Below are 127,994 nucleotides of genomic sequence, written 5' to 3'. Positions count from 1 at the left end.
TGGAATGACTTGACCAATACATTCTTTGTCCTCGTTATGATGACGACGATTTGGTTTACACATCATTGTTTTCAGGAGGAATGTCAGTTTTATTATTGATGGTTTAATTAGTATGAGATGACTTAACTGGAAGAATAACTTATTCTGTGGAATTACATATATTTCCAATGTTTTACTTAAATGTGACTTCAGTATTTCTGAGGTTTTAGCTTGCAATTCTGGCTTTTCATTATTTCTTCCTGTTAGTAGTTAATGTTGCCATAGTAGTTTATTTTGTCAGTAGACACACTGTCAAGTATCTAAACATGCACTGCATGCTGTTGGGAGCCACAGCAAAATTAATTGTATTTAAAGCATGGAATTTAAAAACCTTTGACAAAAATATAAAAATGGGCATATTCTACATAAGTGCTACTGTTTATATCCCACAATTAGCTGTATTTGCACTGGACTTCATTTTCTTATATCTTTCATGCATAATTCTGATTTTAAATCTTTTTTCCTCTCCTTATTTTCACAGGATTTTAAAGTTGGAAGGGTCCTTAGAGATCATCTAGTCTAGCCCCCTCATTTTTACTGACAGTCAGAGAAGTTAAATATCCAACACAACCTGGGTAATAAATAGCTAAGCAGGGATTTGAACCCAGTTGTTCTGAGTCCAAATCCATTGCTTATTCTGTTACACCTGGCTCCCTTCCTAAAATTTAATTTAAAGAATGCAAGCATCTCTGAATACATATATTCTCTTTTCTGTTATTATTTAGACTTCTCGAGATGAATTTGAATCAAAATACTCCCAAGTTTATTCTTGATTTCCATTTTTCTTTTATGAATATTAGCTGTCAGTTATTTAGTTTAATGTGTAAGGGGCAGCTAGATGGTGCAGTGGATGGAGCACTGGCCCTGAATTCAGGAGGACCTGAGTTCAAATTCGGCCTCAGACACATAACACTTACTAGCTGTGTGACCCTGGGCAAGTCACTTAACCCCATTGCCTAGCCAAAAAAAAAAAAGAAATAATGCCATGTAGGAAAACAGCTTTAAATTTCCTTCTTAGATTTAAATGAATGTTTTCCTGTTGTGCTGTCAGAAAAGTTATTCCTGGCTTGCATCTCTTAGGACCTCACCCTCAGCTGCTGGATCTGTTTGCCTTCCAGATAGTATTTGTTGAAAACAATAATGAACCTGCCCCTTAAGAAACAAAAATATCCTTGGGTCGTTTTTGCCTGAAAAGATCAGTAGGACTCTAAGTATTAAGGACTTCAGTTGTTTTCTCTGGGAGAGTCCTATGACTCCTACGAGGGAGGCCAGAAGGGGATCAGGACCTTGATCTTCTAGGCTTTGGACATTACCGCATCCTGTCCTCTTCTCTTTGTTTCTGTCCTCTTCCCCTCATGATTCTGCAATCATGGAACAGGGGGAGAATTGCTGCTCAGAGACTCTTAGTCTCAGTTCATATCATAAGGTTTGTGGGCTAGAGGCTTTGTATTATTGGAAATCTTCTATTATCCCAGCCTGGTATTAGCCTTTGGAGAAGTTTAAATTCATTTAAGAAATATTTATGAAGCTCCTGCAGTGTATAGAAGTCCTGTAGGAGATAGAAAGGTTGGATAATACTCAAGCCCTGCTCTTACTGGGCTCACAGACTAATGGGAGAAGATATCAGTTAACACAGATAAATGTGATACACGCCTGAAAGGGGGAAGAGGCTGCTTCCCATCCACAAGAGTTGTTGTTTTACATTGGCACTACATTCTTCCAGAATACTCAGGGCATTATATACATCTGTAGGCTGCCTGATGGTGTGCCAAGCCCTGGGTTATTGCCTTGAGTAACTCTAAGCCTGGAGTCCCATTACATGTGCTTGGATGGAACCTACCTAGATCCCATGGCTCCTGGCCTTCCCTTTTATTACTTCAGTTTGGGTTTCTGTCGAGGAGTATAAATATCTGCAGTAACCAATAAATCTTTCATGGCTCAGCCCCCACCCCATGGAGATTTGAATCTCTTTCCCAGAGAATGTTTACATGATTTTAAAGGATTCCTTGCTCGATGTAAATGTGAGTACATTTTAATAAAGCAAAATTAAAATAGAGTACAGAATCAGACGTCCAGAGCAATGAGGATGCTTCCTGGGCAGCATGTGAGTTTCCCTGGTCTCATTACTATAGTGAAAATAAAATTAGCAATGTTGGCTTTAAAACTCTGAACTGTGGGGTGGCACTACTAATATATCTGAAATCTAAAACTTCCCCCACTCAAGGTTCTGTGCCTAGTGCTACCCAGATGCACCCAAATGGCTTTTTAGGGAAGCCTTCTCCAGAAATTCATTTTTAAGGTGTCCTGGGGAAAGGAAGAAAGCTTCTCACCTCTCCTAAGCAACAAGACAGGCAAAAGCTCTTCAGGTCAATGCTACAATAGCTCGTCACCAGCTCAGGGGCTGTTTCTGGCATCTTCTCTGACAGGTCTCTGGAATACTTCATTGTGTGTCATCCGGTATTGTCTGGGTGGGGCTCCTCAATCAGATTGAAAAAATAAACCAGGCTAGCTCCTTATCCCCAGCTGAGCTCATCTCCCAGCTTCCAACCTCTTCTAAATCCCTGATGTCTTCCCTGTAAAGCACAGTGACCCTTTTTTCAAATGCCCCCCCTCAAAGTGTGACATGAGAACAACTTTTGGTAACTGCTTTTATATTAAATGGCCTAGGCAAATCACCTTGGCATTCATCCTGCTTTTCTCTAGCCTAGAGAGAAAAATCCAAAGGAAAAGAAAATCCTGAACATATGGAGGTTACATAAGATAAGTGCATTAGGAGCCCTGAGTGAGGTCAGAGGGGAAAGATCAGCCCTGGCAGTGGGTATCAGGGTTACCTTCATGATAGGGGCTGACGCTTCAATTGGACTTTAAAGGATGGTTAGGAAGTCAGTAGATTAAGAGGGAAAAGCAGGCTATCCCAGGCATGGAGAGCAGTGTAAGCCAAGGCACACAGGGGTGACAGCACCAGGAATATAGCTGGGGTCAGAAAACAGTCCAGTCTTGTGGAGCACAGACATGTGCTGGGTAACAATAGTATGGGAGGAAGCTGAAAAGGTAGAAAGATGTCAGACTGTGGAGGACCTTGAACCTCAATCAACGGGGTCTAAACTTAATAGGGAAGGGGGAGCCACTGAAGATTTCTGAACAAAGGAGTGATGTCAGGGATTATTCAGATGGCAATATAAAGAAGTGATTGGATTAATTTAAAATAAGGGATCCTATTGAGAAAAAGCCATTAGTCAGCATGACATTCATCTTCTCAAATGCCATTTGTTCATCAATAATCCAACCCTTTACTTCTTCATGAATATTTCATTTTGTTGTAATGAAGCCCAAGGATAGATTAATTTAATGTTCAGTGAGCTTGATTTTTTTTTTCTTTTTGGTAGGATGAGAGATAGGCCTCTCCTAATGATGCTGAGTTTAAAATTATGCTGTTTGTTTCTGATAATCATGAAAAACAACCACAGTGTTTTTCCTTTTGTTTGTAATGCTGCAAGATCAGATACTGTTCTCATGCTAAATGTGACAAGGTTCATTTTCAGGAACTGATTGTAGCATTTTCTGTTAAGTACAATGGCAACTGAAAATGTAGGGGAACATGAAAAGGAGGTTATCTTCAGGTGGGTTCTTTTTAACTGTTTATGAAATAGATAAGACAATGTAGAGTTCTGTCTTTTCGGTGTACAGTTCTTGTGAAGGGTTTTTTTTATTAATTTATTTTGATTTATCAATAATCACTTCCATATGCTTTTGAGTTTAAAATTTTTCTCCCCCTTCCTCCCCACCACCCTCCCCAAGGCGGCGCACAATCTGATTTGGCTATACATTTACATTCCTATTAAACATATTTTCACTTTAGTGATGTTATAAGCAAAATTAAAACCAGTAGGAGAAACCATCAGAAAGAGGAAACAAAACTCAACAGAAGAGAAAAAAAATAGCAATTCGACTTCCATAGTTCTTTCTTTGGATGTGGATAGCATTTTCCATCATAAGGCCTCTGGAGATGTCTTAGATCCTTGTATTACCAGGAAGGGTTAAGTTTATCAATATTAATCATCACACAACGGGCTGTTATTGTGTACAACGTTCTCTTGGTTCTGCTCACTTCACTCAGCATCAGACCATACAAGTCTTTCCAGGTTTTTCTGAAGTCAGCCTGTTCATCATTTCTTATAGTACAATAGTATTCCATTACATTCATATACCACAACTACATTCCCCAATTGATGGGCATCCCCTCAATTTCCAATTCTTTGCCACCACAAAAAGAGCTGCTATGAATATTTTTGTACATGTGGGTCCTTTTCCCATTTGTATGATCTCTTTGGGATACAGCCCTAGAAGTGCTATTGCTGGGTCAAAGGGTATACACATTTTTATAGCCTTTTGGGCATAGTTCCAAATTGCTCTCTAAAATGGTTGGATCATTCTTGTGAAGGGTTTTGAGAGGCACTGATAGAAATGCGTTTGGACTAGGAAATTATCTGCCGTAGGAAGTTGTCCAGAAATTAGACACTGTTATTGTCCCCTCTGCCCACTAATTGTCACACAGCTTGAGACTTACCAGGCTTGTGTAGACTTTTTCTTACAGCTACTTGATGCCTTCTAATAATCCGCATAGGTCCTTGTACTAGCCCTGTTGTTGGTGAGTTTTCATCCATCCATTTTGCATTTATTTTCCATAATTTCCTTTTATGACTACTGGGAAGTACAGAGCTAATATTACCCACACAGGCAGAGGGGCTACCTTGAAACCAGAGTGGGATGAGATTTGCATCTTGTTTGGAGCTTAATAGGCTGATGTCAAAGAATTAAGAACCAGAAGATTATCTGAAAGCTTAAGTGACTTGTCCAGAGTCACCCAGGTAGGAAGTAGCAGCTCATAGAGGAAGGTGTGCTCACTCTGCCAGAAGTGGCATTTGTTAAAAAGTTAACTGGCTGGGGCAGCTAGGTGGCGCACTGGATAGACCACTGGCCTTGGATTCAGGAGGACCTGAGTTCAAATTTGACCTCAGATACATAATACTTATTAGCTGTGTTACCCTGGGCAAGTCACTTAACCCCGTTGCCTAGCCGGAAAAAAAAAAAAGTTAACTGGTGGGGCAGTAGGTGGCAAAGTTGATAGAGCACTGGAGTCAGTAGGACCTGAGTTCAAATCCAGCTTCTGATACTTAGCTCTGTGATCCTGGGCAAGTCACTTAATCCAATTGCCTCCCCTCCTCCAAAATAAATAAATAAATGAGATAAAATAAAAAGTTAGCTGTTTAGAAACACCAGTTCAAGATAGTGGGAAGAACATGGCCATGACTCCGGCAAGACATGGATTTTCATTCCAGCTCTGCTTCTTACTGTCTGTGCAGCCCTAGGCAAGCACCTTCCCTCTTTGAGCCTCAGTTTCTTCGTCTGTTAGTGAGGGAGTTGTTCTGAATTACTTCAGAATTTCCCTTCCTGCTCTAAATTCCATGGAAGTGGGGCTCCTTTTCTGCTCTCGTTTGGCTGTATTGTGAAGTGGGTTTAATAAACAAAACTTGGGTTTTTTTCTTGGTAAATATCGAGATAAAAAGTAAAATGTCACATTCTCCCACACACTTCAAAATGAAAGTAATTGCATAGTGTGCTTCAGTTGTTATTTTCTTCTTAGAAGTGCCATGGCTGGAGAAGCAGTCATCAATAATTCACATCCCAGACCTGCTATGGGAGAGCTGCAGGCCTCGTGGCAGCCCAGAGCAGTGTGCAGACCGCTGCAGCTTCCACACTGCAGAATTGGCCTTAGGAAGTAATCGTCTTATCCCTTGGAAATGTGACTCGTGGTCCAGAACTAGATGCTCTGAGCTCCCAGACACCAAGTGCAAGCTTGGGGACTTCTCACTAAAACTTAATCACGGCCAGTGGCCTGACCCAAGCGGCCTCCTAATGCATCAGCACTTGGATCTCGTCAAAGTCTCCTAAAGGCGCATAGTTCCTTAAAGGAGCCACAGGATTGCTCCCTCCTGGGAACTGAGAACATGTTTATGTGAATGCAGTCCTCCTTTTTTCTCTGTTCAGTCTCTCTCTGTTGCTTTCTCTTTCTCTGCTATCTCTGCCTCTCTTTGTCATGCCGTCATCTGTATATCTGTCTATCTGTCCTCCCAATCTAAATCTCTGTCTCTATCTCTCTGTGTCTCTGTCTCTCCAGCTCTCCAGTGTCTGTAGTGCATGCTTAACCACACACTCTCTCTCTCTCTCTCTTAAAGCCTAAGCACAAGGATCTAGTTTAGGTATGGGAACCAGCAGTGATCTTACCATCACTATGCTGTACAGAGGTACTGAGAACAAGGCAGGTTCATGCTTTGTCAAAGAGTTTCCCTCATCTAAGGAATTTCACGCTTTGTTCAGGGGAGAAGAAGACTCCTCTTGAGGCATATCTGGACACACAGGTGTCAACAAAGAATGTGATTTCTTTTTTTCATCACGGAGAGGATTTGACTATGGGAATGACTGCTAAGGACATCTCTGTTTTAGACTGTTTCCTTAACATGTGTGGCAAGTACTCAGAAGGTGTTTGGTTTTAGTGAGAGCTTTAGGCTTCTGAGGAGCAGCTGTCTCCAGGAGGCTGAATGTGGAAGTTTCTGATTGCAGATTTTCCTGGGCTGGGCCTTTCTTGGGTAAATCCTTCTCCTCCACCCCTTTAAAAGTTTTGCTTTTAATCAGCCTCCCACCAAACTCTGGGATCCCTATGTCATTTGGGTTCAGTGTGGGGGAAATCATTTGTCTCAGTTTCCCTTCAGTACAGCCTCTGCTTCACGGACCTCACCCAGAGGAAACCCACATTCCAGGGTGAAGTGTGAATGGCACAGCTCTCTGGGTAGCTCCTTGACTCCCAAGTTGTCATTTGTTAAAGAGCTGCCTCTACCCCTGTGCCTCACTGAAGCTTAGCCTCCAGAATCTGCCTTCAGTGTTCCTCACCTCCAGTTGGCTTTCCTAGCATGGCCACCTCAATTTTACCTCCACATCTCTCCCACCTGTCCCCTTCTTTCTGCTTACACAGCCACCACCTCACCTCCGGCCCCCCTCACCTCTCACCTGAATTATTGCAGGAGCCTTCTTCTGGTCAGTCTCCCTGACTGCCCCTCCAGTCTATCTGGTCCTCACATGACACTTGCTAGCTGTGTGACCCTGGGCAAGTCACTTAACCCCGATCACTTAGCAAAAAGCAAGGAAGAAAAAAAAGAAGAATGTCAGTCTATCTGGTCCTTCACATAAATGCTATACTACTCTGGCTCTTCTAGGCATGGGCCACCTCAGGTAGGAGTTATTGCTCTTTTAAAGTCAAACCCAATGTTATCATGCTTTTGGAATTAGACTGCCTTGGGCATTTACCTGGGGACCGTCTGCCATGTTAGTCTTTGGTCTGTCTTCTTCACCTGTCTTACAGCTGGGGGTTCCCAAAGTGGCCCTTCAAGCAGCTGCTGTAAAACAGTTCCTCTTCTCTCTCCACAGAAGGTCAGAAGCCTTATTCTCAGCTGGATTAGGACACAGTGTGACTTGCTTTTTACCATGTCACTGTCTCAGGAAGCAGGAAGAAGGCCTCCTAACACTATCCATGCCTCACATCATGGATAAACACACATCAATCTTTCCATTGGCCCTTTGGATTTCTGTTATGCTTATTCCCCTTCTGTAATCAACTCCCTGCTGTGCAAATTCATTTAAACCTTGTATAAAACAAACCAAAAAAGCATTGAAACACTTGCTATGAGGAGAGCGACCAAAGCTTCTAGCCCCTGCTTGCATATCAGTAATAGTGGCAGCAAAACCTCTGTCCCTCTTACATATTTATTCCTGTAAATATTATATCCTAGCCTGCAAAACACATTCCTGGGCATGCAGAAGAGAGACTGAGCACTAGGTGCAGGTCCCGTGGAGGAAGGAGCTTTGGGATCAGAAAGCCTGGCCAGAAATACCAGCAGTGCCACATCCTGCGTGATCACCAGCATCTCCCCGTTCCATCATTTTTCATTTCAAACATCTATCTCTTCCTCAGTAAATAAGGGCTTCAACTAAATGAACTTTAAAGGGTTTCTTCCAGCTCTAAACACCATGATCCTTCCCCTTTACCCTGCCTGGCTCTGGCACGGGTGTCAGTGGTCGGGAAGAAGTAACCTAATTATTCTGTAGAGGAGGACAGTAACGGAAGTAGGTAATGAAGCCAGAAGCTTAATATCAGGGGAGGGGTGGAGAGAGAAAACTGATGTGACTCTGAAGGAGTCTCTACAGCCTTTAAAGTACAGTGGGTGGTTCTTTATAAAGCTTTAGGGCGCACCCAAGTACCAAGTTGATCCCTGGGTTGCCGAGATTGGTACAATCCAGTATGTCAAGACCCATACCTGACCCCATGTTTCCCAGTGGAAAGAGTCTCTGGTTCAGGGAAGATGCATTTCATTCTTTTCTAATATTGTAGGGCCCCTCCCTTCCTGGAGACAATCCCTTTGCACTTCTCAGATAAGCTTCTGCTTGTCCCAACTGGTCCCAATATCTACCAAAATATTCATGGCAACAAACGATTGAAAACAAAATAGATTCCATTGATTAGACAATTACTAAACAAAGTGTTGTACATGAATGTAATGGAACATTACTACACCAGAAAAATAATGCATATTATGAATTTAGAAAAGCATAGGAAGATAGATATGAACTGATGCAGAGGGAAGTAAGAAGATTCAGGAAAATAATGTACCCGATGCCTCCAATGATGTAAACAGAAAGAACAACAACAACAATAAAAATCAGACTGGACATGACAGAGCTTAGACCCAGGTCAGAGCTAAGAAAATGGAGCCCCTCTCTTCTTTGGAGGACTGTTGGTCCAGAAGAGTAGGCAATCTGCGTTCTCGAGGCCACATGTGACTAAATCCAAACTTCACAGAACAAATCCTGACTAACGCCTTAGTAAAAGGATTTGTTCTGTGAAGTTTGGATTCAGTCAAAGGACCAAACCTGAGGACCTAGAGGGTCACATGTGGCCTTGAGGCCCTGGAACATTGTGTATACTGTCTGACTCAACTGACATGTGGTTTGGTTTTGCTCTGCTGTTTTTTTTTCCTTCTTTCTTTTTTCTTCTTGGTTACAAAGGATAACTCTCTGGGTAGAGTAGGAGAGAGATATATTGGGAAATAAAGATGAATTAAAGACAAAAGATACTTCTCTAGAAGCACTGAGGTGCTTTTCCTACTGTCATCCCCACCCTTCTGGCTATAGTTGGATACTCATATACTCAGGCTGGAACACAGCATATAGTATATGCTAGAGGCCTTCCTCTGGATCTTTTAATATTTTAAGTTGGGTTGGGCATCTCTTGTTCCTTGCTATCCCTAGTTCACTTCCTCTTCTGGTCAATATGTCTTTGATAATATCTTCTATGACATTTCTTGCACAGAAGTCATCACTATTATTCCCATGACACATGGTTCTAGTTCCTCTCCAAGGACTCTGGGTTCATGAGGACTGGGTCCAGTCTTGGGATGTCTGATCCCCAAGGGGCCATTAGCTCTGGTTACTGTCCCTGCCTGGACTTCTCCAGGAAAATCTATAAAATAAAGGTTAAGTATAACTCATGTCTAGGTTTCTCCAAATTTGGTAACAGCATCCCCAACTCCCACATTGACATTCAATATACAATGTGGGTATTGGGTATGGAACTGCCTTTTTATTTTTACCCACAGCAAATACATAAAATCCAAAGGAATCACAGGATCCTTTGAATAATTTCAGAAAGGAAAAAATATTCAAAGGTGAAGACACTTTGGGGATTGCTTAGGAAACATTTCCCATTCATCTTCTACCAGCATTGTTTGAGCAATGCAAAGCAGTATCACAGAGGGTTCGCAAGGTCCAGATCTCCTGGTATTATGGCTCCCATCCCCCAGCTGTATGGACCACATTGGCGTTCCTCTTCTTTCTCCAAGAGAACATGCTGTTAAGGAAATCTCCTAGGCTGCCTGTTGCCTAATTAAACTCAAGATTATTTGGAAATGCTAGAGCTTGCATAGAAAATTCATTTTCAGAAACTCTAGTCTCTGACCTGTGCTCAGAAAAGAAAATGAAAAGACAGAAGAAGGCAGCCAGGAATGAGATCTGGGAGCTGCTCATTCAGACTCCCCATACGCTTCTCCAGCATGTCATCCTTTTCTACTTGCATTTCCTGGAAGTCCAAGGTAGAGCCAGCATGAGAAAAAAAAAGAGGCTCACTTTCATGGAAATTGAGGAAAATTACCAGTGAATATGTCCCACCCTCCCACCACCACCTTCACCAGTCATCTTGGAGGCAGCCACATTCCCTGGGAATCAAAAAAGAAGAGTTAACTGTGTCCTCTCAACAAGGTACTAGGGCACATCTTCCTCCGTTGCAATGAGACAGAAATCCATCCTACACTATCAATTAAGTTGATTAGGAATTCCCTGATCACTCCCTTTTACGTAAGAAATATGCAGCAGCCTACCTAGCCCCACAACATCTTTTTTCATTGACCTTAGATCCTCACAGCAACCCTGCAAAGTAGGTACTGTTCTTATCCTCATTTTACAGTTGAGGAAACTGAGGTAAGCAGAGGTTAAGTGACTTGCCAAGGATCACACAGCTAAGTGTCTAAGGTTGGATTTAAATTCAGGTCTTTCTGACTAATTCTTCTGAGATCATGTTGTTAAATGATTTCTGGCCATACAGAACTGTGAGGTACCTTAGAGATAGTCCATCCCACCCCCATGTTACAGATGAGAAAACTGAGACCCTAAAGTTGTGACTTGTCTAAGGTTACGTAGGTAGTGAGGAGCAGAGCCAGGATGAGAAGCCAGGTCCCCAAAGTGCCCCCAAAAGCTCAGTGCTTTTTCTTTTATTCTCGTGATATGGTTCCTACTGACCCCCTCTATCTACTGCCACAAATGCAAACTATACTGATGCTTCCCAGGTCTCCTGACTCCAAACCCAAGACTTTTTCTCTTGACAAGGAAATTCTTGCTAAGTCTAACCAGAAACACCTGAGTCTTCCTCTGGTCAGACCCCATAGCCACATTGTACTTAGAGCCCACAGGAAGCAGGGACCTCTGAGTCCTTGCCAGAGCCCTGCTCTATGGAGGGTTGGGTGTGCAGTTGACAAATTGCAGTTTCAAAATCCCCCATGTATTCCTCAAACCAACTCACTTCTATTTTGATTTTCAAACCTAAATTATACTTCAGTGTTTCCACAGAAACAAGTCTCTGATTGTCTGGCATGCCAAAAATTGTGTGTGGGGGTGTGGAATGATCAAATGACATAAAACCACTTACAGAGTTTATCAGATATTACTGAGGTTGACAGTTTAACATTTCAGGAACTTAACGAAGTCCTAATGTCCCAGGTCCCTTAAAAAATGAAGAGATTTTCAGACATATTGTTCCAATCCCACATCCTCTGAGGCTATTTGTTCAGGTTTAGCAGGTTAGCTTCACAGACTTACCATAGAGGGAAACCATTGCTGGGTCATCATAGGGGCTGGGGGGGAGGGTGTCCTAGGGGTACTGTAACCCTTCCCTGCCCTGGACTTCTGGATCCAGGTATGCATTTTGGACTAGGTTCAGTCCTAGGCAAGTTTGGGCTCTAGGAAGTAGAATCAGGCTGTCTTCACTCCAAAAACTTTGGAGATAATTTTACTTATGGCTCACATGTAGGGCCTCCCCCTGAAAAGGGGGAAGTAAAAAGACACTCAAAATACAATATGAATCAAGTACGGGACAGGCAATTTATTCTCATGCAAAAGAGGAATGTTAAAAAGTACATTCACAAGCATGCAGTGACAGAATGGGATTTAGTTAATTTACAGCTACTATCACAATCCACTAGTGATTTGATCTTAAACTTCATCAGCACATAAAGCAGTTGCAGGATGACTGATTTGGTCATTTACATTTCACGTCCGCATTGCACTGTCCAAACCACTCCCAGTCCATGTCTGCTGGTAAAATGATCCTGCTGTTAAAAGATAATCCTCTGACTGGTGGCTTCCATCTCAAGTCTGTTGCTTCATCACCTCTCAGGAAAAGGAACATGAAAGAAGACAAGGCAGCCAGGGCAATTCTTAGCTGCAAAGGAAGAGGGAGCCAGGGAGTTAATTGCTCCCATTTGTACATCCACTGAATCATCAGATCTTAATAGCTATTAGGAAGTACTTTAAGATTTACAAAGTACTTTACATATATTGTTTTATTTGATCCCTTAATCAATGCCCCCCCTTCCAAGATAAGTGTTATTATTATCCTCATCTTACAGATGAAGAAACTAAGGCTAAGAGAGGTTAAGCCACTTGCCCAATGTAACACAGCCAGTAAGTGTCTGAAGCAGGATTTGAACTCAGGTCTTCTTCACTCAAAGTCTAGCACTCTATCCACTGTGCCATGTAGCTAGCTTCCCCTTATAGCTCCACAGCTAGTAAGGGTCTCCATCATCTCACAATGCAATTCCCTCAGCAATGATTCACACAAGGCCAGTAGCATTCCCCACCTCAACATTTCCAATTATTTGCCTGGAACAAGGAATGGAGACTCTGGGAATACCTTATGGGGAAACTGGCCCAGCTACACTTAAAAAACCCTCACTTGACTCTACCATCCCCACAAATAATTCTTTCATCCAGCTTCACTCCTCCCTTTCACAAGGACTTTTCTCAATCCTCATCCTTCTTGACTTCCAAGCAGCATTTAACACTACTAACCACTCTGTCCTCCTGGTTACTCCCTCCTTCTGGTTTTTGTGATATTTCTCTTTCAACCTCCACTTGTTTTCCTTTGCTGGCTCACTGTATCACACCCCCTAACTATGGATGTACCCCAACACTGTCCTTGGTCTTCTCCTGCTCTCAACTTGGTGACCACTTCATTTCCCATTTGCTTAATTATCTCTATACAAATGACTGACTCCCAGAGCTATAATTCCAAGCCTAGTCTCTCCAGAGCTATAGTCCTGCATCACCAAATGCTTATTGGGTATCTATAGGCAGCTAATCATTACCCCCCACACAAAACAAACAACTCTCTTCCAAACTTCCTATTTCAGTCATCCTTCCATTCATCCAGGTTCACATCCTTGGTATCATCTTCGACTCCCTCACCATCATGCCCATAACCAGTTGTAGAAACTTACTACCTCCATGACATTTCTCTCCCCTGTCCTCTCCACTGGTGTGGCCAGTGTCTTTCTCCTTGCTGTAGATTTGTAAGTCTAAAGAGAAGAACAGATGGTAGGACAGGGGATGCTTGACCTGAAATGGGTGGTGAAGAAACCTTTGTCCTGCTGGAAAGGTATTAATAACAAGAAGGATCACCTTGGAGTACCTTGCAGTAGCAGCAGGGGACCTCTGGAAATAAAGCAGCAGGATTTGAATGGTCACTAGAGAGACGGGGAGGCTGCTGGCACTGCTTTACTTATCACGTGGCCTCTAAGAGAATGCTGGGGGAGGGGAACCCAAATGGAGCCTCTGTGCCTAACTCTCTAACAACACAGAGCACAATGGTGACAGGTGCCTCAGGTGTCTCCTTTACACAAAGTGCTTCCTTTAGAAAGTGTCACAAAGGTCAGATTTCTACAAATGGATTCTAGGAGAGCTAGCTATGTGCAGGAATCCTATTGTAAATCATTTGTGTACAGAAGATGATCCTGAGAGCTAATTCCCCTTCTTTATGTCACTGTAGCCTGTTAATGTAAAGTGAAGTACAGGTCCCAATGCCTCTGCAGTGCCCAGCTCCCTTCCTTTTCTGTCTCCCCATTTTAATCTCGGTGTTTTCCAATTCTGACATCAAATGAGATCATGACCATAAAAGTACATTGTAAGCCTTTAAGCACCATATTAGGATGAACCATCATCACTATTTATTTGCTCCCCCATTGACAATGGTTGTCTTCTACCTCTTGGGGTGGGAACAATTTAAAAGCACTTCTACTTGCACCACTGAGGGGTAAGGAGAAATAGGATCAGAGATTCACAGATGGTTTGAGTCAGGCCATAAGAAATCATTCTAGTTCCACCTCATTTTACAGAAGAGGCTCAAGCACCATCCAGCTGGAACTCACCCCCAAGTCTCCAAGCTGCTATTTCCACTGTACTGTTCTGCTTAGACTTAGGGTTCAGCCTCTCTCTCTGTCTCTGTCTCTCTCTCTGTCTCTGTCTCTAAATCCGCAGCCCTGCTGGGGTGGTGAAGTTCTAACCTTCAAATGCGATTATGTGGCCTTACACATCTTAGTTGTTATTTGTTAAGTGGCATCACAGAGAAATAGCTCTGAATGTGTACCAAGCTGAAGCTCTGAACGTAAGAAACTATTTTTCCGACCCCTGACCTGTGAACAATCTAGGCTGATCCTCCAAACTGAAAAATATACTTTTTCCCCTCCCCCTTTTTTATTGTTTCTTTTCTTTCTTTTAATTTTTTTAAACTGAAGACATTATGACTACGTTGCTTGTTCTTGCTATGTCAACCATCCAGATATTTCATCCATCAGCCACCTTTGTTTCAATGTCTCCTCTGTTAGTTGGGAAGTTATGCAGGAAGGTAGCAACTAAAGACGGACAAGCCCATGACAAGCCTCAAGGGATTTTAATTCCATTTTATCTTTCCTTTGTATGGTGCAGAGGCTACTCCTACAGTAGGCTGCCTTTTGTGAGTGAGGCCAGGGGATCTCAGAGGAAAATTTTTTTACAAGAGTGCCATCTACTGCCTCTTCTTACCCTCTTCTAGGAGTAGAGAAAGAAGGGAAATCCACCCTCTCACCAGGTTTAAGCAAGATTCAAAATGAGGGGATCAGATTCTTATCTCTTATGATTTCTGCCACTTCTGATGCCTTCTGTTCTAAGGTCACTTCCAATTCTGATGTTCTATGAATTTACTGTATTTTATTCTTCAATGGTTCAAATGGGCGCATTTGTCAGTTGCTTACCCTAGGGATGGAGCCCAAATATTGGGAATGGTAGCCCAAAAAGGGGGTAGGAGAAGTAAAGAGGGGAGGAAGAGATTCATAGATCATTGGAGCTCAAGAGACCTTAGGGATCAGATTCTAAACCCCTCTCCATTGGTGTTTCTCCCTCTCCTTGCTGTAGTAGATTTGTATGTCTAAAGAATGAAACAGATGGTAGAAGAGGTGATGCTTGCCCTGAAATAGGAGGTGAAGAAGCCCATGTCCTGCTGGAAAGGTATTAATGATAAGAAGGATCGCCTTGGGCTGCAGTAGCAGCAGGAGACCCCGGGGGAAAAAAGCAGCAGGATTTGGATGCTCACTAGAGACACAGGGAGGCTCCTGGTACTCCTCTGATTATCCGGTGGCCTATTTTATAAAGGAAACTGAGGCCCCAAGAGGTTTGTAGCCTAACCAAAACGCCTTCTTAGGAAGTGAAGCAAGGGGAGGGAAGCTTTCACTCTCCTTTCCCACCCCCACCTGGGCTTATGGCAACTTGCAGGAGAAGCACATGGCAAGCTGCATGTGTTTACTCAGGTAGCCTGATGGGATCATAGACTTAGAACTGAACCACGTGGTCCAACTCCCTCATTTTACCGATAAGAAAGCTAAATCCTCTAGAGGGTGTGACTTTGCCTATGTCATACAAGTATTAAGTGACAGGCATGTTTTGAACTTGGGTCCTCCAGCTCCAAAGGTCATGTTTTCTCTGCTCTAACACCCATACTGAGTTCCTGGATCTCAAGTTCCTGCTTCCTTTCCTGAGCAGAGATCAGACACTAGGGTTTCTGAGAGTGGACTATATATGGCAGCAACTTGGGCATTGGTAGAATTCCTGAAGGAGCACATAGAAGAGGTGAACATGTACTTGTACATCGCTTGAGAGTTCCTAAAAGTATGCTTCTCCAGTCTTAAGGATTACTGCCCCCCCTTTTTTGAGGTGTTTCAGTCTTCTCTATTTGTGACCCCATTTGGGGTTTTCTTGACAAAGATTCTAGAGTGGCTTGCCATTTCCTTCCTAGGTCATTTTACAGATGAGGAAACTGAGGCAAACAGGGTTAATTGACTTGCACAGGGTCACACAGCTGGTAAGTGTCAAATTTGAACTCAGGTCCTCCTGACTCCAAGGTTTTCCTCTATATTCACTTCACCATCTAGTGGCCCAGTTACCTCATACTCAAGCCCAAATTTAAGTTTCCAAAGCGGAGACTTCCAGCACCAACCTACAAAATAGAGATTTATTCAATAGTTAGTCAATAAGTTTAAGGATTTACCAGGCACCGTGCTAAGCCACAGAATACAGAAAAAGGCAAAATCAGGGTCCCTGCTCTCAAGAAGCTTTTATCTTAAGGGGGAAGACAACATGAAAACAACTCCGTCCTGTAATCTCAGAGGGAAGGCTTCGGGTGGAGGGAGAAGAGACTGGGAAATGCCTCTTATGGAAAGTGGGATTTGACCTGAGTCTTGAAGGAAGCCAGAGAAGCCAGGAGGCACAGATGAGGAGAGAGATCATGCCTGGCATGGCAGACAGCCAGTGAAAATGAACAAAGTAAAGAGATGGAATTTGCTGTGCCAGAAACAACTAGTAGGGCAGTGTTGCTGGACAATCTGGTGGAGTGAAGTGTGCAACCCAAGTCTCAACACCCATTGATAGGCAGCTGTGCAGTCACCTCTCATGTTGGCTTCTTTCTAGAGTCTTTTCCTTTAACATTCTGAAGTGAAGTTGGCATCTTCCATCTCTCTCAAAGCCAGAAGCCGGAAGCACCCAAAGCCTCAGGATACAGAGGAGACTCAGAGCCACTGGAGGAAACCTGGAGCAGGTCCAGACTTAAAAAGGTTCAGAATACAGAATACCCTGCCCCTCACGAAAGCACAAGGACATTGAAGGCACTGATATCCACCAATGAGGAGAAAGTCCCCTATCAATAGGCTTGAGCTCTGGTTATACGAGACTGAAAAGGCAGAAGAAGAGTTAGGTTGTGAAAGGCTTTAAAAGCCAGGGGATTTATGTTTGATCCTGATTGTAACAGGGAACCATTAAAGTTTATTGAGTAGGGGGTATGCCATAGTCAGTCCTGCACTTTAGGACAAGCACCTTAGCAGCTGAGTAGAGAATAGACTGGTGTGGGGAGAGATGTGAGGCAGGCAGGCCAGCCAGAAGGTTATTTCAGCAGTCCAGGTGTGAGGTGATGAGGGTCTGTGCCAGGAGTGGAGTGGAAGTGTGACTGGAGAGAAGGGAATGAATATGAGAGACACTGTGAAGCTACAAAGGACAAAGCTTAGCAACATATTGGACATGTATGGTGAGTACAAGTGAGGAGTCAAGGATGAGGCTGAGAGTGTGAGCCTGGGGGACTGGGAAAATAATGATGATAGCTAATATTTATATAGTGCCTACTATGTGTCAGGCATTGTACTAAGTGCTTTACAATTATTTCATTTGATCCTCACAATATCCCTGGGAGGCTAGTGCTATAATAACAGTACTCATTTTACAGATGAAGGAACTGAGGCAAACAGAAGGTAATGTCAAAAGCTGAATTTGAACTCAGGTCTTCCTAACTCTAAGCACTGAGCTTTATCTACTATGCCACCTAGATGGTGGTTTTCTCAATAGTAATATGGAAATTAGGAAGAGGGGAGGTCTAGGAAGGAAAGATAATGAGTTCTGTTTTGGACATGTTGAATTTGAGATGTCCAGTGGTCAGTTAGTGATACAAGACTGGAAGTCAGGAGAGAGGTTAGGGCTGGATAAATAAATCTGGGAACATCCACAAAGAAATCAAAGGTGGACTCAAGGTAGTTGATAAGACCAAAAAGGGAGATAATAGAGGAGGAAGAGAAGAGGGACTAGGATAGAGCCTTGGAGTATATCCACAGTTATTGGATTTGATGTGGACTAAGATCCAGAAAAAGGGACTTCAGAGTAGTCAGATAGATAGATAGGTGGACCAAGAGGAAGCAACATCACAAAAAGCTAGAAAGGAGAGAGTATTCAGAAGAGAGCAACTAACAGCGTCAAAGGTTGCAGACAGGTCAAGAAGGATGAAGACTGAGAAAAGGCTATTAGACGTTCCTTGGAAATGGAAGAGGATCACCAATAGCCCCAGCAGCTATAGCATTAGAGCTGAATCATGGGATAGGGACAAAGGGATCTGTACTTTGCCATCCCTCCATGCTAAATCAAGAGTATATTTATTTAGAGAATTTCCAAATTTGATGCCTACTTACAAATAAGCTAACAGATTGTCATAATCAACTCTGGAGTAGAAGTATAAACAAAATCACAGTTCACAGACTTGCTAATCTCCCTTCTTTGCGGAAGGGAGAGATGTGAGCTGTATATTTTACTGTCCTTGATATTACAAGATAAGCAATAGAAGTTGCAGAGTGTAGATTTCAGTCCGATACAAGGGAAAATTTCCTAACAATTTGAGCTGACACAAGTACTGTCTTATTAAGGAGTGGGTTGTCCATCAGGAGGTCTTCGTACAAAGACTAGATGACCACTTATCAAGGATGTTGTTGAGAAGGTTGCTGCTAATGTACCAGTTGGGCTCATTGACCTCTGAGTACCCTTCCAACTCTGACATCCTAGGATAGTTACAGGATCCTGAACAAAGTTATTTTCTTCCACAAATTTCTCATAACACATTGTCTAGAATTGTCCTTAGAATTTGCATCACATGCCCATCAATTGGGAAATAGTTGAACAAGTTGTGGTATATGAATGTGATGGAATACTATTGTGCTATAAGAAATGATGAACAGGTTGACTTCAGAAAAACCTGGAAAGACTTGGATGGTCTGATGCTGAGTGAAGTGAGCAGAACCAAGAGAACATTGTACACAGTAACGGCCACGTTGTGGAAGGAGTAATATTGATATACTTAACCCTTCCCAGCAATACAAGGATCTAAGACATCTCCAAAGGCCTCCTGATGGAAAATGCTGTCCACATCCAAAGAACGAACTATGGAGTTTGAATGCAGATCGAAGCATACTATTTGCTATTTTTTTCTTCTTCTGTTGAGTTTCTTATCCTCTTTCTGATGGTTCTTCCTGTTGGCTCTATTTCTTACAACATCACTAATGTGAAAATATGTTTAATAGGAATGTATATGTATTAGCCTATATCAGATTGTCTTGGGGAGGGTGGTGGGGAGGAAGGGGGAGAAGAATTTTAAACTCAAAAGCATATGGAAGTGATTGTTGATAAATCAAAAGAAATTTAAAAAAAAAGGAAAGAAAAGAATTTGCATCATACTTTCCTTTTTTGAGAATGTAAGCTCCTTGTGGGCAGAGGGTATCTTATCTAACTTTGTATTCCAGCACTGAAGGTAAGGCCTTGTATAGAGAAGAAATTAAACATTTAGTAAATCAAATTGAACTTGGATTTGCAGCATATGACCAGTAGAGACTGCTACTCACATAGCCGTTGTTTTATGTCGCACACAGAAATGATCGTGGTCAGCACCTTCGTTTTGGAATATGACATGGAATATCTCTAAATTGCTACAGTACAGAAGGGAGATTAGCAAATTTGTGAATTGTGGGCTTGTTTATATGTCTATTCTTAGAGCTTCCTTCTCTTTTTATGTGGCCGTTATGATTGGAATAAATACCAGTAGTTAGCCCGGTTTAATGATCATTCAAATCCCTTTAGATATCCAACCCTGAACCTAGCTTCCTGATGGTCTAAGCTTTACAAGGGCTATGTACAACTGGGAAATAAGTTCTCCCCCTTCTTGTATTTCCTCTGGTTCCCTTGGGTTGTGAACTTCCAAACCCAGTAACAAAACACCACATTACCATATTACCAACACACTTAGGAAGGAAATGTTCATGCCCAAAAGCCACAATGGAAAGTCATGGAAGCCCAGACAAGCTACAAAGAGCCTTTGATTACATCTGATAATTACTCCCTAGTGTTCCCTATCAAGGGACTTGCTGCATTGGCTGTGGAGGAAAAGGTGAAATTTCATTTGCCTTTTGGGCTTGGATGGCTTCCTCTGTTCTATGCGGGAGAATGGGAATCCTGAGGCAGGATCATGGGGTGTTTCCTCTGTGTCTGCTGGGGAGAAGACCTGTCCTCTTGCTTTTTCTAAGACCGTGGGTGCATTTGCCTCCCTTAGTCCTTGGAGTTGGAGTTAGGGAAATGGGGGGCATCAACCCTGCCTCACTCTGAGTGTTCAAATAATAGTCAAATAATAAAAGGGTGCCTGGGAAATTGTTTCCCTTTTCTCCCATCTTCTTTTACTTAGGAACTCAGGGAAAACCCAGCAACATGACATTGTCCCCGCTGTGATGGGCCTGTTGGGAGTAGAAAGTCCTATGTAAAAGGCCATTTGACTTGAAATATTAGTATCCAAAGAAGGCTTCACTCAGGGCTTCAGAGTAGCCATTATTTCCCTACTTCTATTACTCTGCACATATAATGGTGGCACTTCCTGTCTTATTCCAAGAGTCCCAGGGACCTTTGGATTTGTTTTTACTTTTAACTTAGCCTAAACTTTCCCACTAAAATAGCTTTTGCCCTGTTGGGGTACTACTACTACCCATGCCCCCAAACTTCCCAGTTACCCAGGAGAAGGGGCCAAGGACTTAAAAGTTTATCCAAGAGATTGGATAAGGGCCTCAAACCTCCAAAAGGGCCTAAATTGGAACCACTCCCAAGGATTTTAGTTTGGGGAAGGGGAGGTGGGGCTACAATAGGAGAGTGAGCATAGGCCAGTGTGCTTTCCTGTACAATAAGATCTGTAGCTTTCATGAACACATCCCTTGCTCCTGCCTACCTAACAGGCTTTGTGGGGTGGCCAAAAAAATACTAGGAGTCGAGATCTGTGACTGAATGTAAGTTGAACATTTCTCCAAGCATTCCCTTGCCTTACCTGCTTCACAAGAAAAGGTAAACTTTAAAGTTGCTAAAGAGATGTTAGGCGTTAATGGTGGACCCTCTGGGGAATGAGGGGAGTCACTAGCTCTGATGCTGTTGAACTCAGAGGTACCACTATTCTTTGACAGATTCCCAGAAGGGAAATTCCCAAGTGCTATTTCCCAGGACATATGTGACTATATGAATTTATCATTTTTCTTCCCAGAGGAATTCGCAGTTTTGATCTATTTATCCAAATAAACACCCTTCTGTAAATCTGTTTTTGTGGGGGGTGTGGGTGGGAGCTACACATGAAGTCTAGGCCTGCCCCTGGATTGGGAGCATTTAGTGAATCTGGAGGGCTTCCTAGCCTGCCTGTTTGTAGGACAGACCCTCTGGGCATTTCTGTTGTTACATGTTGGTCTTTGGGTTGCATTGTAAGTATACTCCACCCAATGCCTCCTGCCTCAGGTACAGAAGACCCACTTGGGGGAAGAGGAAAGGCCCCTCAAAAGAGCCCGACATTCCCATTTCCATGTCTTGGATTCAGATCCAGCCCCTGCCCATCTCTCCCTGGTCCCATCTACTCCCTTTCTCACCACTAGAGTCCGAAGAGGCAGTGGTCTGTTTGCCCTTCCTTGCTCCTTCCAGGGAGAGGGCGGGAGGAGCACTAGCCTGAACACAGGCTGTCTGATAGTTCAGGGGAGGAACCTGGCACCCACTAAAGGCAAAGGCTTTTTATGTGAAAGCCTGGGAGAGTGAAGGTTGAGCTTGCTTTGGTCACTTTGCCATTAGATTTCCTGAGGTTCATCTCTGCCACCCCCAGCATGGCCACCTGTTCCTAAGACAGATCTGAAGATATGCCTGTTTGGCTCAGGTCTTAATTGCTGTCTTCATGCCATCCCCTCTTCACCTCCCCCTCCTCCAGGAGCTTTCACCTCACATTCCTGAGCTTCAGCATGTCCCCTCTCCATTAGCCCTGCCTCAGATTTCTGGCCCACAGACAACTGTGCTGTGACCTTATCTCCAGGCTGGGCATTCCCCCCTATTCGAGCCACCACCAATCTCATTCCCTTCCACACACCCATATACACGGGCCTTGAGAACCAGATTACTCCTGACCTACAGGTCCCCAGATGGTAACAAGAACATCTGTTAAAGAGGCATACATGCTTCTACATATAGGCATGTCTGGGTACACACTATGTGCATGTGTCAGTCAGTCCCCACTGTGACCTCCAGTCCCTCTAACAAGGAGTCCATTAACTCTTCTGCAGGTAGCGCCTCCGTTCCCTTACTTCCACAGCATGTCATATATCCCCTTAGGAAGCTGCAAGCTACTTTAGGGCAAACATTCATTTTTCATCGTTGTACCCCAATGCAGTGGCAGTGCCCTTACCTATGGTGGGTACATAATGGATGTCTGCTGAATTTGGACCCTGTGGTCAGCCATTTCCCATTTTGATCCTGCCCTTGGTGATACTGTGGAATCCCTTTCCATCCCAGGCTCCCAATGTGACCATTCTACCCTGGGGTCACTGCTACCCACCCACTTCTTTTCTCTGCTCTTGCTCCTAGGTGGTAAGAGAAAGTGATGAAGCAACTAGTCCAACATCCATGTTGTAGCCTCAGAAAACCCACCCTGGTTGCTTGGCAATCCTTTTATTCTTAAAGTCTGTCTCCTTTTTCATACAGGAGAGATGACCTAATGGGAATTTGGGCACTGAAGAAAGCACGCTGCCAGGATGGAGCCACTGATGAGGAAGACCTAGGTCTAGGAAGAATGGAAGCATGGAATAAAGGAGGAGGTTCTGGGCTTACATTCTGTCCTACTTGGTACCTCTGTGACCTTGGGCAAGTCACCTGACATCTCAGGGTTCAATTAGCCTCTTCCAGCACTCTGTGCTATGATTCTAACAGTCTAACAGTCTATGGTGTAGGGGTGGTATGTGGGTTCTGGGCAGCCTCCTTTCCCTTCCCCCAATGCACCAGGACAGGACTGACTCAGTAAGCCCCAGGGACAGGGAACAGAGGGGATGGGATGAGGAGCTGGATGCGCAGCAGGGCTCTTACTGACAGGGGCTGTCTTGGGAAAGGTTCTCTCAGCCACCGTCCCGTCTGCTCACACTCCAGACTAGGGGGTTTCCTCCCCACCTAAGAAAGCAGGAATTGCTCCGCTTCCTGTCCTGAGCTCTCTGTGCCCTTTGGGGGGGGCGCCCTCCTCTCTAGGCCCAGAACAGTGGACACATCACCACTGGGAAGACACGCTAAATCTCAGACCACCGTTGAACTTTCTTGTCAGAGTGCTGATCTCCGAGGAAGGCAGGACCTCAGTTTCCTCAACTCTAAATGAGGTTAGACTAATACTCTCAAGTCTCTCCAGCTCTAAATGTTATGATGCTAAGTGGGCACCAGGCTCGCTAGGGATGCAGCAAACTGGGAGATGACCAGCTCACAGGCCATTGAGCACTGGTTATATCTGTAATCAATTAGGAAACAGATTTAAGGTGTCGAGGAAAGTAAGCAAAACCAAGAGTAAGGAAAACACTCCTGAAAAAGAAATATAAAAACTAAACTTGGGTAGAAGAAGGATAGGGATGGCAAGATCTGGGAAAGAAAAGGTGCAGGAACTCACATGACAGAGTCTGGGACATTCTTTTAAGGAGCTGGTTGTCAGAAGCCCTTGTGCATTCCTGAGCTACCGCCTTCCCAGCTAGTACTGACTAAGTACTACAAAAATTAAGGGAAAAAAACTAAAGCTAAAATGAACTACTCTTACTTAATATGGTATTTAAAAGAGGTCATCAAATTATAGTCCTCCTCCAAATCCAGGACGGTTTCTATGATATTCTGGTCATCAAAAGTTGGCTTTAGGCAACTTGCTTCTGCTTCTGTGGCCTTGTGTGGGCTCTCATCCATGAAGAGGGCCAGGACTTCCTCTTTAAAGGGGGAATCTTCTGAGCGACTGCAAACCCGGTTTAACTCATTTTCAAATTCTAGCTTTCCAGCCAATTCTTCAATAGTTCGGATGCTTGTGTGGTCTTAAAAATAAAAAAATCCGTATTCAAATGTGTACAATAGGCATTCAGAATTTTTTCACTGATAATTAAGAGCTCTGTGTGGTTTTGATGATCTACTGGGATGGTGAAACAAACCTGGCTATCCTTGTCCCAGGCTTCCATCTTTAACTCAACTTCTGTAGCTATCACAGTTAGTGTCAAAGTAAAGTGAGCTCTTTGCTCAGCACAGAAAAGGCACCAATGGGGCTATTTAGAGTCACCGACGTTGCTGAGAGTCAGTGTGACCCACTATCACGGATTTATATCAACCCAACAGTCTACATCTGAGAAAAATGGGCAGCCATTTGTTTGTGAACTAGAAGGACAGAGACTAGACTGGTCCAGGGACCACACTGTGTAGAACCATGACCTGGGTGAAGTCTGTCTCTATCTTGCTCCTGGCTTCTTGCTGTCCCCTTCTCCAGTCGTCTCTCCCAACACTTCACTCAGGTTTGTTTCCCAGGGTAGGACCTCAGACTCCAAAATGGGGCCTCCACAAAACTCCCAACCCCCTGCCTCAGTGCTTTTCTAGGACTGCAGGATTTAGAGTTAGAAGGCTCCTTATCATATCATCTAGTGCAGCAGTTCTCAGAGAACTGTATGGGGCTTACACTGGCAATCCCATGCCCATGTGGGAGCAGACCCCTTGAGAAACATTGATCTAATCCAATTGCCTAATTTTACAATAAGGAAACTGAGATGTAGTGAAGTGAGTTGGTATTGAGTTGAAAGGGGTCTTAGAGACCCATCTAACCCCCTCACTCCTATAGACAAAGAAACTAAATTCTAGAGAGATTATTCATGGTATTTCTTTTTCTTTGCATCTGTACCACAGTGCCTTGTACAAAGTGGGTACTTAATGTTTGCTGAATTCTATTGCCTAGTGTTACACAGGTACTAAGTATGAGGCCCAGGATTCAAACCTGATTCTTTCACTTTCTATCCAGTCCTCTTTCCTCTACGCCATCCCCAGTCTTTTCAATGAGTAGAAAAGGTGGTATGTGAAGGCAGATCCTTTTTCTCCCAAGCACTATACCATATAGACTCCTAAGTGTTCTTTCCATTATACCACACAGTCTTATAAGACAGGCTGAGACAGACTAATTCAAAGCGTGTGTCACCTCTCCTTTTCCAAATAAAGAGCACCTTCATTTTGAAAAAGGACACATGGTTTGTTAATAGGGTACAACAGAAAGAGTGCTAAATTTGGAGTCAGGGGACCTGAATTCAGATCCAAGTGATGCCATTTACTAACTTGGTGACCCTGGGCAAGTCACTCAATGTCTCTGAGCCTTAGGGCTTCAGTTTCCCAACTGGAAAATGGGAGAAAGGATTGGACTAGGTGACTTGAAAGATCTCTTCCATCTCGAACTCTATAATCCTTTGACCCAGAAGCAAGAATCTCTTCAGGCCCTGGATGGAGGAGAGACAGTGGGCCGGGAGGGTAGGAGAGGGAAGAAGAAGCAGCTTCCTGGGGCTACTATTAATCCATCTCTGCCTAAAGCTAGCTGTGTCCTGCTTCAGTCCTCTCACTAATTAGCCAATCTGCTACAAGCAGCATGGAGTAGTAGAAAGAGCATTAAATTTGGAGTCAAAGAACTGAATTTGACCTCCAACTCTGCTACTTAACTACTGGTATAATTTTGAGGCTGACTTCCTCATCTATAAAAGGATTTTGAAGGTCCCTTTTAGCTTTGACTGGTCATCCCCATGTTGAGGACATAAGGTATAATAAGTATTGAAATGAGAAACATTATACTAGAACCAAATGAAGTCATTAGGCTCTATGAGGTTCTGAGAGCAAGTTGGTCTGCTGTACTTTTTGTGAAAGGAGAAACACAGCACAGACCATGAGAAACAATTATTTACAATCTCCTTATCTATCAAACCTTTTTTTTTATTTAAGCAAAAAGTTCTATCTCCTTTAATCTATACTGCAAATGCTACCAGCAACCTTCGAATAGCAAAGCTCTGATCATGTCACTCCCTTCATTAAAAACCATCAGTCAACACATGTATAACGTGTATCGAGTTGCTTGCCTTCTCAATGAGGGCGGGTGGGGAGGGAGGAAGAAAGAAAATTTGGAACCCAAAGTTTTAAAAACAAAAGTTAAAAAAAATTGTTTTCACATGCAACTAGGAAATAAGATATACAGGAAATGGGGTACAGAAATCTATCCTGCCCTACAGGAAAATAGAAGGGGAAGGGGATAAGAGAAGGGGGGTGGGAGAGATAGAAGGGAGGGCAGATTAGGAGAAGGGGTATTCAGAATGAATGCCATCTTGGAGTAGGGGGAAGGACGAGATGGGGAGAAAATGTGGAACTTAAAATCTTGTGGAAGTGAATGTTGAAAACTAAAAATAAATAATGTTATAAATTAAAAAAAAAAACATCAGTCAGCAAACATTTATAAATCAGTGATTCTCCACTGTCTACAATATAAAGGCCAAATTATCAGCCTGGCACTAGAGCCCCTTCATTCTTCTCCCTGTCCCACCTTTCCAGCCTTGGAATCCATCACCTACTACTCCCCTTCACATTTTCCGAATAGGATCCAACACTTTTCCCACCTCTGTATCTTTGTTCATGCTGTCACTTATACCTAGAATGCCTTTCCCTCATCTCTACCTGTTGAAATGCTATCCATCCTTCAAAAGTCAGCCCCAAATGCTGCCTCTAAAAAACCTTCATTGCCTTCCCCAACCAAATAATCTTTTTCCTTCCTATACCTCTCTTAATGTACTAATCACTTCTTCTTCTATATCACCTCCTATACCTTCTAATGATCTTTTCCTCCCTCCTATACCTCCCTTAATGTACTAATCACATTCTTCCTTTTATATTCTGTATACTGGAAATTGGTGGCCACATCATCTGCCCCACCTCAAGAACCCATCAAAGATCTTCTATTTTCCAGGTCACATTTCTGCTATTCCCAGAGGACAAGGCTCCTGATGGCCTGATCAATGGCTTTACTGTGTGTCTTATTATTTTCAGTCTACAACTGTTAACACTCTTCAAATTAAAAACCCTAATATTGACCTTCCTGATTGTCCTACTTTACTCCTGAGTGCCAGACAGACTGCCATCATCTCTGGACATCAAGGAATACTCACCAATCATATCAAGTAGATCCTTTGTGATTTCTTGATTGGAATTGTTGAGAGGAACGTTGGCTTCAACTTTCAAATATCTATCCACATCTTTCCTATGTTCCCCCGGAAGGGGAGGGTAAAAAAAGATATTTTAGGTTCTTTTTCAATAATGTACTGAGAGTAGGGCAGTTAGGTGGCGAAATGGATAGAGCACTGGCCCTGAAGTCAGAAGAACCTGAGTTCAAATCTGGCCTCAGACCAAACACTTGACACTTACTGGCTGTGTGACCCTGGGCAAGTCACTTAACCCCAATTGCCTAAAAAAACAAACAAAAAAAAAATAATGTACTGAGAGGGGAAACCAGAGCTATCAAGTAGGGTGATGAGGCAAACCTTCTGGTGATCTTAAATTGTCATTGATAGTCTGAACAAAATAAAAGAAACCTTGGTAAATAAACAAAAGCCGATGTGTCATAGGCGTTGGGCTAGTACTGATAATTTATTAATCCTAATACCTTTAGCAAATCATTGTCCTGATTCATAACAAGCCTGGCAGTGAGATGGCTCACATGGGCTAGAGACCTGGGCATTGAGAGCAATGCATCAAATCTTTCAAGTCCTGAGGATACCAAGAACCAGGTTTTGTTTTGGCATAGCAGAGAAGACAATGAGGGAACACACGGATGATGGCAATTCAGTTGGGAGTTAGGGTTGAAGGGACTTGCAGGAGCACAGGCGTAGGTGGGGGAGACAGGGCAGAGTAACCGGGGGCCTAGCAGGAGCACAGACAGATTCAGAGGAAACCTTGAGATACGATTTGAGATACATCGAGACCAAGGGGAACAAGGAGCTTGAAGATGACGATGAAAGCTTGAAGTGTCTTTTATGCTATGAAGAACAATATGGATACAGTAAGTTTGGGAGAAAAATAGGCTGTGTATATGTACTTTCTAACCCTTTTGTTTCCGTGGCATGAAAAATCGGAGGTTTCGGATACTTACCACCCCTCTTTGTATTCAGACTTTCAAGGCAGGTCAATTTCTAGGATTCTTGGATAGCAAATTCAATTCAACAAATATTTATTAATCGCCTGCTATGTGTAAGGCCCTGGGCTAGGCTGGGGATACAAAGGCAAAACAATGAAACAGTCTTTGCCCTCCAAGAGCTTACATATACTAAATTAGCAGGGCCAGATTTGGGAAGCTTTATTATATTTTTCTTGAATAATCTATAGGGGTAAGAGTAAATGATCTAGAATACCCTTTCCAACACTAAATCCTATGGTCTTATTATTTCTGCATATTTTCCAGCCTTTGCCTTTAGAGATACCTGAGGTCTTCTATAAGACATTCATTTTGTGTTTTTTGGAAGTAATAGTGTCAGTTACAAAGAATCACTCAAACTTTTAGACTTTTTTTTTTTTTTTTTTAAGAATAGGTCTCCCCATCTCATCCAAGCTAAAAGTGCAGGGGGATACTCATGGTCCAATACCAATACTGATTGGCACAGGAGCATTGGTCTGGTCTGGTTTGTTGTTCCCCCGTCCCACTCCTGGGGGCCCACCAAATTAATGCTAAATTTAGTGTGAACACCTGATCAGCACCTGCAAATTAGAACTCTTAAGCTCAAGAGATCTGCCAGCCTTAGCCTCCTTGATAGCTGGAATTACAGGCATGTGCCACAACACCCATAATGCCTTTCTTCCATAAATAAGAAATATCTTAAAATGTAATAGTTAAAAATCACCTTAAACTTTCTTTTCTCCAACTTTCCCCTTCTCCAGTGGCTCTCAGAAACTGCCTTTCAGGTACAACAATCGAGGAATGTATCAACACATTTTCCTTGCTGGTCAAAGGTTTTCTTTTAGGGCATAAAGTATGTGGCTTCATATTTACTGGGATATGGTTTGGTACAAAGACAGGGTTCTCATTTTCAGGAGCACAGGAAACAGGAGCAAACTGACCAACATAGGAAGTGGTGGAAGGATATTGCCTGCAAAGGAGTTTGTTCATCTGAATAGTGAAGGAAGAAGGTGAAGTGTCCAAGTCTGGTTTTTGCTGACTTGGGCACTCTTGAGAATGGCTGATGCCCTCAAATGCACGGTCAATGGCTGCTGTCAGCTCCTTTCTGCATCTTCTTAGCTTTTCAGACATTTCACCTAAAAATGGTCATGGTTGTTATTCAGTGTGTTAGAAACATGAGAATACATGAAATGGCAGGGGATACATATCAAGAACCATACCAATAACCCTCCTTCCCCCATCTCCTATAATCCATGGGTTTGTTTTGTTTTTTTCTATCCATTTACCTGGGCTTCACTGTGCACTCACTATATGCTGCCCCCACCAGCTTGTGGTTGTTATGGTTTTAATGACACCAAGAAGGTCCAACTACCTTAAAACTTCTTGTACTAAGCCGAGGGCTCTACTACCTGATGCTTAAAATTAATAAACCCAGCTAAGGCCCAACAAAGTTGAATGACTTGCACAAGTCAAATGGGTTCTAAGCAATACAGTCAGGACTGGAACCCAGGCCCTGTTACTCCAAAACCAAAATTTACTCCAAAAATTACTCTTTTCCCCCTTGAAATCTTGAAGACTTTTTTTTTCCTTCTCATACCCTGGGAAGCCCAACGTCTCTACTCATCAGTGGTCAGATAACAAGGTAGAGCATTTGTTTAGGATATGGAATCTGTACTAATGGGCCATGGAGTCGGAAGACTTGTAGAGAAGTGAGGGCTCTCATGGGCCATCTAATCAAACTTCCTTATTTTACAGATGAGGCAATGAAGGATCTAAGAGCCTATGAATTTGCACAATTCATACAGGTAACAAATGGCAGGGCTGGGAGTTGAAACCAGGTCCCCTGACTCCAAACTACCTTCTTTCCGCTATACCACACTATCAAATACTGCTCCAAACATTTACCAGTTGTGTGATCATGAGCAAATCACTGACCCTCTCAGATCCTCGATGTCTCATTTATAAAATGGTTATAATACTTCTTTAAAACATTAAAAGAATGTATTAATCTAATAGCTGTAAATACAATGTGGAGACTGTTTTCCTTTGATATTATTTTATAGGATTGTGAAGAAAGTATATGGCAAATATATGAATGTGAGTTCTTATTCTGACCAGAATCCACAACCAGTCAAAAGAAAGGAATGGAACACTGGAACAAGCAGGGACAGGCATAACGAAATCTCTTGAAAATGAAATCTTTTAAGGGTGAATGAAGTGCTGGACTCGAAATCAGGATAATCTGAGTTCAATTTCTGCCTCAAGACACTGTTACTCTGGGCAAGTCACTTAATCTGTCTGACTCAAGTTTCTTTATTTGTTAAATGGAGATGATAATAGTATTCGGCTCCCAGGGTTGCTGTGAGGGTAAAATGAGTAATATTTGTACAGCGCTTTGCAAACCTTAAAGTGCTATACACTTAAGGAAGTGAATGTTGAAAACTAAAAATAAATAAATTTTAAAAAGTTCTCTCCAGTGCCCATTCAAACCCAGGCACACTGAGTTGCTCCTGAGGAGGCTCTAGGAAAGTTTTCATTAAAATAGAAGACAAAGCCTTCCTTAGACCACAGAAAAGATCCCCTGCCCTACGACAAATGAAATTCATCTGTAACATGCCTCTGAAATCATACTACCTCTACTTCCACTCACCAATAAACAGTGCTGCTTGGCCCTGGGCAATAATACCTTCTAGCATTCCTACTACAGAAATGTATATGTAATACCCCACCAACCTTGCCAAGGTTTAGATGCTGTAATGGATCTAGCTGACATCCATTAAGGAGTGTGTATGAGATTTAGGATTAGAATTTAGGGGCCAAAACCTCCTTTTCATATAAATAGTCTTCTGCCCTACATAGTCTTCTTTCCCTTGAGTCTCCCACTCCCTTTAACTTTTCCTTTTCTGTAATTCTCCATTACTGACTTAGAACCTTGGAGTCACAGAATTTCAGAGGTGGTAGAGATCTCAGATGTCATCTAATTCAACTTCTACCTGAATAACAGTCACCTGTATCATATTGTTAACAAGTGGTCCCACCCCCATCCCCATCTAATCAGTTGGCAAGAAAGAGCTGTCATTTCTACCTCTTGCCTTCTACCTATACCTTTCTCGTACCTTATCCCTTCTTTTCATTCTTACTGCATCTACCCTAAGTTGGGCCTTCATCTCTTCTTGCCTATAGTCTCCGGGTGCTTCCTGCCACCAGTCTTTCCCTTCTCCATTCTAGTGGCTCACTGAATTCCTGATTTTGGTATACAAGGTCTTTCAAAATCTGGCTCTAATCTACTTCTACAGCCTTACATTATATTACATTAATTCTAGAAACTAACCGAACTAACCTACTCTATCCCCTTCTCATCTTGCCTTAGGAAGGCACTTTCTAAATCTTTGCTCGTTTTTTAACCACGTCTGAAATGAATAACACTTCCCCCCCACCATTTCTGTAATATTTTGAAGCCATTTACATAAAGCTTTCCCCGACTGCCTTTTGTCTTCTCTACCTCCATGAAAGAGATCTCTCCTCAAATTTCTCAAAGCCTCAGCAGATCCTTTTCACATATCTTAACTGGTTTCAGTTATTTGTGTAGACTTCTTTCCCATTAGATTGTAAATGCCTTGAGGGCAGGACCTGTGTTTTAACCACTTTCGTATCCTCGCCCACTCACCAGTCAATTAATTAGCATTGACGACTAGGTGCTAGCAGCCAGGCCTTGTGCTGATCGCTGGGGATCCAAAGAAAGGCAAGCAGTCTTGGCTCTCAAGGAGCTCATAGACTAATCGGGGAGGCAACATACAAACACATCATATACACAGTGCCCCACCCAGAGTGAGTGCTTAATGAATGTTTGTGGAATTAAACTGATAACGAATTGAATTCTCTACCCAGATTTAGGGGCAGGGGAGCGGTGCTGCGGAGGGCTTGGGCATCCAGTTCACAGCTGCCTCCGGTCATCTCCGGGCAGACTCGCTGACCTCCCGTGTCACACTCAGCAGGACGAGCTCAAAGCGCAGCAAACTCTCTCTTCGTCCCCCAACCCCCCTCTCTGCCGAGCTTGCTCACGACCGTCAGGACGCCCCCCTCCCCACCCCCGCCGCGGCCTACGGAGGGACCCCTTCTCACAGGCCTCGTTGGAGGGGCCCGAAAACCACCTTCAGTTTCGGGCGGCCGAGGTTTCCGAGGGACACTGCCGGCATCTAGGGTCTCCCCCTCCCCGCTCGGCCCCGCACCCACGGAGTCTCGCCGAGAGCCGGCCTTCCGCCGCCGTTACCGGGCCTCCGCTCCGTACGGAGCTGCGGCCATGGCCTTCTCTGGCCTGTTTGCCGCCCCCCTCCCTGTGCCCGGAGGGCCCCTCAGACAGCGGGGGGTGGGGGGATGACGACCCCTCACTGACAGCTGGGGGTGGGGGGATGAAGATCCACAGGCCCCGCCTCAGGCTCTGACTAGGCCCCCCCCCCAGGAAACAGAGGGGCGGGGCCTTGCGCCCCGTACCCCGGGTTGGGCAGGCTGAGCCTGGCCCTGCCGAAGCCTCCGCCCCACACCGCCCCAGGACAGGGTTTAGGGCCGAGGACTTAGAGCCATCCGGCCTCTGGAGGCGCGATTCTCGCCACAGCCGCCCCCTCCCCCGCACTCACCCACACGGCCCCGCCCAGCCCGCTCGCTCCCCCGGCTGCAACGGCCTCCTCGCGCGCGCTTGCTCCTGTGCGCGTGCGAGGGCCCGCGCGAACTAGGCGCGCCCCCCGGGCACGCCCCGGCCCCACCACAGGACGCCACGCCGGCTTAGTGCAAACCATTCACTTTTATTCTTTGTAGCATAAAAACCCGGTGTTTTAGGCGGGCAGCCTGGTCCTGAGGGGTCTCGAGCTGCCAGAGACCCCGGCCCAGCCGAGGCAGGAAGGGAAGGGCTCCCGCCGCCCCCCTTGGCTACATTGTGTCCCATTAGGATTCAGAGCCCTGAGGAGAAAACTCATTGTTTCACCACCGTGGCATGGTCACACTGCCAATTTCAAAGGAAGAAAATGGGCAAAGGGGCATCTCCCTTATAGCCAAATGCCCCAGGGTCGCTAGAGGCATGTTCTGTTTTTGACCTGGCGGAGGCTGCGGGGCAGGGGGGTGGGAGGGGGGGGTCGGCGGCCCAGGGGGCCCAGGCCCGGGCAGCTCAGCCCGGAACACGGGGGATGGTCTACAAAGCAATACACCAAAAGCAATCGTGAGCTAAACAAACTACAATTTCAGTGCTTTGAAACAGTGAGTGAAGGGTTGGAAACAAGGCCTTGGGCAAAGCGCAGCTGGCCATTCAGATGGGGAAGGCTTCCTCGTCACCTGGGAGCCAATCACAGCTCGCCAGGAATGTTTAGACATTTCAAACCACCTTCCATTCAGCAGGTGGGAAGTGGCAAAGTATCAGGGGTTCGGTAGCTCTTGGATTAAGCACAGAGATAAGACAGCAAGCCCTAGAGATCTAACACAACTAAGCTCAGAGTTGGTCCACATTCCTCCTCCTCTACAACAGCATAAAACCAAATTCATTCCCTCGGCATTGCTTCTTTATATAGTTTGCATCCAGGGGACCAGCTCCTGATCTGGCATATTTGGGGAAAAGAAGGCCAGGGACAGAACTAGTAATATCAGTAGACAAAAGCCAAGATAGGCAGTCCTAGGCACAAGATAGTGGCATTGGGTTAGGGCATTTTTAAAAATGGAGAGGAAGGAGGAGAAACTGAGTTTGTGATCTAGAAGACAGCACACTGAATTAGAGGTTAACTTCAAGAATGTTGACAGGTTTTTGTTAGTAAAAGAAAACACCTTTGGCATATGCATTTAAAAACATGGAAACAGGAGTCTGTGTTCTACAAATTAAAATGATGTCTTTGCCACCACCAAGAGGCAGAAATAAAATGGTGTCCACAGACACTGCTTTCTGGCAGCCTCTGCAAGTAGGGGAAAACCAGTTAAAGCCAATCAAAATCAGAACACTGACACCAAATGGCAAGCCTGAAATTCAGAGATCAGGTAAAGACAACCAGAAAAGAAGGAAAAAGGTGCCCCAAACAAGACAAAGTTAAGAGTAAAAAAAGGTGATCTGCAGTTTGTCAGAGGAGAAACCCTCCCCTCCTCTCCAAAATTGAAGGAGCTGTCAGCAGGGAAGAAGAGAAATAAATTTGTTTCCTATCCCCTCCAGCTATGCAACCAGAATGGAAAGTGGGTTGGCAAGGACTTAACTTTCCTTTTACCACACGGTTCCTTTTCAGTGTCGATGCAAATGACAAAGGAATTCTTAGTTGTAGGCCCTAAGGGTAAGCAGGGATTAAACATTTCCAAAATTAATGTCTCCAAGGAAAGAAGACTAAAAACTAAGTCTTCAGCAGCCTTAAAGATGGGGAGGTTGTTTTTAACTATAGCTAATAAAAAATCCAGCTGAATACAGAATCAAAATGTTTCAATTCATCACTGAATACAGTAGTCACTGGCATCTAAAGATGTCTCACTAGGGGAGAGGACAGGAAGTTCAAATACATTAAAATCTACACTTATTGAGAAAGCAGTTGCATTCAAGTAATTTCATTCTGGAAATATCAAAGGGATCCAAAATCAGAAATTAAAATGAATGTTTTCTTCAAAGGAAAGGAGAGGAATTCTTCAAGTAAATCTATGTCAAGGTACAAGAATGGCAGATCAAAAAAGTGCCTAATTTCACTTGGGGGTGGGGTGGGGAGTTGTTCCTGTGGGACAAGCTACAATGGCAGCTGGCAAAGAGAAATGGGAAAGTGGAAATCTCAGAACTCTAGAATAGAATCTATTCTAATCAATACAGAGGGCTCACTACTGCCAACAATCATCTGAGTGCACCAAGAAGAGCTACTTTGGAGATTTTCCTGGAGAAATTCTCTTCCCCCAGCGGCACGCTTTATCATCTTTTCACACACCCCACCATCCACCCACCCACCCACCCCACTCCCCAATCATATGTGGCTCCTCCAGCCTTCCAGCCCTTACTCTGCTGACCCCAGCTCTGTAGCATCACAAGTGTTTACAGAACTTTCCCACAACTTGTATTTAAAAATAATAATTCAGCCTCTCAACATAACCCTTCATGAGCAAACAGGGTTTTTTTTTTCTCTTCTGTTCCATAAAAAAGGAATTTCCCTTATAGATGGCAGTCTGTACATCTGGCAGCTTTTAGTGTGCAAGAGATGTTCCAGATATGTCCAATGGTACTCTTTAAGATAGTGGATGACTTCAGGCAGTTTCAGTTGGTATCCATGCTATACATGTCATCCTCCTCCAGCCCATCCTGGGAGCGCCTTCCTTTCTTCCCTGCTTCGGAGGGGCCAGGGAAACCTGGGAGTGAGGGTGCCTTATAAAATTCATCATCCCGACGCTGGTAAAACAACACATATGCTGCTTTTGTCTGCAAAATAAGGAGAGACAATCTGATAGTTTAATCAAATAAAGCCTATATTTAGGGACAGTAGGAACTAAAGGGGATTCCTCCGGACATGAAGAGTCTACAACCTTTTTGAATCTATGCTGTCACTGCTCAGGGTGTGAGGTGTCTCAAGTACAGAGACCTTCCAATCAGGTTATTTAATGGCTTTGAGCCACAGACCCATTTTCTTATTATAGCTACTTCTCATTTCCCATCATGACACCCATGTTTGAAAAGTTTTCTGGCTTTAATTCATAAAGGCTGACTGCAGGAATTTGGTAACTTGAACCTACTCAAAAGTACTCACCACTATTTGATCCTCAGAGGCCAGGGATACATTACTATCATCAAAGTAATACCATTTGCCATTCAGTTTGTTTTTTGCATATGCAGTATCTGTCAAGTCAAGGAAAAATACATCAGCAATTACTAAAGAGGGTAACTATGCTACATTAATTACAACAAAGCTTTTTCAAAAAGCCTGAAATTAACTGTTACTGAGACACATAGCAAATTGTAGTCTGTGATATAATATGAAGATAATACTGATTTTCTAATCTGTTTCTCCACAGAGATTAGCTTCAAGTAAACAAGCAATGAAGATCTTGATGACCAAAGCTTTAAGTTGGATTTCTAGAAATTAATCCCACAAACATAGATGGGTAGTATCAGGCCATAAGCCAAAATCTCATTTTTCAGGTTATGTAAAATACTGGTATTTAAAAAAGAAATGCAAACTCAACTAAAATCTGTCTCTTTCCAAAAGCCAATGAGGTTTTTTATTCAAGGCTCTCTCTCTCTCTCTCTCTCTCATATGGCAACCCTATTTAGGGTTTACACACTAGACCCTCACTATACTTTATCCAAAGAAGAAATGCTTTCCAACCAGATCCAAATGGGGCATATTGAATTCTTTGACTTTTAATGATGAAGGATTTCACTTAAGAGACGATGATTTCTATTCTAACAACCAAACCCTAGCCCAAGTTCCTAAATTCCTCAAAAATGAACTATAACAGACTTCTCTTACTTGGTGTCCTCATCTCCAGTGGCATACTATCAGATTAATCTTTTCTAAACTTATTAATCTGAAGCCACCTACAACTTACCCTCTCTCAAACAATATCCTTTCATTATACTTCTCTAAAGCAGTAGGTCTCTACTGCATATGGGGTGGCAAAAAATTTGGCAACAGTAAAAGGTTTCTGATCACACAATAACCAAAAATTAATTAAAAATCAAATGAGTAATGAATCCAAGGTGTTTCTGGCAGTGCTAGCTTGGGTTGCATCAATCAACTTTTTCTTTTTTTTTTGGCTAGGCAATGGGGTTAAGTGACTTGCCCAGGGTCACACAGCTAGTAAGTGTTATACGTCTGAGGCCGGATTTGAACTCAGGTCCTCCTGAATCCAGGGCCAGTGCTGTATTCACTGCACTACCTAGCTGCCCCTGATCAACTTTTTCTGAACACAAAGCATGCACACTGAGCACTGTGCATGCCCTAAAGTCACACAACACCAATGGCAATGCTAGTGAAAAAGGGATCAAAAAGCAAAAAGGTGGTCAAGAAATCCAACTCTCTGATCTAACCAAAATGGTACAAATATCCTCATACTTTTCTGCCTCCATGTCTTTACTAATGCCATTTTCTGGCCTGGGATGACCCCTTTTATCTCTCCATTGAAATCTTGCCAGTTTAATACTGACTTCCTTTGTGAAGCTGTGCCTAAGTACCCTAGATGAAAGCAATCTCTCCCCTTCCTGTATACTAGAAGTATTTACTGCTGGACTTCATCTGGCACTCATCCTAATAGTGTGTGTGAGAGAGAGAGAGAGAGAGAGAGTGTGTGTGTGTGTGTGTGTGTGTCTGTCTGTCTGTCTGTCCTTCCATCTTTGAACAGTTCAGATTAGAATGAGATTCAAATTCAAATGCACGTGCATGCACACCATGTCTCTACAATTTGACTGTAAGATCTGAAAGGCAGAAATTATGTAATACTTCACTGTAACCCACAAAACACCTAATATAATACATGAACATAGAAGTGTTCAATTAAAATTTGCTGATATAATGAAACTGAAAAATTAGAGAAGGACATTTGGTACTTACAGTGGCCCACACCCATGGCTCCATAATGATTGGAAACTGCAATGAGGTCATAGACATAAGGGCCAGCTGCCGGATCACAGACAAACTCAGACATATGCAAGTCTCTGCAGACAAGACATAAGGCATCCCATAAGTATGTGAAATTACAGGTAAAATCTGGCAGATATTAGGTATATATCAATATTTCACCATATACCAAGCTTCAAATATAAAAAGTCACATCATCAACAAATTAGAGGAGCAAGTTAGAAATCAGATTTATAGATAAGGGAAGAGTTCACGTCCAAACAAGGGATAGAGATAGAGGATTACAGAATATAAAATGGACAATTTTGACTACAAAAATTTTTTAATGTTTTACACAAACAAAAACTGCAGTTAAAATTAGAAGAGAAATAGCCGGGGAAAAAAAACTGCAAAAAATTGTATCTGGACAAGATGGCTGTCTAAAGGGAGACGGCTCCCATGTACATCTCTCAGCAAAAATCTGAAATTCATCACACTAAATAACGCTCAAGAAATCTAATAAGAAACTTCTAGTAACTTCTTCTACCAAAGAACTGTACAAAAAGTCGGCAAGAAGCTGACAGGAAATAAGAAAGGGCACCACTAGCGAAGCCAGTGATGACACAACTAAACACCAGCCATCTCCCAGCATGAAGTGAAACAAGTCAGAGACATATGTAACCTACAAAGCTCTATGTGCAAAGGCAGCAAGAGTACCAGATTCTTGGAAGCCTTAGGGACACTAGCAACTAGGATAGTGCGTTAGCGGCTCAGATCAGAGCACCACAGGGCCACGGGCTCCAAGGTCCAGTTCTGAGATGTCATAGAATGTCCTGAAGAACGAGAACTCTGAACCACAAAGATCCAGAGGAGCCTAAACCCAGAAAGAGGAGGTCTGTGCAGGAACCAAGGGGAAGACCAAGCAAAGATGACTATCTCATCCAAAAGTGAGGGAGGGGGTAAAGACTGAGCCAGGTAAAAAAAGAGAGAAAAGAAAGAACAAGTAACTTACAACTGTAAGCAGAGACTCAAAGGAAAAACTGGATTTTCCATAAGGACTATGAAAATAGCTAGAAGAAATAAAGCAAGATATAAAAAATGAAATACAATCTCTGGAGGAAAAGAATTAAAAGGAGAAAGTGGTAAGCCTTACCCAAGTAAAAGACTCCCTGAAAATCAGAAGAGACCAAATGGAAATCAATGACTCCATGAGAAGTAAGAAATATTAGATAAAAATCAAAGACTGGAGAAAAAAAAAGAAAGAAAGTATAAGATATATGCTATCAATAACTAACCTGGAAAACAAGTCAAGGAGACATAATTTAAGAATCAATGGACTCCCTGAAAACCAAACTCCTTAAAGAAATCCCAAAAGAAGTTGTCCCAGGAATGTCATAACCAAAACCCAGAACTACCATATTAAAGAAAAAAATATCATAAGCATCCAAAAAGCACTTCTAAGTACCAAGGAACCACAAGCAGGATCACATAAGACCTGGTAGCTACTAGATTAAAGAAGAGATCTTAGAATACAATGTTCCAAAAAAGCAAATAGTTTAGTTGGGGGTCATGAAGAGCCGAACACAATTAAAAGGAATGAAAAACAAGAATAACTTACAGTGCAAAGCTGACATAAGCCTATGGGGGAAAAAAATGGACCTTTAATGAAACAGAGGACTTTCAAATATTTCTGATGAAAAGACTAGTGCTGAGCAGGAACTCTGAAATGCAAGAAGAAACCAAGAACAGTAAATTTATTTAAGCAAATGAAAGGGGTTGTATGATAATATAGTGCTAATATTCAAATAAGGGGAGAAAAAAACAAGTATCCCTTCATGTCTCCTAAGGGTATTAAGGACATTTTAAAATAAGAAAATCTGAGGACCTGTGGGGAGACTTCTTCTGTTCTGAGGGTTTTAAGAGTAAAAAGAAAAGACAGGGTAAAGAGGATAACTAATGTAGAAAGGAGGAAGAAGGTGGGACTTGCTATTTCTCATAATAGGGGTATATAAAGAGTACATACAAAGACAGGTAGGGGAATGTGGGCATCAGATAAACCTTGCCCTTATATCAAATCGACAAAAGATGGTTGAAAACACAAACACACAGATATAGGTGTAGAAATACACCAAGCTTAACAGGGAAATAAGTAGAGATTTAGTAATGGGGGGGGAAGGGATATTAGGGATAAAGATAATCCAAAAGGAGAGAATATAGCCACAGGTAAAACAAACTTGATCTTAAGGAGGGAATTAAAAGGGGGGAAAAGAAAAGCAAAGAACTAGAATCTAAGGCAGTGCTCACAAAACTGGGTAGACTCTAGTGCTTTGCCTGTGGTATATAATAGAATACTGCACATAAGAAATGAAGAAAAAAAAAATTTCAGAAAATCCTGGGTAGTAGTAACTGATTCAGAGTGAAGTGAGCAGAACTAGGAAAACAATTTAAACAAGGGAAACAACACTATAAAGAAAGACAATTTTGAAATACTTGAGAAGTTTGATTAAAGCAATGACCAAGTAGTTTCCCAAAGAATTGATTATGAAGCACACTAACTATCCCTGTCTCCTGAGGAAGAGGTGAGGGACTCAGGATGCAGAATGAGATGAAATTTTGGACATGGCCACTGTATGAATTTGTCTTCCTTGACTATACTTATTTGTTACCAGGTTTTTTTCTTTCTTGTTTTTTATTGGGGGAGAGGGAGAGACTAGTGGTGTGTGTGACTAATCAATAATGGTGGCAGCTAGGTGGTGCAATGGATAGAGCACTGGCCCTGAAGTCAGGAGGACCTGAGTTCAAATTTGGCCTCAGACCAAACACTTGACACTTGGTAGCTGTGTGACCCTGGGCAAGTCACTTAACCCCAATTGCCTAAAAATTTAAAATAAATTCAAAAAAAAAATCAAAAATGATGAAAAAAAGGGTTAAAGAACAATTTTTAAAATACATAGAAGGGAAATTCAGAAGAAACAACTCTAAAAACAATGTGTGGGATTTTATTATATACTTAAAAAAAATTAAGTCATACGAAATGGAGATTCATATACCATTCTCTATTTTGTGCCCTGTTGTCTATAAGAAAATACTCCTTTTTTTGGTGCTTTCAGTTCAGAATAAAAAAAATTTTTTTTTAAATATCTCAGATCCAGGATGCGGATGGATTCAAATTATTCAGAACAAGTGACATTCCTTAACTGATAAAACAATCAAATGACACGGGCAGTTTTCAAAGGAAGAAATCCAAGCTATCAATGTGGAAAAAAAAAATCCTCCAAATCACTAATAATTGGAGAAATATAAATCAAAGCAACTTGGAAATTCCATCTCACACCCATTAGATTGTCAAAGATATATATTAATAAAAAGATAAATACTGAAAGGGTTTTGGGAAAGCAGGCACATTAACATATACTGTTGAAGCTGTGAATGGGTATAACCATTCTGGAAAGGAATTTGGAACTATGTCCCCTCAAATGAGTAAACTGTCCATACTGATAAATCAGTAAGAACTAGGTTCAAATAAGACCATAGGAAAATTATTTCCTCTTTGTGGTTTTGTTTTCCACATTTGTAAAATGGAAGTAAAGTGCTTATACTACCTCCTCTCACAGAACTGTGATAAGGAGTGCTTTATAAACACTGAAGTTCTAGATAAATGTGATATGTGATTATTATTATAGTGAGTCAAAATAAAAGAAAGGGAACTAGAAACCTGGGCTCAGATCCCAGTGTCTTAGTCAGGCGACACTTTTTATGCCTCAGGTATTCCACTCTGATTGTACCAGCCAAAAAGAAAAAGTAGAAGAAAAAAAAAGATGTCTAACAATTTCCTGGATATACAGGTTCTGTAATGACAGGTGAAAGTATGATTCAATTACAGTCACAGCTAAAGACACCTTTACACAAAAATGAACTGGTTATAACTCTAGGCCATACAGTGGCAATACTTTGGGGCCAAAGTCTCTTGCCCAACAGTAAGGCTGCAGGATTTCCTATCTGACTGTAATGTTGTTTGATATAGATATTAAAGAATCCTACCTTATTGGAAATTCAACCACTGTGTCAAGTTTATCCCTCCAGTATCTGTTGTATGAAAATCGCTTGAGATGAACCACCAATATTTTTGGCAAGGACCACAAGTCAAATTTCTTTGTGGCCTGTTGATGTTTCTTACAGTTAGGACAATACCTGAAGAGGGAATACATATGCTCATTTAACTAACATCACTAGATGGCTGTAGAGCCAAACTGACTTTATCAGGAAAGTATTCAGACGAAATTTCAGTTACTACCATAGTCACAATCTTTTCTTTATAAGACTGAAGGTTGCTGGTCCCCCACACCTCCACATATATACCCTAGAAGGGCCAAAAAGCACTCACTATATCCACTCCACACACAGATAAGTACAGAACAGAGAATTTTAGGAAACAGCTAAAGGAACTATGATCTTTTATATATCAGGAATACTGGCAGATTCCCTTTAGTAGTTCTTCTCAGCTCCAGAACCAAGTTGTCTCTAGTGCATAAAGCATTACTTCAGTGCCACATGAAGAGTAATAATTTTGCTATTCCCAACTCTGGAAAACACAACCAATGAGTACAGAAAACATCACTTGCCAGGAAGTTATTTTCAGACTGGTATTTACAACCCAGTGTAAAAGAAAAAATTACTTGAATAGTTCATTGATGAATATAATGGCTATGGTTTTAAGAAGTGTGGGTATCCCCTCCAGTGACCTTGATACACCTTAGCAAATAGCTTTCATGAACTGCTTCAGCCTAAACATTCATCAACCATCCCACTGCCAATCGAGAGATAAATTGCTCTAAGCTCTGTGAGGCTGGTCTTTACACTACCATGTACATAGCTAGTTCTGTCTTGGCAGGATTTGCAAGAGTTTACCCTCTGCCATCATATCTAAGATTATCAGCATGCCACAATGAAGCATCAGATGTTAGTGGATAGTGCATATGCATGCACACATACATGCGCACACACACATATGCACAAGTAGCCACACACATGCTGCACACTGCTCTCTCTGTAGTCCTTCCCGTACACATTTGCTCAATGAATCACTAACCAGGGATCATGCTCCCCAAGGGTTTCCATGGTAGTGAAGAGCTCTATGCAATCTCGGAGAGCCACTGTCGTTTTTTTCTTCTTCTGAGGCTGGAGCATACTGCTGTGTTTATCACAAGCCTATTAAAAACACAATGGTTAAGTTTGGTGCCACAAGGTTCTCCAGAGTCAAAAAGAAACTCCAATCAGACAAGGCAATATATTTTCCTTTTCAGGTTTAATGGAATGCACTGCAGAAATTTTGACATTGTGTGTTTTTCATCCTCAATTTGAAATCCACATTTAATATGCTGTCCACTGTGAAGATGTATTGAGTTGTAGCACTTTCATTTGAATTGTGATGGCAATCATACTATTATTCAAAGGTGAAAAGCTCTTTTCCAAAACCTAACTGCTCTACCTTGGCTTCTTATTCCAACATCTATGGCACAAAGCCTGAGAAACCTATTCTAAATTGACATTATCAGTGAGGCAAACTAAATTACCTACCTCTGATTCTTGTTCATCATAGTGAAGACACCGGGTTTCGGTGTCCCAATCAACGGCAACTGTGGAACGAGCTGTGGAAGAGAAGGACAAGATTTCCATTCCCTGCTCACTGGCCAGCAAGAGAAGAGGCTGCTTGGGTGGCTGCTTTCCAGGTGATGGGAAAACAGAGAAGGATCAAAGTCAAGATCTAACTTTGGCACCAGCTACTCCCTGAAATTTCTTATAACTAGACCCCTCCCACTCTGGCCTGCCCTTACATCCCTCAAAGCAGGGAGCTTTCTCATCGCTCTGAACATCCCTTTCTAAAGGTTTGTCTAGGTCTTCACATTTTCTGCATGGAAAACCAAAATGTCTGACTAGAATAAGTGGATGGCATTTTATGTATGCATGCCAAGCAGATACTCATAAAATAATCTCAAAGGCCATAATACTCCTGGTCCATTTCTCTTTTTATAAAAAAATCATGATTGTATAGTAATTTGAAGTTTACAAAGTGCTTTTAGCAAAATAACACTGTGAGGTGGGTAATGAAAGTACTGTATCATTCCACAGATGAAGAAAATAAGGCAGATATGTCAACTGATGTTTTCCCTCACCCACAATTCATGTTACTAATGGTTCTATAAATACTCTCTCAAGGGCTTTGCAAATCAGCACTTGTTCCCTATGTACTCGTATCTGGTTATCTATGTCGTCCTAGTTGTTCACTCATTTAGAAATCATGTAAAAAGTGCAGGGACCCAGATTAGCATCTTATTACTAAGTCATATGACCAATCAGAATTCTTTTTCAAACAGGCCATATCTTGTGAATATCCTTGTGGGAGAAAAATTACACTATGAAACTTTTTCCTCAAATGAAACAGGAGCAATTTCCTTAGAAAAGATCCAAATATTGGAAGAAAGATGGTGCTAACACAGAGATCATGACTTGTTCCTTCTCTTACTGGGGAATTATGTGTAGAGGAGAGACAGGTTCTTCTTTGTGGTCCTTAGCAGTTAAGTACAAGGGTCATAGAATTTAGAGCTAAAAGAGACCTTAAAATTGTCTAGTCCAACCTCCTCATTTTACAGATGAGGACACTGACACCAAAAGAGGGGAAATAATACAAAGTCTACAGGTAGTAGTAGACCCTGGATTCAAATCTGAGCTTTGTCTTACAAGTACAGTGTAGCCAAGAGATAGATAAGTTCTGCGGACATTCTTCTAGATGTTCCTTTATTTAGTCAAGTTTACGCTGTATCTTCACTATTTATTGTGAAATACACAGACACAGACACACAGACACACACACAGAGTATTGTTCATCAGTATTCAGAACTACAAATAAACTGACATCCGCTATTAAATCAGTTCTAAAAGTACAGAGAAAATGCTTACAGTTCAGTTTAAGAAGTTTCCCATCTGCTGCAAGAGAATTGATGTCAGTGGTGCCATAGGAATTCACCAGGCTGAAGGTAAAAAGCCTTTTTTTGCAGTTCTGGCCTTTGCCTCTTTTCGGGACATTCTGACAGGTCTCATTTCCCAATTCATGTTCCACACGGTCTTCTGAAGAACAGGTCTCTGTTTCTGTAGTTTGTCTTTTGCTTTCATCTTGGTGTTCCATTTCTTCTTCTCCTGATACAAATGAAAAATGAAGTCTAGCTTCAATACTTTAGATACTTTTAAAAAATTTTTATTTGAAGAATCATGTCTAAAAATCACTAGTAGGGTTATTTTTCATAATATTTACCTGCACATAAAAGGAAATAGTACTTTGCCTTAGGTTTAAATACCATCTGACTTCTCTAAATTCATTTTCATCTGGTCTTCCTACCAGGCCTATGAAGCAGATATGGCAGATTAATCATCTTACAGATGAGGAGGCTAAAGCTCAGAAAGGAAGAAAAACCTGTCCAAGGTCACAAAGCCAGATCCAGAACTCAATCTTGCCTCATAAGATTCAATACCAGGTCAGTGCTCCTTCTACCAAGCAACAATGCCTCCATCTATGTGCATGGCATACAGTGCAAGTAAAATTAATTGGCAGAAAATCAGTGTACATATCCATCATTGAATGAATTTTTGTTTTATGAATCAAAGAACCTAGATTCCAGTTCCACCTTTGCCGGTAACTAGCTTTGTGACCTTCAGTTTCACCTTTGCCGGTAACTAGCTATGTGACCTTGGAAGGTCATTTGACCCACTGGACATCACTGTCTATACCTACACAATGAGAGGAATAGTATTAGATAGTCTCTAAGGTCTTTTTTAGCTCTGATAGTCTGATTCTATTACTTCCAGGCAAGAGCTGATGCACAAAGAAGAAAAACTAATTTGACTTTGAATAGGTCCTAAAATCTAAAGACAAATAAAGGGTGTTAAGACTCAGAAATGGGGTTGTATCTCTTCCTAGCCAAAGTATCCTGGCTAATGAGTCACAGTCCAAGAGGTGCTGTAAGTCTTATGTCTAAGAGACGGAAGGATGAATTTTCTAAGTTTCATAGCATAACAGAAGCAAAGTAGACTCTCCCTCACTTCTAAGGTTCTCTGGTCACATATAAGTCCCTGCATCACTAGCACTCACTGTAGCTAGTCGTCACTGCTGAGATCTTCAGAGATGAAGGATATACATACAAACACAGAGAGACCATCCACTAAACAAGAATAGCAGGGAAATCAAAGATTCTGGTGATATTAACACCAACTACATAAGCGAACACCAACCACATAGGAGTACACCAATAAAGAGATTCACACCTTTTCAAGGATTGCTTGCTTGTGAGCTACTTCCTCCACTGATATAGATCACAAGCCTTCCATGCACTCACTGGTAATAATAATACTAGTATCAATAATAGTAACTGATATTTTATATAGGGTTTTAAAGTTTATAAAGTCTTTTACAGAAAAGATAAAATATTCTGTATTGGAGATCTTCTCTTGGCTTGATTGAGCCTCATGACAATCCCAGGCAGTCCAGTAAGTAACACAAGTACTGTTACCCTCATTTTACAGGTAATGAAACTGAGGCTCTGGGAAGTTAGATGTTTTGTCTACATTCATACAGCTACCAATTGTCTAAGATGGAAGTTTAAACCTAGGTATTCCTGATTTCAACTTCAACACCATCTACTACACCAGGGGTGGGGAACCTGTCACATGTGGCCTTCTAGGTCCTTGAGTGAGGCCTTTTGACTGAGTCCAAGTTTTACAGAACAAATCTTTTTATTAAGGTGATCTCTTCTGTGAAGTTTGATTCAAAGGACTGCAGGTTCCCTACCCCTGTACCACACCATGCTGCTACTTTTTGAGAGCATGATGTGGCCCTCAAAATTCATCAGTTGGTGGCCAACTGACTGGAGTTGCCTAAAGAAAGGCTCACAGTCTCTCTCTGTGTTTTCTAGCTCAAAAATATTTTCCAGAGCTTATGTTCCACATAACCCTATGAGAAGTAAGGGCCACCTCCACAGCACAGGAAGGCACTGGAGAATGACATCTGTGGAGATATCAAAGTATTAGAGTAAACAAAATGAACAACACTAACCCACTTTAAATATAATTTAATTTCTCTGACTTAAAAGGTACTTTTAGATCTGGCAGCACCCCTTTCTAACTACTTTCCATTGTCTAAGAGAGGGAAAAAGAATCGGTTTACTTAAGCTCTGTATAAATAGGAGTTTGTTATCTGCTTTGAAGAAAATTAAGATTAAAAAAAGATACAGAGGCCCCCTATAGTCAAGTAAAAAGCGCTAAAGAAAAGTTCACAGCCTTAGATCAGAATACAAATTCCATCAGTCTGAATCTGTCACCTGCCAGGGACTTCTTCCTACAGAAATGGAAAGGAAAAAGTTCCAAGAACAGAGTCTCTTGCTTCTTAGTTCATGACCTTCTGAGGAAATGTCTGGCTAAACCAAATGCCACTTGAGGTTTCATTGTCGGATTAAAAGATGAATATACAACAGGATTTGTTTCCATCTACATCTCTCAGGCCTCCTTCCTTCCTACTGGTTAGCCTAGGATATTAGTATAGCCAAAGGGCTGCTGACTCTACATCTGTGATGCAAATCAAGTGGCTGGAGAGCATTATGAGAAGAGGGTACAAAAGACACGAGGAAACAAATGAGGAGTTCAGAGATCATGAGAATCATTTTGAAAAGTCAGTAAAAATGAACAACATCAAAGGACTACCTATTGTAAACAAGATCTGAGAGCCAGCACAAGCACCCACAGTTAGAAGCCACTGGCATTAGTAAAGTTCCAGGTCCAACTTCAGCAAGAACCAGGCTCTTAAAAGAAAAGAAGGAAGCATCAAGGGCTCTCTCTAAATGAGGGGCACCTCCCAGATGTGGAACTGAGACAGCAGAGCAGCAAGAAAGTACAGTGAGATCCCTCCAAACACTCCTTCAAACAGATCTAGAAAACGCGCCAGACTGAATGCTGATGGGGACACCCAGAAAAGTCACACTGAGTCCTCTGTGCAGCCTGGTTCAACAAAGGAAAACAGAGGAGGCCTACAGACACCAGGAACAAGGTCAAGCCAGCAGCGAGCAGCCATGCACACTTGCAGCAGCTCAACACTAAACCACTTTAAACATAATTTAATCTTTCTCTGATTTAAAAAGTACTTTTCCATCAGTATGAGTCGGCACAACAGGGAGAGGCTAAACACCAGGGCAAAGGTAGAACCCAGACCTAGACTAACATCCTAAGATAGGGACAGGTGCCACCTAGAAACCTGTCACCCACTACACAGCTCCAGGTCACAGAATGTGGGCAGAGTGAAAAGAAAGCTTGTACAGGGCAGTGGAATTCCTGGGGAGAGAGGCCTTGGGTTGTGCATGGGGAGAGGAGGAAGTTCAGAAGTCGGCAGCAGCCTTGGACTCCAAGCTCAGAGCAGGGTTTCCTTCTGGCATCTTGTCTAGCTTGCAGAGGAATAACCAAAGTGGGAATCCTAGACCAAAGAAGAGTCCACCCTTCTTCCACTATGAACCAACAAAACTTTCCAGCAAGCTAATAGAGGCTGAGATCAGAAGCAGTCTACTCTTGCTCAGACTCAAACCCAGGCCAGGAATTGGCAGAGCTCAGGTCAGGAGGCCAGACTTTGCCCTAGATCAGACCACTTTGGGATCCCTAGACTGTCCCTGAGATGCTGGAATAAATAACACAACACTCAATACTCCAAGAAAGCAGCAACAGGACGAGCCTAAACCTTCCTCCAAAAGTCCCATATAGCCTTAAAAGTCAAGAAGTAGGCTGGAAGAACAGAATGGGAGGGGAGTGTGAGGAGAAAGAGGAAAAAAACAAGTAGTATTATTGCATCAACTATGGGCCAGGCAGTGTGCCAAACACAAAGAACCCCATCATAACGAATTACTATAGTAGCAAGGACACTCAAGACACAAATGCAAAAGAGGAGAATGACTACAAAATATCTACAAGCAATGTCTTAGAGAAAAGAACAGCTTGGGCACAAACTCAACTACAATTCCTGGAAGGAAGCAAGAATTTAAAATGTTTTAATAAACTGAATGAGGGTAACTGAAGGGGAAAAAAAATAGAAAGTAATGAAAGCTACGGAAAGAAAGGAATGGAAAGGACATTAGCAAATTGGCACAAGAGATATAAACACCTGGTCAAACAACAAACTCCCTGAAAACTGAAATGATCAAATAGAAGCTAATGACATCACGAGGCAACAAGAAACCTTAAAGCCAAGTCAAAAGACTGAAAAAGCAGAAAAAAATGTAAGGTAACTCATAGCAAAAAATAACTTAACTAGAAAACAGATCAAGGAGAAAAATATTTAAGAATCACTGGGTCATCTGTATACCATGAACAAAAAAAAAAGAGCCTAGAGGGACACAGCCAAGATGGTGGAGAGAAGCCAGTAAGTTGCCTGGACTGTACTAGTTTCCCTCAGAAACAAATCAAACCTCTAAAAGAATTCAGGAGTGACAAAATCCACAAAAAAGATGGAGTAAAATAATTTTCCAGCCCAAGACAACTTAGAAGGACTTCAGGAAAGGTCTGTCTTACTTGGGTAAAAGGGGTGCACAGCCCAGCACAGGCAGTGTCTAGGCAAGCCAAGGTGAGTCTCTCAGCCACAGCACAGATCAGCAATCAAGCCCCTTGGTCCTCGCTCAGCAGGTCAGTGACACAGCAGGATAGCTGTGAGCCCCAGCACATCAGGCAAACTGCCAGCCCCGGAATCCAGGGCACAACAGGCATCACTAGACTGGGTCACCTTCGTGTTGTGGGCAAGCTTGCCAGCCCCACAGGGGCCGGCATAGAAAGCCAGTGACCAAACCCCTGGCCCCCAATGCAAGAAGTTTGGGACAGTGCTCTCTGTACCACAGGAGCAGAGGTCAACTTTTAAAAATGAGTAAAAAAACAAAAAAGAGCCCTGACAACAGAAAAGTATTTTGGTAACAGGGAAGAACAAAACACAAACTCAGAAGAGGGCAACAATGTCAAAATGTAGACATGCAAAGCCTCAAAGGGCAAGATGAATTGGTCTCAAGCCAAAAAAGCCCTCTTGGAAGAGCTCAAAAAGGATTTTTAATATCAAGTAAGAGAAATAGAAGAAAAATTGGGAAAAGAAATGAGAGTTATGCAAGAGAATTATGAAAAGATAGGCAACAGCTTGGAAAAGGAAGCACAAAAACTGACTGAAGAAAATAATTCCTTAAAAAATAGAACTGGACAAATGAAAAAAAAAATCCACTGAAGAAAACAACTCCTTTAAAAGTAGAACTGGCCAAATGGAAAAGGAGGTACAAAAACTAACTGAAGAAAAAATTGCTTAAAAATTAGAACTGGGCAAGTGGAAGCTAATGACTCTATGAGACATCAAGAATCAGTCAAAAAAAAAATCAAAAGAAGAAAATATAAAATACCTCAATGGAAAACCAAACTACCTGAAAAACAGATACAGTAAAGATAAGTTAAGAATGACTGGACTACCTGAAAGCCATAATAAAAAAAGAGAGCGTAGACATCACCACTCAAGAAATTATCAAAAACATTTAACCCTGATTGCCTCACAAAAGAACACTGCTTACCCTGACATCCTAGAACCAGAGGATAAAACAGTCACTGAAAGACTCCACCAATCATTTCCTGAAAGAAATCCCAAAATCAAAACTCCAAGGAAAAGTGTAGCCAAATTCCAGAACTATCAGGTCGAGGAGTATAGGGTCCAAATTCTTAGAGAAGAAGTTAAGTGAGTTACAGGAAGAAACAGAGAGCAAAATTATAATGCGGAACCTCAAAATACTGCCTCAAAAAGACTATACATATTTTTGCATATTCCTTGTTTTGCTTGGGAATAATTCCTCCTTTAATCTATCTTTCCATTAATTTCCCTTTCCCTCCAGTTTTTCTGTTGAGCAAAATTTATTTCTCTGTGTGTGTATGTGTGTGTGTGCGTGTGTATCCTTCTATCTTTGAAGAGTTCAGATTAGAATGAGATTCATTCAAATCTCAGCCCCTCCACCACAGCCCAACATGAACATGGGCGGGAAGAAAGTTAATAAAATGGATGATCAAAAAGTCCTCAAGAGGCTGGAATAAAGGAATGATTCTAACAAGGCACAATGTGTCCCTCCTCCTAACTTCCTTATTTCAAGAACAGCACAATTTTTCCATTTATTTAAGATCTCAACCCTAGAGTTATCCTTGATTCTTAATTTTGACTCAACTCCCCCATAGCCAATCCATTGCCAAGTCCTGCTAATTTTATACATCCGTTCCTCTAATCTCTACTCATACTGTAACTACTCTAAATCAAACTTCCATCATCTCTTGTCTGGATTACTACAATAAACTTCAATTACATTCAATCTTTCCCCTCTCCAATCTATTCCAAGTGAATCCCCTGCATAATAAATTTCTTCTGTGCTCCACTGCTTATGTCTAAATCACTTACCCATTTTGACTTTATCTTAGTATATACAGTGTGAGATACTGGTTTATGCTCAGACAACTTTCCAGTTTTCTAAACAGTTTCTGTTCAATACTGAATTCTTGCCCAAATAGCTAGATCTTTAGGTTTATCAAACACTAGGTTACTGTGCTCATTTGGTTCTATGCAAAATCTGTTGTACTGATCAACCTCTCTATTTTTAAACCAGTAACAAATTCTTTCGACAATTACAGCTTTATAATATAGTTTGAGATCCTGTACTGCTAGGCCCCCTTCCCATTTTTTCTGATCAGTTCCTTTAATTATCTTTTATTCCTTCAGATGAATTTTGGTTTTTTTCTTAGTTTTGCAAAGTATTTCTTTAGCAGTTTTATTGCTATGGCACTGAACAAGTAAATGAATTTAGATAATATTTTCATTTTAATAATATTGGCTCAGCCTACTCATGAACAATTTATATTTCCCCAATTATTTTTATAAATAAAAATAATTTATTTGTGAGAAGCACTTTTTTATAATTCTGTTTATATAGTTCCTGTATATGTCTTGGTAAGTAGACTTCCAAGTATTTTATGCTGTACATAAATATTTTAAATGAAATTTTTCTCTTCCTGCTGGATTTTGTTGGTAATATAGAAATGCAAATGATTTGTGTACATTCATTTTATACCCTAAAACTGCTGAAGTTGTTTATTGTTTTGATTAGTTTTTTCATTGAGTCTTCAGGGTTCTCTAAATAAGCTATCATATCAACTTCAAAAAGTGATAACTGTTTTCTCTTGGCCTATGCTTATTTCTTCAACTTCTTTTCTTGCCTTATTGCTAAAGCTAGTACAATATTGAAGAGTAATAGTGATAATGGGCAACCTTGCTTCACCTTTGATCTTATCAGAAAAGCTTTGCGCAAACCCCCATTACAGATAATACTTGCTCTTGGTTTTAGATACTACTTATTATTTTAAGGGAAATTTCATTGATTTCTATGTCTTCTAGTGTTTCTGTTTATAAACACAAGTAGATATTGAATTTTGTCAAAAGCTTTTTTTAGATTTACTGAAATAATTGTATGACTTTTGTTGTTTCTATTATTAATATGGTCAATTATGCTCATAATTTTACTAATACTGAACCAGCCCCAAATTCCTAGCATAAATTGTCAAAGTGTATGGTATTTGTGATTTACTGCTATACTCTCCTAATATTTTATTTAAAGTTTCTGTACCAATATTCATTAGAGAAATTGGTCTATAGTTTTCTTTTTCTATTCTGACTCTCCCTGGTTTAGGTATTAATATTTAGGTGTTTGTGCTGAAGAAGAAAATTGGCAGGATTCTTTCTTTGCCCATTTTTTCAAATAGTTTATACAGTACTGGAATTAATTGTTCTTTAAATGTTTGGTAAAATTAATTTGTAAATCCATCTGGGCTGGGGGTTATAAAAAATTCTAACTTAATATTTTATTTTTTCCCAACTACATGTGAAAACAATTTTAAATATTTTTTAAAATTGAGTTTCAAATTCTTTCGCTTCCTTCCTCCCCACCCCTCCCCCCAATTGGGAAAGCAAGATAGAGGTTATACATGTGTAGCCATGCAAAATGTATTTCTATATTAGTCATGTTGTGAAGAAAAAAAAAGAGGAAAAAAAACTCAAACAAAAATAACAGAGTTTTTAAAAAAGTATGCTTCAGAAAAGATGGACACTTCTGAACACAATGTGTAGTATTTGTTACATAGGTTTTCTTTCTTTCTTTTTTTTTTTTTTTGGCTAGGCAATGGGATTAAGTGATTTGCCCAGGGTCACACAGCTGGTAAGTGTTATGTGTCTGAGGCCAGATTTGAACTTAGGTCCTCCTGAATCCAGGGCCAGGTGTTCTATTACATAGGCTTTCTTGAAATTAAAATTTATTGCTGTATATTTTGAATCTTCTCTTACATTCTGCTATGCACATGGCAATGCTTTTTTTTTCTTTTCTCACTTTGTATTTAAGTTTTAGTACTTAAGTTTAAAATAAATTAAGGAATAGGGGCAGCTAGGTGGCACAGTGGATAGAGCACTGGCCCTGGAGTCAGGAGGACCTGAGTTCAAATTCAGCCTCAAACACATAACACTTACTTGCTGTGTGAGCCTGGGTAAATCACTTAACCTCACTGCCTAGCAAAAAAAAAAAAAAAAAAAAAAAAGGAAAGAAAGAAAAAAAGAAATTAAGTTCAATATGCATTCAGGCTCTTTCAGTTCTGTCTCTGGAAGCAGATAGCATTTTTCATAAGTCCTTCAGAATTGTCTTAGTTCACTGTATTGCTGAAAATAGCTAAGTCACAGTTGATCATCATGTAATATTTCTGTTACTATGTACAATGTTCTCCTAGTTCTGCTCACTTCACTCAGCATCAGTTCATACATATCTTTCCAGGTTTTTCTGAAACCATTCTGCCCATCATTTCTTATAGCACAATAGTATTCCATCACAATCATGTATTACAACTGATTCAGCCATTCCCAATTGATGGATATTACCTCAATTTCTAACTCTTTGCCACCATAAAAAGAACTGCAATAAATATTTCTGTACAAATAGGTCCTTTTTCCATTTCTTTGATCTCTTTGGTCTAATAATGTTATTGCTAGATCAAAGGTTATATAGTTTTATAGATCTTTGGGCATAGTACCAAATTGCTCTCCAAAATGTTTGTTGGATCAGTTCACAACTCCAAAAATTTGTCAGTGTTCTGATTTTTTCTCACGTACTCCAAAACATTTATCATTTTCCCTTTCTGTCATATTAGCCAATCTGATAGGTGTAAAATGGTACCTCAGAGTTGTTCTAATTACATTTCTCTAATCAATAGTTATTTAGAGCATTTTTCATATGATATAGATAACTTTAATTTCTTCTGGAAACTTCCTGTTCATATCCTTTGACCATTTGGGAAATGACTCATATTCTTATAAATTTGTCTCATTCTCTATATATCTGAGTATATATATATTCTATATGTAGAATAGTTTAATGTATATTTTATATATAGGATACATATGTACTTGAGCATGTATGTATTTTACATATATATGAGAAAGGAAGCCTTCATCAGAGACATTTGCTATAAAAAATTTGCCCTCAGCTTCTTGCTTTCCTTCTAATCTTGACTGCATTGGTTTTGTTTGTGCAAAATCTTTTTAATTTAATGTAATCAAAATTATCCATTTTATATCACATAATTCTCTCTATCTCTTGGTTGGTCATAAATTCTTTCCTTATCCATAGATCTGACAAGTAAAATATTCCATGCTCACCTAATCTGCTTACGGCATTATCCTTTATATCTAATTTATACACTCATTTTGACCTTGATATGTGGTGTGAGATGACGCAGAAACTATACCTAGTTTTTTACCAAATTGCTTTCTAGTTTTCCCAGCAATTTTTGTCAAATAGTGAATGCTGATGATTTATGTGGATTTATTGTATAGAAGCTGCTAGATCTTGTATTATCCTGATTATGGTTTCACAATATTTGAATTGTTTGCTTCTGGCTGTTTGCAGTATTTTCTCCTTAATCTGGGAGCTCTGGAATTTGGTTGTAATATTAGTGGGATTTTTCATTTTGGGATTCTTTTAGGAGGTGATGGGTAGATTCTTTCCATTTCTATTTACTCTCTGGTTCCAGGATATCAGGGCAGTTTTCTTAAATAATTTCTGGAAACATGCTGTTTAGTCTCTTTTTTTGATCATGGCTTTCAGGTAGTCTCAGTAATTTTCTTAAATTGTCTCTCCTCAATCTGTTTTTCAGTTCGGTTGTTTTTCCAATGAGATATTTCCCATTTTCTTCTATTTTTTTTTTCATTCAGAATTTTCATTTTGTTTTATTGTTTCTTGATGTCTCATGGAGTCGTGAACTTCTACTTGCACAATTCTAATTTTTAAGAAATTTTTTTCTTCAGTGAGCTTTTGTACTTCTTTTTCCATTTGGCCAATTCTGTTCTCTAAGGTGTTTTCCTTTTTTTAAAGTATTTTTTGTGCCCCTTTTAACAAGTTTTTGATTCTCATTTCATATGTTTTTTGCATCACTTTTATTTCTTCTCACAGTTTCCCTGCTGATTTTTAAAATCCTTTTTGAACTCTTCCAGGTATTCCAGGTAGTCTTTTTGGGGTGCTGTCCAATTCACATTTTTCTTTGAGGCTTTGCATGCAGCTTCTTTGATTTCATTGTCTTTTTCTGGATTCGTTCCTTGATCTTTCGTTTCCATATTACATTTCTATGGTCAGATTCTTTTTTTGTTGTTTGCTCATTTCTTCAGACCATTTCTTGACTTCTGACTTTTTGTTAAAGTTGGGCTCTGCTCCTGGCATGGGGAAGGCAGTGCCAAACTTCAGATTTTTTGTATTCCTATTTTCAGAACTAGTTCCAGGGGTCTGAAAGCTTTAAGTTCTAAGGTGAGATGATCTAAGGAAAGGCGTGGTTACAATTCTCCTGGCCTTTCTTCTGGCCCATGAGCCTCCACAAGCACTTTTACACCCCAAAACTGCAACTAGGATCCCTGCTTCCCCGTGGCTACAAGTGATAGTACTCTTCTCCGCACTGGGCTCGAAACAAGGGTTCCTACTCTCAAAAGTGATCACAAGCTCTCCTCTTTGCCCTGGAACTGTGACCAGTGCTCCTGCTTCCCAACAGTTGCAAGCACTACTGTGTTAGTATTCCATTCTGACCTGGAACTGTGTATAGGCAATGCAACAGGGTCGTACACCCAGTGCTAGTAAAAGATTGCCTGTAATCTTCTTCTGACCACTTGTGAGACACCCTCCCACCATCTAGGGGCTGAGAGTTCCAGAAGCTGCTGATACCCAAGGCAGCTTGTGCTATGCTCTTGGGGCCAAACACCACCTAATGAGATGGACTTTTCCTGCCAACCTCTGAAATTGTCTTGGGCTAGAAAATGGTTTCACCCTAACTTTTTGTTGGTTCTCCCACTCCAGAATTAGATTTCAAGTGTCATGTTAAAGTGGTTTGCTGGGGAATTTTAGAGAACCCAAATGCGTTCCTATTACTCTACCATCTTGGCTATATCCTCTACCTTCTCCTTTTCTTAATCAAATTAAGTGATGGCTTATACACTTTATTATTTTTTATTCTTCAAAAGACTAGCCCTTGGTTTTACTTAATAGTTCAATTTTTTTTTAAACTTTCAATTTTGTTAAACTTTCCTTTGATTTTTGAGACTTTTTTGTGTTATTTTGTGTACTTTTAATTTTTTTGATTTTCTAATTTTGTTTTAGTTGCATGCCCAATTTGCTGATTTGTTCTTTTACTGATGAAAGACTTAATAGATATAAGTACTGCTTTGGCTGCATCTCACAAATGTTGCCTCACTGTCATTATCTTTGATGAACTTATTGTTCTATGATTTGGTCTTTTACCATGCATTATTTAGGATTTAAGTTACTTCATTTCCAACTAATTTTTAATCTTAATTTCAAAGGTTCTTTATTAAATGTAATTTTTGTTGCATTATAGTCAATAAAAGACACATTTAATATTTTTTTTTCCTGTACTGTTTTGTGAGGTTTTTATGTCCTAATATATAGTCAATTATTTTGAAGGTGACATGAACAGCAGAAATACAGGTAGACTGCTTTCTATATCCATTCAATATTCTTCAGACGTCTATCATACCTATTTGCTGTTTTTTTAAAAACTGCATTTAGGCCCTTCACTTCCTTCTTGTTTATTTTTTGGCTTGACTTATTTAGGTCAAAGACAGGGTAAACTGAGGTCCCCACCATTATAATTTTGCCATCTATTTTTTCCTACAACTCATTTAACCTTTCCTTTAAGAATTCAGAGGCTAGGGGCAGCTAGATGGCACAGTGGATAGAGCACCAGCCCTGGATTCAGGAAGACCTGAGTTTAAATTTGGCCTCAGACACTTGACACTTACTAGCTGTGTGACCCTGGGCAAATCACTTCACCCCACTGCCTCGAAAAAATATACTAAATTAAATTAAAAAAAAAAAAAAGAATTTAGAGACTATGCCATTTGGTACATATATTTTCAAAAGCAGTAATTACTACCTTGATTCCTAAAGCTACCTATCTATGTCCTTGAATTGAGCTCAGGAATTGAGCTTTTCCTCTGAGTTAATTTAAAGTTATAATTAAAAGAAAAGTTCTCTCTCATCCTGGTAGTGCCTGGTATACTTCCAGGACATGGTTGTTATCTTTAGGCTCCACAAGTTAACTTGGTACCAACCCCAAAAGATATGTCATCTGTCCTTGCCTGCTCTTATGCAATTAGGGGAGTTTTTAATCTCTTCCACAGAGACAAGAAGTCTTGTAGTTTTGATCCCCTAACAAAGATTACAAGATGTAGATGGGTCCCATAAAACTAACATTCCTTAACTGACAGGGAGGGGCAGTAATTAGTCTTCTGTGAATGCCAGCCCACCTTTCTTAGTATAACCAATCATAATGTCCCTGCTGCCATGATAATGTCAACGTTGCCATCAATCATACTGTTTTCCATCTGTGTTAGTCCCTGTTTTTTGTTCTCTTCTACTTCACAAAACTACATGAAGGCTAGTAAGCACTACCATGTGGTCTTTGGTCACTGAGAGAGGCCACTGATCCTATTTGTTGTTTACTGCTAGCCTAGATAAGAGGCAGCTAGATGGCTTGGTAGATAGAGTGCTAAGTCTGAAGTCAGGAAGACCTGAGTTCAAATTCGACCTTAGACACTTACTAGTCACGTGACCCTGGGTAAGTTATTTAACCTCAGTTTGTCTTAATCCACTGGAGAAGAAAATAGCAAACCACTCCAATATCTTTGCCAAGAAAAACCCATGGACAATATGGTCCATAGCAGGAGTGGGGAACCTGTAGCCTCAAGGTCACATGTGGCCCTCTAGGTCTTCAAGTGCAGCCTTTTGACTGGGCCCAAATTTTACAGAAGAAATCCTTTTATTAAAGAGACATGTTCTGTGAAGTTTGGATTTAGCCAAGGGGCCACATGTGGCCTTGGGGCCACAGGTTCCCCACCTCTGGTCCATAGGTTCAGGAAGAGTCAGACATAACTAAACTACTGAACAACGAGTTAGCCTAACAAATTGATCGTGCTAGGAACCTCATCTCTAAGTTTACCTTAATTTTCAAATGTAGCAATTGGCGACCACGAAGGGATTGGGGGGCCCCCCATAAGACCAATCCCTAAAATAGCACCCCCCCTAAAGAAAAACCCCAAGAAAGCTCATCATGGAATTTTTCACCCGGGGTTTTTCCATGAAAGACTAAAAGCAGGGACCTGATTCTCACTCCTGGCTCCAATTTCTTCTGAGCTAAAGGTAAACTCTCCCCAACACTGTTGAGAAAGTTACAATTTTGTTCATCTGTCTTGGGGTACTATCTTGTATTTAGTGTGACAATTTGGAAATAATTGACAATATAAAGCCTAGGCAATCCCCTTAAGGAACCTAAACCGATGAAGAATTCCCTCTCCAAGCAGGGCTCTCAATTTATGCTGAGAGGGTATTTGGAAAAATCTTTTCTTCTTCCAGGGGGCGGGGCTCTTAGTTTATGCTGAGAGGGACTGATACCCCTCTTCTGGGAAGTCTTAAACCTCAGAGAATTTACTTTCTCTGATGGGGCTCCTGGTTTCAGGCCAGAAGAGTGCTTAAACTTTGAAGATTTCCTTTTTCACGGGGGCGCCTGATTTTAAACTGAGAGGGATACTTCCCATTAAAGGGTAGGGAAACTCATCTTCCCAACTGAGGAAAAAGGGAGCAACCAAAATATGGCCTAAACAATTTTTCTTAGGAGCTCCATTACAGAGGGTGTGTGTCTCCTCTTCTTGTTTCTGCGCCTACAGCATGATCTCTGGAGACATCTAGTGACCAAAATGAGAACAACAACCCACTTGTAAAACTTAACTGAGACTTGTGGGTGACACCACAAAAGTCCATCAGCCCTGTGTTTGATTATCTGTGCTTCTGTGTGTGTATAGAAAATTGTGTGCATAGAGATAAGAAGGAAAATCCGTGCTGACAATGCTTCTCTGTATCTGTCTGTATCATGTAAACTAACTTCCCCCCCCCCAGGGAAAGAATGGGAATATTTCTGAGAAGTTTTCCAAGTCTTCAGAAAGACAGTCTCTTTACTATGAATTTCTAAACTGTGGTTTCAATGTTTTTATAAATGCTGAAATATTTCAGTGAGTACTGCTTTGCAGAATTTGTTTTAAGAAAAAGAAAAAATTAGTAGAAATAAGAGAAGTCAAGTAGATTTGAGAACAGTGCCAGATGTTTTTTCTCAGTGCTTCCCTTCCCCAAATCAATTTAAAAAGACAAAAGGTGGGGCAGCTAGGTGGCGGAGTGGAAAGAGCTCTGGCCTTGGAGTCAGGAGGACTAGAGTTCAAATTCAGCCTCATACACATGACACTTAGAAGCTGTGTGACCCTAGGCAAGTCACTTAACCTCGATTGCCTCACTGAAAAAAGGAAAAAAAAAAAAAAGACAAAAGGAAACTCCTAGGACTATCAATAGCTCCAGGAACTCACTCCTTTTGTTGATAAGGCACTTAGGAGTAGATAAAGTTTAAATTTCTTCAACTCAGGGAAGCAATTTGAAGGTAAGTGAAGCTTAAATCTGGGTTAATTTTTACTTGCTTTTAAGCAGCTTGCCTTTAAGTAGTTAAATTTTTCTAACAACTTTGAGAATTGGTTTTGAATATTAGAAATTATAAATCCCAGTTTAACTGGGTCCCCAAACTGAAGTCGGTATATTATTCTCACTTGTTCTGTCTACCCCAAAATTTGAGGTATCTATTTTCAGAAGGACCTCTTAACCTTTTTTATAATAGACTGTGCAAAAATGCTAGGCAGTATGCAGGACTAGATGCATTCAAACCATTTGCTGCTAAAAAAAATTCTAAGATTTGCTTTTGTTAATTAATCCCTTCCAGAAATCAGATGGTATTTGTATGTTTTCCACCTTCATTGGCACAAAGAACCAAAACAATCCAGAAAGACAGTAAGTCTCCTAATTTATTTTATGCTGGACTTTATGATAGTGCTAAGAAGTGTATGTGTGTGTATATAAATATATATATATATATCTATATGGAGAGAGAGAGAGAGACAGAGAGAGACAGAGAGATATGGTTTGATTTTTTTTTTTTTGTTTTTGCTAAGAAGTATTTTTGTAAGCACCGTCCAGGGTGGCACGAGAAATGCTTTTTATGTTGTCACCCAGTATTTGACATCAGGACAGTGTATATAGGAATTACATCACTGGACTTCTGTGTAAAATAGAACTGAATCAAGAATGCTCTATACTGGCCTTGTATGTGATCACTATATAGTGTCAAAAGCTAATGGTTGGGGGCAGCTAGGTGGTGCAATGGATACAGCACCGGCCCTGAAGTTAGGAGGACCTGAGTTCAAATCTGACCTCAGACCAAACACTTGACACTTACTAGCTGTGTGACCCTGGACAAGTCACTTTACCCCAAGTGCCTCATTAAAAAAAAAAAAAAGACATTTAATAGGGTAGAAGCTGGTGATGCCATTGTTTTATTGTTAATCACATAATGTAAAATTGTTATTTGTTATCTGGAATACTGTTATCCAGAATGTCTGTCAGATATTCAATTGAATATGTTTCAAAACAGATAATTATCTACTTCAGTACAGTGGAGTAAAATCTCATTGTCTGCTAACTTAGCAAGCCAAATTCTATGGTTCTCACTTAGCTGTATAGAGGGGTGACTGAATAAGATTTAATTGCTGTCAAGCATTATTTGATCATCACTTCTGAAAATCATTAAAAGTGTTAAATAAAACAGGTTGAATGGAAGATACAAATTAAAAGTTTGCCACAGTCAGCATTTTTCTTTAGTTTTGAGTCATCTATCAGGTATTCTCAGTATATGTAAAATCCACAGCATTTAAAATGCTTCCATTTGGAAATATATACCCAAACTAGATTAAATTGGAGTTCTCTTTTAAAGTAAACTGTAGTCTGAATTTAAAAGAGGTACCTATATAAGTCAGAAGACTTCATTACAGAAGTTATACACACCTAGCTATAAACAGTACTTTACAACACTGAGAATAGCTTATATTGAAACATACAATTATTATTTTATAGGAATCTAAAATATGGGCAATGTGTTAAAATAACATTAAAGTAGTTAAGAATAATTAAGTGTCTTTAATCACCCCTTTTGAAAGATAGATAATTAAAACCGGGTATTTTAGTAATATAGGTCTTAGACATTTTCATTAGTTTGATGGAGTTTATAAATTATGTGACCTCAGCTACAATGAGATGTATTTGCCCTCTATCTGTATCTGTATCCTAAACTGTAAAAGGGATAAGATATGAGTTGTAAGGGATCATTATATACAATGTTTAGATAAACATTTCATGTTTCATGTTAATGGCAACTGTTACAGTTATCATTCAGATTGCTATATAAATATCAGCAAAAACCACAAGTCAAGCTAAATGCTTATCTCAGTTTCTCCAATGAAGTTTTACACTTTTCTGGACTCCTAGTTTTCTAAAATTAATTCAATGATGATCATGTACCTGTACTTTACATTTAGGACTAAAACTTAAATTGCTTTGGACAACAATTTGAGATTTAACCAGGCATCACATCATTTGGTAAAATTTTTATTTTAATGCTATAATATATTTTACACTTTCCTGGACTGCAACAATGTGAAGTTTAGAAATAGCTGCTTATTTGAAGTAACTCCAAGTAAGCCAGCTGAAAAATAGTTGAAAACAATCATATGAGGAAACTTTGTATGATGCAGTTCAGGGGTACCATGACTATATAAAATAGAAATAATTACCCCACGAATTTTTTAATATAAGCTAATCAAAAGCAATGGGCTTTGAAATGTGAGGTACTGCCAGCTAATGGACCTTGGGAAAACTGAGATTCAAATGTTACTACTAGTTATTATAAATCCAGATCTGATTTGGTCAAAATCTGTCCAAGAACTAATACATAATATACTTTATTTACTTGAATGAGTTTCTTGAAAAGGTATCTGGCTAAATTGATGCAACCTGATTGGTAGTAAGTTTCTTTCATGTTTTAAATGCATTCTTATATTGTAAAACTTGATAACATCATCACTGTTTAGAAAAATAAGTTCTCTTCTAATTCAGGTACTGTTGGGTTATAAATTCAACTATTCTTTGAAAGCTGTTAAAAATGTCATTGGAAAAAAGAAAAAAAGAAAAAAAAGAAAAAAAAAGAAAAAAAGGGGCAGCTACCTGTGTGACCCTGGGCAAGTCACTTAACCTCATTGCCTAGCCCTCCCCCCCAAAAAAATGTCATTGGAATCATATTAATAGTTTCAAAGATCTCTTAGGTTGAGACTTGCTTCTTGGGCACAGCTATAAGATCTTATCAGCCCTGCTGGTGAAACAACGTAAGATTCTAAAATGCTTAAGCCTGAGAAATAGTACTGGGGCGACGTGCCAACCTTCAAAATTCGAGGAACTAGTTCCATACCCAGTTAGAATGGGAAAATTTACACATCTGATTACACTAAAAAGTAAATTTCACTTAGACTTATTTTTTAGTTCTATTAGTCACTGATTTGAGTCACCTTAGTAGCCAAGTCTCTAAGCTTATTTCCTCCTCACCTAAAAGCTGCAGCTACCATCGCCCCTTCAGTTGAAAAGGTTTGTGACCTGGTCTTGGGAGCTCCACTTGTACTGCAGTGTCCCCATGATGCTGAGACCCTTTTACACAGGCCCCACATCTAAAACCTTTTATAATTAGAAGTCTATGTTCATCCAGATAAAGAACTGATAGACTTTGAAAGCAGATCAGAGCATACTATTTTCACTTAACTTAATTTTTTTGTGTTTTTTTTTCCTTTAGGTCTGTTTTTTTCTTCCACAGCTGTGACTAATATGGAAATATGTTTCACATAATTGCAAATATATAAGCTATATCAAATTGCTTACCATGTTAGGAAGAAAGGAAGGGAGGGAGGGAAGGAGAAAATTTTAGAACTCAAAATCTCGTAAAAACGAATGCTAAAAACTGTCTTTACCTATAATTGGAAAAAATAAAATAACATTTAAAAAAAAAAAGTCTATCTCATTCCCAAGCTACTGCTCAAAAGTTAACTGAAATAATTTTGCTCACCAGTCTTAGAGTTAACTTAGCTAATTTTAAATACCTTATAGTAAAAACATTTTCTAGTAAAATCAGCAAATATTTAGATGCCTTAAGTAGAATTCCACAACTGAAAGAAGATATTTACAAAATACCTTTAATAAGCTTAGAATTGATACTTCTAACATACTCTAGGTTGTAAATGTGTACAAACTGACCCCCACGCCAGGAATCTTTTGCTGCCTCCTCACCTCCACCTTCTGAGATTCATAATTTCCTTCAAGGCTGAATCAAGTGGTAACTCAAAAGGCCTTTCCTTCAGCCTTTAGTGACCATTTCCATATCAATTTACACTCATGATTTATCTTATATTTCCTTCTCTCTCTCTCTCTCTCTCACACACACATACACACACACACCCCATGAAATCATGGATGTGAATTTCTTCCTCTTGAATTTTTATCCTTAGAACCTGGCACACAACATAGTGGGCACTTAATAAATGCTTACTGATTGATTAAATAATAAGCATGTTTTCCATGTTATTATTTGAGTGCAAAAATCTTACCTAACAACAGTTACCTTGATCATTTAGAACCCATAAAACTCTATATTTTAAGACAGATATGATGAGCAGTGAAAGGTCACACAAAGTAGTGTAAGTATTATCTCATTTCACAGATTAAGAAACAGGCTTGAGGCTAAACAACTTAGATTCAAGGTATTGCTTTCCAGTACACTATGTAATGATTGTTTTGGCTAACTGCTCATTTTATTTGTCTCTACCCCTGTAAGTGAGATTTAGATTTTTCCCCAAATATATACCAGATCTTACTACAAGAGCCCAATAGCTATTATAATGGAGTTGATAGTCATTCATCATTTGAAATACTTATTAAACAATTTTAATACATAAGGCCCTGAACTAATCATTGGCACCTCCCTAGCCTTTTCTAGTAACAATTTTTTCCATTCACCTCATGCTTTGGTCATACCAGATTCTTCTTATCCATTAAACCTATATTCTAGCATCTCTGTACCTTTAGTCATGCTTTTGTTCCCCTATGACTTCTCTCCCCATATCAACCTGTTGACATCTTTTCCATACAATAAAACATGAGTCAAATGATTCTTCTCCAAGTCTTCCTTGATCCCAACTGATGACCTTCTACCCTCAAACAGAACATAGCATGTTGTTTTACATCTTTCTACTGCACTTATATTACTGTGTGTTACAGTTACCTGGAATTTCATCTGATCTCTCTACTAAACTGTAAGCTCCATGACGGATCGAACCATATCTTGTCTAAAGTCTGAAAAATATATCCAATACCTAATAAAATGTTCTGTATGTAACACGCATTTAGTAATGTCTGATGAACTGAAACGAAGTTCCAGACTTACAAGACTTAAAACAAAAAACAAGAACAAGTTGGAAAAATTAATTAATTAATTAATTAAAAATAATTTTTAAAAAAAGTTGCCATTCCCAAGTAGATCACAGAACACAAAAAATGATTAAGTGTTGGTAGGTCAACTCTAGCAAAATCTAATTACTTTTCCCAGCTCCAACCCTCCACCTCTAATTAGTTACAGTAATAGAATAGAAATGACAGACTTACTCCAAGACTGTCAGACTCAGTTGATCTATTACCTAGTTTCACTTAACTATTTTACCCATTTTTTCCCTTGTTAAAAGAGGTGGCTTGTTGTAGAGGAGAGAGCATATATATATATATATGTATGTATATAAAAACAAATTAAGGTGATGTAAAATTTTAAAAAATCAATTAAAATTAAGCTTTCAAAAAAAAAAACCGTAGATTGAAAAGACAGGTATCTGGATTCAGCCAACCAAATTTAATGAGTACTTACCTTCACAAATGCCATTGGAACCATTGCAGGTAGCATTGTCAAGGTGTGGTCTAGAAGAATCATCTGGTAAAGGATGTTTTATGTAGCGGCTAAAAAAAAAAATGGCAGTTAGTTGTCACATTTGTGGTATATGTCTATACCTAAATGCATACAATTTTATAACTGGCTTGATTATCAGCCATTTCATGTATACCACTGTAGCCTTATGCCTCTGCTCAGTAGTGAGTATGAACCAGGACAAGTCAAATTATTTTCTTAACCAAGAACATGGTTTCTAAGGGACAAACATGTTAAAGGTCCTCTGGCAGCCAAGTGAAAGCATTTCCCCAGAACATCTGGCCTAACTTGAAACTCTCCTAAATGGTATCTTTATCCAATTTTACTGGAGGAGACGTGTTAGTTATTAAAATACTTGAAGACTCCAGATGAAATACTTTGCAATATTGTAAAAACAGGTTAAGGGGAACCAGATTATGGAAACCTTAAACAACAGGCCAAGGGGGTTACTTAGGCAACAGGGAATGAATGAAAATTTTTAAATCATCAAAATGATTTGTCCAGATTGTATATAAAAAGAACATTAGTCTTGCAGCATGTAATACATAGATTAATTGGATGAATGGGCGAAGAGAAGAGAAAATAGAGGAAGGAAGAATAATTACGAGATTAGTTCAGGTAAATGACTTTGAAATGTTCGTGTCCATATGATATGGAGACTTGAGGAACATGTATGGTCTCATTAAGAAGTCTATAGTCTTCATGAGGACCTGAGTTCAAATCCAGCCTCCGACATACTCATTAACTGTGTGACTCTGGGCAAGTCACTTAACCCCAAATAGAAGAAGACGACGAAGAAGAAGTAGTCTGCAGTCTTACATTTTGGGGGAAAAAAAGCTTAGTCACTTTCTAATAACCTAATTCCACAACTTTTATATAAACAGCTACAGGGAGAAAGACTAAATTTTTAACTATGCTACCATTTTCCCCCAAGCCCTCCAAAAAGATCACAACCTAGAAATCTCTTCAATCAGATGATTTCCAAGTACCCAGAGGAGTCCTTTAATCAGTATAATGAAGCAATCATGGATGATTTCATCAGCTACTATCCTAAGAAATAGACAATAATCTACTTTATAGCTTACCCTGATATTTAGCAAACGTTTTCTACATGGCAAAGTGATCTTCTACAACAGAAGAATTCCTTGAGTTATGAAGCAAAAAGGAAACCAAGAAATAACTTCTAATGTATTCACAACTGACCACTGAGAAAACTGAGTCACTTGGCTTCCTACCTTCCATATGATAATCAATAACATCGGCAATTCATATATCCTCCCATGACAAGTGATGAAGAATTTCTAAAATGTACAGAAAATGTCTCAAAGAGAAAGATCAGGACAGCCAAGTCTTTCACTTTTGATCATCATTACAACATTGCTGTTACTGTGTACAATGATCTCCTAGTTCTTCTCACTTCACTTTGCATCGGTTCATATAGGTCTTGCCATGTTTTTCTGAAACCAACCCACTAATCATTTCTTATAGCAGAGTAGCACTCCATCACAATCATATACCTCAACTTGTTCAGCCATTCCTCAAATGAGGGATATCCTCTCAATTTTCAATTATTTGCCACCACAAAAAGAGCTGCTATAAATATTTTTGTACATATAGGTCCTTTTTTTTTTTTTTAAAACTCTTGGGTGCTGGTGGTAATCCAGGGTTGAGGATTGTAAGGTTAGAAATGATAAAAAGTCTCAAATCTCACAGATTCCAGGGTGGTGAATAAATAATCACTAAAATGGTAGAGTATGGGGTGAAAAGACCAGGCCATAATGAGAATAAGAGTTGGTTTAAGGGGATTATGTGGGAAATGCAGAAAGACAGAAGGTTGTGGGTCAGAGAATAACATTTCAAAGTTCAAGATCTTGGGTGGGTTGCAATTCCTGTCCTGTCAAACATGACACATGGCTGTAACCATGCCATGTAGAAGTGGGACCAATGTCTCTGGAACTGATAAGGTTAAACAATTTTCCTACCTTTTCTTAAAATGTCCTACCTCCCTTTACCTTCTAAATTCTAGTCAAGTCTTTATAAACCAACTCTATAACACCTCTTCCACAATGCCTTTCCTAATACTCTCAAACCTCTGAACCTCAAATAGCACTCTTTGCTCCTCTCCAATGGACTAAGGCATTACTATGTTCTTCTATATGTATGTCACATCCCTCTATTAGAGTGTAAGCTCCACGAAGCAAGGATTGCCTCTTATGTACAGACTTTGTACCTATCCAAGCACATTGGTATTCACAGAGTGGATGATTAATATTGATTTAACTAAAAAAGAAAGGATAAAGGATTTCCCAGTACTTAAAAAGTACACTAGGAGAGAACCAAGACTCTAGTCTCCCATATACCAATAGGTACTTGGTCAGGATGCTATTCCCCCTCTCAGAAATAAAATAAAATAAAATAAATGCAATATAAAAATATATGAAAAAGGATATAAAATGGATCTACATGCGAATTTAAATACACAATTCAAACTAAAACAACAATCTGAATGTTCAATACACACCTGATACGCTCACAGATAACCTGGTACAAGTAGTCAAGGGTTAATTTGTGCTTTGGGACAGAGATTAACAATGGTTGACCATACAGAACTGTCCCAGAAGATGTGCTTGTCTGCCTGATTTTCCTTTCTCTGAAGTAAACTGGAAAAGTCACACATTCTGATCCATCATCTGTTGTATTGCAGACTTCATATCTGTATTGATCATAAGAGAGAATAAATTCAAAATATGGAGCCTAAAAGCATACATTTGAAGGTTAGGAGTGTGGCTATCTGGAATAGACCATACTAATGATGAAACATGCTAGTCACCTCCTGATAGAGAGATGACCAGAGAGCAGAACCAGACATATATAGTTTTGGACATGGCCAACAAGGAATTTTGTTTTACTTGACTATACATGTTTGAAACAAGTTTTGTTTTTCTTTTACTCTCAATTGGTGGGGGGAGTTGGCATGGGAGGGAGAGAAGGCAGATTTTTGCTGAACATATGTATAGGTGTATATGTATATTAAGTATGTACATGTATGCATACACATATACATTTAAAAAGAACAAATCATTCTTCAGTTACTATAATTCAGGGCAGGTACAAAAAAAGAGACCGTAAGAAGAGATTATAGGGGTCAGGTTAGTGAACTTGAAGACTTTTTGTCGGTGAAAGTCTACTAAATTCTGAAGCAGCCTCCAAACATTAAGGCCAAAGCAGATCCCTGATTTCCACGATCATTATCTGTCCAGCTTTTACTTCTGACACAATCATATATACAGCTTTTCCACGCATAAAGGAAAAGGTAAAACAGATAGAGGGGCCAGGAGTTGCCTGATAAGCCTCTTATTTTCTCAGTAGGTTAGAGTTCTATTTAAAGACTGAAGTCCCAGTCTTTGACCAAAATTGTTTTCTATGTAATAGGTTTATAACATTAATTATGGATCACTCTTCAAAACAGGAAGCAAACTGGACAAATTATTATTTGCTTTATTTTAAAAACCAAATTGTAACATGATTATGTACTTTTAAAAAAATCAGTGAATAAAATCAATATTTACAAATCTACAAAACTGTCCTGGACTTGTCATTTATCTGACTTAGTGAGATATAAAGAAGTAAGATTTATTAATGTTTTTTCATAAAATGTAAATAAAATTGATAATTACTTGTAGTTTTCCCCTCTTCCTCTAGAGAGAGATCTGACCTTATTGATTCAATTGCTGAAACCCAAAATAAAAAACCCTAACATAATAAGCAAATCCAATAACAAAGAGGTCTGGTTACAATCTAAGCAAAAAGTAACAAAATGTTAATTCATTAAAATACTATGTATGGATGTGTTAGAAGCCAGTATCTTCATAAATCAAAACTGTCAGGCTTCTCTGAGAGAAAAAAAAAAAGTCCCTCCTCAAGCAGTTTGTTTGATCAACAGCCTGATCATCTGCTCTGACCCACACAATGCAGGCAAAGCTGTAAGTTCCTTTAACTCAATACACTGGTTTCAAGAAATTAATTTTCAATCTTGGATAGTAGTGATTACTGTTTCTTTACAGAAGGAGTTTCAGAAATTTTCTCTAAAAAATGCTTTTGTAAAGAGAGGAGAGTATATTCTGTTCAGTGTATTCACCTGCAAAGACATTCAAAGCAGAAGCAATTTACTACATACAAGTTAATGACTATTCTTTTTTTCCCTCAGAGAAAAAGGCAATCATTATGCCCCAATTCAAACTTTCCTAGCTATGATACGTAGCTGATTTAGAAAGGCAGGGCAACAAACTGAGTTGGCACTGTTTTTCTCTTCCCCTAATATCTACTGTAAAAATAAAAATAAGCATTACATTTAATATGTGTATATGTATATATACATGTACATAAATCCCATCACAAGTCATGTGTAAGGGGGGAGGGGACAAACAGAAGAGCAGTTTACTCAAATCTTTGAATTTTCTAAATTTTCGAGGTAGTGGAAATGGGATTTTTTACTCAAGGAAGATATACCAGAATTCACAGAAACATAAAACCAGTAGGGACCTCAGGGATCAACTGAGTACAACTTAGTAATTTGTTAGATTAGGAAAGAACAGTAAGAAAAAACAGCAAGGTTGTGGCCAAATCAGGACTTTCAGTTAAATGTTCTTTCCACTCTGCCATGATTTCACATCTTCATCTTTCTTCATTTCTCTTCCTCTGATCAGATTGATAGCAACACAACCTTCTAGTCAAACATATTCTTGACAGCAAACAGTAAAATTTAAATGTAGGTGAATTCTAAATATTCCATCTTAAAAGAGTTAAATGCTAACCTTAGAACATAAAATGTTCCCTAAGACATTCCAGTTTCTAAGCATCATGCTAACAAAGCCCTTGTCCTGTTGGGCTCTGCAGCACCCAGCAGTGCCCTGGCATCTATCCACAGCTGTCCATTACTGCCCCTAAAATACACCCACTGGTATACTATCACGTCAAATATGCCAACAAATTAAATCTGATAATGAACATGAGGACAACCACAATCAAAACTTCTGGCATATGTTCTCTGTAACATAAGATTACAAATAGTTGGATACTCACACAAAGATGTCATCCCGGGTCATAATATGATTTAAACCTTCATCCATTTGGAAAATTTTGTGGAACCGGTGATTATACACATCTGTGACCACCATCTAGGAGTCAATAACCACAGAAAGATTATAGGTTTGAGAGCCTACCATTAGCTAAAACAAACATAAAGTAATAATAGTCCCTTTTCTCAGTAAGAACATTACAGCTTACAAAGCGCTTTCACACCCATTATCTCACTGAATTCCCACACTAACAGGGGTAAAGCAGGCTGGGCTGGAGTTAACACCCTCATTTTATAGATGAGGAAACAAGTCCCAAGAGACAAAGTAAATTGTCCAAGGTGACCCTTGTTCTAATTCCAAATCCAAGTTCTTTTAATTATACCATACTGCTCCAAGGAAGAAAATGCTTTCAAAGTTTGACCACCAGAAGTGGCACTTACAGGGTACCAGGTTATGGGAACTTAAGCCAGTTGACTTTACCCTCCCAGCTACATCTGGAGGTTCTTTCACCACAAACCCTCAGGAGCCACCTCACAGTTCCAGTCACCCTAAGCCCAAGATAGTGACATTAGTCAAAGAAAACTGGATGTTTATATGAAAAAGGTTTTGTTTATGAAACTGAAGTGACAATGTATAATCAATATCATATTGCTTGCATTCTCAAGGGGTAGGGAAAGGGCAGGAGGAGGGAGAGAATTTGGAACTCAAATTTTTAAAAAACGAATATTAAAAAATTTTTTTAATGTAATTGAGAAACATTTAACCAAAATTAATAAAAATACAGTTTTTAAAAACATGGAAGAACACAAATGAAATTATAGCCTATTTCCTTTCAAATAAACACAGTATGGCTGGCCTACTGAATCTAGAGGGACAAATTTAATCAGCAGCAAGCTCAGAATAAAAGGCAATACAGGTTTTCTAATGCTTCCTCACAACATCTTATGAGCATTACCATTGCCCCTCAAAGTGACTCCAAATGCTGCTGATGGAAAGGAACACCAAAGGTCTGAGGATCTGGAAAGGGCATCAAAGATCCAGCCCTGTGAGGGGCAATCTAGAAGCAATTTAACTCTAAATACTATGTTTAATTTTATCAAAACTTCTTACGTTTTCAGCAGCAATACCGGAGAGCTTTGAGAGGGCCTCACACAGGTCAGACACAGCCCCCATCATTGGCACAGTCACTCGATACTATGAAGAAGGACAAAAAGAGCAGAAAAAGATTCAGGGAAGAAGCAGATGAAGGGCAGTCAAAATGGAGAGACAGGTCTGCAGGGGCCTGGTGTCACTGTAGTTTCCTGGTACAGCTACAGAATCTTTCCTAAAACCATTCATGGCAGAATAAGAGCATGAGGCTGCAAAGGTTACCTCTGCCCTCTTCAGCCTTAGAAAATTAACCAAGAGAACGAGTCAGACAAATCTGACCAAAGCCAACACCTCTCTTCTATAACGAGAGTGGCAGGCAGTTCGGAAATTGTATTATCATTTTCCTCGTCTATTTAAAGTTAAACTACTTTGTCCTTAATATTTGTAGGGTAGAGTGACGAAGGGAGAGGGGGAGTTCTTTAAGATTTACTGATTTACAGAATAAGAGTTTTAAGGACCTTAAAGGACCTTAAGGACCTTCAAGTCTAACCTACTCGATTTATAGAGATAGAAACACAGGACCAGAGAGATGCTTGTCTAAGGTTACTTTGTTAATAGCACTACTAACTGATCCAGGTCCCCTGTATCCTAATCTGGTAGGCTTTCCAAATTCATCATTACTTTTAGGCACTGTCTGATCATAAACGTTACAAAGTGCTTTGTACTTAACATCATAGGATCAAATTTTAGAATTAAAACGGACAATGGAGTAATTTAGTCCAAGACTTACACTACAAACGAAAAAAGTGACTTATTCAAGATCATATAAGCAAAAGAACTGGGATTTGAATCCTTGTAACTTTAAATCAAGCATACCTTCCAGTAAACTACATAAAAGTCTTGTGATAGTATTATATCCTAGTATACCTGGTAGTAATTATAAGTTAACTACATATTTATATATGCATCCTATTCCCTATGCAGGATAATGAACTCCATGAGTGCAGGGAACTTATCTTAATTACTTCCCCTGAAAACCTAGTATGAGGCTTAAACTTTGCTGTTAAAAGAATAACTGTTACTCCATTTTATAGACAGAGGGACTGAAATAAAGTGATTACCTTGTTTAAGGTCATATCGAGTCACTGGCAGAACAGGACCTTTGCTAAAAGACCAACTAATCCCATCTTAATTAAATTATCTGATTCACTACATGAATCTTAGGCACTGCTACCACTACCACTATTACTGAGGTAAAAAAGTACTCTTCCTTTAGTTCTCCAAAGTTCTAATTCTAATTCCTCTCAACAGGACACTCAGATAATTTTAGCCATCAGCATGGTATGTAGGCAAAAACAATAATGTGAGATCATAAAGGAGTCTAATCCTAAAGTCTAGTGTGTCTGTTACACTAGGTATACACTGCTTCCAGCATCTCCCTTTCCCATCCCAAAGACCCAGTGAATATCTCTGGGCATCAGGTCTGACATACTCCATATGATATATGGAATTCAAAATTTTCAAAAATTAAAGTTTCTAAGCAACTTCAAGGTAATATATATTAACTTCAAGTGCTCAGTATAAAGGTCTAGCTTTAAGCAAGACTTATGCTCAAAGGTCATCTATAGTCTTTCTTTCAAACACATACCCAGCGCCTGGAATTCTAAAAGAACCCAGAGACTAACACCACTTCAGATCTAGAAACTGAGATCTGAATGAAAACCAAGCAGATCACATACCTGGGTAGGTCTACACTGTGGATCTGCAGAAACCAAAAATACCTCCATAGTTCGATCTTTCTTCAGGGGCAAGGGGAGAGTTAAATAACAGAATGGGTCAAAAGTCACAGAAATTTTAGAACATTCTGGGCAGACCAATGTGGATTTGAAAAGGCCATGGAAAGTATCCACTATCACAGAATCATTCCTTAACCTGTGATTCTCCCATGCTTCCTTTGCCACCACCTAAAAAAAGAGAAAAAAATACTAGGTAAGCAAGGTTTCTACTTCACACATTTCATTTATGGGATTCCAAAGCAGCAATCCAAGGCAGACTACAAGCCTATCTACAGAAGCAAAATAACAGTCTGTTCCTAAAACAGGGAACAGAACCTGTCTTTATTAGCAGGACTTAATAAGCCATCACTGATTCCCACACTCCCCTTTCCCACTCCAAAGACCCAGGGACCATCTCCGGGACTCAGTTCCCTTTCTTTTGAAAATAAACTACATGTGTGTTTTGTTTCCTCTTTCTGGTGGTTCCTCCTATTGGTTCTAATTCTTACAACATCACTAATGTGAAAATATGTTTAATGGGAATGTATGTGTATAGCCTATATCAGATTGTGTGCCATCTTGGGGAGGGAGGTGGAGAGAGAGGGGGAGAAAAATTTAAAACTCAAAAGCTTATGGAAGTGATTGCTGATAATTCAAAATAAATTAATTTTTAAAAACTTAAAAAAATAAAAATAAAAATAAAAACTTTAAAAAAAATGAACTACATGACAGAGGGTCTAGGCATCAGGAAACCCCAAACTCAAATACTACCTCCAATATTCTCTAGCTCTGTGGTCCTGAACAGCTCAGTAGTAAAGTGGCAGCTAGTATCAGTTTCCTATTTTACAGCCTAAAAAACCAATACCATGCTTAAAGCATTTAGGTAACTCAATAGCAAAGCTGGCCATTAAACTTGGATTTTAATAACAAAGAAATAGTAGTAACAGTAACTTAACCTTACAGCTATAAGCTGTGGCCAACAAGACATGATTCTGATGTTCTGTTACCATCCCTAGGAAACAATGGTTTAAAAAGAACCTCTGTCTATTCTAGCTAGAGCTTGCCAGCTCCAAGAGGCCCCATTCTTCTCAGATCAATGGAGTTCATCAATCTGACATCAAATATCATACCAAGTCAGGCCGGCCATTGGCATCCTTTAGCTCTAAGTATGGTTTCTTCTTTACACGGTTCAGATCCTCATGTAATCCATCCAGAAGAAAGGCCAATAACTCTTGAGAATCTTGTTGCTGGTAACCCGAAAACTGAGGGGCAAAACGACCAACCTGGGTCTAAACAGAAACAAAATAAATAATTTTTAAAAATAAGTTGACTAGTATTTACCAAAAGAAGCTCATTAGAGCATTCTATTATAGGACAGCCTTCTTTCTCCCCTTCCAAGATGACATCAATCTATTAATGACTATTTTTGGGGTCCAGTCATTCAACTGCTAAATAAAGCTGTGATTTCACTAGGGAAAACGCTCCCTCCACCATATCTTCTATGCTTTAGTAGACAATACTTAACAAGATGCTGTGGCCAAAAAAGGCATTATCTAATAGCCAGCCAATTTTCTGATAACAAGCTCTCTAAGCTTGGCTATATTGGTCTTCAGATTACAGATACACAATTAATCCTGGGCTTATCTGAGAAGGCTCTCAAGACTTGCCAGAGCTTATGCCACCTTCCTCGGCCCAGGCAATCCTCATGGCATGATGAGGTATTGGAAACATATTTTGATGAAGGAAATGAAACATACACAAATAACACCATCAAAAGAAAACAGGCTACAGAAATTAAAAACAGAAAAAGGCAGAAGAATTAGCTTCTGGCAGGGCCCAAAATCTCTATTTTGCATATACAAAACAAGCTAAGGGCTAGAATAGGCAGCTAGTGAGAGGAGACCCCATTCAGTAGGAACCATGCCAAAATGCTTCATCAAGTATAAAACTAGTAATAAAATTTTGGGCGAAATGATCCCAATTAAGTTGCAAGGGAAGATATTTGGTTTTAAATCCCATGTTGCTGTTAAGGGAGGACAACGTCTTATCTCTTCTAATTATCAGTTTCTTAAGTTCTCAGAAATGCCATGTAGTCAAATTGATCCAGATTAAGGACTGTCTCAAAAGAATGATTTGTGGGAAGGCAAGGTTGGGGATTTATCCCCAAACATCCTATTTTCTTTAAATATATCATACCAATATACCATCAGATATACTGATGATATATTTCTTTTCCATCTACCATACTTGTACTTATTTAAATCATCTTGAGACTATTTTAAACTATACCCTGAAATTCTTTTTGATAATAAATATGTACATCATTATTTACAAATAATTCCCTAGAGGACAATGGGGCTCAGGAAAGACAACAGCATTGGTTTTTAATTTCAACAAGAACACAATGGTAACTATGCCAGAAATGTCTATCTTCCCTTCCCTTTTCTCTAGTTTCCTTCATTCCTTCTCATTCTTTAAAGCCTGACCCCAAAGCTACCTACTTAGGGAAAATTTGTAGGGTCTCCAATTCAGTAAATACCAGACAGAAAGTTACATGGGTGAGGCAGCAATTCTTACTTTTTATGCTTGTATTTCATTCATCTCTACTCTGATCTAAGTCCTCACTTTCTGATGGTACTTACACTGCTTTGCTCTTTTTCCAAGCTTTTAAGGTAGATGCTAAATTCATTAAGTTTTTCTTTTACTTTCTAACAAACATTAAGTATTCAGCACCACAAATTGCCTCGGTATTATTTTGGAAATATCTCTCAGCTTTTTATATGTAGTATCTAATGCCATTGTCTTTAATTTATTGTTTTATTTCATCTTTCACTTAAGCACTATTTAATAAATTATTTTTTACTTTCCACATGGATCTGCACCAGGAGGTTCTGACTTTTTGTCTGTCATGGGACTCTTTGGCAATTTGATGAAACCTATGGACCTTCTGAGAAGGTTTTTAAATGCATAAGATAAAATATACAGGATTACAAAGGAAATCAATTATACTGAAAAAGTTATCAAGATGCTTAAAAAACAAGTTCACTGAGTTCAGGTTAAGAACGGTCAGATCTATACCATTTACTTAAATATGTCTCACTTTATTCCATTATGATCCATATGTGTAGTACAGAATATGTCTACTCTTCTATATTATAGCTCTGGGACTTAACATGATCAATTTTTGTGTTCACTCCATGTATACTTCCAAAGAAAACAATATGCCTGTTTTTCTCATTAAGTTCTTATGTTTTTCTCTTTAAATTTTGTTAGACTTAGTTTAATACACTATTCAGCTCTGTAATTTTCTTGTTGAATTTAATTTTCTGATATAATGCAGTGTAGAAATCTCTAACTACTGTTATCTGCTTTTGTAAGACTTGAACTTTTTATGTATTTTACTTCAAAACAATTTGTTTCATATGTATTTTGAAGTATGTACTTTCATTTGGAATTATCTAAATTTAGTATTCACCACATAGCCTATGACAATGTTCTGCACAAGCAGAAATTTAATATGTATTGAAAGAGTCTGATTTTTCAAGACCACTTGTTCCAAAATTCTCTTCTTTTATATCACAATCATTTCATAAATTTGGCACACTTTCTTTTTTCTACCTCTCTATTCCTTAGCTACCCTACCAGACTTTGGGACTCAGAGCAGGCTGATTCTCTAACATCTGATACCACTTCTCTTTCTTGAGTCAAGGAAGTCCTTGATTTAAGAATATACAACTTATAAACATCCTATAGATGATCTGCAGGGGATTGCTCTGCTGATGACATTCTTTGCTGGCGAGGCCTGTCCTACCACTGCTGCAGGAACCTATGTCTATCCTCCTACTGACCAAATTTAATGACCCCAACACTGAGAAAGGAACAATCCAATTGATAGAGCCCGGGCTTCACTATAACTCTTCATTGCTCTCTGGACTCAAAACATAGAGATAAAAATACTATTTCAGCTCAAAGAAGCTTTTGGTTGGAGAACCTAGCTACCATGTAAAATCTATTACAAATCCCAAACAACCAAAGTGCACAAAACTTTCTAAACAACTGATTTGTAAAATGAGCACTTTCTGAACCTAAAGAAAACACTTTAAAAGGCCAGCTTAGGAGTGTCACTCACAGGCCCAATATAACTCATACTAAAAAAAAAAAAAAAAAAGCCTCATTTAAAAGCTAGAAAACCATGATAAGGATTCCCTATTGGACAAAAATGCTGGGAAAACTAAGACAGCAGTCTGGTAGAAATTAGATTTCTAATTAAATTTCAGCAATACTTCACACCAAAACCCATGCGTCCAAATGGACACATGACCTAGATATTAAAAAGCACACCATAAACAAATTAAAGGAACAATGAAATTACCTTTAATATCCATAGATGGGGAAAGGGTTCGTGACCAAGCATGGGATACAGAGTACAAGAGAAAATAAAATGGACAATTTTGATAACATAATATTTTAAAGTGTCTGCACAAACCCAATTCAACTAAAATTAGAAGGGCAACAGTTCACTGGGGAAAAAAATCTTTGCAGCAACTTTCTCTGATCAAGGTCTCATTTCCAAGTTATAAAAATAACTAATTTAAATTAAGAATAAGGCCATTCCCCAACTGATAAAGTCAAAAGATATAAAAAGGGAGTTTTCAAGGGAAAAAAATCCTGTCTATAGCCATAAAAACAGCTAGTGTTTATACAGCATTTTAAGTTGCAAAGCACTTCTCAAATACCACCTCACAGGTGAGGAAACTGAAGCTGAGAGAGGTTAATGTCTTGTCCAGGGTCACAGAGCTAGGAAATGCCTGAGGCTGGATTTTAAGTCAGGTCTTCCTGACCAAAAGACAATGCTATACTACCTACCTGCCTCCACATGAAAACATGCTGATTCCATCTCACACCCCCAACAGATGTTAGAGGGGCCATAGGAAACAGGGACACTGATGCCCTGCTTGTGGAATTGTGAATGAGCATAGCCATTCTAGAAAGCAATTAGGAACTATAAGTGAATAAACTGTGAACAAAGTGAACAAAAGTGAATAAACTGGGCATACTCTTTGATCCAGTGAGACCACTAGTAGGCATAAACCATAAGATCCAAGAAAGAGAAAAAGGTCCCATCTGTACAAAAATATTTATAGAAGTTCTTTTTCTGGTGGCAAAGAACTAGAAACTAAGGCGGTGCCCATCAATTGGAGAATGGCTAATGTATGGTGTATGAATATAATGAAATGATGAAAGGGATGGTTTCAGAGAAAACTGAGAATATTTATATGAACTGATACAGTCAAGCAAGCAGAACCAGGAGAATTCATACTATAACAGCAGCACCGTTGAAAACAATTTTGAAATCCTGAAGAACTCTGATTAATGCAATAATCAACTGCAATTCCAAAGAAATGATGATGAAGAATGCTACCCATCTGAGAGCGGTGCCAAATACGTAGAATGAGACAAACATTTTTAGACAAAGTCAACATGGGAATTTGTCTTGCTTGACTATATTTATTTGTTATAAGGATTCTAGTTTTTCTTTCCCCACAAAAGTGAAGGAGTGAGAGCAAGTAAATGCTTAATCATTAAAAAAAAATTTAACTTTAAAAATAGACGGAAAGAAAATTAAGCAACTCTCATAAGGGAATGTCTACCTACTTTGAACATCCGTGGGGCCACCTGCGTGTTCCTCCCAGACCACATCTGTTTGATGAGGTCAGCATAGGCCTCAGCAATTTCCCCTTTCATGCCCAGAGGATTATCTCGGTTGATTTCAGCCTCGTATTCACCTTTTAGAAAGTATTCGGTCAATGGTGCAGTGTTACTCAAGCACTGAAAAGAGAATTTTGTCAGGGCACATACATCCTTACTAAAACAAGTAAAGATGTAAAGAATAACCAAGTATATTAACCAATAACATGTTCAGAATAACCAAATCCTGAAGTAGTCAATTATCATCTTTCCAAAGTAAGCTTTAGAAGTGTTCAAAGGATAATGAGAATGAGCATCTACAGACTGTGCTGATAAGGCTGACAGAGTCTTATAATTACACAGTGTTCTTAAAAGTGCTCTCAACACGCCTACCTAATCCCGTCACAATTATTGTGTACTACAGTTAGCAAAAGAGCCAAGACCCAGGTGCCTTGACTCTTAGTCCAGCATTCATTCCACTAGATCAACCCAGTGGATACAAAAAACCTTCCACTATCATTAATATATCTAACTCTTCATGCAAGACTTCATGCTTTTGGAAATCCAAGATTAAGTGGGCTATTAAAGCTCACTTTGAGTTGACAGCCTTTGACTTTCTCCCTGCATCTGTGAAACAGTAGGGCTTCTAGGACTTCCAAAGGTAGCAATTCTAAGCCAGAGCTTCCTGAAATAATTGGCCTGCTGTATGTTATTACCCCAGGAGTAAAGTTTATGGGCAGAGCAGAGGTGTAGATTGCTAAAAGCCACCACTACTTCCCCACAATGAATTGTGAAGGCCACAGGGCAAGTATACCAATATTCTTAGGAAAAGTCTAACCCTTAGAAATAGCAAAGTTCAAAATTGTTTGAAGAAGACAGGGACCTAGTCTTTTCTAAGTCTTTTTAACCCTTCCCAAGCCTGCATTCATTGATTCTTAATAAATGTTCAGTGCATGAGTTAATGAACCTAAGAAAAAAATTCTGGTGCCCAAAAGAATAATTACATCCTCCTATATTAAAATATTTTGGCATCTACAGTTGGCACCTAACAAGTAAGAGAAAGACTGGTGGAAGAATGATTCAGGGCTCTTTTAAACTTGAGCTTGGGAACCTGCAGAACACAGAAAACCAGAAGCAGACTATGGAAAGTGTAACAGGTTATTATGCACCACAACTGCCACAACTTCCAATAATTTGAAAATTCCTGGGAAAATTCGAGTTGTCTTTGACAACTAGTTAATTCTTTAGAAGGAGGCTTTACACCTCTACCTGCAAAGCAGAATTCATGAAGCAGGTGTTCCCCAGGTTTCCAAGTCCACAAAGCCCAGGCTGGGTGTGAGATTGAGACTCTCGGCAACTATAAGAATTGGAGAAGCCAGAACCTCTGGAAGAAAACAGAAATACTCGTCAGAAATAGAAGAATATACTGAACAACAAATGCATACAGATGACCCATTATAGGGTTCTACTCCTCATTCCATTCCACCTCCTATTAAATTTATCTAGCTAGGTACATCAAACCTCATTCAACAGTATCACATAATCAAGGAAGGGGCCACATTAATGCTTTATTCTAAATCTTTCTCATCTGTGAATAATGGAGGGATTGAATAGGGGCTAGACCTGTCATTTTACTACATACAGGATACACCCAAGGGAGGAAATTCCCTCTAACAATACAGGATAGCACCTTCTCTGCCTCTTGCCATATTAAAAGGTGGCCTCAAGAAATGAAAGGTTAAGGTGACTTGCTCAGATTCACAAAGCCAGTGTCCAAGGATGAGATCAAAACCTGCGTCATCTTCACTCAATTTGAGACCAGTTCTCCATTCACTATGCGGCCACACTGCCTCTCCCTTAATGGAGAGGTCTAAATTCTTCTCATCTTGCAGAGTAAAGTAAATATTAATTTTGAAAAGGACGAGGTCCTGGCTAGATAATGGACACCAACAAGATAAGCTTGCAGCCAATTCCTGCCCAACCTCTCTACTCTGCTCTGAGCCTCGCCCCTCCCCCACCCCCACCCTCACCCCCAGCTTCTGGATTTTCTGAACTGGCAGTCACATTCCTCTCTCTTCCTTGCCATTACATGGTTGTTATGATGAAAGAAAAAGGTTTATTACTGTGATCTTCAGCTACTTAACAGGCCATAATTACTAAAAATAAAACTGCAACAGTATCTCAGCACTAGTCACTTATAGAATAGGGAAAAAATAGGTGCGTTAATGTTGTTAAACACAACTAGGAGGCAGGTTGGGGGGGGAGTGAAGCTACCTAAAGTGGTTACAGAATTGACTAAAACGAAGGACCAAAGGCCCCACCCCCCAAAAAAAACAAACCATAAAGGAGAATTAGCAAAGCCTAAGTCTATCATACCAAGGACAGAAACAGGTAGGCAGACATTCAAAGCTGGGAGGGTCAGCAAAAGATGCCAAGGAAAAAGAAGCTGTGAGAAAAGTCCCGCTCTTACCCCCTGCTGAGACTGGAGCTGTGCACACCAGAAGAGTTAGCACTATCACCATTTGTAATGGGAGAAGCAGACATGGAGGAATAGGAGCTTGCTGATGATTTTGGAGAGGTAGTAAAAGCTCTGCTAGTGCTTGATCTGGGAGAGAGGAAAGAAGCAGGAATAATGCTACTGACTTTGTACAGTACCTTGGGGCCTTTTTCAGAGAAGATGGAACATTCCCCAGAGTTCAACTAGTTGATATAAAAAGTTTATTTTCATGTAACTTCAAGGCAGGTTCCAGTTACACAAAGGTCAAGAAATTCACACATTTCCTATCTCCCTGGTCTTGCATATATTTGGGTTTCCCTATGTGGTCATGCATAACACGTTCAGGATGAGATATCATCTACACTTTGGGAATTTTTGGATTGCTAATTTAACAGGACTCCTTGTGAAAGAATGAGAGAATGAGCAACAACAGCAAAATTTTATAGTGAAGTATTTTCCCTAAAAGCTTGAATAGATAAGGTAACTAGATTGTGAAAATCCTCTCCAGCAGAATAGAAGCTTCTCAATGGCAGGACATGTTTTGTTTTCTGTCTTTGCATTCCCGGCACCCAGCACTACCTGGCCTGGCAAATGGTAGGTGAATAAGGATGGCTGTTAAACGGAACTGTATGAAAATGCCTCTACAGTTTTAGCATACTCTCTAAGTGAAATGAGGAACCAAAAATAAACATATCTAAAATGAGTGAGGATAGGAACTGTTTCAACTTTATGTATGTGATTCTAAAGCTCTGATATTTTTCATTAACGCATAATTTGGATTGATACTTACTTCCAGGATGGTTAAATCCAACAAAACACCAGGATGTTCTCTATCTTAATTAAAAATTATATAAGGCATTTAATAGATAGTGACTGAAGTCTTCTTTTAGAAATATACAACTGTGAGTTCAGAATATCAAGTTCTCATAGGTTAGACAAAGGAAGTGACTAAATAGCAAAAACAGTCAACACAAAGCACCCAATATAATGGTATCTGATCTGAACTAGTGTTCCTTTTGAAAAAACAGAAGCAGAGATAAGAAGGCAATCAGTGTCTACATTAATAAAATGAGAATACCTTGGAGAACATCATCTAACAGGCTATTTAGGAAATGAAAGGCTGGCATTCTAACCCTGACTCCACCAGTAATTTTCTAAGTGACAGGTAACCCACCTAGCCCAGTGCTGTACCTACTAAAAGATAAATCTCCATGGGCAAAAAAATGCAGTTCATTCTTACATATATATGCCCAGTCTCTTACACTGTAAATTAGCTTAAGCACCAAGTAGGGAAACACATCAAATGGGGATCTGGCAGCCTAAGGCATTAAGTTCAGAATACCTACCAGCACTTAACTTAATATGCACCACTAAGTTCTACCCATCACCACCACTACCATCACTACCACATTCTAATAATATGACAGAATCAGTGATACAAAGGCTAAAGCCAGAGGGAGAAAGAGAAGACATTGAAATACAAACTCCAAATTACCTTTCATTGTACTCACTACTTATCCCAGGGGCAGGGAGCCTTACACCTCATGGCCACATGTGGCCTTCTAAGTCCTTGGTACAGCCTTTTGAGTCCAAGTTTTACAGAACAAATCGTTGGATTCAGTCAAAGGGCCACACTTGAGAACCTCGAAGGCCACATGTGGCCTCAAGGCCTCAGGTTTCCCCATCCCTGATCTATCTCATGCAGTACTTGTATAGCTAAGGAATAAACTGGGAGAAGTTAAAGATGAATATAATTACAAGTGCAATAAATCATACGACCAATCAAGTTACTGGACACACATGTTCGGTCTCCAAGTATGGCCAGTCTCTTTACCAAAGAGATAGCTATGGCACAGCAGAAAAGCACTGAAAACGAAGTAGAAAAAAACTATTTTTGTCCCAGTCCAGTCACTTTACTATCAGTGTAACCCTGGGCAATTGATTCACTTTTCCCCTTTTGAAGATTCAATTTCTACAAAATAAAAGACTTGAATTAAATGACCTCTAGGGTACTTTCAAACTTAAATACTATGATTCTATTAAATTGTTTCTTGCTGACAAATAATGTAATAAAAATTCAATTCAAAGGATATACTTGTTCAGAAAATTACAGATAAAAGAGCTGTCACCAGAGTTCTCAGTGTAAATGTATTTGCAAAAAAAAAAAAGGTAGCTAAATCCTAGAACAAAATCTCCCAGTATGGAAATAATTCTTTTTTGAGCATTGCAAAGTGGGGAGATGCTGAACCAAGAAGGTCTTCTCTAGCTCCTCCAAGTCTGTTACTTAGGATCTACCACAGAAAACATCTACACAACACTGTATGAAGGGTATATGTTTAAACTCTAATCATGCCTGATCTTGCCAGTACTCTGAAATCTTAAAGCTACTGTACGTGTCAGAGATGTGTAAGGAGAGCTTGATTAAGCCTCACTGTCCTTGTATATTTAGTATTTTTAAAATTCCTGTGAAGACAAGGTTAAGGTATTATTTGACAAAGGTACAGTTCTCCATAGGTGCTTGGGTAGGCCAAGTTATAAGAACATGATTGCAGCCAAAATTCCTCTGGAAAGTCCAGACAAAGCACACTCATTCATGTGCCACACTGGATGTACTATTTAAGATATTGGGACCAAAACCTACACTCTTTTCTTCTTCTGCCCTGAATAAGTCAAAATATATATTTAGTACAAAGGAGCTATAAACCTGAATAAACTCTTTAAATAGATGCATGTCAAATTCAGCTCAGTCTTCTGTCCAAGAAACTTGCTTAAAATTCTAAAACTAATCCCACTGTGGAAGATGTATCATAAATACTCAAAAGCATTATATCTATATTTTTTAAGTTGAAGAAAAATACTGTACAGGGCCTTCCAAATTTTTCTAATACTATGTAAAGAAAATAACAGTTATCCTTCCAATTTCCATAACAACTACTTTGGGAAGAGCTTTCTTCCTTGAAAGGGGAAAGGTACACTAGTTCCACCTAGAGCTCACAGCATTAAGCACAAACCTTTTTAAAAATGAAATTTATATGCCAGACCAATGAATAAAAAAAAGAAACACACAAGAGGAGAATGATTATGAAAAGGTTTTTCTGACAACCCCTGACAGAGTCAAAAAGAAAATGGATCTCCCCCCTACAAACTCAACCCTCTTCCAAACTTGCTTATTTCTGTCAAAGGCATCACTATTCTTCTCTCTCAGGTTGACCAGCTAAGAATCACCTTCCTTTCCTCCCTCTCCCTCTCCTCCCTCTCCCTCATTCCACATATCCAATCAGTTGCCTAAGCTTGCTATTTCTTTCCCTCAAACATCTGTCACGCTAACCCCTTCTCTTTAATCATACAACCCTCAGGCCTGCATCACCTAGATTACTGCCTGCAAAGACCTCCTAAATGACCTCCCTAGCTCCAGCCTCTCCCTAACTCTGGTACATTCTATACACTGCTGCCCCAAAGTGATTTTCCTTTCTCCCCCCCCTCTTTTTTTTTTTTGGCTAGGCAATGGGGTTAAGCAACTTGCCCAGGGTCACACAGCTAGGAAGTGTTATGTGTCTGAGGCCGGATCTGAACTCAGGTCCTCCTGAATCCAAGGCCAGTGCTCTATCCGCTGCGCCACCTAGCTGCCCCCAAAGTGATTTTCCTTAAGCACAGACCTGACCATATCACTCTCCTTCTCAATAAAGTGCTTAGGCTCCCATTACCTCTAAGGATCAGTTCCAGGCTCTTGTTCATATCCACGTTCCAACCTGCCTTTGTGGTCTCACAGTATATCACTCCCATCTTGCCCTCTCTGATTCAGCCAGTCTGTTCCTCACAAACAGAACTCCACTCTCATGTCCATATCTCTGCACTGGCTGCTTCCCCCCAAGGTGTTCTCCAAATGAAGTCACTTCACAAGTTTCAGCTCAGGCACAACTTTGTACATTAAGCCTTTCCTGATCCTGTCAACTGTTAATGCCCTTCCTCTCTAACTTACTCAACTTTGTTTTCTTAAATTTATTCTGTACATGTTTACATAAGTACTACTTTCCTTAGGTAAATGTAAATTCCTTGAGAGTAGGTACTATTTTGTATTTTCTGATTGTCCAGTGCCTAGCACATAGTAGGCACTTAATAAATGTTTGTTGACTGAGAGAAATTATTATAACTGGGGAAAATTAGGGAGACTTCATCACAAAAGGTATAATACTAACCAAAATCATCATTAAAATTCAAGGAAAAAAATAGACACTTGACCTAAAAAGTGGTTCCCAACTGACACAGTGGTCAGGGATCTGCAAGGCACTTGTACATGTGAGAATTAAATAATATCACACTCACTGAAATTTTCCTACTCCCCCACCACTAGGAGATAGTGTTAACCATACTAATAAAATCAGCCTTGCACTATGCTTAACCAAGGCTACTGCTCACCCTAGGTGAACCATATCTATAAGGCTACATTGTGAAGTTCAGTAGAATGAAACAGCATTACTGAATATCCAGTTCAAGGGTGGATCCTTAACAAATCCCCCCCTTAAGGGGATTTGTTCTGTGAAGTTTGGATTCAGCCAGAGGGCCGCACTTGAGGACCTGGAGGGCCGCACGTGGCCTGCAGGCCGCAGGTTCCCCACCCCTGATCCAGAATACAGCTGACAAAACTACATGAAATTGTAACAGGTCTCAACATAAGACCAGGCTGTTTTCTTCCCAGAATGTTACTGTTGCTTTCCTAATAAGCTACTATGAAGAAGTCTTTCCCCACGTAAGAGATCCTCCACCTCAATTGTAAAGCATTATAGAGAAGGAATGTTGGGCCTCACTCAGACACCCTACAGGTAAGTAACATTTCTGAAGAGATGACAGCAGCCTCAGCTAATGTGTAAAGTTGTGTCTCAAAAGACATCAAAAGGGGCAGCTAGGTGGTGCAGTGGATAGAGCAACGGCCCTGAAGTCAGGAGGACCTGAGTTCAAATTCGCCCTCAGACCCAACACTTGACACATACTAGCTGTATAACCTTGAGCAAGTCATTTAACCCCAATTGTCTCATTTAAAAAAAAAAAAAGACATCAAAAGCTCCTTTGGGACTATATTGGCAAGTCCTGTAGATTCCATGAGGATAAGAGACCCACAGCTCCTCATTTCTTCTGTCTATCATTACCTTCTTCCTTTTATCTGGGCCAAAGAGGAGGAAAACCTCTAACCCAATAAAAGTTTTTGTCAAAAGCCTGGATGATGTTGGCAAAGAAAGGTACAACAGCTGCCTTACAGCGATCCTCTTTACATATCCCTTTTCTCTCAGCTTCGAAAGAAAAATCAACTCTTTCCTTCCCAAGGATGTATTCCACACTATATATAAATACACCTATAGCCAAAAAATTTTCTTGGCAAGTTCCAGGGACAACTATTAGCAACTCCCTAATCAAAGATGACACTTTGATGACAATGAGACAGAGTTAAACTACTATTACCTTTAATTCAGCCAAAACCTTGTGCCCACTGAGCTGTTCATCTGGGCTCCCAGCCAGAGAAAGAGGGGGAGTAATAACACATCATTAAAACAACAGGAGCCTCACCAGAGTTTAGTGCAATACTTTCCCTGATACTGTGCTCTTCTGACAAACTAATCCTGGATGAAAAAAAAGAGGTTGCCTGTTATGCCTCATACCAAAGAATAAGTCTTGAGAAAGTCAATATATACTTCAGAATTTCAGGAAAGTTTTCCACCAAGTCAGAGAAAAATTCTCTAGCATAGATAAATGCTTTAGAAAGGAGTTTCTCACTCAGACATCTGAACGCTGGCCTAAAACTGGAAGAAAGCTCACTTACTTGGACTGAAGGGTCTGTCTCGGCCATGTGCCATCTTCATTTTGGGGCTCAATGACTAGGACCTGAATGAAAGAGAATAATACATTAAGGCAATGGAAGTAATCCTTATTGTCATACTACCATTACACATTTCTGTTCTATGCAAAGAAATTCAAGGCTGCCACAATCTAGTGAACTTCTGCAAAAAATACAAGCTCCTGACATTCCACAATATATTTATTTACGCATACCAGAAAGAGTAATGTGCAATCAATAAAACAAGCATTTACTAAATGCTTATGTACAAGGTACAGTGCTAAGAACTAGAGGTTTTGACTTTTTGCTTATGTAACATTTAACCTCTTAGCCTTAGTTTCCTCATTGGTAAAATGAAAAGGTTGGACTATATGACCCTTAATCTTTCCGGCTCTAAAGTTTTGATACAATGCTCTCCATCTCACTTCTGCTCATAATCAGTCTCCTATTTTGATTAAAGGCAGGGCTGGCTCTTGAGTCAATTAAAAGATTTTTGAAACATGTAGAATTGTAGTTGTTATAGGAAGCACATTAGAATATTTGAGGAGGACATCATTAGGTTGCAAAGCCAGGCAGTAAAGATGGTGACAATACTGTCACCAGTTTGGAGAAAGCCAAGAAGGGTGATTTTCATCCTGCCAGTCTATTACTGCAAGCTGTCTGTCTAAAATACTAAAAGTCAGTGGAGGAGCTGTTGAATAAACATTCAGACTATCATTTAAAAAAAAAAAGGGGGGGGATGAAAGCAGCCCATCCTCAAGAAGCTTACATCATAGTGGGGGAGACAACATGTAAATAATTAGGTACCTAAAAGATACATAACAAGAGTAGATAAAATGTAACTTTGGAGAGGAAGGTTCTAGAAGCTGCAGGACATAGAACGGCCTCCTGCAGACAGGGGCATTTAAGCTGAGTCATCAAGAAAGCTTGAGATTCTGAGGTGGAAGTTAAGAGCGAGTGTTCAGAACCACGTACCTGCCCCTGGTATAAACCAGCATCTTGCACGGTGTTGTCTGGCTTGCTGAGCTGCTCATATGTGTTACTCATATACTTGTTCCATAACCTTGTTTCCCTCTCATCAGGAATGTTAAATAGTTTCCGCATCTCCTTCTCAATTGTTGCTAATTAAAGACAAACACACAGTTCAGCTGTTTTTCTACAGTCAAGTCTCTAATGCAATAGCAAGAACTAGGTCTGAGGAACTGAACAAGCCTGAATTAAAGTCCCACAATGACACTGAAATAAAGATGAATCATTTAGAAACATTTTCAGGTTTTCTCATAGTATTCTACAGCTGAAATCCCTCCTGCCTAACCCCAGGACCACTGATGAGTCCTGAAAAAACCCACCACCCATGAGAGTCCTCTAACACAGCCTTCTTGGCTCTCGGTACAAAAAGCAACAGTTGGTTGGCAATACAAATCTGACTACAATTGCCAACTGCTTCAACTAGGCTGACTTTACATTAAGATCTTTCAAACCTGTTGGAAGCTGCAGCCTTACCCCAAGGGAGTTGTTCTTAGGCAAAATTTAAACTTCAGAAGATGACTAAAGGGCATCACCAAAACAGACAGTGTTAAAGACAACCCAATGTGAATTGATGCATGTGCTGTAAAGAGGAGTACATGTGTTGACTGTTGGCTGGTTTCCTGAACTTTTTTCTTTTTTAATCTTTGATAGAAGGGAAGATGGGGGCTGGAGGGGAGGAAGAGGGTAGGCACATTCAGAAAAGAATAGGCTATTAAAAAACAAACATAACCAAAAAGCTTATGAAGGATAGCAGGCTGCAGCATGAAAAAGAAAGCAAGCAGCATATTTTGCTACATTATATCCCTAACCCATTTTACATTACTCAATACTGTATACACCATAATACAGTCAATTCAACTCCTTTCCCTAAATTTTAATCCCAGGGCTGGTCCCTGTCACTAGCATGAACCTAAATGAACTGACACTATTTCTAAGGCCCTGGTGATAGAGGAGGCTAGTGCTCAGTACACACCAAGGACAAGATAAGGGTGCTTTTCAGCTCCAACACTAATGTCCATCCTCAATAGGAAACAGGAGCCACATGACATGCTAGCCACAGAAACTAGCAGACTAGTTCTGCAGCCCTAGTCCATGGATGGGAAAGCCACCAAAACATAATCAAGTACACAGTGCTCTTCTCAGATTTGGAAATAAAGAAAAGATTGTCTAGGGGGAGACACTTCATTCCCACTCATTCCCAATGATACTGGGTCTGAACCAAACCATACCACATACCAAGCCCAGCTTAATTGATGCTCACCTATGGTATCGGCTTTGCTGAAATGGCAACTCAGCATATTGGTGGGGTCGCTGTTTTCACAGAGCTTCAGTTCCAGCAAATAAACCTCTACTTTGCAGTGTTTGACAAACAGGCCATGTTCCACAACCTACGACAAGAGGCATCAAGGTGAAGGAGAGAAGGGGATGCCATATCAAAGAGAAGCTATATGCTCAGAAACTGAAGAGCAAGTCAACAGTTTAACATTAAAAAAAAAAAAAAAAGAACTGCCTTCCCTGAGTGGCTAAGCAACCAGATCTACAGACTAAAATAAAAGACACTGCCCAAAACACCAACAGAAAGTCTTCCCCACAACTTAGCCTCTACCAGGAAATAGAAAAGAGGCAGCAGTCACAGCACAATCTCCTAAAAAGAAAAAGTAGATATGACAGTGGCCCACTGGCTACATTGGAAGGTCCGGTTAATTTCTGGATAGAAGGACTCTTCCTTACTGTCAGCCAAAGCGAGGTGCCCTGTATTTTACCCACAGTCTACTTTAAAACATGTAAACTTTACGTACATATTACTAATAAAGAGAAATCTACCACATAACAAAGGTTCAAAAGTGAATTTGTCTCTGTTACAAATGAAATGATTACAAAAAACAAAGGATCATCAAATATGCCTATAAAGATAGCTCTTGAGTCAGATACCAGATAAGGGGTATACTCAGTGCTCATAAGTCTGAACATATTTACAAAATGTTCAAGATAATGCCTACTGTCAAAGCTATTAACTTACAGGGTATACAAAATTAAGTCCAACTACTACCTACTGTTTTTCTTTCTCCTTACTCAACTTCTCAACTTCTCTCTAGAACCTACTCAAGATCCCAGATTTCTAGCTGCTGAAAAAGCTTTTCCTCACCCAAGTGGTGATTCTGAGCAGCCTAATCTAACCGCTACTCTCTTTTCCTATCTTGTTTGGAAGGGAATATACAAAGTATGCAGAGCCAAGAGACTTGCACAATAAAAAAACATCATGTGGCACTGAAGTGATGGAAATTCTCCTATGTTGGAATAAAGCAAAAGTGAAAAATACAGAAGCCCTCAAAATGTATGGATCTCTGTGAGAGACTTACCTTTGGTGGAAGTGATGGCACTAGAGTCCACATATTTAGGAGCCACGCCTTCCTAAGGATCAGGATTACTGATATATGTGCCTACCCAACCAAAAGAATCTGTTCATCCCCCAGAGGCTCAAATTTTGCCTGGCTATAAAATCTCGGCTTTAGAATTGTTCATGGGTGTTGCCCAAAGTCTAGTCAATGAAAAATACAAGTATCTGATTTTTAAAGGGAAATGAGGAAGTATTGAAATATTTACTTCAAATGGACCTTTCACACTTATAGCTCTCCTACATCCAGGCTACAACTATGCTTAGATGAATGCTATACTTACCATAAACTAAACAGCAGTCATTCTGTTCTGATGCCAGTCACAGTGACAACAACAATAATGTTACTTTTGCTCCTGCCCACTTCTACAACTCCCTCCCCCAAAAAAGCTGAATTTGGAATCATTTGCAGATGTGTGTTTGATGGGAAGTGAGGAGTCAAAGGCCAAAAGCACTTTCACTCAGCCCAATTAGGTCTGTCTAGCTCAACCTGAATCCACAAACAGGCAGTTTTGTCCTCCAAGCAAACTCTGTGAAGAACAGAAATAGCACAACGTACAATGAGGCTGTACAAGACTAACAGGACAAAGTACTCACTTTTCTGACTATAGGCTGCTGTCCTTCTACACAGCCATACCAATTCACTAATTTATTCCAGGCTTCAGTAGGAACCAATACATAGTCTAGTTCATCAATTAAATGTTCCTTTAAAGTTTGACTTTCAGGATCTGAAAAGAAAAAGAAAAAAAAACAAAAAATCATCAGATGTACAGCTCTTCTCAGAAGGGATATGTTTCAACTGGTTTCTGGATACTCTGATGAACCTATGACTTCATCCACTCATGTAAAATGAACCAGCCCTCCATGTTTTCTCATACTAAGTGATTCCTGTGCATTTTCTTCATTAAAACAATTTTTTTTTATTATGAACGTGACAAACATCCATGTCTTTCTGTAAAACTGCCACAGACAATCATCACCATCTAAGTAGGTACCCACACAGTCTTCATAAAACATAATTTTTAAATAGAAACAAAACTTTTAAGTCATAAAAGGAGTCAACAATGTACAAGTAATTCAAACATACTATGTCAAACTCAAGATGAAAGACAAGAGCAACAAAAACTGATGAAGATCATTCCTCCCTGATCTGGAGACCAGACTACAATATCCATATTCTATCACCACCTTCTAAGTCTATAATGGCTGGAGATACAGGAAGTCCTACATTAGATAAACTGATTGTGGTAGAGGGAACAGAGTGCTGAAGATCACCTCTACTCTTGCCAGCAATGTACAAGTCATTTAACCTTTCTGAGATTCAGTTTCCTCACTTGTAAAATGGGAATAATAGATGGAAAGCCTATCTCACAGGGTTGCTAGGCTTAAACAAGGTGTTTATATAAAGCATTCACAAACTTCAAAATTCTGTACAAAACCCAAATACCAGCAGTAAGTGCCAGCTCCATGCCAGGTACAGATAGGTGTGCTGGATGAAATACAAAGACAAAGATGAAAGACCACCTGCCATCAAGCTGAGGTTTTATCTGAGACAACATGTATATAGAAAAGCAAATACAAGTGTGTATACATGTACAGCATGCACATAGATAAGCACTGTGAAGGTGATTTTGATACCCCTACTCAATTTAATCAGTATTTACTCACATCATTGTGATTTAATGGGTATCAGTGATTTGTAAGTAGAACAGAGTTGTTAATGTTGTAAAAATAAGAGTTATGTAGACAACAAAGAATTAATCTATTATTATTGATGATTTTATTGAGTTGGGTTTATCAGATAGATTCATGCTGTTATTAGGCCTGTTGTAGGAACATATATTGACTTGGGTTAAGAAGTTTTTGTATTAGAAGCAGCTAAGTGGGGCAGTGGATAGAGCACCGGCCCTGGAGTCAGGAGGACCTGAATTCAAATCCAGCCTCTAGACACTTACTAATTGTGTGACCCTGGGCAAGTCACTTAACCCCATTGCCTAGCCAACAAAACAAAACAAAACAAAACAAAACAAAAAACAAAAACAAACCAAAAACAAATAACTTTTTGCATTAGCAATGTCCCCCCCTCACACATTCCTAAGTATATTGGCTTGAAATAAAGTACGTAAGCCTCAGCAATACCCCTTTACCCCTATGAATCACTTCCATCACTTCCTAATGAACTTTACTTCAAAACCACAACTTCCTCGGACCCTAGGATACTCTTAGTCAAACACTAAGCTAGGGTCTTATGACTTGTGGAAAGCCCAATAGGATCTTATGACCTTTGGAAAGTCCCTGAAGAGATGGCCTATAATTGACAGCCTATAGTTAATGACCTGTGAAAGGCCTGTTGAGGAAGTGGTTATGATTGATGGACATTTTCCTTAGTCAATCATAAGAAAATGTCCTTAACCAATCATAAGACTTCTCCACTTCTGGAACTGACTAATCAGGGGATTGTACCACCTCATTCTATTTTTTATACTGCCTCAAAGGCTCTAAAAGCAATCTTTCTCAAGCAGAGGGATGACTGTGAGGAAGGTCTTGGACCAAATTGATTAGGGACCACTGGCATTCCTAATAAATTAACTCTGTCTCAGTGATTTTTGTTACAGATTGGAATTTTGTGGCTCACAGAATATCTATATTTACAACATGTACACAGATAAGCATATACATATATGTATATGTACAACACACAGACAAGCAAGCACAAAATATACATGATATTGGCACAAGGTCATTTTAATAAGGAAAGCACTAACAACTAAGGGAATGAGGAAAAACGTCCTGCAGAAGAGAGTGCCTGAACACTATGATCATCCATGATAGATTTAGCTCTTCTCAGCAGTACAATGACCCAAGACAATTCCAAAAGACTCATGATGAAAAATGTTATCCACATACAGAGAAAGAACTATGGAGTTTGAATAAAGATCAAAGTATACTATTTTCACTTTTTTTGTTTTTTCTTTCTCAGGGTTTTTCCCTTTTGTTCTGATTCTTCTTTCACAATTTGACTAATGTGGAAATATATTTAATATGATTGTACAAGTATAACCTATATCAGACTGCCTGTTGTCTTGGGCAGAGGGGTGGGGAGGGAGGGAAAAAAATACAGAAATCAAAATCTTATAAAAGTGAATATTGAAAACTAAAAAAGAAAAAAAAAGGGAGTGCCTGAGTTGAGCTTTGAAGGAAAGCAGGAATTATAAGAGACACAGTAAGGAGTGGTGCATTCCAGGCCTGGGAAGAGCCTGCCTGAACAAAGGTTCCATAGGTAAGTAAGTTATCCTCACACTGAGAACTAAGTAAGAGAGGCATTACATTTTATCAAAACAAGTGTGAAAGCTACTGTATGAACTGGTTGGTATTTGTGAAGTTTTATTTCCCTGCATAGCTGAAGAAATGTCCTGTACTAATCAGATCAAAGCAGCAAGGGAAGTTAAGAAAAGCAGTGTGAACACCATCTGAAATACATAAGTGGAATACCTCCCACCCCCATCCCCCTCCAAAAAATATCAGGAGGTTTTCTGGGCAACCATTAAAGTTATTCCCTTCTCCCTCTTGGTGCCTTCTCATCTGGCCACTTACTACTTGTGAAATCCTGAGCACATTTCCCTTCTTTGGGCCTCAGTTCTCAGTACTTTTACTTTTTCCTATAAGATGGGGGAGGAGAGGAGAAAAGAGATTATATTCAATTCAACAATATTAAAGAATATGTGTAAGGTCCTTTTGCTAAGTTCTAATGATACAAAAATGAGAAATGATGATAAATGATGCAAAACAAAATGTGATGAAGGTAAAGCTGAGATCCAAAGTGCTTGGATTAAAATTTAAGAAGAGAGATCACTAACAGCTGGGGGCATCAGGGAAAGCATCTTGGAAGAGGTAGCACATGAGGTGTTCCTTGAAGGAAAAGGATTTCAACAAGCAAAAATTAAGACAGAGGGCAAGATGAGTGCATCACCTAGTTCAGCTGGACTTTAGAATGAATGAAGACGAACAGCATGTGATAAAGTTAGAAGTAAATCTGAGTCAGATTGTGGAGGAACTTGAATGGAAGGCTAAAGAGTTTATGTTTTATCCTTCAGGTCAACAAGCATTTATTAAGCACCTAATATGTGCCAGGCACTATGCTAAGCAGTGGAAACAGTGGAACCATTAAAGGGAGGTTCCTTCTTTCCCCACATCCCAGGTAGTTACACTAGGAGTTGCATTCCTTAACGATCAGTGAATAAATCAACAATTATTCACTGTGAATAATTCAATAATTTCCATCTGACCCACTTTTATGTACAGTTCCTCCTGCTCTGAAAATTCTCACATCTACCAAAAAGATGGAAGTAGTAGGATTCTCCATAGGGTCAGAGCAAGGAAAATACAACAGAACTTAAGGTTTCAAGGAAATGGGGAACAATGGTGCCAAGGAAAATCCCATATGTGTATAGTATATCCTTTTTAGCAAGGGCTTTCTCAGGACCCTTAAATGCTTGCTTGATGTACTAATGATACAAAACTGATTCTGTTTATGCTGACATTTCTATAGGAGTTTCTGAAAAGTTCAAAGTATTTCATTTAATCTTCCTCATATTATTGCGAAGTAGTACAAAGGATTATGCATAGTATTATTCTTTAAAAAAATTTTAATCCATATATTTAAAAACATTATCAACAAATACAAACAAGCAGTTATGGGAATGAATTCCAAATAAAGTCATAACATCTAAACCATTTACAACCTGATTTGATTTCAAATAATATTATAAATTTACTGTCTGTTGCACTAAATTGGATGGAACCTCTATGGCGGACATACAGAAATACAAAAATCACACAGCATGACTAGGGGCAATAGGAGCTAAAGTGTTCACAATGAATTCTCTAATCAATTGAATCAATATAAAGGAACAAAATGATTACCTGTCCTGTGTCCCTTTCTGATTTCTTTTCTGTGTACTTATTTTGTTGCTGTTGTGTTCATTAACATATAGTAACTGTCATAATATGTGATGGTATTCTAATTTGACTACCCTCACTTTGCATTATTTTGTCTATAGGATAACCATTCAGCAATGAGTTTGATACATGGTTATCCAAAAAATCTCAACTACATTTCAAGCATTTCTTCTATTAATAGGTAAGAAATGAATTTTTACTCTAATTATTCACCAACTGCAACTGTGTAGGGAAGTCTCCTTTTACTCCCTATTCTCTGGCTATCTCCTCACAGGAGGATCAACTGCCCAGAGAAACCACACCTTTAAGTGAAACCCTTGCATTTCCTGGGCTGCTATTTCAGAAAAGCCCCAACTATCCTCTGCTTCATTTCCCATTCCCACACCATCTCATATCCTCTTTAACTACTTTGAGTACCCTACGCCTCTCCTTCCCACTCCAGTTCTGAAAGTAGAAACTATAACCAATTCTGTCATGTTTCCTGGATAGAATGTTTCAATCTACTCCAGTGTGGTGCCACTAACTATCCCTATCACTTTCTCATTCAAAGTCACCTCTTCCCCATTACAACATAAGTTCCTTAAGAAAGGGGACTGTCTTTTCATCTCTAATGCTCAGCACAGTTCTTGGTACATAGTAAGCATTTAATACATCATTTTCCATTCATTTATTCAAATATTATGGACAATAAAAATGACAAGTTCAGTTTACTCTGTCTGGGATTCAGCCAACCACACTTGATGTCAGAATATAGCAAACCATTTTCATTAACACACTAGTATTATGATATTGCAATCAAGGCAGAGATATCAAATTGGGATTCTCAAAGCAGTTTCCTAGAGCATCCCTTGGCCCACTACTGCTATAACCACACCAGCATTGCAAAATACAGATTTCCTTTCTACAAGTTTCTTAGGCAGAGGTGAATAGATGGGAAGAATAAGAGACAAAGCACCAGCCTTATCACAAAGATTCAGTTTAAAAGAGACCAGGAGAAGGAATGGAGAAAAAAAAAATAAAGAGGGAATCTAAACTATGAAACCCTGCTGCTGCCACCAGGACACACACATGTACGTGTACATTCATGCATACACAGAAATATATGCACACTGAGTGATATTTTCCTCAAAATTTCCTAATTTTAATTTGCATTCCAAAACCACTCACATTAACCCTGGCACCGAGCAAGCAGGTTTGATCATCAGGGTGACTAACGGCATGAAGACCAAGTAGGAGATTCCTTGTCAAAAGAAATATCTCATTCCTATATAATCAGTCCCAAAGAACCTTAACCCATTTATCAAATTCAATGCTCTGTCAACTTCCCCAAGTAATATCACTCAGTGTTCAAGCAGAAGCTGGGTAGCCACGTTAGTGACAATGCAGAAACTATTCTTGTTTCCAACACAAGGTAGGACTAGATAAGTTGTAAATTCCTTTACATTCTATAAAGCTATGTATATATAAGCTGTAGCTAAGATGTCTTTTAAAAAGAACAATAATATCCTCTCTTAGAAAGAACAAGACCATGAGAGGAACAATCCCTAATAAAGCAATGTATCTTAAGAGCATTTTTTGTGATAACAAAGAATTGGGAAGGAAAAGAAGCTGTCCACTGATTGCAGAATGGCTAGACAAGGGCAGCGAGGTGGCGCAGTGGACAGAGCACTGGCTCTGGAGTCAGGAGGACCTGAGTGCAAATCTGATGTCAGACACTTGAAACTTACTAGCTGTGTGACCCTGGGCAAGTCACTTAACCCCGACTGTCTCACTCAAAAAAAAAAAAAAAAAAAAAAGAATGGCTAGACAAACTATGGTGTATGATGTACTGGCATGTTCCTACAGAATAAGAAACAATATGATGAACTGAGATGAGCATGGGAAGCCCTATATGAAAGAATGCAGAATACTGGTAACTAGGAGAACAATATTTGCAATGCCTAAAATAATGTACAGGAAAGAAGTGAAAATATATATACATAAATAATGTCTTGGTCTCAGAAGAAATGATGAAAAAACATCTCCTTCCCTGTCTCATTAGAAAAGTGAGACATAATTCTCCAAAATATTGGTAAAAGTATCAGTCATACTCATCGTGTTGCTTGGTTAGGATTCACTGGTTTTCTTAGTTTGCAATAAAGGGTTAATTAGAAAAGATATAGGATGTACAAACAAAAGACGTGAAAATTTTATTCTAAAACTGCCTAAAAAAGAGAAGCTGCTCTGTAAGAATAAAAAGATAAGCTAGGTGTGATTAGGGAACAACTGAACAAATTATGGCACATGAATGTAATGGAAGAGTATTGCCCAGTAAGAAATAAAAAAGGGAAAATGGCTGTATAGATCAGAAAACACTCGGCTCTCCCTATTTCCTCCACAAAAAAAGACAGAACATTGCCTCAGAGGGAATGTAGAGCAGAAGAAATAAATAGCTGGGGTAAAGCAGTTGTCCTCCTAAGACAACCCAAGAAGACCCCAGGAAAGACCCGGCCTCCAGGGGCAGAGATCTGGCAAGAGTGAAGTGCGAACACCTCTAGGCTGACTCTATGGAATCTACAAACAACAAGCCCTGGATGCAGCTGGAAGGCAGTCAGCCTTGGGAATTTTCACCTCCTGAACAAACTGGGGACCAAAAGGCTGAAGAGAAGACTGAAGGGCCTTCCACTGTCAAGGACTGCCAAGCACAGCTATGCTGACCAGACACCCCTGGGGCTGTGGCTGTGGGGGAGAAGGAGTTAACACATGCCTGATGAGGGCAGTAGCACAGGAGCAGGGACCTTGCTGGAGAGCAGAGAGCCTGGTTCCTCCTGGGACTGGGATGGGATATTTCTTTTGACAAGCAATCTCCTACTCAATCTTCATGATGTCAGTCACCCTGATGATCAAACCTGTTTGCTTAGTGTCAGGGCAGAGAAGACAGCTGTAGTTTGCAGCCACCCCTCGGAGGGACTGCAAGGAGTAAGAGCATTTGCAGGACTGTGTGGCTGGGGGCCCTAGCCCTGACTCAGGAGTAGAGAGGAGAGCCCAAGTTTGGGCCCTGGGACAGACCTCAGAAAATAACAGTAAGAAAGACCTGAGGCTCAGGGCATCATTCCCCACACCTCAGGACTAGAGCTTGATTACACTAATAGCTACTAAAAAACAAAATAAAAATGAGCAAGCAAAGGAGAAAAAACCCAATCAAGAACAGCTACTATGGGGAAAGGGAAGATCAGGGTTCATATTCAAAGGAAGACAATGGAGCTAAAAAGGCTACTCTTTTTTCAATGAGAAATGTCAAATGGTCCCAAGCTCAAAAAGAGTTCTTGGAAGAACTTAAAAAGAACTTCAGGGGGCATCTAGGTGGTGCAGTGGATAGAGCACCAGCCCAAGAGTCAGAAGGACCTGAGTTCAAATCTGGCCTCAGACATATAACACTCACTAGCTGTGTGACCCTGTGCAAGTCACTTAACCCTTACCAAAAAAACAAAAAACCCTTACTTTAAGCCTTACCTCCCAGAAAAAAAAAGGGCGGGGGGCTTTAAAAATCAAATAAGAGATGGAGGAAAAATTAGAAAAAAAAAAAAGAACAATCCAAGAAAATCAAGAAAATTATGAAAAGAAAGTCCACCAACTTGAAATAGAAAATCAAAAATTTAAGGAAGAAAATAGCTCCTTGAAAACTAGAATTGGGCAAGGGGAAGCTAATGATGCTCTAAAGACACCAAGAAATAATAAAATAAAATCAAAAGAATGAAAAAATAGAAGAAAATGTGAAGCATCTCATCAGAAAAACTGATATGGAAGAAAAATAATGTTAAGAATAGTTAGACTACCTGAAAATTACAATTAAAAAAAATCTTGGTACAATGCTACAAGAAATTATCAAGGAAAATTGCCTAGCATTTAGAACAAGACAAAGCAGAAATAGAAAAAAGACCACTGATCATCACCTAAAAGAGATCCCAGGAAGAAAATTTACAAGAATATCATAGACAAGTTTCAAAGCTCCCAAGGTTAAGGACAAAATAATGCAAGCAACAAGAAAAAAAAAACCCAACAATTTAAATATCATGGAGCTACATTAAAGATTACACAAGACCTAGCAGCTACTATACTGAAGGACAGAATACTATATTTTGTAGAGCAAAAGAGCTCTACAAACTTACCCAGCAAAGTATAATCCTGAACGGAAAAAAAAATGGATTCTTAATAACCTGAAAGACTTTCGAATATTTGTGACAAAAAGAGCAGAACTTAATTGAAGATTCAACATAAAAGATCCAAGAGAAATGTAAAGTAAACATTAAAGACCAAATATAAGGGACTCAATAAGGTCAAATTGTTTATTTTTTATATGTGAAAATATTATCAGTGCTCTTATAACTGTCAACATTATTTGGGTAGTTTGAAAGAAAGGGTTGGGCTGAACTGTGTATGATGGGGTAGGTCTTAAAATAACTACGTACGGAAGATAAAAAGTAGTAATTGTCTCATACAAATGAGGCATAAAATGAAGAAGTAATACAGAAGAATCTAGTAGGGGAGAAGGCAGGCAGTGCTGGAACCTTACTCTCACTGGGAATGGGTCAAAGATGGAACAACATATATATCTAGAAGGATAAAAAAGTATTCTAAAGTCAGAAAGAAAGAAGAGGACAAGGGGGATGGGGCAGGGAAAGAAAATAAGAGAGGGACTCTTAGAGAGGTGGGTAGGTTAAGGAATAGGAGGGCAAGGTATCGAGTAGAAGAAAAGTAAAGAGTGAGGAGGAATAGAGTAAATTGGGTGAGAAAGGCAGTGAGGAAAAATAGGAAGAAGAAAAATACACAATAGCTTAGAATATGAATGGAATGAATTTACCCATGAAATGGAAATGGGTAATAGATTAAAAATATGAATTCAACAATATGTTGCTTTCAGGAAACACAATAAAAATGAGAGATACTCACAAGGATAAAATAAAGGGTAAGAGTAGAATTTATTATGTTAAAAAAAAGCAGAATTAGTAATCATGATCTCAGACAAAGTTAAAGCTAAAATAGATTTAATCAAGAGAAAAATAGAAAAACTATACTATATGTCAGGATTATCATTCAATATTGTTTCAGACCATTTAAAATAACTAGACAGTATAAAATACTTGGGAGTATACCTGCCAAAAAAGACACAGAACTATATGAACATAAGCATAAAACACTTTTTATACAAATAAAGTCACATCTAAATAACTGGAGTAACATTTATTATTCATGGGTTGGTATAAAAAACGACAATTTTACCTAACTAATCTATTCAATGCCATCCCAATTAAATGACTAAAAAAGTTACCTTTACTGGGTTAGAAAAAATAATAACCAAGATCATTTGGAAGAACAAAAGGTCAGGAATTTCAAAGAAACCAGGGAAAAAAGATGTAAAAGAAAAAGATTCAGCAGTATCAGACCTTAAACTATATTATAAGGTGAGAGCATTGTTGAAGTGTAAAATGGATAATTTCAATAATCTTAAATTAAAATTTCTTGTATAAATAAAACCAATGTAGCCAAGAATAGAAAGAATGCAGAAAATTGGGGAAAAAACTTTGATAGACATTTTCTCATATAGGATGTGACTGTGTTGGAATATTGCTGTGGTGTAGGAAATGATGAACTGCGTGATTTAGAAAAACATGGAAATACTTAGACCTATGAAGATGCTATCCACCTTCAGAGAAAGAGATGACAAGTGGAAATGTGCGTAGTACAGTCTAACATATACGTGTATGAGTGTACAGGTGTATAAATGTGTATGTTTATAGGTATCTATGTATGTGTGTACATATACATATATACATATGTATACATGCATGCACACACACACACACATATATATATGTATTTAATTATAGCCTTCTTTAGGGCATATGGGGCAGAGGGGGAAAAATAAAGAGTGCACAGCAGAGAACAATAGAAAACCTATAAGGAAGCAAAGAAACGTTTGGTAGCTTTGAAAATAATGTGTAGTATTTATTATGCAGGTTTTCTTGAAATGGAAATATATTGTTTTATATTGAATCCTCTCTTATGTTCTGCTGTGTACATGACAATGTTCTTTTTTTCTTTTCTTATTTTTTATAAGTTTAAAAGGAATAAAAATTTAAAAAAAAAAGACATTTTCAGAAAAACAAGACTTGAGTAAACTGATGACAGGATGAAGTAAACAGAACCAAGAGAACAATTTGTACAACAACACTGTAAAGAGAAATGATTTGGAAAGATTTAAGAACTATAGTCAATGGAATGACCAATCACAATTTCAGAACACTGATAAAGCATGTTACCCATCTCCTGACAGAGGTAATGGATTCAAGGTACAGAATAAGATACATTTTCAAACATGGCCAATTTGGGAATTTGTTTAGCTCAAATATGGATATTTATTTCAAAGGTTTGGTTTTTCTTTTTTCTAATGGAGGGAAGAGAAGAAAGGTTAGATAAGAGGGAGACTAGGGATTATCAATAAGGATGACAAAAACAAAAAGGAAAAAATAAAATAAAGAAGATTACTGAAGCATTTATTTAAAAAGCACATTAGGCCAGAAGAAAACACAGACATGTAAGGTAGCTCTGAAAATTACATGTTGAATTATACACTAAAAAAGAAAAGCAAAGTGTACATAAGAGAGTCACAGTTTCATATACAAATTTTTTCTGTTCCACTTTGAAAATGGAAATACTCATTGTTTTGTTAAGTCCAGAATAAAAACTTTTTTTTTTTTTAAAGAAAGAAGCTAAGTATGAACTCAATGTAACAGTTCTGACTCTCTTGGGACCTCCTGATCAGTGGTTATCATCACCACTTATAAATTGTAACCAATAAAATAAAACAGAAATGGAATGAACAGTGTCATTGAAACCTTTCTCAGACAGAGTCTCATTCTGAAGCCTTCCCCTAAAAAAGAGTGGTTTTGTAATTGACAAATTATCACCTCCAAATGAATGCTCCAACAAGTTCTGTCAACAAACTTCCTCTGAGAGGCAGCTAGGTGGCACAGTGGACAGAGCACCAGCTGTAGAATCAGGAGGACCTGAGTTCAAATTTGACTCTGGACAAGTCACTTAACCCCAATCGCATCACACAAAAAAGAGAGAGAGAGAGACAGACTTCCTCTAATAATAGTTCACATTTATATAACATTTTATGGTTTACAAAATACTTTATTAACAACTTTATGAGGTTTCATCATCATTATTTTGCAGATAATGAACCTAAAGCTCAGAAAGGCTAAATGACTTGCTAGGAAGTATTGAAGCTGGGATTTAAACTCAGGTATCCTATCCCCAAATCGAGCTCTTCAAATATATCACAATGTCTTCCTAACATGAATATTTCTCACTTCCACATTAAAAAAAAAAGACTTCAGATAGAGTCTTAATATAAAAGAAAAAGACATAATCTCTACATAATTTATTCAGATGAGAGACAAGATCATGAGATGCTTTGGATGGTCTATCATGTGTAATTTTGACCCTGGCCAATCCATTGTTTGAAGCTCATGAGCCTGGCTTTGATGTAGATTTTCTGTCCCCACACTATTTTTACTGCCTCCATGCCGAATCTCACCTAAGAGTCAGAGAGATAAGGAAGGCTTTAATAATGCTAACTGACCCTACCATTTGTCCCATTTAGAAAGCAGTTCTCTCAGAAAACCAAAGTTCCCCATGGACAGACTATCAGTTGCAATTTTCAAAGGTTTCAGTTTATGTTTCTGATTTTTTCTATCCTTTCCAACCTCCTGAAAACATAATGCTGCAATAAGTATGTAAAAGGAAAAAGGAAAAATTTTTAAAGTTGTCAATCCCATTCAGCCAGAGGAAAGTAGCTCAATTTCCTCCTGACATTTTGACAAAGTTTTCCCTATACATATAACCACAAGCATCAATTTTCAACCTTTGATGTGAGCCTCACTTCCACATATATCCAAACCAAAGGAAGTCTGGCTCACAATGTAAATGCTGCTGGTAGCAAACGCTCTCTCTTAGTCCACAGTCCTGCCTGAACACTCCAAGAGGCAATTTAACATTTTACCTGAAAAAAGTCCGGAGTTATCTATTGGGCCAGGAAACAGGTTGTTTTCACCCACATTGTACATATCCCAGCTATCAAAGCCCACATATTTCTTCCACTGCTTGAACCACCGGCTGTCAATCAGATACCTAGAAAAATAGACAAAATTTGACTAATGTAGAAAATTTGCTCAAGAGGCAAAAGCTTCTCCAATGCATATGTATACTCCATAAATATGGATTCACAGTCACTTCTCCAAGCTATCCCAATAAAGAAAAACTTGGGGCTTGAGATGAGCAAAATGGGTCCAATTCGGGGTTGTAAAATGAAATATTTACTCAAGGTAACATTCTGCTCTGATCTATACTATACTATACTTTTTTGCAAATGTGAGAAGCAATAAGTTTCTATTTTTCAGTAGGTTTAACTGTACTGTAATATTTCTGATAGCCCTTCAAGCTCATTCAAACAGAAGCCTACCCATATGCTGCATTAAGTAAGGCTTTTAGTATTTATAGAAATGTGCCAATTGTGCTCCCTTTCTCTTGCCAAGCTATATAATTATCCTTTTACATTCAATCTGCTACTTTTTATAGCTAGGGAAATTTATAGCAAATCTGGGGCATGTGTGTTTTAAGCACTTCCAATAAATATTACAACTAAATGTGGAGGAAAAAAAATCTCTGCAGAGCTGCAAAACACAAGTTTCTGGGGTATATCCCCCAGGATTTACTAAAAGCTAATGAGTTCAGGGAAGAAACTGAAACCACAGAACTACTTACATCCACCTAGATCAGTGAAAACTTAGTACATTCCTATATTCCATTTTCACTAATACAGTGACTAACAGTAAGTACCATATACATAGAACTGTATTAGATCCTCATACACAATTCTCCAAACAAATTCAGAAGGTCATACAGCGGTGAAGTTTAGCATACAATCCCAAACTTCAACTCTCTAACCTCCTAATTGAATTATGACATCTGTATATTCTAGAAAGTAATGAAGAATTTTTATGATTAAATACCCTCAAATGCATTATTCTGTAATCAATTTCTTTGTGTCAGGCAATGAAGCCTGTGACACTGCTATGATCTTACTGAAATTCTTCCCTAATAATTTTGGAAATGTTACTGTTGGTTAAACTGTAAGCTCCATGAGGGAAGGGTCTGTCTTCTACATAAATTTTGTATATCCTTTCCATTGAGTATCACAATGCTCTAGCAGAGAGCAGAAGATGAATAAATGTAATTAATAAATGTAATGTACTTTGCCTGTCATCCTACTGCCTCATTCACTTCTGAAAATCAAAAACCTGCATTTTAAAAACTTTTGTGTGATTCTAACAGTATGATGCAGAGCGTGTTTAGAAGGATCTTATACATTTCCTTACAAGCCTCATCAGAACGCTACTCAGAATCTAGGGTTTTGTTAATATAATAAATATCCTCTTCTCAAGGAAACAATGATATGCATTGGTTCACTTTCTGAGTCTCCAGAACCTTTTTGTCTTTAGAATTTGTTCTGAATTACCACCATGCAAACAACTTCTAAATATACCTATCCCTGGAGCTAGTTTGGTTTGGCCCTGCTCCTGAGCTAACAGCTCACTGCAAACTCTTTAACTTTACTATTACTTTACATAGTGTCACTAAATTCAACAAACTCATTAAGTGCAAAGTGATGGGCAGTGTGGCTGTGGACTGAGAGTTAGTAGATAGATGGAGAGCCAAGGAATCAGAAAAGAGGAGAGAGAAAGGCATCCAGCCACCAACATTTACCAGTAGTGTGACCCTGAGCAAGTCACCTAAATTCTGAAAACTCCATACAACTCTCTAAATTACAGAAGAGTTGCCCCTCTTTGTTGGTAAGGAAGTATACACAACACACTTTAAATCACAGGTCCAGCCCAACACACACACCCAATATGTGCAAGACATATTCCCACTCTCAACCTTACATCACTTTCATTCCTTTTTACTGACAAAATTTGAGCATCATATTTAGCTTTTCAGTAGTCAAAGTTAATTGCTTCTTAAAACAGCTAGCATTTATATAGTGTATACAGTGCTTTAAGGCTTGCAAAGCACAGTACACATTACCTCATTTGATCTTTCACATTATGCCATCATCCATCCATTGCACTATCAGGACTATAAAGATTCATGGCTCCATTTCTCCCTCTAAATAACCAAACACCAAATCCCAATGTAAGCCTTGGTCACCTACTATCTAGAATACAACTCAGTTCTGCTTCCTGGATACTTTTCTCTCCAACTCCAAAATTACCTTTGGTCCTATCAATTCTCTCTCCAAAACACTTCACAGTTCCCATAATCCTTCTATTAATGCAAGTTATTTGTTTTGGGCTTACAAGTCCTCAACCAATCAAGTGGCAGAGGCAACATCTTTCATCTTTCCCCACACCCTCCTTTCAAAGAAGTTTCTTCATTCCTTGCTCTCATTATTCCAGCTCCCACTCCCAGGAGCACCTGTCTATGCTTACTCACAACCCAGTTCCTTACACACTCCCTTCAAAATTCACCTCAAACCTACTTTCCTCCAGGGTGTTCATGCCAATTAGGAAGAGGCAAGGAGGGTTACCACCCTCTGCAATAGGGTACCTCCCAGGAAAGTTTCAGCATTTAAGGGTCCAAAATTATTCAGGGGGAGGGCTTGGGATAGGGAAGGATAATGGAAAATAAGGTAAATGGAGATCTAGAACATATCTACAAGTGAAGATGTGAAACCTTCGAGAGGAACAAGAAAACATGGGGCATGTCAAATGGAGAAGTCAACAAGTATTTACCAAATGTCTACCTACTAAGTGTCAGGCCCTACGTTAAAGGAGGATCAGGTAAGAGGCTTCAAGAAAAAGGCCTGAGGGAGCTAAAGGAAATGATTTAAGGCAGGATCATAAGAGCCTCATTGAACTTAGGGAAGGGAGGAGAAAAAGCCTTCAGGGTCCGTCCTGGGCTGGAGACAAGGGAAAGGTGAGTCGATAGGTGGGGTAGGGGGAGGGTAATTGAGAAGATTCCGGAGCCAGGCCTGGGCCGAGGTGGAACCCGGGAAGGCCGCGGGGCTGGGCTGGTGTAGAGAAGCTATGAGACTGGCCTTGGACAGAAGGGACGGCAGCGGCTACGAGGGAGGCCGGCCGGGAAAAGGGAAAGGAAAACCGCAGGGCAGGCTTGGGCCGAAGGCCTGGGAAGGCTGCAGGTCAGGGCCTGGGTCGGGAAGTGAGGACCACGGGAGCGGCTGCCAGGTGCCAGGTGCCAGCGCCAGGACACATGCCCTCCGTGGCTGGGGTTCGAGGTCTCACCATTGTGCCCCTCGCTGAAGGGCCGTCCTCATCAAGGCCCCGAGCTCTGATTTCTGGGTCTCCGCGTCCGGCCGCTGCCCGCAACCTCCGCCTTCCGCCATCTCCTTCCCCAGCTCCGGCCCTGCCGGCCCGGACATCCGCCTGGCGCACAGCGCGCTCCCCGCCGCGCCCCACGCGCTGCACGCACGCACGCACGCTCGCACGCACGCTTCTCACAGCGCCGTCCACGCGCTCCGCCCCCTCCCAAACCGGGCCCCGCCCTGAGCGTCAGCCCGACTGGCCACGCCCAGTCCGCGTGCCCCGCAACCGGGCACGCGCTTCTAGGGAGGGGTTGGGGGAAAGGCGGAAGAAAACGAGAGAACGGGACCGCGCAGCTAGGGCTGCTGGGCGGAAGGGCGGCGACCCCGGGCGAGGAGCTGGGCGCCGAGCCTCAGGCTGCGAGCCACGCCCGGCCCCTCCCCCACAGCCTGCTACTTCCTGGTCTCCAACCGACGTTTCCTCTCTCCCTTCCCCCCAAACCTGGGGCTCGGGTCCCCGCCAAGTTAGGTCCCATCCCTTCCCAGAGCCTCCTAGAGCGAGTTCCGTAACTGCTTCTGGGGGCCCCCAGTTTCCCCGTCTGTAAAACGCTAGGGTTGGCTTCAGATTGCCCCCGAAGTCCCTTCCCGCTGTGACCTTGGGTGATTGTGGGAGAGAAGGGGAAACAAGAAAGAAGCCAAGGTCCGCGGGGATGCCCGTCCCCAGGGCTTCCTTGCCGTGCCCCTGCCTCCTGCTTGCCCTCCCTGAGCTCGTGGCTTCGCCCTTGCCATCTTGGACTCAAGCAGACCTTTGCGGCTTCTCGCCACCCCCCAAGGGGAGCTCGGGGCACCCCCCCACCTTTGTTCCTGGGCCGGCTGGGAACTTCCACCCCGCAGTATGTGGCTGCCCTCGAAATTTTTTTTAGAGCTGCTTTCGGCTCTCTGTTGCAGGGAATACAGGGGAAGGAGCCTTGCTCGTTATTTGCCCGGGGATCAAAGTTAGATCAGAGTTAGAAAGAAAACACCGTTGGGCTCGAGATGAGAGATGTGAGCAGAGGAGTGGCAGACTGGTATACCGACATGTGCTCAGCAAGACAGCTGCCTGAAGTATTGTCCCGAGACTGTCTCCCCTTAAAGTCTAGCGGTTTTAATGCGGGGTTTAGGCTAGCGTGGAAGAGAGAGGATAAATGAACGAATTGTATAGGTGCGTTCGTTTATCATTATTTGAGCCTCTTCTTCGAGGTACTGACCAGATTAAAAAAAAAAAAAAGTGAAGTTCCTACCCTCAAAAATCTTAAAATGCAGCAGAAGAAATAAGCCCAAGAAAACAAAAGTCCTCAAACCCAAAACTATGATATAAGGCAGAAGTGCTACAAGAGAGATGAATTGCTGCTGTGGAGTCCATTAGAACACCTTCTTAGAAAAGGTAGCCTCTGAACTGAGCATTAAAGGAGAGCTAGGATTTCAACAGGTGGAGATGGCAATCACTTAGAACTTGGAAGAGTTCTCAGGTGACCTCAGAGATCATCTAAAGCTAACCCTCACATTTTACAGACAGGGAAACTTAAGGTTGAAAACCGAAGAGGACTTGAAAATCATTCAGGCCAGGGATTTTCAAAGAGGGGAGTCCTTGAGATCAAAACTAAGATGTTTTGGTTTCTAATACGGCAAATATCAATAGACAGAAGCTACATTAAAAAAAAAGACTCTTTAACATCCTCAATAATTTTTAAGAATGTAAAGGGATCCTAAGACCAAAAAGTTTAAAAAACGCCTAATCTAATAGCCCAACCTACTCAGGCCTATGAAAGAAAACGGAAATAAAGAACAATTAAGAACAATTAAACACTTTCTCTTTATGGGTGATAAATTGGAGAAGCAGGATTTTAACCTAGGCTCTCTGACTCAGTGCTGGTCAATGGAATGGAACCCAAGGTATTATCAGTCCAGGGAGCTGTTCAATTATAAACAACTAAAAAGTTAAACTTTTCAAAAGAGGATAAATGTTTGTAATAATGTTTGTAAATAATAGCAATAAATGGCACAGCCTGTATCACCAACCAAAAATATACAACTACTCTCTAGTGAAAAAGTGAAAAGTTTAAAAAGTGAAAATGCATTCTGTAGAAATCAGTTGTCATTATTGTTATTAACGTTACAATGAAAGAGAATTAGGCTTGCAGGATGAGTTCTGAATCTCTGTTCCAAGAAAGTGTCAGAGATGAAAGGACTTCTCAAACTCCCTATTCTTTTACCAACAATTTCTTCCTAAATCAGTTTCTCCTCCATCCAATTTATAGTGGCAACCACAGGCTCATAAGCAGGACAAATTCCTGGGACTGCTCCTAAAAATGAGGACAAAACCTAATTAAATACACATTTCAGAAAGTCTATATTAATCAACTCTTCGAGATACTTAGAAGTGGTTACAAAGAATAATGTGCTAGTTGTATCTTGTTCTTTTAAAAATACAAATTTTGTGAATGGAAGAAATTGCACAGAAACTGATTGACAAGACCAGATATCAAATGGTGAGCTTGATGATGGCCTGATAACAATAACATGGGTTTGTGTAGTGCTTTAAGGTATACAAAGCACTTTACTCATATTAACATTTTAATTGGAAATTTGTGTGAGTTATGGCCCTCTTTCTCAAGGACAGCTGAACACTTTCTAATTGAGATTGGGATGGACATAAAGAGATTTAGGGCAAACAAATCTGGCCAACGTATTGGCCTTCAAGGGTTTGTGCATCCAACAAGTCACAGATACTTAGCAAATTGATACTCTGGGTGAGGAACTAAGGATTGCCCCTATCACACATATAGGATCACATCAACACTGGAGTTCCAAACTCTTAGATCAGGGGGTTCTCAACTCCGGTCCACAGATAGATTTCAATGGGTACATGAACTTGGATGGGAAAGAAATTATATCTTTACTTTCACTAATATCAAACTGAAATTTAGTATTTTCTTCAATTTTTTAAATTGAAGAATTTTTTAAATTTTTTATTTTTAAATAATTTAATATAAAGGTTTTAATATTGTACTTATTTAATTTATACATAATATATTATACATTGTATGCATTATTATAATAAATTATATGTTATAATTTATTATATAATTATTATACTATATAATTAATAATTAAATTTAATATTGTAAAAATAATTTTTTGATTTAAAATTTTTTAAAACAGACTTTGAAGAGGCCATAGGCTTTACCAGACAGCCAAAGTAGTCTATTCCGCAGAAAAGGTTAAGAACCCCTGCCTTAGATGAATAAGGGCTTTTGTTAGTATTCTCAGGTCATAGCTAACTTGACTAGTATAATAGAAAGAGTACAAGATTTGCATGTATAGCCTATATCAGATTGTATGCTGTCTTGGGGAGGAGTGAGGGGAGGGAGGAAAATAATTTGGAACTCAAAATCTTATAAAAGTGAATGTTGAAAAGAAGGAGTACAAGATGTGGAGACAAAACACTTGGGGTCAAATTTGAATTTTGCTGTTTACTACCTGTATGACCTTGGATATGTTATTTTTCCTTCTTTAGACCCCAGTTTTTTCATCTGTAAAATTAATGGGCTCAGAGGGAGAAATAACCAAAACTGAACACCATATGATTATAATAACCAAATTTGGCACTGAAGAAAAGATGAGTAAATGCATTTTCCTTATTTGTAGAAGTAGAGAAAGGAAGTATTCCTGGATATAGAACTTTGCATATAATATCGGGGGTTTTTTAATGTGTTTATCAGTTTGCTTAATTTTAAAAATTTTCTTCCTCTGTGGAAAAATAGGTATATTAATGTTAGTATGGTTGTGAACTGGTCCAACCATTCTGTAGAACAATTTGGAACTATGTCCAAAGGGCTATAAAATTGTGCATACCCTTCACAACCTAGCAATACCACTACTAGGTCTGTATCCCAAAGAGATCAAAAAAAAGGGAAAAGGCCTATATGAACAAAAATATTTATAGCAGCTCTTTTTGTGATAGCAAAGAATTGGAAATTGAGGGGATGCCCATCAACTGGGGACTGGCTAAACAAGTTGTGGTATATGATTGTGATAGAATACTATTGTGTTATAAGAAAAGACGGAGCAGGATGGTTTCAGAAAAACTTAGATTTATATGAACTGATGCAAAGTGAAGTGAACAGGAGAATATTGTACACAGTAACAGCATTATAACAGTGATCAACTGTGAAAGATTTAGCTGCTCTGATCAATACAATGATCCAAAACAATTTAAAAGACCGTGATGAAAAATACTACCCACCTCCAGAGAGAGAACTGATGAACTCTGAGTGCAGATTGAAGCATACTTTTTTTTTTCACTTTCTGTATATTTTTTGCTTTTAATAAAAAAGATTGTTGGGTTTGGTTTGGTTTGGTTTTTGCAGCATGGCTAATATGGTTTGCATGACTTCACATGTATAATTGATATCATATAACTTGCCTTTTCAATGGGTGGGGGAGGAGTGGGAGAGAGGGAGAGAATTTGGAACTAGAGTGCTCTAAAAAAAATTACATGACTGAAAGTTTTAAATAATAAAGGCCTAGCATCTAGAATGAGGGGAATGATAATATCATTTTTAAACTGTTGTGGTCATAGCATAGCTACAGTGTTGTGTCTGATTCTGGAACTGTCAATCTGAAAGTACATTAACAAACTGGAATGCATGCAGAAGAAGGGTGACCAGGATCGTGAAAGGGGTAAGAGATCAGGAGACAATGCCCTATTGGAATCTTTGGAAGGAAATAGAAGGGTTTGCCTAAATAAGGATGAGAACCTAATATAGTTCTCTCCTCATCAATATTTCTGAACAGTTGATGACAGTAATGGCATCAGAAAGTGAAGATAAACTATTTGAAGAAAGGAGATGTAAGGCTCTATAAGGAACCTGGCAGAAAATCTATACGATACTTAAGGGGAATAATTTGAGGACTCTGGTAAAAGGACTTGTAGAAGCTGTGTTACCTCCCTTTCCTTGTCACATGTGCTTTTAAGCGGTGAGAACACCCTTTGCTGAACCTGCTTTTCCCTTGACTATGTATATTCTTGTGGGAGAGTGTGTTACCAACTTTGGGGTTTTGTACCAATTATATTGCTGTAGTAAATACTACATTGCTAAAAAATAATTAAGTCTGGATAATTAATTGACATTAACTGATAATCATGGGAGGAAAGGGGGATCATAAGCTATGGTATTAGAAAGAATGAAAGAACACCCTCTCAACCCCCTTAGGGTTACCCCTAGAACATGGGGATTAGCAACCACACTGTGGGGACCTATCTTGTCAGTGGGAATAAAGAGAATCACTCTAGAGAAGCTGCTACCATTCTTCCACCCAGGCTTATCCTTGACCCCTTACTCCCTCTCCCCATATCCAATCTCTTGCCAAGGCCTGTCAATTTCATCTTTGTAACATCTTACAAATACACCGTTTCTTTCTTCTAACACTACAACCACCTTGGTGCAAGCCCTCATCACCTAGAATACAAGGGTGGGGAAGTTTGGATTCAGTCAAAGGGCTGCACTTGAGGACCTAGAGGGCCCCCCACCCCTGAAAATGGTCTTTGCCCGCAACCATGGCCATAGCCTGCCAGTTGGTGTGCCTACTCATAAGTCTCTCCCCACCCCAGTTCATCCTTTACTCAGCTTTCAATGTGATCTTCCTTAAGCACAAATCTGACTATGTTACCCCCCCTACTCAATAAAACCCAGTGGCTCTCTACCACCTTCAGGATCAAATATAATAAAATCCTTGTGTTCAAACCCCTTCATAACCTGCCTTCTCCTACCTTTCCAGTCTTCGTACACATTATACCCCTCCACACATTCTACACTCCAGTGACAATAGCACCTTTTCTGGCTGTCCTCTATGCCCAGAAGGCTCTTCCCTCTCATCTCCATCTCCTGGCTTCTCTGACCTCCTGCCAGTCGTAGCATTTGGTTGCCCGGAGAAGTTCGTCAGTATTGTACCTCAGTTCCGTGATGGCATGCTTGTCCCAGTTCTACAGGAAGTCTTTACCAACCTCCTTTAATTCTAATGCCCTCCTTCTGTTGACTATTTCCAATTTATCCTATGTATAGCTTGATTGTACGTAGTTATTTGTATGTTGTCTCTTCCATTAGACTGTGAGCCCCTTGAGAGCAAGGACTCTCTTTAACTGTTTTTTTGTATCCCTACCACCTGGCACAGTGTCTGACACATAGTAGACATTTGATAAATGTTTATTGTCTAACCTAGCATCAGTAGAAGGGAAATTGTTCTAATAATTAAAGACCCAAAGATGAAATAGGCTACGTTACAAAGGACTGAGTCACCATTAGTCAAGAAATTACTGCTCAGGCAGAGTTTGAACTCGATGACTTCTGAGGGCCCTTCAGACCCTAAGATTCTGTGATTCTTTGTGAAAGGGAAAACTTTAGACTGATACTTCTCAGGCGTGGCAGAGTCAAAAGAGCCCATAGGGGCTGGACAAAATGACCTCTGAGGTCCCATCCAACTCTGCACTAGGAAGGGACCATCATCATTTTATAAGGTCTGTTATATAAGAAATAAGTGATCTAAGAAGGTGACTGAGGAAAAGATGACAAATGTAATTGAACATAATTATAGAAAAAAGCAAGTCCATTTTTTCTGTTTCAGGAACTTGTGCCCTTGGGCAGATTCCATTCCCTTTCACTCACTATTTATAATCCTTATCTCTGTGGCACCTGCATTGTAGAATAAGCAGAGCTGTGTCTGGGGAGGGAAGGTAGGGTGCCAATGGGGGAAGAGAAAAGAAGAGTTGTTTAGTTCTCTTCACCAAGTCTAGTATCACAAAAATACATGTGTTAGCAATCCAGAATGGTATAGGGGAAAGAGCATTGACTCAGAGGACCTGAGTTCAGATCCTGCTTTTGATACTTACCCCCTGTGTGACCATGGCCAACTTTATAAAATCATCTCTGTCCAAGCAGAGGAAATGGGACTCCAAATGTTTTATATATTTCATCTGTTAGCTACCTGTTTTTATGTACTTATTTATTTATTGCCTTTTTGGTGAGGCAATTGGGGCTAAGTGACTTGCCCAGGGTCACACAGCTAGTAAGTGTCAAGTGTCTGAGACTGGATTTGAACCCAGGTCTTCCTGACTCCAAGGCCAGAGCCCTATCCACTGGGCAACCTAGCTGCCCTGCTAACTGTTTTTAGAAGTGCCTATCAAACAATAAAATATTTTACCTGTGGGAAAAACAAAAAAATGAGGAGGATGGACTGGTAAGCCACTGAGGTCCCCTCTGTTTTTAGACTTAGATTCCTATGATCCTAAGTGTCAATTTGCATACAGTGCTAAAATGAGAAATGTACATAGTTTTTAATAAGTAATGAATGGATGCGATATAGTGCTTGCCTTCAATGAGCTAACAAACTAATTTAGTTAAATAAATACAATAAAACATTATTCAAGGATCCTTTCCTGAGTTCCCTAGCTGTAACCCTCCCCATATATTTGTGTTTATTTTCTATATCCTGTATTTACATGTCTGTGAACAGTATTGTATCCTTCAAGTAGAATATAAGCTCCTTCAGTGCAGGGTCTCACTTTTATATCTCTAGCACCTGGCACAAGGTTTGATACATAAGTACTTAATGAATACTTATTGATTTGCTTACAGTCAAATACAAAAAAGCAGTAACATTTACTATATGTCAGAATGACAGAATGAACTGTCTTAACTAAGGAAGGTGGGGATACCAGTTTATCTTTCAAATCTTGTAGAGACTGAAACAAAGGGAAGTTATTCTCACCCCTCCCCCAAAAAAGTATTTCTTTAATGCTAAACTGAGCAACTTTTCATGCATTATTGCCCAGAATACTTCATTCACCTTAGCAGACCTTCTTTCCGCTTTCAAAAACCAGCTGGAATTTCTGGTTCTTCTGGGAATCAGGACAAAGACCCAGCTTGTATTTATTTGTGTGTTATGGTTGTTGTTGTCATTGTTGTTTGTCCTTCACTCTTAAAGAGGATGGAGACATCAGGGAGGTGATGCCATGACTTGCAAGTGAATTGGATTTAAGTGAGGAAGGGCTGTGCAAAGTCATCAGCCTCACTTTCTCCTCCAGAGCCACTTGGGTCCAGTGGCAAGATATAGATCAGGATGACTGGAGATGGCCCTCTGTCTGAAGGGTGCTAAAGAATGAATAGATGGAGGAATGAATGAACAAAGCATTTATTAAGCATTTTCTGTGTGCAAATCACTGTGCTCAGAGACAGAAGGAGTTGAAGAATCTTGTCCCTAGGTATGAAGAATAGAGCAGGGAGAGTAAAACTGGGGACTGAGATTCTGAAGGAAGAAGAAAAACAAGGGGAAGGGTAGGTGTTGCCTGGGGCTGAAGCAGGTGAGCAATTAGGGGAGGTGGTATTTCATATGAGAGCTCACATAACTTACCAGACATTTTTTTCCATAAAGATCCTATGATACAGACAAAGTTATTATTATTCCCATTTTGCATATGGGAGAAATGAACATCAGAGAACACACAGCTAGTGAATGTCAGAACTCCAATCCAAGCCAATAAGAATTTATGAAATTCCTGCTACTTTGAAGACACTGTGCTAGGCGTAGGACATAAAATGTAAGCTTCTAGAGGGCAAAGACTTTAAAATTTATATTTGTATACTTAGCACTAAGCACATGATAACATCATAGGTACTTAATAAATACTTGTTGTATAGCTGCTATTTTGAAGCAGGAAGGGGATGGGGAGAGAAAGAGAGAGAGAGATATTTAGAGAGAGAGAGAGATTCACAAAGGCAAACATGAAAGCTTCTCTGGTGCATAATCCGATTCTTGAAGGAAGCTAGGAATTCTAAGACATAGAAGTGACAAGGAATATATTCCAGGCATGAAATAAAATTTGACTCTGGCAAAGGCTCAGAGATGGGAGATAACACATCAAATTTAGACATTAGCAAATGGGTCAGTTTTCTGGAATATGGAGTTTGAAATAACCTGGAAAAATTAGGCAATTTGTTTTGCTTAACTATGTTACATCGACTTAGTTTTTCAGTTGGGAAGAGGGGCAAGATAGGAGGTAGAGAAGGTTGATTTTGGTTAATTAAAAAAAAATTTGTTGAAAAGAAAAGAAAGAAGCCTGGAAAGGTAAGCTGGAGTCAGACTGTGAAGGATTTTAAATGCAAAGCTGGGGGGAAAATGTCAAGCTAAGGAGTTTGATGGCTAATATATGGAAATATGTTTTACATGTCTTCACATATATAATCAATATCAAATTGCTTGCCTTCCCAAGGAGGGGGGAGAGGTGTGAGGGAGGGAGAGAATTGAAACTCAAAATTTTTAAAAACAATTGTTAAAAAAATGTTTTACATGTAATTGGCAAATATTTAATGAAATAACAAAAAAAACCAAAAAACTAAAGAGTTTGTATTTTTCCTAGAAGCAGGAAGAAGTCACTTAAGGTTCTTAAGCAGGTGATTTGTTTATGCTATCCTGAAATTGATTAGTGACTTTAGTCTACTGTGCTTTCTGTTACTCCAGGCTGCTTCTTGCACTACTTCTTTGAAAATAACACAAACAAGAGAAGGGCATAAGAGATCATTTAACATCTCTTTATTGTCAAGGTATTTGCATTGTTGTGATCCCTAAGGCCTCCTTGGCTGTAGAAATTGCCTGAGGCTCCTGCCACAGTATAAATCATAGATTTAGAAATAGAAGAGAACTTGGAGATCATCTAATCCAACCCTCTCATTTTTCGATGGAGAAAACTGAGATGCACCAGCTAGGTGGTCCAGTGGTAGAGTCCTGGAGCTGGAGTCAAGAATACTTGAATTCAAATCCAGCCTCAGACACTAACTGTGTTCCTAGGCAAACCACTTCTCTCAATTTCCTCATCTGTAAAATAGAGCCATGTAATAATAACAGCTATCTCCCAGGGCTATTTTAGAATCAAATTAGATAATATCTATAAAGCATTGAGCACAGTGCCTGGCACATAGTAGACATTTAATAAATGTTTCTTCCTTTTTCACCCAGGTTCTCACATTGGATTAAAATTAAAGAGTTAGAACTCAAATTTAGGTTAGGTCCTCCGAATCTAAATCTAGGATACTTTCCACACCAGACTGATTCCTTAGATAAGCTCTTATAAAATATCATCTTTAATGCCCTTTGTTATAGGTTTTAGCCCTTTCTTCCATGACTGTGGGAGGGAGGAGCTGTATATCAATCTACAAGCATTTATCTTTTTTTTTTTCCTGGTGAGATAATTGGGGTTAAGTGACTTGCCCAGGGTCACACAGCTAGTAAGTGTCAAGTGTCTGAGGTCAGATTTGAACTCAGGTCCTCCGATGACTTCCAGGGCTGGTGCTCTATTCTCTACACCACCTAGCTACCCCACAACAAGCATTTATTAAGCATCTATTGTGTGCCTGGCACTGTGCTAGGCAATAGAGATACAGATGTAAAGAATGAAACCATTCTTATGCTCAACAAACATACTTATGCTTACATTCTGGGGGAGAGACAACAAGTACATATTTGAGCATATACAGACTAAGAGAATAAATAAATACAAGTTAGTTAAATAGAAGGTATTTTGGGAGAGATACCAGCTGGGGGTGGGGATCAGAAAAGGCTTCATGTAGAAGATAATGTTTTGGAGTTTAATCTTGAAAAGAAGTTTTTGTGAGGTGGAACTAAGGGGAAAGCTTATTCCAGGCATGGGGACAATCTGTGTGAAGGCATGTAAATGGGAGATGGAATGCTATGTATGAGATGGACATAAGGACAGCTTGGTAGTATCACAGATTGTGGGAAGTGGATTAATGTACAATGAGTATGAAACAAGGTTGGAAAGGGCTTCAAAAGCAAAGGAGTTTATATTGGAACTTAGAGGTAATAGGGAAGCAGTGGAGTTTAATGAATAGGGAAAGGGCATGGTCCGATCTGTACTTTAGGAAAATCACTTTGGTGGCAGTGTGTAGAATGGATCAGAGTAGGGAGAGACCTAGGGGAGGGAGGCCAGTTATGAGGTCATTTGCTTCCTAATAGCTAAGAAGTGATGAGAGCCTGAACTAAGGTAAGGTGGTGGCTATGTGAGTAGAGAGAAAGGGGCAGATGCAACAGATGCAGTAGAGGTAGAAAAAAATCAATATTTGTCAACTGATTGGATATGTGGGTGAGGGAGGGTGATGCCTTTAATGGAAACAGAGAAGTTTAGAATAGGGGTGGATTTGATGGGAAGGGGGAAGGAGATGAGTTACAACAAGATATGTTGATTTGAGATCTCTCTGGAACAACCAGTTTGAAATGTCCAGCAGGCAGTTGGTGACGTGAGACTGAAACTTAGGGGAGAGATTGGTGCTGTACATAGAGAAATGGGAGTCCTCTGCATAGCAGAGATTCAGGAGTCATCTGCATAGAGATGATAATTAAACCCATGGAAGCTGATGAGGTCACTGAGACAGAGGACAGTGAGAAGAGAAGAGGGCCTATGACAGAGCCCTGGGAAATATTCATAGGGAACATAGTATCCAAGATAAGCCAGCAAAAATGACTGAGAAGGAATAGTCCAACTAATAGCCAAGGACCAAGGATAGAGTAAAGAGACACAGAGACAAATACACCAAGGAAAAGGTGGTCAACAGAGTCCAAAGCAGCAAATAATTTGAGAAGGATGAGGACTGAGAAAAGACTGTCAGATTTGGCCATTGAGATGATTGGTAACTTTGGAGCCCTTTTGGAGAATTTTTAGTTGAGTGAAAATTTGGTCAGAAACAAGATTACAAAAGGTTGTGAAGTGAGTGAGAGAAGAAGGCATATAGACCTATTTTTTCAAGGAGTTTGACTGAGAAATGGAGGAGAGATATAGGACAATAACCTGAGAGAAAAGTAGTGTCTAGTGAAGTTTTTTAAGGATGGAAGAGACTTGGGCATGTTCGAAAGCACTAGAAAACAAGTATGTAGGAAGATGTTAAAGATCTAAGTCAAAGAAGGGGTGCAATTGAGGGTGCAATCTTGAGAAGATGGGAGAAGATAGGATGAAGTGAACTTGTAGAGTGGTTGAATGTGGCAAAGAAGACCTCCTCCTTTTCAGAGATTGGAGTAAAGGAAGAGAGAGTGGGCGCACTCAGCAGGACGTGAATAGGAGCACAGTAAGGGAGATGATAGAAGTAGTCCAAGACAGAGATTTGGTAGGGGATGAGTGGTAATAGGACAAGAGGGTAAGGGATTTGGAAATAGAGGACATTTTTACTTGAATTGACTAACTATAGGGTTGAAATTGAAAAAGAGGAGAGTGAAGTCAGAGCAGGGGTAGTGGCTTAAGAAAGTACTGAGGAGCACAGAGACTGGAGGTCATGGGCAGGGTGAAAAATAGGTTTAAGGACAGATAGAATGACAGGAAGTCATGGTCAAATAGAAAAATGTCAGTTTTTGTTTAAGGAAGTGGAAGACATATAGGTGATGGTAAGATCCAGGATATGACAATCTTTATATGTAACTGGGGTGGAGTGAAGGAGGTGGTCTTGGGATTTAAGGACACTGAAGAACTAGGAGGTTAAGGAGTGTGAGGGAGTATTAATGTGGGTAGTGAAGTTCCCCTAATTTAAGAGCAAGAAACAGGGAAGGGAGAAGGATGGTGAGCCAGACACTGAATTCCCAGAGAAAGGAATGACCTTGTATTGGACTTGTATGGACAAATTAGCACAATTTAGGTTGAGTAGAAAACTTTAATAGAGTAAATGTCAAAGGTAAAGAAGCTGCTGAATCATAGTGGTAAGGAGAGAGTCTGGAAATGGCAGTGGGGAGTCAGCCATAGTATTCTGTCTCTCTTACTGGGACCACTATGTGCTGACCACTATTTGGTTGCCCTGTGGAGAGTAATACAGGAACTTTATAAACTAAACTCTGCATGTCCATCAACATTCTCAACACTCCCTAAAGTTTCTGCATCACAATGGGAAGCTGCTCTACAGCAGCTCCAGATTAGGCTGGATGACCCCTTTCTCCTCAAACAAGTTAGGCAGGTAGGTCCCCAGGAGCCCTGGCCAGCAGAATTAGCAGAGGACAGTTGGCCTGGATTAACAGAGGCATTGCTCTCTACATCACATCTTGCCCACAGTTTCATAAGACCTGACTGGACTATTACAGAGGACATAGGGCTTTATGTCCCAGGTATCTTGACTGTAGGCTATAGTGATAGTTACTAGGCTTTGAATCAGAAATTAGTAACCACGTAATTCAGTGAACTACTCAGTTCCCTTCTCCAAAACTCTGTTTCTTCATCTATAAAATGACAGTAATGAAAAGAATGACCTATGTCACAAGGTTGTTGTGAACCTTACCATGTCATAGAAGAGTGAGCTATTATTATCTTGTACAATTTGCACCTTTGTGAAGAAGAGAGGGGCAGCAGTGGCCTCTTCAGAAGCCTCGTATTCTAAAGATGGACCTGACCCCCTTTAGGTAAGAACCAGGTCAGAACCATGAGCAGACTCTTCTGACTTTGAGTCCATCGCTTCCTTCAGTATACCACCTTGCCTTCTCTAAAATTAGAAAAACAAAACAGCCAACCCATCTTGGTCTCACTCATCATCCCTACAGCAGATGATTGCAGGCTGATATAGCTTCAGATATTGAAAAGGCATGAGTCCAAAGACAGAGTAGAGCAGAAAGAAGCTTTGATCTTGGAGCCAGATGGCCTAGGTTCAAGCCCCAGCTCTGCTACTTCTTACCTATGGGACTTTGGGGCAAGTCACTACACCTCTGTGAGTTTCAACTGAGTCATCTGTCCAAGCAAGGGGTTAGACTAGACTAGAGAATCTTTAGGGTTTTTGTAGCTCAGTAATTCTGTGTGCCAGAACTCTGGCCTAGGCAGATGTTTAAACACAGCCCTTTGGGTAAAAGGGGGTCATGGCAAAATACAGGGACATTCAGAAATAAGAACTGATAACTTCAGTGAGCCTCACCAACTTGAATCCTTGTATACACACCAGTTTTGCATTACCCATGATGGCAGGGAGGGAGGTACCAGGGCAGGTAATGCAGAAGTAATTTAGCATTGGTCTGGACATGTCTTACTGTAATTTTTCTCAGGTGTTTTGCCTTTCTAATTAAATTTTATTTTTTCTACTTTCCCCTTTCCCCCACTGATTTAAAAAAAAAATCCACCTTGTAACAAGGAAATATGATCAAATAAAACAAATACTCACATTGGCCATGTCTAAAAAATGTGTGTTACATTCTGCATATTAGTCAGGAGGTGGACAGCATTCTTATCATTGGTCCTTGGAATCATGGTTAATTATTGTGTTGATCAGAGTTCTTAGGCTTTAAAAATTGTTCATTTTTCACAATGTTACTGCACAAAATGTTCTGTTCCTAAGTCTTCCCAAATTTCTCTCAAACTGTCTTTCATCATTTCTTACACAAAACAATAGTATTACATTCATATTCTATAATTTGTTGAGCCTTTCCTCAATTGATGGTATTCCCTCAGTTCTCAGTTCTTTGCCACGGTGCCAAAAAGAGCTGCTATAAATATTTTTGGTACATATAGGACCTTTCCTTTCTCTTTACTCTCTTTGGAGTATAGGTCTAGTAATGGTACTTCAAGGTCAAAGAGTATACACAGTCCTAATTAAACTTTACATTGTATATTAGACAGGCAGGATGATATATTACCCCAGTATCAAACTCAAACAGAAAATGATGACTTAGAAAACCACACAGTAACATTTTCTATGTTTTATTGAATTTTGGTTTATTTTATTACACATATCCCAATTACGTTTTAATCTGGTTCAGTTGCACTCGAATTTTGCTGACTAAATGCAGCCTTTGAGAACTCTGGTATAGGAGATAAGACTTGGCCAGGAAGATGTGCTCAATTTTACTTCTGACACTTAGAGGCTGTGTGACCCTGGGTAAGCCATATAATTTTTCTGTGCTCCCAGGCAACTCTCAAAGACTATAAATTGCAGAGAACCTGCTTTGCTCGAGGAAGATTCCTTCCACAAATGGGACTTTCCCATGCCAATGAAACTGCAGGTCCAGATCAGATCCCTCTATAATATGATTAAAATCAATCCCATTCTTTGCACTCTCCCTGATTGACTGTGAGGAGACATGATAACTGTACTCCAAATATTTGGAAAATTGTCACAGGGAAGAGGGATTGGACTTCTTGTATTTGGCACAAGGGCAAAATTAAAAGCAATGCATAGTAGCAGGGAGGCTGATTTCAGTACAAGTGATGACAAATTCTTTTACAATGACCACTATCTAAAAATGGAATGGGCTTTGTGAGTTACCCCATCACTAGAAGTCTTCAAAGTGAGGCTTGATGACCATTCATCAGGGCTATTATGGAAGAAGGCATTCCTTTTTAGATAGGTGCTAAATTTAAAGACCTCTGGTTTTGTCCCTTCAGACCCAAATTCTGGACTTCTGAGAGGTTATCATCAGGGGAGAGGGATCCTGCATGTTCTTAATATAAAATAGAGGGCAGTTACAGCTAGGTGGTGTGGTAGATAGAGCACCAGCCCCGGAGTCAGGAGGACCTGAGTTCAAATCTGGCTTCAGACACTTACTAGCTAGCTGGGTGACCCTGGGCAAGTCACTCAACTCCCATTGCCTCCAAAATAAGAAAAAAAAAAAAGATAAAATATTCATAAATGACATCTATCAGGTTTTCCCAGATACCAAGCTTGTCCGCAAGCATTGAGTAGAGCTACAGGAGATGACACTTTGCCTTCAAATAGACCAAACCCTCTTTGGAGGAGCGAGGCATCCTTGGGATCACATCCTTCATCCCTCTCTGGTCACTGCTGAAAGTTTAGAGTTTGGGTTATTCAAAGGGCCCTCAGCAAGTACCCCATTTCCCTGGGTAGGAGGCATTTGCTTGGATAGAACAAACATGAGCCTTCCCAGAGCTGTTCATCCATCTAACAGGGTCAGCTTTAGACACTTATGGTACCCTGGAAAGACCACCAAATCTACAATTAGAGGGCCTGGTTTCAGAGCCTGCCTTTGCTGCTTACTTACAACTCACATGATCCTGAGCAAATTCTCTCCTCTATGGACACAAATTTCCTCATCTGTAAAATGAGGGCATTAGTATACTAGAAAACAATTTAGAATTATGCAAGAAAAATTAACAAATTGTTCATAACCTCTGAGTCAGTGTTCAAACTACTAGGTATGTTCCCCAAGGAAGTTTAACACTGAAGGATCCTATATATAGCAAAAAATTCATAGCAGAACTTTTCTGATAGCAAAAATACTGGAAAATAAACATCCATTGATTGGGGAATTGGCTGAACAAATTGTGGCATAATAAAGTCTTAGAATATTAGTGGAAAGTATCCTGGATTTGGAGTCAGAATACTTGAGTTCAAATCCTAAATCTGCCACTTACTACCTATGAACTCTTAGGCAAGTCATTGAATTTCTGGGCACCTCAGTCACCTCCTCTATAAAATGAGAGGGTTAGATCTCTAAAATTCCTGCTCTAAATCTAAGTCATTTTATGACCATCTCAATAAACATGAGGAATTCAGAGAAACATGGGAAGATGTGTATACGAACTGATGCAAAGGAAGCAGAAATAGAACAAGAGAATGACTAAAAATGTAAATGAAAAACAACATTAAAAAGCAGCTGAACTTAGATTAAAGGCAATGACCAATGTTGGTTCCAGGGGACCTATGATGAAAATGGCTTCCTTCTTCTTGATAGATAGATGGAAGGATGATGTATGACAAATGCTGCAGATGATGTCACTGGTCCATTTTGTAATAAGGGAAGGGGTGGGAGGTGTGAAGGGAGAGGAGACATAGTAAGAGATGTCTTGGGTATAAAAAACAAAAGGCTTCAATAAAACATTTAAAGCATTAGATAGGTCGGAGTAGATGACCAAAAAAGATCCTTCAAATCTAAAATTTCATTATCTAAGAAATACAACATATCCTTGATATATGTTCCTAGATACAATCTGCTTAGGAAAGTTACCTAAAAAACAGGGCTCCTGTATCTAAAATATGGAGATGACTCTGCATTCCACTTTGTGACAACTGAAGTAGTTGAAAGAAGGAAGTCATCTGTTTTCGGAGAAGTTGTGAAAGAGGTGGGCAGCCTGGTATGACTGTCAGCTTTAACTTCTCAAAAAAAAGCAACCCGGCTGAAAGAATTTCTTTTCTTTTGAAATAAATCTTGTTGATATCTTTTGTTTTTACATAGCCTAAATTTCCCCTTATATCCTGCTCCTTTATTCCCCCAGAGAGACATTCCATACAACAAAGAATTTTTTAGAAAAGATAAAGAGGGGGGAAAAAGCAAAATCAATCAATAAGTTGAAAAAAAAATCTGTCAATATATACCATATTCCATACCCATCTCTCCAAAGGAGCTGGGGGACATGTCCTCCTATATGTCTTTCTTGGGCCAAGCTTGTTGTTTTTTTTTTTTAATAATATTTTATTTTCCCTCATTACATGTAAAAACAATTTTTAACATTTTAAAAAAAAGTTTTGAATTCCAAATTCTATTCCAGCTGAAAGAATTTCTAAAATGGTAGCTTTCAAATCCTGTCTGAAGACTCTATCGGGTCCCCACAAAGACAGGCTGACTATCCAAAGATGGAGTCACCGACACCATCGTGGAGGGTAAATGGCAAAACAGTATAGAGGACCCTAGCTGTTAAGGTCACTTAACAGCTGAGTAGCAGTCCTCCCCTCTCAGGCCTCAAAATTGCAGTATTGTGTCTGTAAGACTGCTCTGATGCCTTTCCTGAAACAAACTCTCTCAGTTGTTAGCACATCTCATCCCCAGAAATGACTTTGTGCTTTGTGAGTGTGTGTATCAGTGTTGCGGTTTAGGGGTGCTGGAAACCCCAAAATTCAAGGGCAAAAAGCATGGGTCCTGCCTTGAAAGAATTCAACCCAAGCCTTCTTTGAGTCAGACAAGGTTTTATTAAAACACTGGTTGAGGTAGGCCAGATTTTAAGATTCTGAGCATTTGTGATGCCAATATAACCAGGCTAGACTCTTAAAAAGTCTGAGCATTTGATGGGGGCAAGATGGACACTTATATACAGTGGTTAAGGAGTGGGGGTGACTGGGAGTTGATTAAGGAGTGGTGGTCTAGGGTGGGGCCAGGTGCAGACAATGAGAACCACAAGGAAAGGGCAGTTAAAAGGATTAACTGGGAAGGGCCAGTTTGCCCCAGGCAAACACCAGGGCCCTGGAGTGCTGTGAAAGTCCAGGGGAAGTTCAGAGGGGAAGGGGTTTCCAGGGCCCATACCCCATCAGCAGCATGGTACAATTGGGGAAGGAGTGCTGGAGTTGGCATTGGAGAGCCTTGTTTGGACATGTCGCTTAACCTGAGGATTCATAGGTTCCTCATCTATAAAATAAGGTCAGTGGACTTGACAGATGACCAATGTCCCTTCAAGCTGTAAATATAAGATCCTATGATCTGTATACATTCCCCTCCCACCCACCCTCACTCCAAAAGAAGTATGTAAACTCCTTGAAATTAGTGATTGTCATTTTTGTCTTTGGACCTGTAAATATTTAGCACATAGATGATTTAATAAATGCGCATTGAATTGAATTGGATTGAGCCTTTTTGGCTTCCCCTTACAATTCTGAAAGGTAGGGTAGGGTAAATCAAGGGAGGCTGTTTCATAAATTACAGATTCAGAGCTGGAAGGGATTCGGTTCAACTCCTTCATTTTAGAAAGGCTGAAACTGAGAAAAGGACGAAACAGGGAAGTTCTGTGACTTCCCCGAGATCACAAAGCATGTAAGTGGCACAGCTGGAATTTCAACTTAAGTCCCCAGATGCCAAATCCCCAGCCTCCCCCATCTTGCCCATCCTTAAATGCCCAAGGCTTGTGGTTAGACTTAGAAAGTCAAAGAAATGACCCCTGTAAAAGGGGAGGAGGCTTCTTTTAAAATATACTTGAGGATTAATTATTAGATGTCAATTTATGTTATTTATTATTCAACTGAAAGCCCTGGGGCCAGAGGGAATAAGTGCTGGGGGAAGAGGGAGAAAGCTTAGGAATACAGTCTTGGCACAGATTCAGGAAAGCTCAGGCCAGCTCCAGGAGGTACCTTTTCCTTTTAATTGTTGATCTGAAATGACTCAAATTAATGAGGGTGGATAGGAGAGCAGACATAGGGCAAAGAATCTTGTGGGGGAGGGAGAGGGTTATGAGATTCTTGGATAAAAAGAGTAACCAAGCAGATATTATTCAGAGGCTCCCAGGAGGTGGGAATAGAGAAGAGCTTTAAAGGGGCAGGAATATGAGGATGAAGGGTATTCTAGTAGAAGAGCCAACTTTTTAATAGATTCAATGGATGTCAAAACTGAGACGAAAGACCGGAAACACCATGCAGATCACCTGACTTGCTTGGGGTCAATTAAGCAATCACTTAGAAAGTGTTTACTATATGCCAGGCATTGTGCTAAGCCTGAGGATACAAAGAAAAAGCAAAAACAATCCCTGCCCATGTTTTAATGGGGAAGACAACATGTACATAAATTGGCATATGCATGACACGTACTTTGTAGATAGAAAGCAACTGTATGTAAGGCACCAGTAGCTAGAGGGACTAAAAAAATGCTCCCTGTTTGCCCTAGGTTTCAAAGGCAGCCCAGGGTCTATGAGGCAGTGGGGAGGAGGAAGACCATTTCAGGCATGGGGGACTGCTGGTGCCTGGGTTCAGGAGATGGAATGTCACATGGCAGGAATAAAGAGGAAATGAGAACAAAAGAGAGAGCAGGAACGCTGCAGGCAACTCCGTGTAGCGGAAAGAGACTTCAGGGAGCCAGGTGCTCATCTCAGCTCTCGTTCCATTAATTCACTGGGCCCCTTGGCCAGTTTACCTCCCCTTTTGGGGTTTTATTTTCTTGCTCTGTAAAATGAGAAAGTTGAACTAGATTAGTTCTAAAGTCTAAGATCTCCCCCAGCTGTGATATTGTATGATTCAATGGAGAGGTATTATTGCTTTTTCCTACACCCAAATATTATTCAGTGTTTAGTTTGTATTTACTCATCTGTGTATCTGCTACTGAAGAGAAGCTCCTTGTGGGCAGAGACTCTGTCATATTTTTTCTTTATCAGCCCAGCTCCTAACCCAGTGCTTGGCACACAGTAGGCATTTCAACAAATGCTTGTTGGTCAGAATACTCACTTCAGGAATCTTAGGGAGAAGTATAGGGCAGGTTAAGGTCCAGGACAGAGGTGTCATAAAGTACAGCTGCAGATACTGTTTAGTAACCTCTTTTCTTTTTTCTCTTTTTTTGTGAGGCAATTGGGGTTAAGTGACTTGCCCAGAGTCACACAGCTAAGTGTTATGTGTCTGAGGCCAAATTTGAACTCGGGTCCTCCTGATTTCAGGGCTGGTCCTCTATCCACTGAACCACCTAGCTGCCCTCAGTAGACTCTTTTCTTTTCTTTTTTTTTTTTGGTGAGGCAATTGGAGTAAAGTGACTTGCCCAGGGTCACACAGCTAGTAAAGTGTCAGGTCGTCCTGACTCCAGGGCGGGTGCTGTAGCCTCTTTTCTATTTGAATTTGACACCTCTGGTCTAAGTAAAAATCAACCAAACGACTGTGTGGCCAGAGAGGCCTTTGGGCTGTCTTCTTTGTCTCTACATTGGAGGGGTCCTTATTCCACGATAAAATCCTTAACAAATTCCTTGAGCTTGCCAGCTCCAAGGTGGAAAGCAAAGAACAACTGGACTGAGCTCAGTTACAGCAAGTTTTTATAGATAGAAGTTTACCACACAAAAGATACAGCATCAATTTTAAAGGATGGGGGAAGAAAAATGCTCTATCTTAGAACTCATGAGTTTCTTTGCAGATTTGCTTGGAAGGTTCTAGGCCCACAGAGGACAAACATACTACTGTGTGAACATCTGCAGGGCCAGGCACATTTCCAGACACACAAGTACTTAATTGGTAGTTTTGCTTTAGGACTCCAGCCTCCAAGGTGGGGTGGGGGGGTGTTACAACAAAAGCACTCCGTAAATCTTAAATTGTGAGTCATTATGCTTGCATACTTGTTATATCTCCCTGACTAGAGAGCAGGAACAGAAATTTGTTGTCTGTGCCT

General features: G+C 39.8%; 2 protein-coding genes across 7 annotated transcripts; both read right to left on the bottom strand.

Annotated features, from left to right (window-relative positions):
* Positions 1 to 22,528: 22,528 nt before the first annotated feature.
* Positions 22,529 to 32,270, bottom strand: CUNH3orf62 (chromosome unknown C3orf62 homolog). Of its 3 annotated transcripts, none has more exons than XM_027837154.1 (4): positions 32,203 to 32,270; positions 28,776 to 29,187; positions 27,051 to 27,142; positions 22,529 to 23,915 (listed from the first exon to the last, which is right to left on the bottom strand). In XM_027837154.1, the coding sequence occupies exons 2-4, from the start codon at positions 29,180 to 29,182 to the stop codon at positions 23,650 to 23,652; spliced, it is 765 nt and encodes a 254-aa protein (XP_027692955.1). In that variant the 5' UTR covers positions 29,183 to 29,187; positions 32,203 to 32,270; the 3' UTR covers positions 22,529 to 23,649. The 3 variants fall into 3 exon arrangements, with proteins under 3 accessions (XP_027692955.1, XP_027692953.1, XP_027692954.1); XM_027837152.1 differs by lacking the exon at positions 32,203 to 32,270 and adding an exon at positions 31,936 to 32,063; XM_027837153.1 differs by lacking the exon at positions 32,203 to 32,270 and adding an exon at positions 31,719 to 32,024.
* A 2,810-nt stretch (positions 32,271 to 35,080) lies between these two features.
* On the bottom strand, positions 35,081 to 106,973 carry USP4 (ubiquitin specific peptidase 4). Of its 4 annotated transcripts, XM_027836869.1 has the most exons (22): positions 106,837 to 106,973; positions 103,536 to 103,663; positions 91,127 to 91,257; positions 89,396 to 89,522; positions 88,081 to 88,226; positions 87,091 to 87,152; positions 81,252 to 81,386; positions 80,051 to 80,165; positions 78,749 to 78,922; positions 74,224 to 74,382; positions 73,058 to 73,282; positions 71,340 to 71,423; positions 70,234 to 70,328; positions 67,673 to 67,864; positions 65,095 to 65,183; positions 44,554 to 44,790; positions 43,174 to 43,244; positions 42,686 to 42,804; positions 41,638 to 41,787; positions 37,591 to 37,694; positions 35,788 to 35,876; positions 35,081 to 35,462 (listed from the first exon to the last, which is right to left on the bottom strand). In XM_027836869.1, the coding sequence occupies exons 1-22, from the start codon at positions 106,971 to 106,973 to the stop codon at positions 35,301 to 35,303; spliced, it is 2,931 nt and encodes a 976-aa protein (XP_027692670.1). In that variant the 3' UTR covers positions 35,081 to 35,300. The 4 variants fall into 4 exon arrangements, with proteins under 4 accessions (XP_027692670.1, XP_027692671.1, XP_027692673.1 ...); XM_027836870.1 differs by lacking the exon at positions 81,252 to 81,386 and having other exon boundaries at positions 106,837 to 106,956; XM_027836872.1 differs by lacking the exons at positions 35,081 to 35,462; positions 35,788 to 35,876; positions 37,591 to 37,694; positions 41,638 to 41,787; positions 42,686 to 42,804 and having other exon boundaries at positions 43,227 to 43,314; positions 106,837 to 106,956.
* Positions 106,974 to 127,994: the final 21,021 nt, after the last annotated feature.

Source organism: Vombatus ursinus, unplaced genomic scaffold, assembly GCF_900497805.2.
Source record: "Vombatus ursinus unplaced genomic scaffold, bare-nosed wombat genome assembly UNPS02014820.1, whole genome shotgun sequence".
NCBI lineage: Eukaryota > Metazoa > Chordata > Mammalia > Diprotodontia > Vombatidae > Vombatus > Vombatus ursinus.
The sequence above is the reverse complement of the archived record's forward strand: the minus strand, read 5'-3'. Positions and strand labels throughout refer to the sequence as shown.

What these genes read in the sequence shown, in the direction of transcription:
- USP4 (XM_027836869.1), bottom strand. Translation starts at nt 106,973, where the DNA reads ATGTCCGGGCCGGCAGGGCCGGAGCTGGGGAAGGAGATGGCGGAAGGC. An exon ending in CCAATGGCCGGCCTGACTTG is followed by an intron (nt 73,283 to 74,223) that starts GTATGATATTTG and finishes CTCTTTTTTTAG; the next exon opens with GTGGTGGCAAAGGAAGCATG. An exon ending in CTTGGGGAGCATGATCCCTG is followed by an intron (nt 41,788 to 42,685) that starts GTTAGTGATTCA and finishes TTCCCTCTTCAG; the next exon opens with GTATTGTCCTAACTGTAAGA.
- CUNH3orf62 (XM_027837152.1), bottom strand. Translation starts at nt 32,005, where the DNA reads ATGACCGGAGGCAGCTGTGAACTGGATGCCCAAGCCCTCCGCAGCACC. An exon ending in TCCCCTGCCCCTAAATCTGG is followed by an intron (nt 29,188 to 31,935) that starts GTAGAGAATTCA and finishes GACCATTTTTAG; the next exon opens with GTGAAATGTCTGAAAAGCTA. An exon ending in GGATCTACTTGATATGATTG is followed by an intron (nt 23,916 to 27,050) that starts GTGAGTATTCCT and finishes TTTATTTTTAAG; the next exon opens with ACCACACAAGCATCCGAACT.